The sequence below is a fragment of the Oncorhynchus gorbuscha genome, linkage group LG10 (assembly GCF_021184085.1).
Source record: "Oncorhynchus gorbuscha isolate QuinsamMale2020 ecotype Even-year linkage group LG10, OgorEven_v1.0, whole genome shotgun sequence".
Lineage (NCBI taxonomy): Eukaryota > Metazoa > Chordata > Actinopteri > Salmoniformes > Salmonidae > Oncorhynchus > Oncorhynchus gorbuscha.
In genome coordinates, this window is record NC_060182.1 from 62,716,336 (window position 1) to 62,860,514 (window position 144,179).

Sequence of the window (144,179 nt, forward strand, 5' to 3'; positions counted from 1 at the left end):
TGATCAGAGACACCAGTCACCCAAGTTATAGACTGTTTTCTCTGCTACCGCACGGCAAGCGGTCCCGGAGCGCCAAGTATAGGACCAAAAGGCTCCTCAATCGCTTCTACCCCCGAGCCATTAGACTGATGAACAATTCATAAAAACGGTCAATTCTCAATTATCATTCGAAACCACATTTGTTTAAGCAAGTCAGCCATATCAGCTACATTTTTTAAAGGCAGTAAATGAGGCAGAATGCATTGTTTTGCTGCCAGGCAAGGTTCCACTGCTAGCCAGGTGTAGCAGTGGTAAGGTGTTGGGACTACTGTTCGGACTCTGCTGTTGGGACAGCTTTATGTAGGCCCAGTTTTACATGCTTAACTCTCCACTGGTCATTATTAAATCAGGCAAAAAAAACATTATAGAGCTTAAAACACATACTTTAGGCACAATGTCAGTGTGTTGCTGTGCACGGAGACCGCTCAGAGCCAATGTCAGCTGTTTTCCCCTTATGTTTTCCTGTTCTCATTCAATCCAGCTTCTACAAGGACAGAGACGACATTGAAGAGAGTTTTAACTGATTAATGAGTGTTTAGGCCAATAACATGAAAGCCAGTGACATACAGTACCTGTCAAGCAAAAGGGAGAGGTCATTTGTTTCTCAAATGTGCAGAGAATAGGGGTGTGGATATTACCTTCTTAATAATTAACATCTCAATGAATTTTACATGATAGAATAACTAAACGATACACAGTAGGCATGTATTAGTCTGAATACAATCTGTGCCTTATCGTCTCCCAGTGTTCATTGTGTGTTTACTCATTAAACAGAGAGACAGCCGAAACTGAGATCAATCCTCCTAGAGACCACTTGTTGCTGGAGAGAGAGGGATGGGGGAGGGACAGCAGAGGAGAAAGGGAGAGAGAGAGAGAGAGATCAGAGAGTTTGAGAGAGAGATCGGAGGGGAGTATTCAAGGGGAACACCAGAACAATAGAGGCTTGTTATAGCTGAGCTGAAGTGGGCATTGACTAGAGTCAGCATACCTGAGCCACCTTGTTGATATATTGTACGTGGGACCATACAGTTGGCCTTCTCACAGTCCCTGGCCGAGAGAGAGGTATCTGGTTTCAAAGCTTGCTGAGAGCTCCTCATGGCAGCATCAGAGCAAAAGGAACAGGGACATTATTCAAGGAGTATCCAAAGGTGTACTTTGTATTTGTTTTAAGCAGGTGTGGAATCCACATCAGTGGTGAATCAGGAATAGGAGAGCTTGGGTGCAGTCAAGTGATTTAGGGTGTATGCATAGATGTGTGCTTTATGAATGCCATCTGTTGTTGTGTGTATACTTTTCCTTTTATGATAGTGATTAGCAAGTTTATGATGTCTCTACTTTCGTTGATCTACTGCTTTCAGAAATGAACATAAGTATGTTGGCATACAGTGCATTGAGTTTGAATAACACATTGACATAAGGTATTTTTATGGTTTTAAAATAGCATGTTTGCATGCATAGGTTATGTAATTATGGTGACATCTCTCCATGCATCACTGTGGAGAGATGATGCATGGAGAGATGTCAGCTGAGAACACATGATGTTTGTCGTGCATGACATAACAAAAGTGTCCCATGTGAGATTTCCTATTATTCCTCTTGAGTATGTTTCATATGATGTACTGTATGCAAAGTACTCGTTCTTAACCCAGTGGTGGTTCTGCACCACTTTCTATTTAACACTCAGGATCCAAAGCGCGCAAGTGGTCAAATCAAGTCTTCCACTTTTGATTGGGTTCCCTGCTGGTAATGACAGGGAAATCATCCAATCGTCTGTACCTGAGCCTGTTTGTCAACGGCAACCTTCTATGAGTCACCAAGGTGATCTAATAACGTCAGACATACCAGCCCTTTCTGCAATCCATCTATCTGACGCAGTGGGCCTACTGCATGTCACCCTGATACGGGAAGGCGATAGTCTCCAAATTACCAGACTGATTACCGCTGCGCTGTCATACGATATCCGTGCAGCGGACATTCATGTAAACTCACGAGATCAGGCGGCTTGCGAGGCTAGGAAGGAGATAGGAGAATGTTATTGGATAATGATATGGCCATGTTACGTGTAGAATGACTATCAGGCACAGGTAAAGTTGTGTGTGTTCCAAATTTGTCTTGAAAGAGGACAGCGCCTATAAACGAAGCTCCTCCCCACGTCGTGTGTACAATCTCAGACACAGGCAATCAGAAACCATCTCGAAATGGGAAACTAAACTACCTCTTACCATACCATAGCACAGCAGATACACTGCCTTCAGAAAGGATTCTGTTACGTTGTTTGTTGATCATTGCTAGAAAGCCATTTCCAAGTCTTGACATTAGATTTTCAAGTCGATTTAAGTCAAAACTGTAACTAAGGCCACTCATTCAATATTTAATGTAATGTTGGTGAGCAACTCCAGTGTAGATTTGGCCTTGTGTTTTTAGGTTATTGTCCTGCTGAAAGGTGAATTTGTCTCCCAGTGTCTGTTGGAAAGCAGACTGAGGCAGGTTTTTCTCTAGGATTTTTCCTGTGCTTAGCTCAAAAAAAAAAAAAAAAAAAAAAATCCCCAGTCCTTGCCGATGACTAGCATGACTAATGTACCCATCTACCAATAGGTGCCCTTTGCTAGGCATTGGAAAATCCCCCTGGTCTTTGTGCTTGAATCTGTGTTTGAAATTCACTGCTTGACTGAGGAACCTTACAGATAATTGTATGTGTGGGGTACAGAGATGAGTTAGTCATTCCAAAATCAAGTTAAACACTATTATTGCAGTTACTCCATGCAACATTTATATGACTTATTATGTGAAACATTTTTACTCCTGAAGATATTTAGGCTTGCCATAACAAATGGGTTGAATACTTATTGACACAAGACATTTCAGCTTTCATTTTTAATGAATGTGTAAAAAAACAAACATTTTAAATTCAGGCTGTAACACAACAAAATGTGGAAAAAGACAAGGCAGCGAATCCCTCAGGACAATGGAGAGATCAAATGTCTGTCCAGCTATTGGCCAATTGCTGTAAGATAACCCAGCCTGCGCCCTTGCCATTTCTTGGCAAGGCTGTGTTGCATCACCACCACTCTAATAACACACACTATGTTGGTGTGTGTGTCCGTGTTTGTTTGTATGTATAGTACCAGTCAATAGTTTGGACACACCTACTCATTCAAGGGTTTTTCTATATTTTTCCTATTTTCTACATTGTAAAATAATAGTGAAGACATCAAAACTATAAATGTGCTTTTACACCTGCATTGTTTGCTGTTTGGGGTTTTAGGCTGGGTTTCTGTACAGCACTTTGAGATATCAGCTGATGTACGAAGGGCTATATAAATAAATTTGATTTGATTTGATAAAATAACACATATGGAATCATGTAGTAACCAAAACAGTGTTAAACAAATCGAAATATATTTGATATTCTGCAAAGTAGCCAACCTATGCCTTGATGATAGCTTTGCACACTCTTGGCATTCTCTCAACCAGCTTAACCTGGAATGCTTTTCCAACAGTCTTGAAGGAGTTCCCACATGTTAGTGGGACCATTGTATGGTGACTGCGTCAGATATGCTCACGTATGCAACTCAAGTGTATGTTTGTATTAAGAGTAGGACAACCACATTCATTTATTGTGCAATGTTGAGCCAATGGTCACCCATTCTAATCTTTGGACAAGTGCAGAGTGGAGACTGCTCATTCGCAGCAGTTGTTGAAGAGGGCCCCTTGCTTGCTTGTCCCTCTCCCACCAGACCAGTAATGTCTGCCTTGCACAATTCCGCCTTATTGTATCAGCTTACTGTGAGTTAAGTCCATTCTTCTCTTTCCCACAAAATTGTGCCATTTCCTCTCACCTTTTGGAAATGACTTCAAGACTTGGTTTCATTGCAGGATATAAAGTGAAAGCTGTTTTCCATCTATTCAAGTACATTGTGTCATAAACTCAGCAGAATAAGGAAGGTCCTCTCCCTGTCAACTGCGTTTATTGTCAGCAAACTTAACATGTGTAAATATTTGTATGAATATAACAAGATTCAACAACTGAGACATAAACTGAACAAGTTCCATAGACATGTGACTAACATAAATGGAATAATGTGTCATTGAACAAAGGGGGAGTCTAAATCAAAAGTAACAGTCAGTATCTGGTGTGGCCACCAGCTGCATTAAGTACTGCAGTGCATCTCCTCCTCATGGACTGCACCAGATTTCCCAGTTCTTGCTGAGATGTTACCTCACTCTTCCACCAAGGCACCTGCAAGTTCCCGGACATTTCTGGGTGAATGGCCCTAGCCTTCACCTTCCGATCCAACAGGTCCCAGATGTGCTCAATGGGATTGAGATCCGGGCTCTTCGCTGGCCATGGCAGAACACTGGCATTCCTGTCTTGCAGGAAATCACGCAAAAGAATGAGCAGTATGGCTGGAGGCATTATCATGCTGGAGGGTCATGTCAGGATGAGCCTGCAGGAAGGGTACCACATGAGGGAGGAGGATGTCTTCCCTGTAACGCGCAGCGTTGAGATTGCTTGCAATGATGACAAGCTCAGTCCGATAATGCTGTCACACACCGCCCCAGACCATGATGGTCCCTGCTCCTCCAAATCGATCCCGTTCCAGAGTACAGGCCTCGGTGTAACACTCATTCCTTCAATGATAAACGGGAATCCCACCATCACCCCTGGTGAGACAAAACCGTGACTCGTCAGCGAAGAGCACTTTTTGCCAATCCTGTCTGGTCCAGCGACGGTGGGTTTGTGCCCATAAGCGACGTTGCTGCCAGTGATGTCTGGTGAGACCTGCCTTACAACAGGCCTACAAGCCCCTCAGTCCAGCCTCTCTCAGCCTATTGCAGACAGTCTGAACATTGATGGAATGATTGTGCGTTCCTGGTGTAACTCAGGCAGTTGTTGTTGCCATCCTGTACCTGTCTCACAGGTGTGATGTTCGGATGTACCGATCCTGTGCAGGTGTTGTTACACGTGGTCAGCCACTGCGAAGATGATCAGCTGTCCGTCCTGTCTCCCTGTAGCACTGTCTTAGACATCTCACAGTACGGATATTGCAATTTATTGCCCTGGCCACATCTGCAGTCCTCATGCCTCCTTGCAGCAGGGCTAAGGCACGTTCACGCAGATGAGCAGGGAGCCTGGGCATCTTTTTCTTGGTGTTTTTCAGAGTCAGTAGAAAGGCCTCTTTAGTGTCCTAAGTTTTCATAACTGTGACCTTACTTGCCTACAGTCTGTAAGCTGTTAGTGTCTTAACGACCGTTCCACAGGTGCATGTTCATTAATTGTTTATGGTTCATTGAACAAGCATGGGAAACAGTGTTTATACCCTTTACAATGAAGATCTGTGAAGTTATTTGGATTTTTACGAATTATCTTTAAAAGACAGGGTCCTGAAAAAGGGAGGGATGGGAGGGAGTTTATATTGTCTGTCATAGCATGCAAATCACATGGACAGGAGTGTTGGCAGGTCATTTGCACATGTAAAGTACATGATATTGAACAATCACTGTGGAAACAAACATTGTGTCTACTGTTATGGAATAAATTTACCAATACAAACAGAACTTGGATATAATTAAATTATATGTCTTTGGGTTGTCCTGGAGTACAAAGATCAGGGGATGTGATGGGGGAGTAGGTGTAGCCGTCATTGTAAATAAGAATGTGTTCTTAACTGACTTGCCTAGTTAAATAAAGGTTAAATAAAAAAATATAATAATAATTAAGTGGATGTATGTGTATTCATGTGTTTGTGCCTGTCCTGAGGTTTGGTGTGGGAGGGTTGTAGTGGTATTATTGTGTGTGTGTGTGTGTGTGTGTGTGTGTGTGTGTGTGTGTGTGTGTGTGTGTGTGTGTGTGTGTGTGTGTGTGTGTGTGTGTGTGTGTGTGTGTGTGTGTGTGTGTGTGTGTGTGTGTGTGTGTGTGTGTGTGTGTGTGTGTGTGTGTGTGTGTGTGTGTGTGAGAGAGAGAGAGATGGTATGTGCAGAAGAAGAGTCCTAGCTTTGTTGATATTTTGTCAGCCTGTCACTGCGGCAGAGTGCGAGTGACATTTGTGTAACGAGTAGTTATCCTCCCTAGTGGCACAGCGGTCTAAGGCAATGCATCTCATCTCTAGAGGCATCACTACAGACCCTGGTTCGATTCCAGGCTGTATCACAACCAGCCGTGATATGGAGTCCCGTAGTGCGGTGCACAATTGGCCCAGTGTCGTCAGGGTTAGGGTTTGGCCGGGGTAGGCCGTCATTGTAAATAAGAATTTGTTCTTAACTGACTTGTCTAGTTAAATAAAGGTTAAATAAGAATAATAAATCCTCTGTGTGTGTTATTATGTGGATGTCGATTATGGCAGCCCTCTGCACCTCTCTGATTCAGAGGGGTTGGGTTAAATGCTGAAGACACATTTCAGTTGAATGCATTCAGTTGTACAACTGACTAGGTATCCCCCTTTCCCTTTCCTTTATGTGTCAGTGTGTGTGTGGGTGTCCTTCAGTGCAAAAACATCTACACAGTGAAATGAGACTGCATTCATGTCACTAGTGATTTGACTCTACAGCTCTGTAACTTCGAAGAAATGGGGGGAAATTCCGACCTCAATTATGTAATTCCCTTTTCATGCACTTTTCTCTTCATGTGTATTCTGACCGGGAATTTGTGCATGAGAATAGCATGCTGTTCACCCGTTTTCTTTTGGTTTGAAGAAATAAGGTGTGTGGTGGAGGTGAACTTGACTTAATTCCCTCATAATTTCACAACCTTTACGAGCAATGAAACAATGAATAAGGTCGAGCAAGCTGTGGAACAATATCTACTTTATTTTTTCCAATATAAATAAATAACACCATTCCTTCATTTTTTTAAACCTCTTTTTCTCCCCAATTTTGTGGTATACAATTGGTAGTTAGTCTTGTCCCATCGCTGCAACTTCCGTACAGACTCGGGAGAAGCCACTGGCCTGCACAGAGTCCTGGCGTTAAACCCCGTCAAACACCTTTGGGATGAATTGGAATACCAAATGCGAGCCAGGCATAACCACCCTACATTAGTGCCCAACCTCACTAATGTTCTTGTGGCTGAATGGAAGCAAGTCCCTGCAGCAGTGTTTCAACATTTAGTGGACAGCATTCCCAGAATTGGGGAGGCTAATTTAGCAGCAAAGGGGGGTCCAACTCCATATTAATGCCCATGATTTTGGAATGAGATGTTCAACGAGTATACATACTTCGTCCACATACTTTTGATAATGTAGTGTATCACCTTTTCCACAGTGAAGTTTATTAAATGCAGGCCTTAGAATTTGGGATAAAATTTGGAGGCCCAAGCTACAGTATAGGCTTCTCTAGCCATACGCAAATGACAGTATTAGGATTTATATAATGTTTTAATCATTTCCCAGGACTTTTCCCAGTATTAAACTAAACTATTAAACTGTAAACTATTTGTATTGTGTTAAACATGGGCCACTATCGGTATCTAGGTCAGTTAAACCCACATACATTTAGAACTGCCACTGACTTCGTTTCCTTATATTTTGCATCATTCCGTTACGTCGCAAGTTTACCTTACCTCTGTCACGTTCGTGTGGTTGTTCCTGAGGATCGCTAGCAATGGTGGATCATATTATGCCAACGTATTACAAATTGTGCAATAATTTGGGACATGTAGCCGCATGGACCATTGTTGAGGAAAACTCAATCCAAGGATCAGGGAGAGCTCATTATCCAGTTAATAATAGTTTATTCAAGAATTCCAAGGAAGATTACATTCAAGATGAATCTGAGAGCAAACAAAACATTTCAGAGTCACACACAGTCATTACAAGGAGGCAATTTTACATGAGAGAGAAGGGGTATTTGGCTCCACTTCCTTAAAAAGCATTGTACACCAGTCCTCACAGCCCACATGTCTAAGAGAGGGGATTGGTGAGTTCTTGAAAGCCTATGCAGCTGCAAGAAGATTTCAACCTTGAGCTAGGCCTCTGGTGCCCAGAGTGACAAGGAGTCAGCAGCACATCACTCCTTTGTGCGCTATGAGAAGAGGTACACAAGACAGTAATGGACAATTACCGGTTTGATGGCACTGTACAACTAAAGCATATTCATAGCATTTTAGACTGTAACAAAACATTTTTTTGCACCCACACCATACATAGCAGTTTAAACCTGTAGCCTGGCAAAGGTTTCACAACGACTGGACTGTTGTCATCACAATTCCATGATTAGTGAGGATTATTAGGATAGATTTATAGGACTATTGTTCAACCTCTATTGTACACTTTTCTCACCTTCCAATATTTCATGGATTGAAGAATGGAATACGTCAACTTTCAGGATGACTAAAACCAACCACTGTATTTTTTATTCACCAATAGATTTTGTGCGTAAAGGCTCTCGAAACCTGTTTTTTAATTATTCATAAATCCTTTCCTAACCCTAAAATAATATACAGGATCAGAGTATTTCTAAATCTACCAATTGGTGCTGAAAGTGAGAGGGATATGCGTGTATTTAGACCTGCGTGGCTTTCTTTCGTTGAGCCCATATATTCAGAACTTCTCTCCCCATATATTCAGAACTGCTCTCTCCATATATTCAGAACTGCTCTCTCCATATATTCAGCACTTCTCTCCCCATATATTCAGGACTTCTCTCTCCATATATTCAGGACTTCTCTCCCCATATATTCAGAACTTCTCTCTCCATATATTCAGGACTTCTCTCCCCATACATTCAGAACTGCTCTCCCTATATATTCAGAACTACCCTCCCCATACATTCAGAACTGCTCTCCCCATATATTCAGAACTGCTCTCTCCATATATTCAGAACTGCTCTCTCCATATATTCAGCACTTCTCTCCCCATATATTCAGAACTTCTCTCTCCATATATTCAGGACTTCTCTCCCCATATATTCAGAACTTCTCTCTCCATATATTCAGGACTTCTCTCCCCATATATTCAGAACTTCTCTCTCCATATATTCAGGACTTCTCTCCCCATACATTCAGAACTGCTCTCCCCATACATTCAGAACTGCTCTCCCCATATATTCAGAACTGCTCTCCCCCATACATTCAGAACTGCTCTCCCCCATATATTCAGAACTGCTCTCCCCCATATATTCAGAACTGCTCTCCCCCATATATTCAGAACTGCTCTCCCCCATATATTCAGAACTGCCCTCCCCCATATATTCAGAACTGCTCTCCCCATACATTCAGAACTGCTCTCCCCCATATATTCAGAACTGCTCTCCCCCATATATTCAGAACTGCTCTCCCCATATATTCAGAACTGCTCTCCCCATATATTCAGAACTGCTCTCCCCATATATTCAGAACTGCTCTCTCCATATATTCAGAACTGCTCTCCCCATATATTCAGAACTGCTCTCTCCATATATTCAGAACTGCTCTCTCCATATATTCTAGTGAGTCTGTCCAGAGAAAACATATATTAAAGGGATGGCTTTCGAGAAATATTCTGAAAACGCTATTGAATGAAAACTCCAAGAAAAACTGTTGGCCAGCAAGTGGGAGGGTTTTCAGTCGTTGAAGTGCATGAATTCAGTGTGCAAGCAAGCCACGCCTGCAAAGCCCATTACACACCTGCATAAGGTAAGTCTAAATACCAACTACTGAGAAGTGCGTAGGAAGGGTGTGGGTAACAAAGGGTACATTTCTTAAGTCTGATAGAGGCCGATTCAGACTTCGGAAATCTATTTCATTTTTGCAGGTTTTGATTTAAGGACTTCTGAATAGTTGGTATTCAGATTTACAGTATGCAGGTCGTAACGGGATTTACAGGTGTGGCACGTTTACACACAACATATATAGGTGAATAAAAATCCATTGGTTCGAGTCATCCTGAAAGTTGTCATATTCAATTCTTCAATTTATGAAATATTGTAAAGTGAGAAAAGTGTACAATAGGGGTTGAATTATAGCCCTTCAAATCTACGCTAATCTTCACAAATTACAGAACCTTGATGACACTTGTCATGAACCATTCCCAGGCTCCAGGTGTAAACTGCTACTTATGGTCTGCTTTCCATAATGATTCAAATAGGCCACATGTTCGAAAATATTGCATAACTTGTAATACGTTAGCCTAATATGATCCACTATTGCTAGAGATCCTCAGGGTCAACCACACGGATGTGACAGAGGTAAGAAAGGTAAATCAAATCCAATTTTATTTGTCACATACACATGGTTAGCAGATGTTAATGCGAGTGTAGCGAAATGTTTGTGCTTCTAGTTCTGACAATGCAGTAATGACCAACGAGTAATCTAACCTAACCTAACAGTTCCACAACTACTACCTTATACACACAAGTGTAAAGGGATAAAGAATATGTACATAAAGATATATGAATGAGTGGCGGTACAGAACGGCATAGGCAAGATGCAGTAGATGGTATCGAGTACAGTATATACATATGAGATGAGTAATGTAGGGTATGTAAACATAAGTGGCATAGTTTAAAGTGGCTAGTGATACCACGTTCATCTGTTCAAACAATAGTACGCAAGTTTAAACACCATGGGACCACGCAGCCGTCATACCGCTCAGGAAGGAGACGCGTTCTGTCTCCTGGAGATGAAGTATTGGAGTGGCCATCACAAAGCCCTGACCTCAATCCTATAGAAAATGTGTGGGCAGAACTGAAAAAGTGTGTGCAAGCAAGGAGGCCTACAAACCCAACTTACACCAGCTCTGTCAGGAGGAATGGCCCAGAATTTCCCAACTTATTGTGAGAAGCTTGTGGAAGACTGCCCAAAACGTTGGACCCAAGTTAAACAATTTTACCAATTTTACCAAATTAGAGGTTGACCGACTATGATTGTTCAACGCCAATACCGATTATTGGAGACCAAAAAAAGTTGATACCGATTAATTGCCAATTTACATTTTTTATTTATTTTATTTTTAAATGTATTTATTTGTAATAATGAAAATTACAACAATACTGAAGAAACACTTATTTTAACTTAATATAATACACCAATCAAATCAATTTAGCCTCAAATAAATAATGAAACATGTTCAATTTGGTTTAAATAATGCTAAAACAAAGTGTTGAAGAAGAAAGTAAAAGTGCAATATGTGCCATGTAAAAAAGCTAACGTTTAAGTTCCTTGCTCAGAACATGAGAACATATGAAAGCTGGCTGTTCCTTTTAACATGAGTCTTCAATATTCCTAGGTAAGAAGTTTTAGGTTGAGGTTATTACAGGAATTATAGGACTATTTCTCTCTATACCATTTGTATTTCATATACCTTTGACTATTGGATGTTCTTATAGGCACGTTAGTATTGCCAGTGTAACAGTAGAGCTTCCGTTCCTCTCCTCGCCCCTACCTGGGCTCGAACAAGGTACACATCGACAACAGCCACCCTCGAAGCATCATTACCCATGCAGAGCAAGGGGAACAACTACTCCAAGTCTCAGAGCGAGTGACGTTTGAAACGCTATAAGCGCGCACCCGCTAACTAGCTAGTCATTTCACATCGGTTACACCAGCCTCATCTCAGGAGTTGATAGGCTTGAAGTCATAAACAGCTCAATGCCTGAAGCATTGCATAGAGCTGCTGGCAAACGCACTAAATTGCTGTTTGAATGAATGCTTACGAGCCTGCTGCTGCCTACCACCGCTCAGTCAGACTGCTCTATCAAATATCAAATCATAGATTAATTATAACATAACACACAGAAATATGAGCTTTAGGTCATTAATATGGTCAAATCCGGGAACTATCATTTCGAAAACGAAACGTTTATTCTTTCAGTGAAATACAGAACCGTTCCGTATTTTATCTAACGGGTGGCATCCCTAAGTCTAAATATTCCTGTTACATTGCACAACCTTCAATGTTATGTCATAATTATGTAAAATCCTGGCAAATTAGTTTGCAACGAGCCAGGCGGCCCAAACGGTTGCATATACCCTGACTCTGCCTGCAATTAACGCAAGAGAAGTGACAATTTCCCTAGTTTAATATTGCCTGCTAACATGAATTTATTTGAACTAGTATGCAGGTTTAAAAATATATACTTCTGTGTATTGATTTTAAGAAAGGCATTGATGTTTATGGTTAGGTACATTCTTGCAACGATTGATTTTTTTCGCAAATGCGCTTTTGTTAAATCATCCCTCGTTTGGCAAAGTTGGCTGTTAGGAAGAAATAGTCTTCACAGTTCGCAACGAGCCAGGCGGCTCAAACTGCTGCATATACACTGACTCTGTTGCACAGAACGCAAGAGAAGTGACAATTTCCCTAGTTAAAACAAATTCATGTTAGCAGGCAATTTTAACTAAATATGCAGGTTTAAAAATATATACTTGTGTGTTGATTTTAAGAAAGGCGTTGATGTTTATGGTTAGGTACACATTGGTGCAACGACAGTGCTTTTTTCGCGAACGCGCTTGTTAAATCACCCGTTTGGCGAAGTAGGCTATGATTCAATGATAAATTAACAGGCACCACATCGATTATATGCATCGCAGGACAAGCTAGATAAATTAGTAATATCATCAACCATGTGTAGTTTTAACTAGTGATTATGTTAAGATTGTTTTTATAAGATATGTTTAATGCTAGCTAGCACCTTACCGTGGTTCCTTGGTACGCTCGCATAACAGGTAGTCAGCCTGCCACGCAGTCTCCTCGTGGTCGGCCATGATCGGTGTCCAAAATGCTGATTGTTATGAAAACTTGAAATCGGCCCTAATTAATCGGCCATTCCGATTAATCGGTCGACCTCTATACCAAATACTAATTAAGTGTATGTAAACTTCTGATGCACTGGGAATGTGATGAAAGAAATAAAAGCTGAAATAAATAATTCTCTACTATTATTCTGACATTTCACATTCTTAAAATAAAGTGGTGACCCTAACTGACCTAAGACAGGGAATTTGTACTAGGTTTAAATTTCAGGAATTGTGAAAAACTGAGTTTAAATGTATTTGGCTAAGGTGCATGTAAACTTCCGACTTCAACTGTTCCTACTCATCAATTAGTTAATTACAGTGCATGGAGAATTGTGTTATTTAAATGTTTTTCCACTAGAACGTAAAGGTGGTGGAATTATGAGGGAATTAAGTCAAGTTCAGAATTCAGAGTATCTGTAGACACATCTTCAAACGCAAACCTTGCTGCCACTGGCTTTTCCCCAAGCGTACATTCAAGGCCAGATACACTTAAAGAAAAGTGCATAAAAAGGAACAGAGTTCAGGTCTGAATTCCCCCCTAAAGATCTAATAGGCAAAACCCATCCTATATCATCACTCCTACACTGAGACTTTGTGAATACGGGCCTAGATGATCCTACACCCAATCCTAAACATAACCTTTAGGGGATGAAATTAGCTATACCAGACTTTCTACTCCGTGTTTGTTGTGCCATGTGACTCACCGTGCCCCAGCGTATGGTAATCTAACCAAAGGCAAACTAGTCTCCTCACAACCCTCTCATGAGTGTTTCTTGGAACTGCACACATTAACAACCATTCTCAAAGTTATCAAAACATATTCTGATAAGGTAAACAGTATATAAGATTAAATTGCCTTGTAAAGTTTTACTATCTGCACTGTGTATGGAAAGTGGTTTGTGTTCTTTTGTTCCACGTACAAATATTGACAAAAGCCTGAAAACTCTGCAGACACACAGTAGTTGCTTTTAAGTACACATTTCACAAGATAAAGTCTCATTTATAATGGCCATTATGATCAGACAGACGTGTTAATATGCTCCTAATGAAACGTGTGAAAGGGTTCTCTGTACAAATCAAATACTACTGAAACAGTTTATCTTCAAACACAAGGGAGCAACATTTCAAGGTGTTCCTTTACCAAGATTACAAATTGAACTGTACTGTACGTGATGCAATGGATAGATTTTCCTTCAGGCTCGTAAGCGCTTTTGAAAAACTACTGGCTGAAATTATACAAAAGTTCTGGAGCATCACTTTAAGTGGGTTCATTCGGTGGTAGTACCCTGGAAAAGTAACCAGAAAAGGCCTTTTTCTGTGTATGTCCTTTCCTTGACCATCATACATCTGAGTAGCTCTGTATCATTAGTTTAGTGTCCATGTTTCTCCTCATACAACAGAGGTCTGCTCTCTCTCATGGACCTCCTCACCCTTCTCCCCCTCTCCGGCATCTCCATGGTAACGGATGGGGGGAAAGCCCACCTTCTGCTCTATCCACTGGGCTACCGTCAGCAGCTTCCTGTCCTGGAGGGCGGGGCCTATCAGCTGCAGGCCAATGGGAAGGCCTCTGTTTGATAATGCTGTTGGCACGGAAACAGCAGGGAGCCCTGGGGAAGAAATGGAGAGTTGAAGGGGTAAATGTGAAAAGGGAGAAAGGTTTGGAGGGTAAGGTTGTCTGACGATCAGTGGCTGCGGGTATAAAAGACGGGTGAAACTTTAACTGGAGCTAATCTGATATCTAAATCAATGGGTTGACCGATCTATGAATTCCAACCCAATTCCTTTGAAAAGGGAGAGTTAAAAGATTAACATTATTTCCCTTGAAGTGTCGGGGGAGTGTGTGTTTCCTCAGTACCTGCCATATTGACAGGCTGTGTAAAAATGTCCTCCTGGGCACTGCGTGTGCGGTTGTCTTCCTGCATGAAGTCCGTGTATCGCATGGCATCACTCAGTGTGGTGGGCGTGAGCAGCACATCAACACCAGAGCTGAACACTCGCTTGAAGTCCTCCGCTATTAGCCGCCGCACCTGCTGGGCCTTCACAAAGTAGTGCTCGTAGTTCCTGAGGGAGGCAACCTGTGAGAGATCTTGTCCAAAAACTCAAAATTTCTGCTTCCAGCCCCAACATGATCCCCGATCTTACAGTAGTAGAAATGTGAAGTATTTAAAAAAAAATAGCTATAAATAAGCTATTGAAATTAACATGTGTTTTTTTTGTTACTGAAAATGTGTGATGTATCTTACTGTCTGAGCAGGAAGTAGTTCCCGGAGAGGATTCTTCCTCGTACAACATCATTGAATCCCTCGTGGCGAGTGGTGCTATACATTGCCTCTGTTGAACTGTCGATCCCACTACGGTGGCCTGTGGAGAACAATTCACAAATAATATATCAATCTTGCTTTACAATGACAAATCCCTTGTAAATAAATATTATGTTGTTGTTTTTTGTATAGGTTTTATTGTCACATATGCCGGATAGGTACAATGAAATGTGTTGTTTTACAGGGTCAGCCATAGTGGTACGTCCTTTCTGTGCAAATTAGGGTCAAGTGCCTTGCTAAAGGGCACATCAACCGATGTTTCACCTTGTCATCTCAGGTATTCGATCAAGCAAGCTATTGGTTACTGCCCAAATGCTGTAACAGCTAGGCTACCTGCTTCCCTACACACACAGCAATAATGAAAATAAACCGAGGTGGCCATCATGGGCTTTGCTGGCTATAGGGCATTTACATTGGGGCAAAAAAGTATTTAGTCAGCCACCAATTGTGCAAGTTCTCCCACTTAAGAATATGAGAGAGGCCTGTAATTTTCATCATAGGTACACCTCAACTATGACAGACAAACTGAGAAACAAAATCCAGAAAATCACATTGTAGGATTTTTAATGAATTTATTTGCAAATGATGGTGGAAAATAAGTATTTGGTCAATAACAAAAGTTTATCTCAATACTTTGTTATATACCCTTTGTTGGCAATGACAGAGGTAAAACGTTTTCTGTAAGTCTTCACAAGGTTTTCACACACTGTTGCTGGTATTTTGGCCCATTCCTCCATCCAGATCTCCTCTAGAGCAGTGATGTTTTGGGGCTGTTGCTGGGAAACATGGACTTTCAACTCCCTCCAAAGATTTTCTATGGGGTTGAGATCTGGAGACTGGCTAGGCCACTCCAGGACCTTGAAATGCTTCTTACAAAGCCACTTCTTCGTTGCCTGGGCGGTGTGTTTGGGATCATTGTCATGCTGAAAGACCCAGCCACGTTTCATCTTCAATGCCCTTGCTGATGGAAGGAGGTTTTCACTCAAAATCTCACTATACATTGCCCCATTCATTCTTTCCTTTACATGGATCAGTCGTCCTGGTCCCTTTGCAGAAAAACATCCCCAAAGCATGATGTTTCCACATTTTTGCTCACCGTTCTTGTGATCATTTTAACACCCCCGGGGTGAAATCTTGCGTGGAGCCCCAGAACGAGGGATATTTACAGTGGTGTTGTATGTCTTCCATTTCCTAATAATTGCTCCCACAGTTGATTTCTTCAAACCAAGCTGCTTACCTATTGCAGATTCAGTCTTCCCAGCCTGGTGCAGGTCTACAATTTTGTTTCTGGTGTCCTTTGACAGCTCTTTGGTCTTGCCCATAGTGGAGTTTGGAGTGTGACTGTTTGAGGTTGTGGACAGGTGTCTTTTATACTGATAACAAGTTCAAACAGGTGCCATTAATACAGGTAACGAGTGGAGGACAGAGGAGCCTCTTAAAGAAGAAGTTACAGGTCTGTGAGAGCCAGAAATCTTGCATGTTTGTAGGTGACCAAATACTTATTTTCCACCATAATTTGCAAATAAATTCATTAAAAATCCTACAATGTGATTTTCTGGATTTATTTCCCTCATTTTGTCTGTCATAGTTGAAGTGTACCTATGATGAAAATTACAAGCCTCATCTTTTTAAGTGGGAGAACTTGCACAATTGGTGGCTGACTAAATACTTTTTTGCCCCACTGTACAATAAATGTAACGTTAAGGAAAACTTCACTTTGTTGGGCTTTCAAATTAAATTACCTTCGTCTTGCATTTACTGAGCTATACAAATTTACACCATAGATCATCAAACAATGGCATAGCCAGACAGACAAACAGGCAGATAGATCAAACCACTCAATTCAATACAACTTAATCCATAAGTGGCAATTAGAAAAACATTTTCAGCACAGGGCATTAAATATTGAAACCTGGTTTGTACCATATTCCAGGCCGTCAAAGCGTGCCATGTTGGATGCCACCTCTGTGTGACATAGGACATGGTAGCAGACGATGGAGTGCTGGGTGTGGGGGAGGGACACCTGCTCCACCCGTGCCCCCGCCCGCTCAAACATGTCCGCCACACGGTTCCACTGGGCCAGGGTTTCCTGGGACAGACCTGGGGCATGGTACTCCTGACGATGAGGGAAAGGACACACAACACAACCAGAACAACAATCTCCACGTTAAACCACTGGGATGAGCGGAGAAGTCTGATCCTACTGGGTGAATAAGGAAAGCTCACCTTGGGAATGCCAACACAGATGTTCCTGACATCAAAGTCATCAAATAGTTGTGTCAGTGTGGAGGGGTTATGGGTTATGGTAGTAGAGTCTTTGACATCATGTCCTTGAAGAATATCAAGGACTGTAGCTGCGTCATAGACACTCCTGGTTATGATGCCTGGGACGTCCATGGAGTTGACCAGGGGGATGAGGCCATGTCTGGACACTAGGCCGTAGGTGGGCTTCAGGGCCACAACACCACACAATGCCCCTGGGTTACGGGTGGAGCCACCTGTATCCGATCCTAAAGAGCTGCAAGTACCAGAACAAGGAAACAATAAATAATTTGTGTTTAAATTGTCATTTCAGATTGGAACAGTCCAAAGCTCTTGAACGCAGCCCTGGGTCTGCAGACTCACAGGAAGCTGGTGAGAGAGGCCACGGCTGCAGCACTTCCTCCAGAACTGCCTCCAGTGATGACCCAGTCAGAGTCCGGTTCAGCCCCAGTCTGCTCTCTGTAAGGGCCGGAGTAGCTCCAGGGGTTCCGGACAGGTCCAAAAGCACTGTCAGTACTGCCTGCACTGGAGAAGGATGGAGGGAGGGATGTAAATGAAGGCCAGAAGATGATAATACTCTAGTAATTCTGCAAATAAATATAGTTCTTAGTGTGTGTATAGTTCTTGAAATGTGTTTAAGAGGCTGACCCCATTGCAAACTCATCCAGGTTAGTTTTCCCCATGAGAACAGCACCCTGATCAAGGAGCTTCTGAACCACTGTAGCACTGTATGGAGGAATGTAGTCTACAAAACAGACAGCAGGGGATTAGGATTATCAATGCACCCAACTCAAATGAGGAGCAATGGATCCCTGTTTTAGATATTAGGGGACATACCTTTCAGCATTTTGGAGGCACAAGTGGTCTTGATGTTCTCTGTGCAGAAGTTGTCCTTCACAGCAAAAGGGATCCCATCCAGTGGACCTTTGGGTGCACCTGTAGGAAAGAAAGATAATAAGGCAAGACCTGATCATAATCTGCACTATACAAAACATGCATACAGCACACAGAAACAAACAGATACAGACAGAGAGACAGGAAACACACACCTTTGAGGAGCCTACTCTCAGCCTCCTGTGCCTGTTTCAATGCAAGCTCCTCTGTCACAGTGATGTAAGCATTGAGATAGTGAGTTTTCTTGATGCGGTCCAGGCATTTTCGACACAGTTCCGTGGGGGAGATCCTACCTTCCCGCAGAGCCAAGGACACCTGTCAAATAATGTGAAATGTGTATGATTCTATAATAATCACAATAATTTCCATTTTGTGAACATGGTTGCTGAATCAACATGACCAATTTCTACACTGCTGAAATGGTTGGAAATCTGTGCCATTCAACTTTAACCATGTCTCTGTGGGGATGTGGGCTAATACATTGATGTTTTAGATGTGATACTGTAGCTAGCCAACTAACTCCCAGAGTTTAAGGCTTTGCATCAGTTGATATGTGTAACTAGGTAGCTAACGTTAGCTAGCTACATTACATTGCAACTAGCAGACGAATCGTTATTGCCAATAAAGTACGCCAAATACAAACTAGCTCATGTTACTGGTAACGAGTTTATTACACGTACCTCTCTTATAGACAAGCTCAGCATACTTTCTATGTCATGAGACAAATCAACCTGGGAAATTTTCAGCAACCTTCAGCGCCTGGAGGCTGCCATGTTTGTTTCGCGTCTGGAATCCCAACATCGTGCTCTGTGATTGGGTGTGGGATGAGTAAGCCGCACTACCATTGGTTGAGTAGAAGCTGTCAGACGCTGCCAGCAGTAGACGAGGAAGCAGTATTAAGTGCAGAGCTAAGTGAACACTGTCTTTCCAGACTGTAAAAACTATAGTATCTGCAACTTTTCCCATTGTATTGTCTAATGAATGGAAAGATTAGATATCAGTCATTGAGCTAATTGTAGTCGCGTCCATGGCTTGATAAATAATGTGCAGAGTACACGATTGAAGAGCAAGTGTATTGACAATTGATATCTGGATATAATCATGCTTCCTTTAAGACAGTTTGCTTGCAGTTGGTGGTCGTGTCTCCTTAACAGTAGAGCACCATGTGTGAAAACATTGGTCCACGGAGATCAGAGGAGACTGTTCAACACCTCAAACAGCCGTATGACAATAATGCCTGCTTGGGTTATCGATAGATACGGCAGCAATGATGTCCTACGGTTCACTAAAAACGCCGGCTTCCCAATCATCAACTATCCGAATGAAGTCGTCGTTCAAGTCCATGCCGCAGGTCTAAACCCCATTGACGTCAGCATGAGAGGTTGGTGACTGATAAAGATGTGTGGTCTTCTAGCTCGTTTGGTTCCCGTGATAGGATACCTCTTCATTGTTCATGTCAGTGGTTTTCCTATAACCTTCAGTTCTCACAGAACATAGACTATCAGATATTTTACATATAGCCTGTGCTTGACTTGGGCAGGAGCTCACCGGAGCTGAGTACCGGCACCTCCCAATGTTCTACTGCTTGGGCTCCTGTTACTCTTATAGAATATCAGCTCAAACGTATTGTGGAGCTCCTGCACCTATATGAAGACAGATGCAAGACATTCTCACATTTGTGCACACACCACTAGTGAAAAGGAAATTCAACATCCCTCAGTCTAAACTGCTCTCATTCAGAGTTGACTGAGCATCTGTTTTTTTTGCCATTCAAATATGGCCTGTGTGAGAGAGAGAGCTGTGTGAGCATAATGGATCACACCAGGTAACGAGTAAAGCTCTTCTGACGCAAAGGGAAAGTAGACTGACGAAACGTGTGGTTTGGGTGTTGAATTGTGAATCACCAAACTCCTTACCCACTCCCACCTCTCAACGACTGGTAAACCACAGCTAGGCCTATATGTGCTCTTTGAGGAAGTAGGGTGCCTGGAGTTCTTCATGGTTACCTCTCGGCATATTCAGTGATGATCTTCCCAGTTAATCTGTGTTCTCATCGTTGTGGCCTCTGTTCGTACCTGAATCCACATGTCTCCACTTGGACTGTTTATGTGGTTATTTCTAACTTGGTTCGGCCTCATTTCTGTGTTGTTTCTGCCCTCTCAGGTGGGTATGGGGCTGCCACTATGGCCATGAAGAGAGACCCCCTGAACATCAAACAGTCGGGCAGTGAGTTCCCCCTCATTCTGGGCCGAGATATGTCCGGAGTCATCATGGAGTGTGGTCTGGATGTGGCACCAGCCTACTTTAAAGAGGGGGATGAGGTAACACAAACACAGGCCCCATGATGGAGTAGAATAGGGGGACACTTTCTCTCTGTGTGTGTGTGTGTGTGTGTGTGTGTGTGTGTGTGTGTGTGTGTGTGTGTGTGTGTGTGTGTGTGTGTGTGTGTGTGTGTGTGTGTGTGTGTGTGTGTGTGTGTGTGTGTGTGTGTGTGTGTGTGTGTATTTATACTATAAGCCTATGTGGCTCCACAGTGCTTCATGAAGTCATGTCATTGTGGCATGTTATTACAATGAGGGGCTGTCTGTTTTTTGGCTCTTCTGTTAGTGCTTTGTTTACTTAATCCAAGTGCAGTTGAGATGGGGAGTACCTCATTGTATAATGTTACATTTAATTGCACCACCTTGGGGCAGTAGTGTAGCCATTCATTGGTTGATGGGTGCGTCAAAAAATATACATTTAACTTCCTGCAATTCTACACATTTTTATATGAGGCTGAGAGAAAATGTTACTGTTTTAAAGCTAATTTCTTTCAATTCTACAGATTTTGCCTTGGGGCAGAGAGCAACATGTGCAGTTTCTTAGCTAATCTCATGCTATTCTACAAATTTTGGCTGAGTGAAAATGATGCGTTTTTAAAGCTAATTAAAGCTAAACTATAAGTGTGTTGACTGAGAAAAGCACTGGATTATGAGCTGTCTTGTTTGCTAAATTAATAAATGAAGTAGGCAGTGGCATGGTGCATATAGCCATAGAATCACAGTGACATACTGTATGCATCAATACAGTCATATTTGTGGTTTAATGGGGGTGTGGCTTACAGTTAGTTATTTTCGGCCACCCATCCCAAGAGAGTGAATGTTATTCCAGTGCACTGCACTGCTTGCTATGAATTCTATCTGATGGTGTTTGCATGTTTAGGTAAAAAGACAAATAATGTCCTGTTTGGAACACTGGGCGGATTCGATTATCCTGAGTATCGGTCTATGGCCCGTGACGTGAATGAGCAAAAGCCGTGACGGAAGAGCGCCCTTCTCAAATGGAACAGTAATCTGCACCGCTCGGTCATGTTGTCAACAAGGTAGCATGGTGTTTCGTTTCAAACTAGTTTTCATTGTTACGGCAGATAAAGCGTTTTTATCCAAAGCAATCACTTTTGCATGTGAAAACACAGAATGCTACTCATTACTCCTCGTGCTTAATGACGTCACTTTGGTTTTGAGCCAACTTCTCCGCGGGCAATCATCTGTCACCTGGTGCAAAACATACCTACGTGGGCACCCGGGCCAGATTAATAGAATCCCCTCACTGACAAGTAGAGCATAATTTTACAATAAAATAAAACAATCTGATTGGGTGGGCCTGGTTCCCCAGTAGGTGGGTCTGTGGCTTGCAGTGAAACACAATCCCATAAAATGGATGTAAACATAACATACACTACATGACCAAGAGTATGTGCACACCTGCTCGTTGAACATCTTATTCCAAAATCACAGGCATTGATATGGAGTTGGTCCTCCCTTTGCTGCTATAACATCCTCCACTCTTCTGGGAAGGCTGTCCAATAGATGTTGGCACATCGCTGCGGGGAGTTGCACTGATGTTGGGTGATTAGACCTGGCTCGCAGTCAGCTTTCCAATTAATCTCAAAGGTGTTCGATGGGGTTGAGGTCAGGGCTCTGTGCAGGTCAGTCAAGTTCTTCCACACCAATCTCAATAAACCATTTTTGTATGGACCTTGCTTTGTGCACGGGGGCATTGTCATGATGATACAGGAAAGGGCTTTCCCCAAACTGTTGCCACAAAGTTGGAAGCACAGAATCGTCAAGAATGTTATTGTATGTTGGAGCGTAAAGATTTCCCTTCACTGGAACTAATGGGCCTAGCCCAAACCATGAAAAACAGCCCCAGACCATTATTCCTCCTCCACCAAACTTTACAGTTGGCACTTTGCATTGGGGCAGGTAGCGTTCTCCTGGGCATCCGCCAAATCCGCCAAAACCAGTCCGTCGGACTGCCAGATGGTGAAGCGTGATTCAACACTCCAGAGAATGCTTTCCACTGCTTCAGAATCCAATGGTGGCGAGCATTACACCACTCCAGCCAAGGCTTGGCATTGCTTATGGTGATCTTAGGCTTGTGGGTGGCTGCTCAGCCATGGAAACCCATTTGATTAAGCTCCCGATGAACAGTTCTTGTGCTGACGTTGCTTCCAGAGGCAGTTTGGAAATCTGTAGTGTGTGTTGCAACCGAGGACAGATGATTTTTACGCACTAAGCACTTCAGCACTCGGTGGTCCCTTTCTGTGAACTTGTGTGGCCTACCACTTCGCGGCTGAGCAGTTATTGCTTCTAAATGTTTCCAATTCACAATAACAACACTTACAGTTGACCGGGGCAGCTCTCGCAGGGCAGAAATTTGACGAACTGACTTGTTAGAAAATTGGCATCCTATGATGGTGCCATGTTGAAAGTCACTGAGTTCTTAAGTAAGGCCATTCTACTGCCAATGTTTGTCTGGAGATTGTTTGGCTGTGTGCTCGATTTTAAACAACTGTCAGCAACGGGTGTGGCTGAAATAGGCGAAACCACTCATTTGAAGGGGTGTCCACATACGTTTGTGTATATAGTGTATATCCAAACAGAGAATAAAAAATGTCACAATGTTTGTATCTGTGCCACCCATGCAGGGTCATACTAGTGCATGGTTGGTTAAGCCATTGTTGTTGTTTTTATTCTCAGGTGTGGGCGGCCATTCCCCCATGGAAACAAGGCAGCCTGGCTGAGTTTGTGGTGTTGAGTGCAAATGAGGTACTGTTTTGTGTCTGACCCGTTTATGTTTTATGTTGTAGTTTTGTTTGTTTTCCAAAACCACTGTTTGCTTATTCCTACATTGTACATGCAAATATGTGCACGAGTAGTTAACATTTCAGTTGAACTACTATATGTATTTTAAAATCTCACTTTCTTTACCACTACTAGGGATACTCTGCTTTCTCTAGCATGTTCAAGAGACAATGCACAGTAGCGTTTGGATACCTTGGTATAGGCAATACTAGGTATCTCTTGTGAGCTAAATTATGTTGCGAGGCTGGATTGGATTTTTGGGATAGACTACAATTGGTCTCAGATTTGAGAAGAAAAGCTGCAGGCAGTTTGGCTCCATGCTGCTGCTCATTGAGGCATGGTCATTAATGGCTTCAGTGTTTACCCTTTGATTAGCGTGGGTGTGGCCAATGGAGTGGTTTTAGAGGCCCGCTTTACGTTTCAAAATGATAAAGCTAATTATCCTGCAATTCTAAACATTTTTCCATGGGGCAGTGACACCATTTCATAGTTTCAAAGATAGTTTCCTGAAATTATATGCATTTATTTATGTGGCTGAGAGAAAATGTGCAGTTTTAAAGCTAATTTCCTGCAGTTCAACACATTTTCCCATGGCTTATTCTGTGTTCTTATGCTATCTAAGTGGGTCAAACATGACATTTTATATTCCCCCTGACTGTCTAGTTTTTACTTAGGTGATTGCTAGTTCCCAACGATTCTCTTATTTAAAAAAAATAATGCTCCATTATCTTTTCTACATGCTTTGTATCTGGTTTTAGTAATTTAAGTTTACACTGAAAACGTTTTACCATCCCCAAAATGATATACAGTACCAGTCAAAAGTTTGGACACACCTATTCAGGGTTTTTCTTTATTTTTACTATTTTCTACATTGTAGAATAACAGTGAAGACGTCAAAACTATGGAGTCATGTAGTAACCAAAAGCGTGAAACAAATCAAAATATATTTAAGATTCTTCAAAGTAGCCACCCTTTGCCTTGACGACAGCTTTGCACACTTTTGAAATTCTCTCCACCAGCTTCATTAGGTAGTCACCTGGAATGCATTTCAATTAACAGGCGTACCTTGTTAATTTGTGTAATTTCTTTCCTTAATGTTTTTTGAGCCAATCAGTTGTGTTGTGACAAGGTAATGGTGGTATAGAGAATCAGAGGTCCATATTATGGCAAGAACAGCTCAAATAAGCAAAGAGAAATGACAGTCCATCATTACTTTAAGACATGAAGGTCAGTCAATACGGAACATTTCAATTACAAAAACCATCAAGCACTATGATGAAACTAGCCCTCATGAGGACGGCCACAAGAAAGGAAGACCCAGAGTTACCTCTACTGCAGAGGATAAGTTCATTATACTTTTGCAGCCCAAATAAATGCTTCACAGAGTTCAAGTAACAGACACATCTCAACATCAACTGTTCAGATGAGAATACATGAATTTGATTTTATTTGACCTTTGACATTTATTTAACTAGCCAGTTAAGAACAAATTCTTATTTTCAATGATGGCCTAGGAACAGTGGGTTAACTGCCTTGTTCAGGGGCAGAACGACCGATTTGTACCTTGTCAGTTCGGGGATTCAAACTTGCAACCTTTCGGTTACTAGCCCAACGCTCTAACCACTAGGTTACCCTGCTGCCCCATGGTCAAATTGCTGCAAAGCAACCACTACTAAAGGACACCAATAATAAGAAGAGACTTGCTTGGGCCAATAAACACAAGCAATGGACATTACAGGTGGAAATCTGTCCTTTGGTCTGATGAGCCCAAATGTGAGATAATAATAATAATAATAATATATGCCATTTAGCAGACGCTTTTATCCAAAGCGACTTACAGTCATTCTACGTATGGGTGATCCCGGAGATTTTTGGTTCCAAACGCTGTGTCTTTGTGAGACACAGAGTAGGTGAACGGATGATCTCCGCATGTGTGGTTCTCACCATGAAGCATGGAGCAGGAGGTGTGATGGTGTGGGGGTGCTTTTCTGGTGACACTGTCAGTGATTTATTTAGATTTCACGGCACACTTAACCAGCATGACTACAACAAGCTATTTGTTTTTCAACAATGACCCAACACACCTCCAGACTGTGTAAGGGCTATTTGACCAAGAAGGAGATTGATGGAGTGCTCCATCAGATGACCTGGCCTCCACAATCACCTGACCTCAACCCAATTTAATGAAAAGCAGCCAACTGCTCAGCATATGTGGGAACTCCTTCAAGACTGTTGGAAAAGCATTCCGGGTGAAGTTGGTTGAGAGAATGCCAAGTGTGTGTAAAGCGTTCATCAAGGCAAAGGGTGGTTGTTTGAAGAAACTCAAATATCAATATATTTTAATTTGTTTAACACTTTTTTGGTTACTACATGATTCCATATATTTTATTTCATAGTTTTGATATCTTCACTATTATTCTACAATGTAGAAAATAGTAAAAATAAAGAAAAACCTTTGAACGAGTTCTGTAGGTGTGTCCAAACCTTTGACTACTACTGTATGTATAAATAATGTGGCGGTCTGCCCCTGCTAAATGCATTTAGGGGAAACACTGACCTTTCTATGGGAACAGGGGGATAAATTAGGACTGCAAACTGATTAGTCAGCTCTTACGTGACATCATAAATGCATAACTTTTAATGGATGATTACTGATCCGTTTCAGATAGTGACAGGTTTGGTTTTGTCAGGCTCAAGGTGGAAGTTGATCTAGGATCAGATTCCTCTTTCCACTAATCCTTACCTCAACCGTTTGACATATGGACAGATATTTGTGACCTATTTCTGAGTGCGCCATTTTGTGTCCGAGCCAGGTGTCCAAAAAGCCCAAATGTCTGAGTCACATAGAGGCGGCGGCTGTTCCTTACGTGGCTGCCACCGCCTGGTCTGCCCTAGTCAACACAGGAGGCCTTAACAAGGACAACTGTGCCAAGAAACGGTAAGTACACACATGCACACACTCTCTCGCACACACTTTGAGTTCAAGTTGTCACTTTCCCCTTCTAACCTATGCTGTTGTCCATATTCATCTGAAATACTTCTTGTGTCTTTGCTCTAGTTGAGTATTCAACTTGGGTATTTCATAAAAATCCTGTCTCTGAGGCCTGTGGGTAATGAGCATGTGGAGGGAATTGTACTGTGGGCAAAGTTGGTTCTTTGGAAATGGGCTTCATCAGTGGCTGGCATGGCACTGGACTCTGAAGCACATGGTTCACATGCAACATATAGATCAATTGGACACATTTTTTTGGTGTATAACTTTGATAAACACTGAGTGTACAAAACATTAGGAACACCTGCTCTTTCCATGACAGACTGGTCAGGTGAATCCAGGGGAAAGCTATGATCCATTATTGATATCAGTTGTTAAATTGACTTTAATCAGTATAGATGAAGGGGAGGAGATAGGTTAGAGAATGGTTTCTAAGCCTTGAGACATGGATTGTGTATGTGTGCCATTCAGAGGGTGAATGGGCAAGACAAAATATTTAAATGCCTTTGAACAGGGTTTTGTAAGGGTGCCTAGGGCACTGGTTTGAGTGTGTCAAGAACTGCAACATTGCCATGTTTTTCACAGTCAACTTGACAAAACTGTGTGAAGCATGGGCCAGCATTCCTGTGGAACGCTTTCGACACCTTGTAGAGTCCATGCCTCAACGAATTGAAGCTCTTCTGAGGGCAAAAGGGGATCAACTCAATATTAGGAAGGGGCTCTTAATGTTTTGTACACTCAGTTAAGTGTGTGTGTTTTGTACACACGTTAAATGTACATCAAAGTCAAACACAAAAACCTGGTTTAGTGAAGGACATACTTAAGTATCCATTATGACTCTGTGTTTACTTCTCTGAGTTTTAATCCGGTGTTTTCCGTCCTCATACAGCATTCTGATCCTGGGAGGTTCAGGAGGAGTCGGAACATTTTCCATACAGGTGATCATGCTGCTGATGATAACCATGATGCCCTCATTCTGTAGATTCATGACTTAACCTTCAATGTGACTCTGTTTACTTTCAATCTTAGGTATTCAAACCATATCGCAGTGACAATAGCTGCACGGTCCTAATACAAAACACTGATGGAAAGGAAAGATCTTTAATCATAAACAAACAATTATACCATCTAAATCCTGTCCATTCTGTTCCATGGACAGCTGTTTATAATTATGTCAGTGATGTTATACACACGTCTTGGATTGGGTGTCCTAGTGTTCCACTTCAGCCTTTTGCTGTGACCTCAATCTGCACATGTAGCTTACATCAGGGATTCAGTGCTGGTTCATCTGATCTCTCCTGTTATAAGAGATGATATGTGTACCGGCTGCACCCTCGCTCACTTCTATTACACAAGTCTTACTGATTTTATCAACATCATTCCAGGTACCTGCAAAGAGTGTGTTGATGATGATGATGTAGATCCCGTGTTCTCGTCTCAGATGCTCAAGGCCTGGGGAGCCCATGTTACAGTAACCTGCTCCCAGAATGCAGAGCGGCTGGTGAGGGGTCTAGGGGTGGATCACGTGGTGGACTACACAGCTGGGCCTGTTGAGATGCCCCTGAGGGCACTGGAAAAGTGAGCTCGTCCACAAACACACACACCTTTTCCCTTGTCACACAGAAGCACATGCAGACAGACAGAAGCACATGCAGACACACAGAAGCACATGCAGACACTCTTTAAAACCTCCATGGTGGCATTTATCTGAATAGGATGAGGAGTGTTCCCCAGTGGTCAGTTTGCTGTAATCAACGCTTAGGCGCATCTCTCTCATAGTCACAGTCAACTCTCATTGGTGTGTGGGAGAATGACTCTCCATGTAACAAAATGAACTCTCTCTGTCTCTCTCCATCTCTCTCTACCTCTCCTCCCCCCGTCCTAGGTTTGATCTGGTTCTGGATAATGTGGGCGGGGACACAGAGAGCTGGGCTCTGGGCCTGCTGAAGCCATGGTGCGGCGCCAAGTACGTAACACTGGTAACGCCCTTCCTCCGTAACACTGACCGGCTGGGTATCGCTGATGGAATGCTCCAGACCGGGGTCACCGTGGCATCCAAGGCCCTCAAGGTAACTGTGGCAGCGTTTCTGTATTTACTTTTCTGTGTCCTTTATTTATACAGGTGATCACAGAACCATACAGTACCTGTCAAAAGTTTGGACACACCTACTCATTTAAGAGTTTTTCTTAATATATATTAGATTTATATTCATATTTTATACATTGTAGTATAATAGTGAATACATCAAATATGAAACAACACATATGGAATCATGTAGTAACCAAAAACGTCAAAAAAAATCAAAATATATTTTTGATTATAGATTCTTCAAAGTAGCCACCCTTTGCCCTGATGACAGCTGTGCACACTCTTGGCATTCTCTCAACCAGCTTCACCTGGAATGCTTTTCCAACAGTCTTGAAGGAGTTCCCACATATGCTGAGCACATGTTGGCTGCTTTTCCTTCACTCTGCGGTCCAACTCATCCCAAACCATCTCAATCGGGTTGAGGTCTGATTGTGGAGGCCAGGTCATCTGATGCAGCACTCCATCACTCTCCTTCTTGGACAAATAGTCCTTACACAGCTTGGAGGTGTGTTTTGGGTCATTGTCCTTTTGAAAAACAAATGATAGTCCCACTAAGCGCAAGCAGATGGGATGGCATATAGCTGCAGAATTCTGTGGTAGCAAGTGTGCCTTGTCTAATTGTTAAATCACTGACAGTGTCATCAGCAAAGCACCATCACACCTCCTCCATTCTTCACGGTGGGAACCACACATGTGGAGATCATCCATTCACATGGCGGTTGGAACCAAAAATCCCACATTTGGGCTCATCAGACAAAAGGACAGATTTCCACCGGTGTAATGTCCATTGCTCGTGTTTCTTGGCCCAAGCAAGTCTCTTCTTATTATTTGTGTCCTTTAGTAGTGGTTTCTTTGCAGAAATTTGACAATGAAGGCCTGATTCACGCAGTCTCCTCTGAACAGTTGATATTGAGATGTCTGTTACTTGAACACTGTGGAGCATTTATTTGGGCTGCAATTTCTGAGGCTGGAAATGAATGAACTTATCCTCATCATAGCGCTTGATGGTTTTTGCGACTGCACTTGAAGAAACTTTCAAAGTTCTTGAAATTTTTCGTATTGACTGACCTTCATGTCATAAAGTAATGATGGACTGTCGTTTGTCTTTGACTATTTGAGCTGTTCTTGCAATAATTTGGACTTGGTCTTTTACCAAATAGGGCTATTACATTTACATTTAAGTCATTTAGCAGACGCTCTTATCCAGAGCGACTTACAAATTGGTGCATTCACCTTATGACATCCAGTGGAACAGTCACTTTACAATAGTGCATCTAAATCTTAAAGGGGGGGGGGATACTTATCCTATCCTAGGTATTCCTTAAAGAGGTGGGGTTTCAGGTGTCTCCGGAAGGTGGTGATTGACTCCGCTGTCCTGGCGTCGTGAGGGAGTTTGTTCCACCATTGGGGGGCCAGAGCAGCGAACAGTTTTGACTGGGCTGAGCGGGAGCTGTACTTCCTCAGTGGTAGGGAGGCGAGCAGGCCAGAGGTGGATGAACGCAGTGCCCTTGTTTGGGTGTAGGGCCTGATCAGAGCCTGGAGGTACTGAGGTGCCGTTCCCCTCACAGCTCCGTAGGCAAGCACCGTGGTCTTGTAGCGGATGCGAGCTTCAACTGGAAGCCAGTGGAGAGAGCGGAGGAGCGGGGTGACGTGAGAGAACTTGGGAAGGTTGAACACCAGACGGGCTGCGGCGTTCTGGATGAGTTGAAGGGTTTAATGGCACAGGCAGGGAGCCCAGCCAACAACGAGTTGCAGTAATCCAGACGGGAGATGACAAGTGCCTGGATTAGGACCTGCGCCGCTTCCTGTGTGAGGCAGGGTCGAACTCTGCGGATGTTGTAGAGCATGAACCTGCAGGAACGGGCCACCGCCTTGATGTTGGTTGAGAACGACAGGGTGTTGTCCAGGATCACACCAAGGTTCTTAGCGCTCTGGGAGGAGGACACAATGGAGTTGTCAACCGTGATGGCGAGATCATGGAACGGGCAGTCCTTCCCCGGGAGGAAGAGCAGCTCCGTCTTGCCGAGGTTCAGCTTGAGGTGGTGATCCGTCATCCACACTGATATGTCTGCCAGACATGCAGAGATGCGATTCGCCACCTGGTCATCAGAAGGGGAAAGGAGAAGATTAGTTGTGTGTCGTCTGCATAGCAATGATAGGAGAGACCATGTGAGGTTATGACAGAGCCAAGTGACTTGGTGTATAGCGAGAATAGGAGAGGGCCTAGAACAGAGCCCTGGGGGACACCAGTGGTGAGCGCGCGTGGTGAGGAGACAGATTCTCGCCACGCCACCTGGTAGGAGCGACCTGTCAGGTAGGACGCAATCCAAGCGTGGGCCGCGCCAGAGATGCCCAACTCGGAGAGGGTGGAGAGGAGGATCTGATGGTTCACAGTATCGAAGGCAGCCGATAGATCTAGAAGGATGAGAGCAGAGGAGAGAGAGTTAGCTTTAGCAGTGCGGGGCGCCTCCGTGATACAGAGGAGAGCAGTCTCAGTTGAATGACTAGTCTTGAAACCTGACTGATTTGGATCAAGAAGGTCATTCAGAGAGAGATAGCGGGAGAGCTGGCCAAGGACGGCACGTTCAAGAGTTTTGGAGAGAAAAGAAAGAAGGGATACTGGTCTGTAATTGTTGACATCGGAGGGATCGAGTGTAGGTTTTTTCAGAAGGGGTGCAACTCTCGCTCTCTTGAAGACGGAAGGGACGTAGCCAGCGGTCAGTGATGAGTTGATGAGCGAGGTGAGGTAAGGGAGAAGGTCTCCGGAAATGGTCTGGAGAAGAGGGGAGGGGATAGGGTCAAGCGGGCAGGTTGTTGGGCGGCCGGCCGTCACAAGACGCGAGATTTCATCTGGAGAGAGAGGGAGAAAGAGGTCAGAGCACAGGGTAGGGCAGTGTGAGCAGAACCAGCGGTGTCGTTTGACTTAGCAAACGAGGATCGGATGTCGTCGACCTTCTTTTCAAAATGGTTGACGAAGTCGTCTGCAGAGAGGGAGGAGAGGGGGGGAGGGGGAGGAGGATTCAGGAGGGAGGAGAAGGTGGCAAAGAGCTTCCTAGGGTTAGAGGCAGATGCTTGGAATTTAGCGTGGTAGAAAGTGGCTTTAGCAGCAGAGACAGAGGAGGAAAATGTAGAGAGGAGGGAGTGAAAGGATGCCAGGTCCGCAGGGAGGCGAGTTTTCCTCCATTTCCGCTCGGCTGCCCGGAGCCCTGTTCTGTGAGCTCGCAATGAGTCATCGAGCCACGGAGCGGGAGGGGAGTACCGAGCCGGCCTGGAGGATAGGGGACATAGAGAGTCAAAGGATGCAGAGAGGGAGGAGAGGAGGATTGAGGAGGCAGAATCAGGAGATAGGTTGGAGAAGGTTTGAGCGGAGGGAAGAGATGATAGGATGGAAGAGGAGAGAGTAGCGGGGGAGAGAGAGCGAAGGTTGGGACGGCGCGATACCATCCGAGTAGGGGCAGTGTGGGAGGTGTTGGATGAGAGCGAGAGGGAAAAGGATACAAGGTAGTGGTCGGAGACTTGGAGGGGAGTTGCAATGAGGTTAGTGGAAGAACAGCATCTAGTAAAGATGAGGTCGAGCGTATTGCCTGCCTTGTGAGTAGGGGGAAGGTGAGAGGGTGAGGTCAAAAGAGGAGAGGAGTGGAAAGAAGGAGGCAGAGAGGAATGAGTCAAAGGTAGACGTGGGGAGGTTAAAGTCGCCCAGAACTGTGAGAGGTGAGCCGTCCTCAGGAAAGGAGCTTATCAAGGCATCAAGCTCATTGATGAACTCTCCGAGGGAACCTGGAGGGCGATAAATGATAAGGATGGTAAGCTTGAAAGGGCTGGTAACTGTGACAGCATGGAATTCAAAGGAGGCGATAGACAGATGGGTAAGGGGAGAAAGAGAGAATGACCACTTGGGAGAGATGAGGATCCCGGTGCCACCACCCCGCTGACCAGAAGCTCTCGGGGTGTGCGAGAGCACGTGGGCGGACGAAGAGAGAGCAGTAGGAGTAGCAGTGTTGTCTGTGGTGATCCATGTTTCCGTTAGTGCCAGGAAGTCGAGGGACTGGAGGGAGGCATAGGCTGAGATGAACTCTGCCTTGTTGACCGCAGATCGGCAATTCCAGAGGCTACCGGAGACCTGGAACTCCACGTGGTTCGTGCGCGCTGGGACCACCAGATTAGGGTGGCCGCGGCCACGCGGTGTGGAGCGTTTGTATGGTCTGTGCAGAGAGGAGAGAACAGGGATAAACAGACACATAGTTAACAGGCTACAGAAGAGGCTACGCTAATGCAAAGGAGATTGGAATGACAAGTGGACTACACGTCTCGAATGTTCAGAAAGTTAAGCTTACGTAGCAAGAATCTTATTGACTAAAATGATTAAAATGATACAGTACTGCTGAAGTACTGCTGAAGTAGGCTAGCTGGCAGTGGGTGCGTTGTTGACACTACACTAATCAAGTCGTTCCGTTGAGTGTAATAGTTTCTACAGTTCTGCTATTCGGGGGCTAGCTGGCTAGCTAGTAGTGTTGTTTACGTTACGTTGCGTTAAAAGAACGACAATAGCTGGCTAGCTAACCTAGAAAATCGCTCTAGACTACACAATTATCTTTGATACAAAGACGGCTATGTAGCTAGGTATGTAGCTAGCTACGATCAAACAAATCAAACCGTTGTACTGTAATGAAATGAAAATGTGATACTACCTGTGAATGCGACCGGGTTGTTGAGTTCTATTCAGAAGACGTTGGCTAGCGTTGGCTAGCTGTTGGCTAGCTAGCAGAGTCTCCTACGTTAAGGACGACAAATAGCTGGCTAGCTAACCTCGGTAAATTAAGATAATCACTCTAAGACTACACACTCTAAACCTAAACAACACAATTATCTTGGAACGAAGATACGAAGACAGCAAAGACAGCTATGTAGCTAGCTAACACTACACTGATCAAGTCGTTCAGTTGAGTGTAATCGTTTCTCCAGTGCAGCTAATCAGTGGACGTTAGCTAGCTGGCTAGTGAAGACTATGTTAGGAATGCGAAATACGATAATTACGCAATTATCTTTGATACAAAGACGGCTATGTAGCTAGCTGAGAAGAAATTGCTAAGATTAGACAAATCAAACCGTTGTGCTATAATGAAATATAATGAAATGTAAAAAGTTATACTACCTGCGGGAGCGAAGCGCCAATGCGACCACTCGCTCCAAACGTCCTGCTAGTGGCTATCTTTTCTATATCTATATATATCTTTTCTATACCACCATTACCTTGTCATAACACAACTGATTGGCTCAAAAACATTAAGAAGGAAAGAAATTCCACAAATGAACTTTTAACAAGGCACACCTGTTAATTGAAATGCATTCCAGGTGACTACCTCATGAAGCTGGTGGAGAGAATGCCAAGAGTGTACAAAGCTGTCATCAAGGCAAAGGGTGGCTACTTTGAAGAATCTCAAATATAAAATATATTTTGACTAATATTATCACTTTTTTGGTTACTACATGATTCCATATGTGTTATGTCATAGTTGTGATGTCTTCACTGTTATTCTACAATGTAGAAAATAGTACAAATAAAGAAAAACCCTTGAATGAGTGTATCGAATCTTTTGACTGGTACGGTATAAGACCTCTGCCTTGAACATGTGCAGTAAAGCACTTACAAGACATCTGCAGTGTCCCCTTATAAAGCAAAACCTCATCTCGCTCCCCTTGCTTGCCATCTCACCCCAACAGAGTGCCACTGGCATCCTGTTGGCATTTTGTGGTGTACAGACCGCAATATGTGCAGTGCATTTGAGGCTTTGTGCGTGCCAAGTTTCTTCTTCTTACTCCCACTCACCACAGCACCAAGAACTACAGATAACTGTATGTTTAAGTGAGTCTTATCAGGGAGAATCAGAACTGTGATGTGCGGATTGCATTCACTGAGTACAGCACTGCTGGAATACTGTAGAACTTCTAGGCTGAAGTAGGACTTGGAACACATTGTGTTTCCAGTGCCATAAGGTTCTCCCTTTATCAGTACTGCAATAGTATCTAGTAACAGAAATGGAAAAACATTGACTCTGGGAAATAGAAACTGAAGACAAGGTGGGTGAAGACATGGTTTGGGGGAACCCCATGGAAACATGCACAGTTATTCTCACCCACTATAGGTAGAGTGGAATGGTGGATTTGTATTATGGGGTTTGTCCCGGGACAGTGTTGACAGTAGAACGTGTCAGACCTAGGCTAGAATATAGAAGGTATGGGGGAAGTTAAATCAACACACCTTATCAACACCCCATACTGCCTATCACTTTTTGAACACCCGCTGGTCTCCCCCTCTTTCTCCCCTCTATCCCTTAATATCTCTCTCCTCTCTCTACAACATATGATCTCTCATTTCCAAGACATAGCCTACAAAGTGCTTAATGGAGCATATGGCCACTAATGTCTCGGGCCAACAATGGGAAAATATGGCCCCTAGGCTTTGGGGAAACAAAGCTGGATGTAATGATGTGGGAGTGTTGAGCTGATTTCGCGCCCAGCACAGCATTAGTGGGCTTTGGGTAGTTTGGGTAGAGAGAAGGCCTCTGTCCCCAAAGAGGGAGCATGTCATAACAGGGTACAATTTGCTCCTCAAACTACTGGCCTAGCGTCTCCATGGAAACAGCCCTCAGACAGGACTGAAAGAGGCATACTTAACAGATTTGGTTCATGTTTAAATGTTTACCTTTGGTTTGGTGGTTAGATACTTTGGAGGCATATTTTGTTTGACTATTACTAATACAGACAGTGTATGTTCACCTGGTTTGTTAGGTGTCAAAATGAGTTCCAAAGGAACCGAGGTGATCTTATTCACACACACACACACAGTGGCTCTCTCTTTCTCCATCCAACCATTGCAACTCTGTTAACTGTGTGTGTCACAGGTTTGTATGTGGCCATGGGGCAGAAGATTGGGCATCGGTAGAATAAAGCACCGAATGCAAAAACTCACAAGTGGAAAATAATTCATGACGGATGTAGTCTGTGGGTTAAGACAGGAAATAACCCAACCTCTCAGTTACAACCTTTCTTTCTCCGCAAACTCTTAGTGCTCATTGTGCACGCACAGTGTAATCAGAGGTAAAGTGCAGACAACTGGTTTGGTAGTCGAAGTTGTCATTTAAAAACCCTGGATGCTTTATGTTGAGCAACCTTCCCCTGGACCTTGCCACCCCTGAGACACCACCCACAAACCCTAGCACTCAGCCATCTCCTTTTTCCATTTGGAATGGGAGCCGGGAATCCCATCTCGATGCTGGGAAAAAACAATGGATAGGGAATGCCTTCCTGAAAGAGGGGCGCTCCACGCCCTGTTTGCCTGACTTACTTTGACAATTAGACAGTCCTCTTTGGGTTAAAATGTCACCTCATAAAAATAAAGTGCTTTGTGTGTATGGTGTCTGGGATAGAAGGCAGTTGACACAGCCAGTGTGGGTTGGTGTCTTGCCTTGTGTGTGCCAACACTGCCTCACAATGGTATAGTGAGTGATCGACGACAGAATAATAAAACCAATGTATTTGTAATGAAGAGCATTATAAACCACGGATATACCACATGCAAAGAAGGCAAATGTAACCAGAGATTCAGACAAAGGTGCTCATCTACATATGCATGTTTCTATTTTACAGGCCACTAGTTAGGAGTGATTTATAAACTGGTAATAATCTCAACCTAATTATGGACTGAATTTTGTATGTGAAGTTTGTAGTTTGTATAAGTTTATTTATTTATATATATATATATATATGCGTTTAAGTCTGTATATGGGTGGACAACACCACCAACAGTCTGTATATGGGTGGACAACACCACCAACAGTCTGTGTATGGGTGGACAACACCAACAGTCTGTGTATGGGTGGACAACACCACCAACAGTCTGTGTATGGGTGGACACCACCACCAACAGTCTGTGTATGGGTGGACACCACCAACATCAATGTCTTATTTCATTTGAGTGTACAAACCTTGTTCATCTCCCTTTTTCTCCTTTGTCGCTCCTAGCATTTATCCAAGGGAGTGCACTATCGCTGGGGAATGTTTGCACCCAACGGACTTGCCCTGGATGACATCAGCGAGATGGTGGATGCAGGAAAGGTACTGTTCAATCTTAGCGTTCACTTTCTCAGTTGAGCCACCAGCTGTTTTCGCTTATATAATAGTAATCATGCTGAATAACAGGTGCTGAAAGCATCCTGACTGAATGGTTATTGGTATAATAATAAATGATGCAACCGTCCAAGAAATGTTGAATACTTACAAAGACTAACAGAGAATGTGACGGTTCATGGTATTTGGATTTGATGAAAACCTCTGTTCTACTTGACTGGTAACCTGACTTTTGTAATCTGAATCAAACTAAGAGAAATTGAAATGTTGAAGGAATTAACAGACGTGAACCACGTTCTTTATATGCCAGTTTTGACCTTGGCAAAACACTTACTGCCAAATACGGTCTCTCACAACAACAAGGAAGTTGATTTTTAATAATACTAATGACTAAACACAATTTGAAGTCAAATGATCTAATTTTACTGTAGAATGTACATTATGTACATTATTTATTGTCCATGAAATCAAAGTCCAGTAGGCTGACTTGGCTGCCAGAAACATATAGTTTGATGACACCCTTCTGTGGCTGAAGCTTCAGTGTTTCCATGGAGTTGGGACCCAGGTAGTCCAAACTCGAGCTGGTCACAATCCAGGAAGTGGACACAGCCCCAGGAGCATAGGAATGCCAGGTTGGGGGTGATGGCAGGGCTGGGTAAAAGGTGGAGAAGGGGATGGAGGAAGTGTTGGAAGTTGAAGCTGCCAAAAAGGAGGGTTTCCTCTCTAGACCGGGAGTGACTGAGGGAGCGTAAGAGATCCAAGCTGGAGCTTTTGAGTTTCCCCTTTTCCCCCTGTGGATCCCCCTGTCCATTTGGTCTGGTCTGATCATGTGCCCTGCCCTCTACAGACATGCTCTGTGAAGGGCTGAGTTCTTTGCTGTATTTGACAACAGGTGTTCCAGGTAGTGTCATCACCAGAAACATGAGCAGCCTCTGCAATGCTTCACCACTGCCCACCATCAGACTCTGCAAAATTTCTCCCTGGAGTGTTTGCATGTGTCTCCATGGCAGGAAGTGATTTGTGTGTGGCTGCAGTGACCTCACATCTAAATCCACCAATGAGATGTTGGGAGCCCCTCGGGGCAGGTAGAGACTCCTGTCTTTCTCATCATCACTTTCCTGTCATCATCCTCTGAACTGAACTCCTAGACCACAACTCTCCAGAATCTGACCCCCCCTACCCCAAGGGACTTCAGGTAGGGCAAACTGATTGTTTTATTTAACCTTTATTTAGCTAGGCAAGTCAGTTAAGAACAAATTCTAATTTATAATGACGGCCTACCCCGGCCAAACCTGGAAGACGCTGGGCCAATTATGTGCCACCCGGATGGGGTGGATGTGATGCCACCTGGATTCGAACCAGGGACTGCAGTGATGCCTCTTGCACTGAAATGCAGTGCCTTAGACTGCTGCGCCACTCGGGAGCCCCCTGGTCTGGCGCTCTCTATGTCCATGAAGGAGGCTGGCTGCAGGGCGGAAGAACAGTGTCCTCTGTCACCAAAGTAGATGTGGCAGAACTGGCCGAGGGCTCCTATGATGACTATAATGGCGCTATAGTCTGGTTTGGGCTTCAGCATCAACAGTGGGTCTCAGAACCACCCAGACTGATTTAAGAGCCTGGGGCCTGCACTTGCCGCCATGCTGCTGTAACCGGGATCACTATTCCCATATGAAGGCATTCTGAATGACGGATAGGTGAAGGCTATTGACTTGGTGAGGAGTGCAGCTATGTGTAACTCCGAATGTAGCAGTTTTCTCTCAAAGACGGAAGGAAATTCATCTGTAAAACTTGCCCCGCTTCAGAACACTTATTTGTGTTATCGCACAGTGCCATATCATAGCCTGGCTCTATACTATTGTATTTAAAACGTTTTCTTTAAATTTAACCTTCATTTAACTAGGCAAGTCAGTTAAGAACAAATTCTTATTTACAATGACGGCCCACACCGGCCAAACCCAGATGAAGCTGGGCCAATTGTGCGCCTCCCTATGGGACTCCCAATCACGGTCAGTTGTGATACAACCCGGGATCATTCCAGGGATCGAGTCAGGGTTTGTAGTGACGACTCTAGCACTTAGATGCATTGACTTAAACTGCTGCGCTATTCGGGAGCCCTCGTAGCATCAGTTTTACTGCACTTTTAGGCTTTAACGTATATCAGCTATACAATGAAAGTGGGACCAGTTCTCCAGGTCAAGGCATAGCATCATATTGTAGGTCTATTTCATGTGCCGCAAGAAAGCATGTTTGAATACCTTTCAAATGTTGTTGTGCTATGGTGTTGTGTAATTGAAAATGGAACAAATAGTGTTTTCTCATTGCAATTTTATTCCGCAAAAGGGAAGTACAAATCATGACAAAAGGGTCAAACAGGAATAGTCAATTCAGTAGGAGTTGCCAGTTGGGCATTTGGCCAAGACACAGGGGTTAACACCTCCGCGTCCCTACTCTTGGTGAATGTTCCATGGGATCCTCAGTGGCCATTGTCAAGACTCTGGCCAGTATCATTTACAGCATCTGAAAGAGAAAGCATCCAATAGATTTGGTTTGGAAAAATACGCAACACCAACATTTATAGCTGTATATAAAACATTGAATAGTACCAACCTGGCCTCTGGAAATTCTAAATATTTGGTACTGTTCCCCTCTATTTAGTATGATACATTACTTTACGGCCAACTCAGTGGCCTTGAGTTTAGTGTCCGCCCTGAGATTGGAAGGTTGGGAGTTCAATGCCCGGCCGAGTCATACCAAAGACAGTAAAAATGTGAACCAATCCGTCTTTGCTTGGCATTCAGCGTTAAGGATATAGATTGGGGGAAAGGACCTATGATAGACTAGTGTCCTGTAGGGGCTGTACTTGTACTTCAAGCTACCTCACACTAAATAATTAAAAGATAGGCTTCTCCTACGTTGCTGCCAAATTTAATTTATTTTAATTTTATTTTACCTTTATTTAACCAGGCAAGTCTGTTAAGAACAAATTCTTATTTTCAATGACGGCCTAGGAACAGTGTGTTAACTGCCTGTACCTTGTCAGCTCGGGGGTTTGAACTTGCAACCTTTCGGTTACTAGTCCAACGCTCAAACCACTTATTGATTCGATTTATTACTACCACTATGCTGCTGTTCATTGATTATTGATTGCCATTAACATTAGTATCTATCGACACTGAACAAAAAGTATAAACGCAACATGTAAAGTGTTGGTCCCATGTTTCATGAGCTGAAATGAAAAATGCTTTCAAATTGCCTGCACAAATTTGTTTAAATCCCTGTTAGTGAGCATTTCTCCTTTGCCAAGATAATCCATCCACCTGACAGGTGTGGCATATCAAGAAGATAATTAAGCGCGTGATCATTACACAAGTGCAGCTTGTGCTGGGGACAATCATTTATATTTTTGTTCACTATATTTAGCCTGCTACTGGTCACTATTACTCCTGTTTATATTACTGTTTACTCCAGTTTGTGTGAACCCTTTGGAATTACCTGGATTTCTGCATAAATTGGTCATGAAATTTCATTTGATCTTCATCTAAGTCACAACAATAGACAAACAGAGTCTGCTTAAACTAACACTCAAACAATTATACGTTTTCATGTCTTTATTGAACACATAGTGTAAACATTAAAAGTGCAGGCTGTAGAAATTATGTGAACCCTTGGATATAATAACTGGTTGGACCTCCTTTGGCAGCAATAACCTCAACCAAATGTTTTCTGTAGTTGCGGATCAGAACTGCACAACGGTCAGGGGGAATTTTGGACTGTTCCGCTTTACAAATTTGTTTCAGCTCAGCAGTATTCTTGGGATGTCTGGTGTGAACCGCTCTCGAGGTCAATCCACAGCATCTCAATCGGGTTGAGGTCAGGACTCCAGAAGGCGTATTTTCTTCTGTTGAAGTCATTCTGTTGTTGATTTACTTCTATGTTTTGGGTTGTTGTCCTGTTGAGCTTCAACTGGTGGAAAGATAGGGAAGGGGGATACCTAGTCAGTTGTACAACTGAATGCATTCAACTGAAAGGTGTTTTCCGCATTTAACCCAACCTCTCTGAGTCAGAGAGGTGTGGAGGGCTGCCTTAATCGACATCCACGTCTTCGGCGCCCGGGGAACAGTGGGTTAAATGCCTTGATCAGGGGAAGAACGACTGATTTTTATTTTATTTACCTTGCCAGCTTGGGGATTCGATCCAGCAACCTTTCGGTTACTGGCCCAATGCGCCTACCTGCCGCCCCAGATAGCCTTACATTCTCCTGCAAAATGTTAAGTTTTCCGTCGAGGATAGCAAGCTGTCCAGCCCCAAACCATGATGCTCCCTTCACCATACTTTACAGTTGGGATGAGGTTTTGACGTTGGTGTGCTGTGCCTTTTTTCCCTCCACACATAGTGTTGGGTGTTCCTTCCAAACAACTCAAATTTAGTTTAATCTGTCCAAGTAATATTATGCCAGTAGCCCTGTGGAACATCCAGGTGCTCTTTTGTGAACTTCAAACGTGCAGCAATGTTTTTTTTTGGACAGCAGTGGCTTCTTCCGTGATGTCCTCCAATTTACACCATTCTTGTTTAGTGTTTACATATCGTAGACTCAACAGAGATGTTAGCATGTTCCAGAGATTTCTGTAAGTCTTTAGCTGACACTAGGATTCTTCTTAACCTCAATGAGCATTCTGCGTTGTGCTCTTGCAATCATCTTTGCAGGATGGCCACTCCTAGGGAGAGTAGCAACAGTGCTGAACTTTCTCCATTTATAGACAATTTCTTACCGTGGACTGATGAACATCAAGGCTTTTAGAGATACTTTTCTAACCCTTTCCAGCTTTATGCAAGTCAACAATTCTTAATATTAAGGTCTTCTGAGATCTCTTTTGTTCGAGGCATGGTTCACATCAGGCAATGCTTTTTATGAATAGCAAACTCACATTTTGTGAGTGTTTTGTATAGGGCTGGGCAGCTCTAACCAACATCTCCAGTCTCGTCTCATTGATTGGACTCCAGGTTAGCTTTTGCAGAAGTCATTAGCCCAGGGCTTCACCTACTTTTCCCAACCTACACTGTGAATGTTTAAATTATGTATTGAATACAGACAAGAAAAATACAATAATCTGTGTGTTATTAGTTTAAGTGTTTGTCTATTTTATGACCAATTTATGCAGAAATCCAGGTCATTCCAAATGGTTCACATACTGTTTATTGCCACTGTGTATATATTACCATTAGCATATTACCTTAAGTATTTATGTATTCCTGCTACTAGTCACTTTTCAACCAAGTTTACATGTAAATCCGCCTATCACGTCTACACTGACACTCTTGCACGATACACACACCCAGCACCTATGCTGCTGCCATACAGTTTACTCTTATTATTAGGATTTCTCCTGCTACCAGTTACTTTCTCCTACACTATATATCTACACTATATACATGTACATATACATATCTACACTATATACAAAAGTATATGGACACCCCTTCAAATGAGTGGATTTGGCTATTTCAGCCCCACCCGTTGCTGACAGGTGTATAAAATCGAGCACATAGTCATGCAAACGCCATAGACAAACATTGGCAGTAGAATGGCCTTACTGAAGAGCTCAGTGACTTTCAACGTGGCACCGTCATAGGATGCCACCTTTCCAACAAGTGAGTTTGTCAAATGTCTGCCCTGCTAGAGCTGTCCCGTTCAACTGTAAGTGCTGTTATTTTGAAGTGGAAATGTCTAGGAGCAACGACGGCTCTGCTGCGAATCGGTAGGCCACACAAGATCACAGAATGGCACCGCCGAGTGCTGAAGTGCGTATCATGTAAAAACTGTCCAAGCTGCCCCTGGAAGGACCTAGAACTGTTTGTTGGGAGCTTCATGAAATGGGTCTCCATGGCCGAGCAGCCGCACACAAGCCTAAGATCACCATGCTCAATGCCAAGTGTCGGCTGGAGTGGTGTAAAGCTCGCCGCCATTTGACTCTGGAGCAGTGGAAACGCATTCTCTGGAGTGATGAATCACGCTTCACCATCTGGCAGTCCGACGGACTAATCTAGGTTTGGCGGATGCTAGGAGAACACTACCAGCCCAAATGCATAGTGCCAACTGTAAAGTTTGGTGGAGGAGGAATAATGGTCTCGGGCTATTTTTCATGGTTCGGGCTAGGCCACTTAGTTCCAGTGAAGGGAAATCTTAACGCCACAACAATTACTTTACTTGTCTCATCGCGCTCTAGCGTCTCCTTGTGGCGGGCCTGGTGCCTGTAGGCTGACATTGGTCGTCAGGTGAGCGGTGTTTCCTTTGACCCATTGGTGCCGCTCGCTTCCGGGTTAAGCAGGCGACTGTTAAGAAGCACGGTTTGGCATGTCATGTTTTGGAGGACGCCTGACTCAACCTTTGCCTCCCGGGCCCGTTGGGGTTTGCAACGATGAGACAAGATCGAAAAGGGGGATAAAATACAACAAAAAATAAATGGTTTGTTGAGATCGGTGTGGAAGAACTTGACTGGCCTGAACAGATCCCTGACTTCAAATCCATCTGACACCATTGGAAAGAATTGGAATGCCGACTGCGAGGCAGGCCTAAAACTCAACATCAGTGACCGACCTCACCAATGTTCTTGTGGCTGAATGGAAGCAAGTCCCTGTTCCAACATCTAGTGGAAAGCCTTCCCAGAAGAGTAGAGGCTGTTATAGCAGCCAAGGGGGGGACAAACTCTATATTAATGCCATGATTTTGGAATGAGATGTTCAATGAGCAGGTGTCCACATACTTTTGGTCTTGTACTGTACCTCAAATACACCAATCCCTTTTTATTTAACCTTTATTTAACTGGTCAAGGCGGTTAAGAAGAAATTCTTATTTACAATGACGGCCTACTGGGGAACAGTGGGGTTAACTGACTTGTTCAGGGGTAGAACAACATTTTTACCTTGTTGCTGGATTGAATCCCCGAGCTGACCTTTCGGTAACTGGCCCAACGCTCTAACCACCTGCCGTGCCAAATTTACCCTGAGCTTCCTCTCTTATTTCTTGTGTATTTGTCAGTGGATGAAAAAGTACCCAATTGTCATACTTGAGTAAAGGTATAGATACTTTAATAGAAAATTACTCAAGTGAAAGTGAAAGTAACAGTCTAAAAGTATTTGGTTTTAAGTATACTTAAGTATCAAAAGTACAGGTATAAATCATTTAAAATTCCTTATATTAGCAGACAACACCATTTTCTTGTTTTTAGCCAGGGTCACTCTCACATTATTTACAAAATTTTAATTTGTGTTTAGTGAGTCTGCCAGGCCAGAGGCAATAGGCATGACCACGTGTTCTCTTGATAATTGCTTAAATTTGACAATTAACCATTCAAAATGTAAAAAATACTTTTGGTTGTCAGGGAAAATGTATGGAGTAAAAAATCTAGGAATGTACTAAAGTACAGATACCCCAAAAAAACTACATAAGTAGTACTTTAAAGTATGTTTTACTTAAGTACGTATCTTTTCCTCATTAATCATACTTTAAAAAATATTAAATACGGCACAGTTGGTTGCTTGCAAGTTAAGCATTTCACTGTACTTGAGCAGGTGACAAATAAAACGTGCCCCTGTGAGATGTTCCGGCTTGCACAAACCAAGGCTCGTGCAATGCTATTTACGTTATGTATGGAATAGTGGTCAATGCAATATACAATAGCATACGAATTGGATGGTGTATCTTATCATACTTCTTGGGAGGACCAATAGCAATATATCCGAGACCAAATTGCTGGTTGCGTCTAACAACGAATAATTACGGTGAGAATGTACGTAAAACGTTAGAACGAAAACGACAAAAGGTTAGAAGAATTTAATAAAAGGTGAATTGGGTCAAGGTTAGTGGAAGGGTTAGATAAAATGCTACACTTGTCCTGGACGCACATCGAACACGTTGCTACTCGGGCGCAGTATACGTCTCCCACCCCCACCAGTCATCCTACCCCACCCACCCACCAGTCATCCACCCCGACCAACCTCCACTAAGTAATCTTCTGTTTTTAGTTTTTAGTAACGATACAAAACGTTCCATATACTTATTTGAGGAGCAAGATGCACGTAAAATAGCAAACGTGAGTCCCGTCTGATATTACTGCTATGGATACAGTACTTGGAATGTATTTGAAATTCATAATGGGACGCTGCATTTCTGATTTATCAAGTCAGTTTGGGTCATTGATAAACTTACACTTTCGGCCATGTACATCCCATTTTTCCAATGTTAGTACCACCAGAAGCAAGGCACAAACGAAGGTTTCTGCAGCCGCCCCCACTAATGAAACATAAGTGTAGAGATGCAGATGATTCTTGTATTCCACCTGGAATTACCAGAAAAATGTAAATGTCATTATTTCCTACCATTATAGCACATTTTATCAATAAAAAATATATATTTTTTACAGTTTATAGTTTTTACATTTGACAAAAACAGCTAAATATTTTATTTTGCTGTTCAACTATAAAAGCGTAGCTGAGTTAGAAGAGCTGTTGCACATATACTGCCTTTTTAAGAATGAATTTGATTTGACTTACAAGCAATGACTAAAAGAGCCACTAGCATGAAGATCATCAGGCAGTTCATGGTCTTTGATCTGATGAATATGACCCTCCGTTTAGAAGAATGCAACGAAGCTGAATTGCAAATGCATTTTCCAATCTCTGTCCTTTCATGACCTAACTTTAGTGCCATCCCTATTTAGGGGTGGAGATGATTGTGGTCCAATTGAATGAAAGAGTCTTATCTGATCAGTCAATAAACAGTAGTTGTAATATTTAACATTTCTTTCATGTTAAATATTAGCCACTGTCAGTATCGACCGTCAGTAGGCCTAATAACCACATATTCAACTCTCAATTTACTTTAATTTGCTGCCTCTGTTAACACGTCACTGCTGTGTGGTTGTAGCTGAGGAGCATTATATAAAAAAAAAAAAATGCATGTAGGCTAATTTCGATCTTAATGGAGCGGAGCCCAGACCAAGTCATAACAGTTTGAACCCCATGGTTAGTGCAGGCAATAGACAAAGTTATTCTACACTATTCTGCCTATTATAAATTCTATGCTCACTAACCTTCCAACATTACCACGGGTTGAAGAACTGAATGTGGACATTGTCAGGGTGACAAATATGCATATTTAGATGGCTTTGTTTTATTCCCTAATATTCTGAACCATACATGTAGCGGCGGGAAGTAGGGGTGCCCTAAAATAATTATTTACCAGAGGGGAATGTCTATTAAAATACTTACACCTCATGGAAGACTATTAAAGGCCTAGTGCATTATTTTTTTCTCTCCAAAAAATATATTTATTTATATATATATATATATACTGCTCAAAAAAATAAAGGGAACACTTAAATAACACAATGTAACTCCAAGTCAATCACACTTCTGTGAAATCAAACTGTCCACTTAGGAAGCAACACTGATTGACAATAAATTTCACATGCTGTTGTGCAAATGGAATAGACAATAGGTGGAAATTATAGGCAATTACCAAGACACCCCCAATAAAGGACTGGTTCAGTTAGGGGGTGACCGCAGACCACCTCTCAGTTCCTATGCGTTCTGGCTGATGTTTTGGTCACTTATGAATGCTGGCGGTGCTTTCACTCTAGTGGTAGCATGAGTGGCTCAGGTAGTGCAGCTCATCCAGGATGGCACATCAATGCGAGCTGTGGCAAGAAGGTTTGCTGTGTCTGTCAGCGTAGTGTCCAGAGCATGGTGGCGCCACCCGGAGACAGGCCAGTACATCAGGAGACGTGGAGGAGGCCGTAGGAGGGCAACAACCCAGCAGCAGGACCGCTACCTCCGCCTTTGTGCAAGGAGGAGCAGGAGGAGCACTGCCAGAGCCCTGCAAAATGACTTCCAGCAGGCCACAAATGTGCATGTGCCTGCTCAAACGGTCAGAAACAGACTCCATGAGGGTGGTATGAGGGCCCGACGTCCACAGGTGGGGGTTGTGCTTACAGCCCAACCGTGCAGGACGTTTGGTATTTGCCAGAGAACACCACGATTGGCAAATTCGCCACTGGCACCCTGTGCTCTTCACAGATTAAAGCAGGTTCACACTGAGCACATGTGACAGATGTGACAGAGTCTGGAGCCGCTGTGGAGAACGTTCTGCTGCCTGCAACATCCTCCAGTATGACCGGTTTGGCGGTGGGTCAGTCATGGTGTGGGGTGGCATTTCTTTGGGGGGCCGCACAGCCCTCCATGTGCTCGCCAGAGGTAGCCTGACTGCCATTAGGTACCGAGATGAGATCCTCAGACCCCTTGTGAGACCATATGTTGGTGCGGTTGGCCCTAGGTTCCTCCTAATGCAAGACAATGCTAGACCTCATGTGGCTGGAGTGTGTCAGTAGTTCCTGCAAGAGGAAGGCAGTGATGCTATGGACTGGCCCGTCCGTTCCCCAGACCTGAATCCAATTGAGCACATCTGGGACATCATGTCTCTCTCCATCCACCAATGCCACGTTGCACCACAGACTGTCCAGGAGTTGGCGGATGCTTTAGTCCAGGTCTGGGAGGAGATCCCTCAGGAGACCATCCGCCACCTCATCAGGAGCATGCCCAGGCGTTGTAGGGAAGTCATATAGGCACGTGGGGGCCACACACACTACTGAGCCTCTTTTTGACTTGTTTTAAGGACATTACATCAAAGTTGGATCAGCCTGTTGGATCAGTGTGGTTTTCCACTTTAATTTTGAGTGTGACTCCAAATTCAGACCTCCATGGGTTGATACATTTGATTTCCATTGATAGTTTTTCTGTGATTTTGTTGTCAGCACATTCAACTATGTAAAGAAAAAAGTAATAAGAATATTTCATTTATTCAGATCTAGGATGTGTTGAGCAGTGTGTGTATATATATATATATATATATATATATATATATATATATATATATATATATATATATATATATATATATATATATATATAAAATAAATAATTTTTATGTTATATATATATATATATATATAAAATAAATAATTTTTATGTTATATATATATATATATATATATATATATATATATATATATATATATATATATATATAAAATAAATAATTTTTATGTTATTTTTTGGAGAGAAATTAATTCTCACAAAAGTAGTGCACTAGGCCTTAATAGTCTTCCACGAGGGGTAAGTGTTTTAATAGACATTCCCCTCATGGGTTTCTGATTGTGCCATTTAAAATAGTATAGTAACAGAAGGGAATAGTTAACAACATGCCATAATAGTGAGAGACTCAATTAATAATATTGCGTAAATTCGTGAGTCTGACATTACTTTAGGTTTATATGGCTTTTGTCTAAGTGTACTTTTTAAAATTATTTTTTTAAACACAGGCTGCCTTAGAAACCTCACCCTATTACTCTTGTAACCACAGAGAATTAGACACAGGTGCACGCTCGCTCACTCACTCTCTCAGAGACCGGCAGTAGGTAACTAAGCCATAGTCTTATCTAGCACCTATAGTGGAGCAGATGGTTGTGACTTGATCATCTCTGCCTGTGTTGACATAAAAGGGTGAGTGAGATGTACAAAAGACCTGGATGGGTCTTTGCACAAAGGAGGGAGGTGACACACTTCACTGTGAGTGTATGTGTGTCTCCCATGCCAGCGGGTCAGTGGGCACCCACTTCATTACTCTATAGAGTTTTTGTAAAGCTGAAGACAGCCATGCAATTATTTCTAGCATGCTAGCAGATACCCATAGACTTTGTCATTGCGCTAATGCTAGTTAGCGTTGGCTCACGAAATACCTCTGCCTTCCTTAATACTTTACACAGAGACATGAAAATGGTTTCCACGATTTCATCTGACTCTGGGGAAGTATATAATATTGAAATATCTCTTTGATATGGTTAGCAAATATCATATTGCCCTTATTGATTCAAGGGTGATGTATTATATTATATTGGTCAATAGTGGCACCATTACATCTGAGTGCCACATTATATTGGTCAATAGTGGGGTTTTTATGACCCCCTTGGCCAAGTGGAGGAACTAATCGGTACGCTTCATCCATCAATTGGCTGAAGCCACACTACACACACCTCCCCTTCTCTTTTGTCAGACAGACAGTGAGGCAGGCTGGGTTTGGTATAGTCAGACCAGATAATCACCTGCTATGTCGGGGCTGTCCTGACCGGTCAAGATGGAATGCCAGTGTAATCTTGGTGCTAGGCCCTTAATCCGGGCCCTTTGTTAGCCCACGGGCCCACTCCCTAGCCTGGAAGCGGAACAGATTCCTGTCTCTTCATGGCCTGCCTGGGTATTATGGAAGCGATCCACCATGACATCACGGTTCCATTCTGTTCTGATGAAACGGCTACGGCTCGTTTCAGCTTGGCCTGGTCACCAGATCCTCTACGGTTGGTTGTCCTACAACGCTGTTGGTATGTTTGTCATGACAACAAACACAACAAGATGCAAAGGTGTGTGTTGACTCATTACAATGTTAGGTTAGCAACAGAATATGCGGTATACTGTGTCAATTATGTAATTGTTTCATTTTTTTAATACTCATTTTCAAATATACAATACACCTACATGATGAGAGCATCTTCGGCTGAACAGGATGCTGTTGTGTACAGTGTTGGTGTACGTTGTAGATTTGTGAAAGATGTCAGTACATCCTCACCACTTCAATTATAGGTTATCTTCAATCCACACAGAGGTAAGGATCAGGTCACTCTGTGTAGAAGAGGCTCTCTCCATTTTTCAATGTAGGCTACTGTGCCGACAGGTGCACCATATGACTCAACTTTCTGTTATTCATTTTCTTTTTTGGAAGATCAATTTGGCCAGGATTCATTCAAAGGCCCGTTGCAAAACTGTGCACTACACAACCAACAATGCACCTTTCAAAGGCAATTTCTCAAGATGTTTGTGGAGATCAATTCATGCTAAGTTCTGCAGAGATTTTGGCTCAAGTATACATTTTATTTTGAAGGTAAGTGCAATGCACTTGTCGATAACAAGCCTTTGAGTGAATCCCGACCTTTGCCCCTTCACACATGTCTAAAGTCAGGTTTGTTTTTGATTTATTTTTTTTACTTCGTGTGACCACACTTCCTGTTCCTGTAGATCCGTGCGGTGGTGGAGGAGGAGTTTACCTTCTCTCAGGTGCCCCAGGCCATGCTGAAGGTAGAGAAAGGACACGCTCGGGGGAAGACTGTGGTCAAGATCAGCAGCGGAGAGGACTCATCCGAGTAACCAGCGAAATGATCCTTTATGATCGTCTGTGCTAAGTCTGAGAAGAGGCTGTCTGTTGTAGCTATGTGATAAGTAAAACGTATTCAAGTCCTTGACCTTGTGATCTTCATTGAAAGGGTTATTGAGATTCTTCGCCATAGTAACACCAATCAAGGAAACAATTTTTTGTTGTAGATGTAACAGCATTTTGTTGACATATTTACAAGTAAGACCGTGGTTAGTATGAAATTGTAGCACAGTGTTGAAGTTGATATTTAGTCATTCAACAAAATCTATACACCTGCAGAAGCTAATGTACTGTGCAGTGATGTCTGTAGAAAAATATTAATATTAAGCATGGTACAGACTTCAAAAGTCTTGAAAAAACATTTACACAAAACATTATTTGGAGAATTTAAGAGTGTTCATCTATGACATTAAGAATATGTGACCATAGAATAATAAGTGTGCTAAAAAAGACATACATTTACAACATTGTTGTAAGAAAACAGATCTCAGTAATTGACTGGTAAAGTACAATAGAAAAGAGATTTGTGGATAAAATCAGCATTAACACAGGGCTTAAGTCATTGTAAATTATATGAATACAGGAGAGACACATTCCCATACAGTTATTCTTTGGTTTGCTCAATGAAAGGTAAGTGAACAAATGAATTGTGGTATTTGTACAGCATCAGTCAAGTCCTCAAAGTAAAATTCTGTGCTCCTTGCTCGATAGATAGTTCTATAGCCATGTGTAGTTTTGTCTTCAGAGTGTAGATCACTGGTTTACGGTTGTATTTCACAAAGACAGTTTGGAATTTCTGCTCTCAAGCTCAACAAATGTTGCAGAATGTTTGGAGGCCCACTGCAGACCAGCATCACAGAGCACTAAGGCCCATGGAGAAACTTCATCAAGAAGCAAGAGTATGGGCCCCACGGTGGAGCTGCATCACAGAGCTGAGCTGCTGTGGAAGGGCAAGGGCCAGATTGACATTCCATTACAGGATCTCCAAAGACCATCTTTGGGTGTGTTTTCTCTCATCAAATGTATTGAGAATCACTTGAGTTTTGTCATAACTTTGTCCACCTGTGAAAAGAATACAATACAGTTAAAGGTGTACTCCAGGATCTTAAGCACAACAAATTTGTAACATATTATATGAATTGCAAACAAAATTGGTCAGGACGTAAAATATCATATGAAATGGATGACGTCGTACACAAAACGGGAACCACTTTTGTCTCGTGAGCACCACTTTCAAAACTACTGGCTAAAATTATATACAAGTTTGAGAGTGTATCTAGGTTTGGTGGCGGCTACCTATTCAATAGCTTGAGGACGTGGCAACATATGGATAATACAAACCACTTCCTAAACCTACCACCAGATGGAGCCAGACTATAACTATGGGGACTGAGCTGAATGTCAGAGCTCCTATCTTTGTAGCTCTTAGTGATAGTAAGGCTAGCTGAGAGAGAGAGCAGAAGAACTGATCTGACCTTTAATCTCCAGCACCAGGTCAGGTTTGAGGTGGCATCGGACCAGGCCGTCTGGGGTAATGCTCCACAGCTGGTTGTCTATCCCTGGCTCCGGAGGGGAGACACTCAGCCTGCTGCCTGCCATGATAATGCTCCCTGATGTCTGCAGGCAACAGTCCTCCACCAGCTATAGAGACAGAGAATATGGGTTCAGATGTGGGTGGATTCTGTGTGAATACAAACTGACAAGCATGGTACAGATAAAGTTTCATTTGATTTTATATTAGAGATAATTGACAATTGTACTGGGATATGCTCAACACGTGACATGAAACTATGTTGAAAGAACGAGGAAGCCAGTTCTGCAACACTTGAAGTTGGTGGCGATGGAATGAGTAGAAATGATGATTCAGTGCAAAAGCTTGAGCCCATGAGGTACCTTGCAGCGTAGAACTCCGTCATGGTAGATCCAGGTCTGGTCCACTCCCCCCGACTCCTCCAGGGCCTGGACCCGCAAAAGCTTGACTTCATCCAGAGGCCCTGACAGGGACATCACATCGCCCGTTTCTCTGCTCCGCAAACGGAAGTACACCTGCTTCTGTAGAGGTCAATAGGCAAACAACACACTTAACATTAGCTTGACTAGGCGAGATAAGAGTTCTTCTCACCCGACAGTGGTCATTATCCAAATCGTAACTTGAGGTGGCTGCATATTATTTGCATTATGGGGTAATTCATGCAGTGATGACAAAATGAGATTAGTCCAAAAGTTGAGTTGTGTACACAGATCTCATGTTAGGATACAGTCCTAAATGCTAAATGGCATATATATTATTTATATATTATTATTATATTATTATTATTATTATATTATTATTATTATATTAGTCCATTGACTGTTGTTTAGTTATAGGGAAAACTGTATTGGATAGACAGCAATATGTGAATCTAAAATGGAACCATTCCCCGCTTCCATACCTGCAATAGTGGTCGCAGGGATCCGATTCGCGGCCAGTTGCTGAACTTACACCAATCATTCAGCTCGCTTGGCGGTAGCAGGATCTGACGGCCCCGGTGGTTACTATCCTCATACAACACCCAACTGTAGGGCAGGAGAAATCAATCCAACACAGTCAGCTGGTCTTATACAACATCTCTGACACACCTCAAATGTAAACAATCAACCTTCCTACACCGTTTCAGTTTACAATAGCCCAGCAAAACTATGGGCTCTACTCAATCCGTATCGCGGAAGTTCAGCTATACAGCGCGATTGAAATTTAAAGGCAATATTCCCGCGTCAGCGGAGACTGCGTTCCGGAAATTACCATAACATTTATATTGCGCAATCTGCATCCCTTCAGGGATACAGATTAAATAGAGGCCTGGTTGATGGTTTATTAGTTGCTTAGACAGTGCTTCAACCAACCAAGATGAATTGTAAATGAAACTCTCTCTTTAAAATGTCAACGTTTGTTTTTAATCGCCTAATAAAAACGGTCAAATCCTATCCAGGTGTGACTTACATTCCTCCGTGGATCACCAGGGAGCGTATGCGTCTGTCAACCCCAGCCAGCTGCAGGTTCACCGTCTCTCCCGTCAGCACCACCCTACGGCCTCTACAGCCAACCTTACTGAACAGCGTTATGGACGGGAGGGAGAACTCCTGGAGAGACAAGGGGGAAGGGGAGGGTGGGGAAAAACGTGAGATTATACATTATGGTATTGTAGGTACAGGACATCTCTAAGATATGCAGTCACTTTACACAGACATGACTTAGGTTCACAAATACTGTACGCGTGCATCCCATGCCAACACACATAATCCACTCTACTCACATGGCTGATGGTCTGTATGGAGCGGATGGTAGAGTCAGGACCCAGACAGCCCATTGACTCAGTGTTGGGGTAATCTCCCTCCTCCAGGACAAACATGTGCTCTGTGAACTGGGATCCCTCATATGCCACCCAGCTGGAACATAACATAGAGGCACACAGTCAACATAGCGTTCTCCAGTACTAAGTTCCCTTTGAGTGTTCAGAGGGCTCTTGGACAACAGAAAAGGAAAGCCTACACTTTCAGTATTTTTTTTCCTATCAAAAGGCACAGTGTTGATGTTTACATGCTGCATTTAAAGCAGATTTATTTGCTCACCTCCCAGCCAGTACTCTACAGGAGCGAGGGGAGAAGTTTTCCTCCAGGGATACCACACTGTCCTCCAGTACCACCACTCTGCCCTGGAACCTAGGCTCTGAGAACAGCTGGACCTACAGTACATACACCGGAGACTGACATGAGACAGGGCCGCCATAATGTACAGTGGATTACAGGTAGATAGTGGTGGCTCTAACTCTAGTGGTGGCTCTAACTCTAATTTTGCCCAACATTTCCTCGGCAGCCCAACCGGCTAAGCAAAGGTGTCCTGTGTGAAGAATTCTATGAGAAACAGTGACATACAGTCTGAATGACCTAAAATGATAAATCCATATTGGTCTTTCACAGCTCAACCCAAGCTGTACTGTGCAGTAGTCTAATAGTAGGCCTACTATTTAAACAGATAAATGATGCTGTCAACTAAGTCTGAAATTCACAGGTTTAATACTAAAACTACAAAATTGGATGTTCTAAGACCACAACAATGCTTAAACCACATAAGCACCCCACCTTTGAGGTCTGAGAAAAATAGAATACATTTTTTTTGTGTGTGTAGTTATTACCCTTTAATTCAAGTGCTTGGGCACCTAGCACTGTTGTTTGGTTAGTAGTGGTTTTTTGTAGCTCATGAGATGGAGTTTGCGAAACAAATTTCCACAGGATTGACGCAAATAATATCATTCTGCCAGGTAGGCATAGGCTACTTTGTAGCTAGTTAACATTTAATTGAGAAGATTTTTGGGGAAAGACTTTCCCATCTACCACAGGGGTGTCAAACTCATTCCATGGATGGCCGAGTGTCTGTGGGTTTGTTTGCTTTTTCTTTCAATTAAGACCTAGACAACCAGATTAGGGAAGTTTCTTACGAATTAGTGACCTTAAATCATCAATCAAGTACAAGGTCGGAACAAAAACCTGCAGACACTCGGCCCCTGTGGAATGAGTTTGACACCTGATCTACCAGAAGACGGTTAGGCCTATCATTAGCATTGCTATATTTTTTCCATGTTCCTTCATTTTTTTTAAACCTGGACGTTTTACTTCATATTATGAGGCATGCTTCAAAGTAGCCTCTAGCTAAAATCCCACCATAGAAACTTGGAGGCAATTATTTTATTAAGACTTCCTCATATGCTTTCTCATGTTCTATTGGTTTTCTTTGAACTTTCTTTGATTGTTTAGCAGCTAAAGGCATTATCCTAGTCATTTTAGTAACCCATGGTAGTTGTTGCATCTTTAGATCTCCCCTCTCTACGTTTCTAACAGATATTTCCAACTCTGTCCATGAAACCGCTCACAAATGTGGTATGGATTTTAGAACAGTGTTTTCCCTCAAATTGCATTCTGTTCTAGGTCTACAGCCGTGTGCACATTGCTGTGCTGAAAATGTGAAGAAAGACATTTTAAGCTAAACATTCTGATCTAGTCCACCAGCCGGGGTATATCTCCACTCCACTACTTTCATACGCATCATGGGAATTTAGAAGTGAGTATACGCAATGCCCACTGAAAAAGAAGTGGGTATATGGCGTAAACCTGCTTATACCCTCAACTACACGTAGGCTACTCTTCATGCAAACTGATGGTATAATCACTCCCATACCCTAATGACTATGTTAAGATAGTTAATACTATTTGTTTATCACTATCTGACTTTACCTTGAACTTTCTTGATCCACCCAGGTTATCCTGAAAGGTATAAAGAAGGAAATGATGGATTACATTCTTTATCGTCACTGGATAAACAATTTCAAAGTATCCTCACCAACCTCACAACTTATCACTGTCATGCAAGTAAAAACTTGGTATGATACTATAAATGTGATACTACTGTGAGTATTATTTTACAACGGTTTACCTGGAAAACGGGCTGCAGCGAGGAGATCTTGAGGTTCTGTCCTCCCCAGTCCTCTGGGCTTCCGTAGAGGCCTTTCTCTAGAACGTAGAGCTCTCCGGAGAACATTGGGTTCTCAAAGGCAACCCACCTGTTTAGAGCACACAACAGGTTGGAACTGGCAAATGAACACTTACAGTAGGACACCCCATAAAACGGTACAATTTTACAATATAACATGTTGTAAATAGCATCCCGTGTTACATAAACTTTAAACAGGTGGTCTGAATATGATCATTATAGGCCTTATCATTTGACTGTAGTCTCTAGTCCTCTAACTTCACTGACGTTTTCAACCTCTCCCTGACCGAGTCTGTAATACCTACATGTTTCAAGCAGACCACCATAGTCCCTGTACCCAAGGAAGCAAAGGTAACCTAAATGATTACCGCCCTGTAGTTGATCGTGGACTACAGGAAAGGGCGGGCCGAACAGGCCCCCAATAACATTGACGGGGCTGTAGTGAAGCGGGTCGGGAGATTCAAATTCGTTGGTGTCCACAACGAACTATCATGGTCTAAACACACCAAGACGGTCATGAAGAGGGCACGACAAAACCTTTTCCCCCCCAGGAGACTGAAAAGATTTGGAATGGGTCCACAGATCCTAAAAAAGTTCTACAGCTGCATCATCAAAAGCATCCTGACCGGCTGCATTACCGCCTGGTATTGCAACTGCTCGGGATATGACCATAAGGCGCTACAGAGGGTAGTGTGTACGGCCCAGTGCATCACTGGGGCCAAGCTTCCTGCCATCCAGGACCTATATAATAGGCGGTGTCAGAAGAAAGCCCATAAAATTGTCAGAGACTCCAGTCACGGCAAGCGGTACCGGAGCGCCAAGTCTAGGAACAAAAGGCTCCTTAACAGCTTCTACCCCCAAGCCATTAAACTGCTGAACAATTAATAAAATGGTCACCGGACTATTTACATTGACGCCCCCTCCATTTGTTTTGTACACTGCTGCTACTCTCTGTTTATTATCTATACATAGTCACTTCACCCCTACCTACATGTACAAATTATCTCGACTAACCTGTACCGCCACACACTGACATGGTACTGGTACCCCCTGTATATAGCGTCATTATTGTTATTTTATCGTGTTACTTTTTCTTTTCTTTTAGTTTATTTGGCAAATATTTTCTTAACTCTTCTTGAACTGCACTGTTGGTTAAGGGCTTGTAAGTAAGCATTTCACGGTAAGGTGTATTCGGCGCATGTGACAAGTAAAGTTCGATTTTATTTTATTTAGAACTTAAATCACTAGCTGTAACTCCATTATATTACTACCAAACCAACATCCCTGGCATTAGATGTTTATAACTTAAATCACTAGCTGTAGCTCCATTATATTACCACCAAACCAACATCCCTGGCATTAGATGTTTATAACTTAAATCACTAGCTGTAGCTCCATTATATTACCACCAAACCAACAGCCCTGGCATTAGATGTTTATAACTTAAATCACTAGCTGTAGCTCCATTATATTACCACCAAACCAACAGCCCTGGCATTAGATGTTTATAACTTAAATCACTAGCTGTAGCTCCATTATATTACTACCAAACCAACAGCCCTGGCATTAATGTTTATAACTTAAATCACTATCTGTAGCTCCATTATATTACTACCAAACCAACAGCCCTGGCATTAGATGTTTATAACTTAAATCACTAGCTGTAGCTCCATTATATTACCACCAAACCAACAGCCCTGGCATTAGATGTTTATAACTTAAATCACTAGCTGTAGCACCATACTAGCCAAACACACCGCCCTGGCATTTTGAAAGGTTATAAAACAATTAGTGAGTAAACAGTAGAAGCGTATAAATAGATTATGTAAGGGTTATCCCCATTCAGTTGTTCAGTCTGAACTACATAAGATTTGGGATTATGCTCCACGAGGCCGATTCCGATGAAAGAATGTACACCATTCCTACGCACTCCTCAGCAATTTGGTATTCAGACTAAACTTATTCAGTCGGGTAATGCGCTCTGCAGGTGTGGCTACCTTGCACACTCTGAATACATTTAATTCAACGAATTAAAACCCTCCCACTTGCCAACAGTTTTTCTCTGGGAGTTTTTATTCAATAGGGTTTTCAGTACATGCATCTTAAGCCATCCCTTTAAATATGGTGTACCGTATAGTAGTAATTTTGGTGACAGACTCGAGAGAACAGGTTCAGAATAGTAGGATCAATTAAAGAAAGACATTTAAATATACGCATACTCGCCTCCGTTTCAGCACCAATTGGTAGATTTAGAAATACTCTGATCTTATAGATTATTTAGGTTTAGGAAAGTATTTATGAATCATAGAAACTGGTTTGGGGAGCCTTTATACACAAAATAAAGAAAACTGTGGTTTGATTCATTCTGAAAGTTGCCACATCCAGTTCTTCAACCTATAGTAATGTTGGAATGTTAGTGAACATACAATTATAATAGAGAGAATAGTGTACAATATACACGTATGTTTTGCCTGCACTAACCATGGAACAGTGTGATGACACGTATTGTGCCATGTGTCGGATTCAAATGGCTACGGCTTGGTCTGCTCAACAACGTTTTAATGAACCTACATGTCTGTTTTTTAATCATCAACTGTTACTAACGATCCTCAGCAGCAACCACACATCCGTAACGGCGTTTACAGAGGAAGCTAACTTAGGTAAACAAAACAATGGAATGATAACATACCAACTGAAGGGAACTAACAGTAAATTGGCAGTTAAATGTGTGTGGTTATTATTCCTTCTGACGGTTGATAATGAAAGTGGCTATTATTTAACATGATAGAAATAGGAGACAGAGAAAGTCGAGGTAACCTATAATTAAGACATTCGAGAGATGCCCATCCCTGCATGTTACAGTGCATGGAGAATGGTGGTGTAAATGTGGTAGAATTATTAGAGAATTAAGTCAAGTTCAGAATACACCGCTGCCACACCTTGATTTCTTAGATCTAACTATGTGAGAATAGCATGCTATTCTCATGCTTAAGTTCAAGGTCAGAGTACGCATAGAAAGAAAAGTGCATAAAAAGGGAATTTTGTTCCATTTAGATGCACTTAACTCTGGCCCTACATAACTAAATAGTTTGGAAAGATGTATTAAAACGGAAGTGAAAGTTCTAATTTCATTCTAACATAGAGACATTTGTGATAGCTTATGAACCACTGCGACAACTGAATATACCATATACAAAAAAGCACCGTCATCCCATCCTGCTAATAGCCAATGAAGCTGAAGGTGATTCAATTCATGTCTGGAACATGGCCACTCCCTTTTCGAAAAACATAATAATGATATTGACTCCAGCACTGTGCCTTTACACCCTAATCTCATCTTTTAGAATATGTAACCCTAGAGAGCGCTCTCATTCCTCCACCCATTGTCTAACGTTCAGTATTACTTTACTAAGCGTGACAGTCACACACCTCTTTCATGTTTGTGCCCTCCGGTGCTGTGTGTGTGAGTGTGTGTTCATTAAAAGCTTGCAATAAGAGGAAAGAGGATAGGAGTGACCCACCTATGTATCTCTAGCACAGCAAGCCCAAGCCTTGGTGCAGTTGTGACACACCGCGTTTCATTGGATGCAAGGCCTGCTACATAGGACTGTCAGAGAATTTGACTTACACTCCACCCTGGACATTGATGGACTGCGTTTTGGGGCCGCAGCAGGTGTCCTCCGTGTTAGTGACAGGCCCCAGCAGGTCCATGTGGACCCCTCTCTCCCCAAAGTCCCTCTCACTGAACAGCTTCACATGGGGAGACAGGAAGTTCTACAACACAGGGAATGTACACACAAACACCATTCAAATGGCCCCTCTGGATTAACAAGATCAAAGTAGACCCATCTTTTCAACTACCTGACCATTCATACTTTGTATCATCAAAACCCATCAAAGACAGGTCGGAAATAGATGAAACAGATTTAAACCATGGTCATGTTCACATAGCTCTGAATAGAGTTGCAATACTTACAGAGCATACAGGGCGCAGTGACAGGAGCTGGTCTCCGTAACCTCCCCACTCCCTCCAGTCAGGGTACTCCCCCTCCTCCAGGAGATACTGGTGACCCTCAAAGTCTGGCTCATCATAGCCCACCCAGCTACAGGGACAATCAGGAGGGTGATGTTCAAGTACATACAAGCCAATACAGTACAGAATTAATAGACCATTAATCTGTGTTATGATAGGTTAATATGGGCAGAAGGGGGTCATTACATAGTTAGATAAGATACACAATTCTACAATACTATCCCTTACTGTACAGTATGTCAGCTGAGATCAACCACAAGTACGTACAGTCCTCTAAGGATCTTGAGGGATCCCACAGAACACAATGTCTTCCTTCTGACTGGATTCGCTTCTTCCTCCTCCTCCTCCTCCCCATCTTCCTCATCTCCTCCCTCTCTGAAGTCGTACACAACATCGTCAATCTCCACACACTTGCCCTCAAAGCACGGCCTCTCGTACACCAGAGCCTGAGGGGGAGAGAAGGGGTTCAAGTTTAGGCTGATGTGCTGAGGTGGGCAGTGTTCTCCATGCCATCCCCATCCCCATGCCAGGGCTGCATGCTCCTCATACCACAGATTCCAGCTCCCTAGGCCCTGTGCCACCTGGCCAAAACATACTGTATTTCACCACTGCCTGTCTGTCAGTGTAATTTAAGCCCAGAAGGCTACATGGTACTTTTTCCTAACCTGTAAATCAATCATATGCTTGAATGGATACACAAATGTTCAGCACATACTGGGCCAGACAACTACATTATCAGCCCCTTGAAAACGCATAAACTGCGCTTGCATATTTCTACATTTTAGATTGACTACCGAAATTGACCTAAACAAACAGCTCTACTGGTAACCACAGGCCTGTCTTTTGGGTTAGACAGCGAGAGTGAGAGCATGCAGAGACAGCACACTGGTGCCATGTGTCCATAGAGCTGCCAGTGCACACACAGTTCTCTCACAAGTCACTGGCCAATTCACCTGCAACAACAGGCCTGTCTGTCTGATTCACAACGGGCAGATTTGATAAGGCAGAGGATTTAGGATGGCAGCGGAGCTATAATAACATGCCATGTCATCACATCACAGCTTGTCTTCAGCCATGTCACAAGAATAACATTTTACAAGCCTTTGGTTATTATGAGTTTTGTGATAAGAGGCTCTTTGCAGTTGTTGAAGCTTCCCGCTGTCATTCCCTGACTGTATGTTTATTTTTTTTCATCCTTAAACATTGATGTAAATATGAATGGCCATGGAAATAGAGGGGAAACGTACCTTTACGTCATTAGAATGCTCCACCTTTATCCCACCCTGTAAGACACGGAGAACAGTAGGCTTTTAACATCATAAAGATAAAACAGTGGAAGCTATATGGGGAAAGGGTTTTTCAGAAAATAAGTACGAATGCCATAATGATACCATTTTGAGGGGTTTCAGAGATCCGATGAACGGCTGAGGGAATCCCCAGGCCTCTGGACAGGGATACTCTCCCACCTCCAACACCGCTAGCAGACCCCCAAACCCTGGGTCACTATACACCAGCCAGCTACAGGACGGGGAAAAGGCCCACACACACACAGCATACAAAGATTAGACACTAAGTGATGTACATCACACCTTTGTTTTTCAGCTCCCATGTAAATATTAATAATAAAGAAAATGCCAATACAAGCTCAGGGTGTTAGCCCCGTGATTCTCCTTCACACCTGAGAAGACAGACATGAGTAGATATCCTAAACTATATCTAAAATGACGACATTTGTGACTCGTTTCAGGAAACTAGACGTATGTTACACGTCAGTACTTCACAGGAGAGCCATTTGAACGTGTATATATATACAGTGGGGCAAAAAAGTATTTAGTCAGCCACCAATTGTGCGAGTTCTCCCACTTAAAAAGATGAGAGAGGCCTGCAATTTTCATCATAGGTACACTTCAACCATGACAGACAAAATGACAAAAAAATCTGGAAAATCACATTGTAGGATTTTTAATGAATTTATTTGCAAATTGTGGTGCAAAATAAGTATTTGGTCATTAACAAAAGTTTATCTCAATACTTTGTTCTATATCCTTTGTTGGCAATGACAGAGGTCAAACGTTTTCTGTAATTCTTCACAAGGTTTTCACACACTGTTGCTGGTATTTTGGCCCATTCCTCCATGCAGATCTCCTCTAGAGCAGTGATGTTTTGGGGCTGTTGCTGGGCAACACGGACTTTCAACTGCCTCCAAAGATTTTCTATGGGGTTGAGATCTGGAGACTGACTAGGCCACTCCAGGACCTTGAAATGCTTCTTACGAAGCCACTCCTTCATTGCCCGGGCGGTGTGTTTGGGATCATTGTCATGCTGAAAGACCCAGCCACGTTTCATCTTCAATGCCCTTGCTGATGGAAGGAGGTTTTCACTCAAAATCTCACGATACATGGCCCCATTCATTCTTTCCTTTACACGGATCAGTCGTCCTGGTCCCTTTGCAGAAAAACAGCCCCAAAGCATGATGTTTCCACCCCCATGCTTCACAGTAGGTATGGTGTTCTTTGGATGCAACTCAGCATTCTTTGTCCTCCAAACACTACGAGTTGAGTTTTTACCAAAAAGTTATATTTTGGTTTCATCTAACATATGACATTCTCCCAATCCTCTTCCGGATCATCTAAATGCTCTCTAGCAAACTTCAGACGGGCCTGGACATGTACTGGCTTAAGCAGGGGGACACGTCTGGCACTGCAGGATTTGAGTCCCTGGCGGCATAGTGTGTTACTGATGGAAGGCTTTGTTACTTTGGTCCCAGCTCTCTGCAGGTCATTCACTAGGTCCCCCCGTGTGGTTCTGGGATTTTTGCTCACCGTTCTTGTGATCATTTTGACCCCACGGGGTGAGATCTTGCGTGGAGACCCAGATCGAGGGAGATTATCAGTGCTCTTGTATGTCTTTCATTTCCTAATAATTGCTCCCACAGTTGATTTCTTCAAACCAAGCTGCTTACCTATTGCAGATTCAGTCTTCCCAGCCTGGTGCAGGTGTACAATTTTGTTTCTGGTGTCCTTTCACAGCTCTTTGTTCTTGGCAATAGTGGAGTTTGGAGTGTGACTGTTTGAGGTTGTGGACAGGTGTCTTTTATACTGATAACAAGTTCAAACAGGTGCCATTAATACAGGTAACGAGTGGAGAACAGAGGAGCCTCTTAAAGAAGAAGTTACAGGTCTGTGAGAGACAGAAATCTTGTTTGTTTGTAGGTGACCAAATACTTATTTTCCACCATAATTTGCAAATAAATTCATTAAAAATCCTACAATGTGATTTTCTGGATTTTTTCTCTCTAATTTTGTCTGTCATAGTTGAAGTGAACCTATGATGAAAATTACTCTCATCCTTTTAAGTGGGAGAACTTGCACAATTGGTGACCGACTAAATACTTTTTTGCGCCACTGTATATTCTTATATGTCTTGTCTTAATAACAAACATGTATGTCACCTGTAAATACGAGCCTAGTTGGTTTAACAACAGAAAAAGAAAGCAATGATTTACTGAGATAATGAGTGGGCTGGACATGCCAAGAGATGAATTCGGATTGGTCTGCCATGTAGCACACTCCTGTCTATTTGAGCTGGTCAGCAACATTATGTGTAGGTTATTCTGTCTAATAAAAAAAAAATATATATATATATATTGCATAGTAGAAATGCATAAGTGTTGCTCTCCACTTTCTGGAGGACTGAGTTTTGAAATCAATGGAATTCGAGTATGATAGCTAAGGAGATGGAGAAAACACCTGTCTCCGGATTACATCTTCAAACTAAGGGCAACCATGGCATCTGTGAGAGAGGGAGAAGCGTCCATCCATACGGGTAAGATAGTCTAGCTAGCTCCATTTTCAAATATTACACATTTCAAATTTTTGTCAGAAAGTTGTTTTCATTTCAAGTTAGTGTACTGTTAGCTAGCTAGCTAACGGTAGCTGACTGGCTCGCTAGCTGACGTTACGTGTATGATCTGATCTGTCTAATATTATTCGTATCTCAGAGCCATTTGTTTTGCTAGTTATAGCCTAATGTTAGCACGCTAACATTGAACCTGGTTGGTTAGTTTCCAGCAGAATCATGCAGGGTAGTAACGTTCATGAGTTGGGATTATGGTTCATTGTTCAGTTAGTTAGCTACATGTCTTAACAAAAGACTCCACTATGCAAGTATCCATTTCAAGTAAAATGGTCAGAGTGAGCCTTTCTCTCATTTGTGCCTGGAAGTAGCTAGCAAGCTAGCCAACGTTAGACAGTTACTTTGGGTGCCTGATTGCTGTTGTTAGGTTAGCTAACGTTACATGTATGATCTGTGTAGGAATATTATTTGTTTCTCAGAGCCATTTGCTTTGCTCGTTATAGCCTAATGCTAGCTAACATTGAACCTGATTGGTTAGCTACCTGCAGATTCATACAGGTTAGTAACGTAATAAATTGGGATTATGGTTCATTGTTTAGCTAGCTAGCCACATTTCTTAACAAAAGACTCCACTATGCAAGTAACAATTTCAATAGAATGGTAATGATGTCATTACAACAACTGTTGATAGATGTAGCTGGTAAATTCGCTCTGGCTATCTACTCCGATTTCAGAGCACTCTCATCTGAGTGTGCCAGAGCGCAGAATAACTGACAAATTTACAAACGCTCAACACTATGCTCTGGATAACATAAAAACAGCCTAACAAGCTCTGCTAGGGTGAGTAAAATGTCAGAGTAAGCTGTTCTCACATTTGTGTCTGGTAGTAGCTAGCAAGCTAACCAACGTTAGCCTGTTAGCTCGGGGGGCTTGACTGCTGATGTTAAGACAGAACGCTTGGATCAAACCTTAAAGAGATGGGTTGGGATAAAGCTTAAGAGGGTGTGAATGATGCTGAATGGGTGTAGACAAAGAGGTCTCCAGGTGGTGTACCAAAATATTCAAAGGCCATTTTCTCAAAAGTGAGGTTACAAGTTAATCAACTTTCAAAGCAGAATTACTTTCCCATTGTTCCTCAACTGTAGTGTATGAAATACCATTTTCTAGCTCGGAGTCTCTACTTTTAATGTAAAAAGCACCATTTCAAATTTTGCTACATAAGACCGAATCGAGCCGGTCGGTCACATCTATAAAATCACCAAGGTAACTGTATATAACTGTATATAGAAAACAACAACAGTTTGTGTGACTGAGTGAAAACATCTAACGGCAGGTTTAAGTCACTCCAACAAACAAACAGGCCAGCCTGCATTCCACTGAGGAAAGAGAAGATGCCAGACCAATACACTCTCAGGTCTTATTCTGTATTTCATATGACACGGTATATCTAAAGTGAAGTAAGCTCTGTCTATGAGAAGAATTGGCAACAATAATGCATACACAAAATCATGAATGAACATGCAAAATGATAGTTTGCAAACTATTTCATCCATTTCAACACACTTTTGAGCAATAGCAAGCCTGCTGGGGCGATGTAGTCCAGTATACTGGATTCAATTGAATATTATAGCAATATATGGACTATGATTTGGACCTTCAACCGTGTTGGTATGAGGGTAGAACTTACACTCCAGAGTGGACCTTGATGGAGCCGGTGTTCTGTATGTTCCCATAGGAACAGATCTCAATGGAGTCGTCACAGAATGATGACATCCTCCCCAGACCATTCACCTCAGTGTACAGGTCAATCTGAGGTAAACTGTAGTCCCTCACTGCCAGGCGGATGGATCCGATGATCATGGGTGAAGTTGGGACAGGCTGATCCATCTGGTCCAGTGCCCCTGATGTCACCTCCTCTGCCCACACGTTGACCAGCTCCATGGGGCCCTCCTCCAAGGCGATGGTCCGCCCCAGGAACCCTGGCTTCTCATATAGCAGCCAGCTACACAGACAGGAAGTGATGACACACAGAGACATGTTCATAACAGTGACAATATGTTTAGAGTTGCTGTCATGCTTCGTTAATATGAGACATTCATCAATTCATAAAGGATTGTGTCAAGTTAATAAGATTTTTACGTGTGTGAGATTTGTATGAATCTAAGCATTTATTGATGGAATAAAGAGTAAGGGAACGAGGGAAGAATATTGTCCCCAACAAACGGTCTTACCATCCCCTGATGACCCTGACTGAGATGACAGGAGACAGCTTCATCATGGAGGCATCCTCCACGTCACCAAACACCTCATAGGCCTCTCCTTCAAACTGAGCCTGCTCATGGAGCACTATCTACAACAGGAAGTAGAGATAGAAAGGAAGTATATCTCATGGTCATTACATGTGACACTTGGTGGTTGTATCATGGCCACTTGTAACTTCTTAAACACACTTAGAAAAAAGGGTTCCTCAAGGGTTCTTTGGGAAGGGTGATTGTTCTATGTGGAACCATAATAACTCAAAGAACCCTTTGAGCCCTTCAATGTTTTTTTGCAGTTCTGAAAAAGTTTATTTCCTGTTTAAGTGATAATTAAAGTGTAGGGGCGGTGGCTCATTAGAATATTTTGGGGTGTGTTTTGCACCCATATCTTTTCGTGCAACCGTGAGTGAGTGTCATTCCAGTTGATCTAATCTGTTACATATTAAATATGACTATGGCCAGTGTTGGTGCCTTGTGAAAAACCCACGTATGGCCTTGAGTCTATTGAGAACTGTTGTCTAAATTAGTGGTTCTGAATTCTCTCCTCAGGGACACCCAGCCATTCCAGAGCTAGCACCTGATTCATCTTGTCATTAACACAATAACCTATGGTTTTTTTACAATATAATATGGCTAACCAGAATTTTAAAATCCTGATGGTTCTTCAAAAGGTTTTGTAGATTGGTTTTATAAAGAAACTTTCTCAATCTCCATAAAGGTTCTGTAATGAACCATTCATAACAACTCTATATAGCACCAATTTTTTTTTTAATTTTACCTTTATTTAACCAGGAAAGTCAGTTAAGAACATATTCTTATTTTCAATGACAGCCTGGGAACAGTGGGTTAACTGCCTGTTCAGGGGCAGAACGACAGATTTGTACCTTGTCAGCTCAGGGGTTTGAACTCACAACCTTCCGGTTATTTGTCCAACGCTCTAACCACTAGGCTACGCTGCCACCCCAAATATAATGATAGCGGAACCCTTTTTGGTGCTATATAGAACCTTTATTTATTGGTTCTTTATAGAACCTTAGGAAATGGTTCTTCAAATCACCATAAAGGTTCCATTTAGAACATTATGAGCATGGTTCCTTATGTAACACCAAAATAGGATCCACTATCGTTACGAGCCAAATAGCCGTTATTTGGCACTATATAGAAACATTTATTTTTAGTGTGTAACATATAATTGAATACTGCAGATGTTGTTTTATTAAATATCTATCAGGATTATCACCATGAAATGTGAATAATTATATGAGAGTAAATCATTTAGAACTCTCCAAAACACCACGAGGTGTATACCTTGCATCATATTATAATATCGGTGTGTTACTGTAAAACACTGGATATTGGATAGTTAGTTTAATATAAAGTCAACTGTACCTTCCCAGGCCGTTTATGAAACCCTCTCGCTTCTGGAATCTGCAAAGGAAAAGAGAGCATGCTGTCTTTCATTTTCTTCTGAGGGACTGGGGGGTGGAAAAGCAGAAGTATCCTGTGTATTTCCTGTACTCCCGACAAAACTATGGACCGCCTCCAGATAAAAATAACTCAAAAGACTAGCAGTTAAAAATTTGCCAGCTTAAGAACATCAATAGTTAGTCATCTACACGGTATTTGGTGTGTAAGAAAAAAACATTGTTGGTCTACACCCACTGCTTGCTGGGAAGGAAGTAAGATGGCAATCGTGGCATCTGGCTCATATAAACAGAACAGCACGAGAGAAGTCGGGCTATTCGCATGTTGATAAAAACTGGTGCACAAAATGAGGTCGTTCTGGACGTATATGAAACATTTATTGTGAAGAATGCCTTTTCTTCTCGTCTTTCCTTGTAAACAATGTATGGCTTGTTTCTAAGAGACATAACTTGTAAAGATCTACAACTTGTGAATGGATTTCAACATTCCAAAAGAAAAAGATGGACCTGAGGTGATTTAGTGATGTGTTGCCCTGGGGATAGATAATACTGTCACTGCCAGGACTTTGTTCAAGGTGAACCGTTTCTGAAGGACCTGCCCAGTCCATAAAATAATGCCTTGCAGGTCAAAACTCATTCAGTTGTTAAAGTGATTTATCAGTTTGAAGCAGTAAAGCAGTGATGGTACTGAGCGAATATAATAGAAGCAGGTGGAGACAACCATAGCTATACTAAACGTTCAAAAGTTTTAGAACATCTACTCATTTTTCTTTTTTTTTCTACATTGTAGAATAATGGTGAAGACATCAAAACTATGAAAGAACACATATGGAATCATGTAGTAACCAAAATATATTTCATATTTGAGATTCTTCAAATAGCCACCCCTTGCCTTGATGACAGCTTTGCACACGCTTGGCATTCTCTCAACAAGCTTTACGAGGTAGTCACCTGGAACGCATTTAAATTAACAGGTGTGCATTGTTAAAAGTTAATTTTGTGGAAATTCTTCCCTTCTTAATCATTTGAGACAATCAGTTGTGCTGTGACAAGGTAGGGGTGGTATACAGAAGATAGCCCTATAGCCCTAAGTCCATATCATGGTAAGAACAGCTCAAATAAGCAAAGAGAAAGACGGTCAGTCGTTTCGGAACATTTCAAGAACTTTGAAAGTTTCTTCAAGTGCAGTCGCAAAAACCATTAAGCGCTATGATGAAAATGGCTCTCATGAGGACCGCCACAGGAATGGAAGACCCACAGCTACCTCTGCTGCAGAGGACAAGTTCATTAGATTTACCAGCCTTTTTTGGTTCCAACCACCATGTCTTTGTGAGATGCGGTGTGGGTGAACGGATGATCTCCGCATGTGTATTTCCCACCGTAAAGCATGAAGAAGGAAGTGTTATGGTGTGGGGGTGCTTTGCTAGTGACACAGTCAGTGATTTATTTAGAATTCAAGGCATACTTAACCAGCATGGCTACTACAGCATTCTGCAGCGATACGCCATTCCATCTGGTTTGGGCTTAGTGGGACTATCATTTGCTTTTCAATAGGACAATGACTCAACACACCTCCAGGCTGTGTAAGGGCTACTTTACCAAGAAGGAGAGTGATGGAGTGCTGCATCAGATGACCTGGCTTCCACAGTGCCCTGACCTCAACCCAATTGAGATGGTTCGGGATGAGTCAGACCGCAGAGTGAAGGAAAAGCAGCCAACAAGTGCTCAGCATATGTGGGAACTCCTTCAAGACTGTTGGAAAGGCATTCCAGGTGAAGCTGGTTGAGAGAATGCCAAGAGTGTTGAAAGCTTGCATCAAGGCAAAGGGTGGCTATTTGAAGAAACTCAAATATACATATATTTTGATTTGTTTAACACTTTTTTGGTTACTACATGATTCCATATGTGCTACTTCATAGTTTTGATGTCTTCACTATTATTCTACAATGTAGAAAATAGTAAAAAAATAAAGAAAAACCCTTGAATGAGTAGGTGTTCTAAAACTTTTGACCGGTAGTGTGTCTTAATCATACACTTCTGTATTGTCTCTATGTAAAATAACTTCTAAATCTAGTCAAAGTAGTGTAGACCGGGGTTGGTGTCGCACTTTTTAGTCTTGTGCGTATTTCTCAACACCAGTATATCAAACAATACTATTTTCAATATTAGGAGAAAGACCAAGGACTTGGGTTAAAATGGGATCCCTTTTTATCCTAATATCTTACCCCAACATAAGTCATCAAATACTCTGACAACCAGACCCATCATGGGGTTGGATGTCACACAGTATGCTGGTGGTTGTCACAATGTTTGCTAGTAGCTTCTTCCTTTTGTAACAGCAAATTAAGCAATATAGCATAAATAGTCTTAGAAATAGCCGAGCCTTTCTTTGATTGAACAATATTCCTAACAAAATTCTGCATTTTATGCCGTGAGAATACCATTTTGAGTACATTTGCGTGTGTATGCGCCCAACCACCCGCTAATTAAGATGGCCCAACCACCCGCTAATTAATATGGCCCAACCTCCCGCTAAATAAGATGGCCCAACCACCCGCTAAATAAGATGGCCCAACCACCCGCTAAATAAGATGGCCCAACCACCTGCTAAATAAGATGGCCCAACCACCCGCTAAATAAGATGGCCCAACCACCTGCTAAATAAGATGGCCCAACCACCCGCTAAATAAGATGGCCTGACCACCCGCTAAATAAGATGGCCCGACCACCCGCTAAATAAGATGGCCCAACCACCCGCTAAATAAGATGGCCCAACCACCCGCTAATTAAGATGGCCCAACCACCCGCTAAATAAGATGGCCCAACCACCCGCTAATTAAGATGCTAGTTACCACATGGCTTGACCTAGGAACTCCAAAATAAGAACTTTTCAACAAACATAACTGTTGGATACGTGGATCTTTTTTAAATATTTCTTTTTACCTATGAAGAAGAACACAAATTCCCGTCACTTCAATGTTTTGTCATCCTGATATAAATTGACCAACCTGTGAGACAACCAACCCCGGTCTGCCCTACCTGGCTAAAGAGATTTTAGACACATAAATAAAATAAGGTAGACACAGCAACAATGCAAAACCCCAAACTGTCAGTTGGTTTCATGCAGTCATCTGAGACTCTTACCTTTGTGTTGGCTTTAAGAAGACCATTCAGAGGGGCCTGTGGGAGATGGTTATTGGTTGAAAGATGTCCTAACGTAAGTCCCTTTACGCCCATATTTAGAGGAGGAAGTCCAGCACCCTGACCTAGGTCCATTACAGTACTAACCAAAGCACTCTGTGTAACATTACTCTGTGAAGCTCCTTTGTCTTCCCTGAGATATTTCTCCAGGTGATCTGGTAGCTTTAGCTCAGTGAATGAGGGCAAAGAAGGAGGTGAAGAGGGACTGATTATTGACTCACAAGCTGCACCCACAAGCAGGCCTGGATCCATACCGCTCCCGCCCGCCCTTCCTGGCACTGTGCCCTGGGTTGTAAGAGAAGGAGGAGCACCAATAGACACTGAGGAGGAAGGATCCCCGTTGCCCTTTCCGGAAGTCTTGGGGGAACTCAACAATTTGGACAGTATGGACATCCTTCCAAGCCGCGACGAGAGCTGCCCGGTTTCTTCTCCTTTCCCTTGCTCCTCTTCCTTATCTACCTCCCTCTTCACTTCTACCTTCACTTCCACCTCTCCATCTTTCCTGTCTGTTTGATACCCTGGTTTTCTCAGGGCTCTAGATGGAGACTGGAGAGCTTTGTAGAGAAGGCTACCCTCTGCTCTATTCTGTCTTGTCCGTGTCTTGTCCTCCCTGTGAGGCTGTTTCTTTATCAACATGGCCGGGGTTACTTTATCCTTCGTCCTCTTCTTCAGGCCAAACTGAAAGCCCTCAGCATCAAAGGGGTTCTCGAAGCGGTCCTCCTTGATGGCAGGCAGAGCAAAGGGGGGTGAGGGGGTCTTGGGATGACTGTGGTGCCTCTTGGAGGGCAGGGAAAAGGGGGTGCCCAGTTCCTTTATGTTCCTGATGAAGTCCTCCACATCGTCAGACTCAGCCAGACTCTCATCCTCGCTGGCTGAACAGTCCAGCCTCCTCTTGGTCTCCTTCTTCTGCTCCCGCTTGGATCTGTGCTCCACATCTAACCAGCTGGAGGGAGAGGCCTGTTTCAAAGGGAGAGGTTTAAGGGGAGAGGGGTGCTTCGGAGAAGTTGGCGGCTGAAGAGGCAGTTCAGTATTGGGGGTTGCTTTTTGAGTTTTAGGTGCTTCTTTGAGGACCAATACCTTCTCATCCTGAGATTTTGTGCTTATGGTTTTTGATTCCTGTTTTGTGTCTAATATCTTAAAGGCTGTGTTTTTAGTCACTCCTTCACTTGGTCTATCTTCTTGTTTTGTCACCTTCTTCTTTTCCTTAGCCTTTGTGGTTATGGACTTTGATTCCTGTTTTGCATCCATCTTAGTTACGGTACTCTTATTGGCTGCCTCATGGGATTTGTCCTCTTGTTTCTTTCCTTTGTGTGGCTGCCTATGTGCATTTGCCAAATTATGTGTCAGTGAAGGAACCTCTTTGTTCAGTTGGACCTCTCCATTTTCAACTGTTTTCTGAACAATCCCACCCTTTGTTAGAATGTCTGAGACCTTCACTGGCTCTCCCTCCTTCTGTATTTCACTCTCTTTCCTAAAAACTATGGATATATCAGAATCTATGGCATTACCAATAGGTACTATATCTGGGGTTTGAACATTAGCTAGTGCCTGTGATTTTTCCTCCAAGCCAATCAGATTTGTCTGTGTTGCCATATTGAGACTATCTCCACTTTCAACCACAGTGGAGGCATTTTTGGGTGAGCTTTCCTTAGCTTCATCCAGGCCATTTTCCACAGGCTGATTTGTACTACCTATTTCCTCTCCAGCACCAGATATGAGCTTCTCTGATGCTGCAGAGGTATTGTCATTGCTCTCATTACTCTTCTGATTGGTTCGGGTGTCAGTGACAGCATGAATGCGGTCAGTCAATGCAGGCTTGGTAGATGCATATATTACTTCCTCATGGGTAGGTGTGCCTGAGGCAGACACAATGGGGCTTGGTTCAGATGGGCGTTTCTCCACAACGACACCTGGCTCTACATTACCTGTCAGCAACTGTGGTGTATCTGTTAAGGCTTCCACATAGTCGCGGTCAATCTCTGATGAGAGATCTGGGGGTGGTTTGGTTTGATGTTTCTGTGTAACAGAGGTAGTTCTGACTGACAGGGATTTTTCTTGTGCAATTTCTGATTTTGCAACCAGTTTTGTTACAGGTGTACTACTACTGCTGTCCTTCAGTGATTCCTTCATTCCAGTGATTGCTGGTTTATCTGTTTGATAATTTACAAGCTCAGTGCTACAGTCTGCTACTAGTGAGGAGCCTGTTGCTGGTTTGGTTTGTTGATCTTCTATCTGAGAGTTATCTGTGATCAGCGACACATGATCTTGTACTGGTGTAGATTGTGTTTCAGATAGTGTTTCAGAGTTCACAGTTTGCTCAAATTTCTTAAGGGGTTTGCTGCGTTTTCCTTTAGGGGGGGTTTTCTGACGGAACATCGGAAGCTTGCTAGCCACAGTTACAGAATCACTTGGATCTTTCACTGGACTTTTCAAACTCCCAGCATCCTCAGCAGTCTTGTTCATGATGGGAGATGTGATGTTACTCTGCTTCTTCAGTTTAAGGAAGGCAGGTTTCTCTGACTTGGTTGGTACCAGTGCGGGAGAGGTTGGTGTGTCACCATCGTCATGTGGAGTGCTCTTATTGGAGAGCTGTTGGGGCAAGTTTGTTGGCAAAGGGCAAGGCAGCTTGCTTCCTGTTGGTGATACATTAGTTAGTCAGACAATTCGTATAACGGTGTGTTGGTTCGTTTTTAATCATACAATGCAAAATGAGAGCTATCCCTCTATAAAATATGTGAAATCTAAAATACCTCAAGTCCATCAAAGCAATTAAACAATTCTGAAACATTACCACTACTAAACACACAGCTAATGTGTGTTAGCTAGACAGATGCCATAAGCAAGCAGAGAATCTTATTAATACTGCATGTTTAATATGCACGACACATTTGTCTTACCCTTCTCAGGTTCAGGGATCAGGGTCTCATCTGTGGGCCTTTCCTCTGGGCTGGGAAGCTCCTGCTGCTTTGGACTGGTTGGTGTGGAAGGCCAACTATTGACACCTGATGCTCTCTCAGTGGTTTTGGTCTTTTTACTGCCTGTGTCGATGGTTTGGGGTTTACCATTTTTTGCCTTTCTGACCGAAGAATTGTCAGGGGCTTTGGGTAACCGACTCTTTGGTATCATGCTGCTGTTGTTGCTGTCTGGGTGTGTGGGAGTCTGTTTTTTCACATCTTTGGGTTCACTTGTTTTGGCAGTGGTAGTGTTGTCCTCTGGGTCTTTCTCCAGTCCATTGACCAGGTTAACCTTATCTGAAGTATCTTTGCTCTTATCTTTGCTGAACTTCACAGGTGACATGAGTGGTACTTTAGTAGGTGAGACCTCTTCTGACTTAACAGGCCCAGAAGTTTGTTTTTCTCCTGAACCCACTCCCTTCACCTCTTCAACAATAGGCTTTGTGCCTGTTTTCATCATTAAATGTTTAGGTTCAGGAGTTTTCTGTTGTTTGGAACCAGCCACAGGCACAACCTCTGAAACATCAACCACTGAGGTTGAGTCTGGTGATACTGGGGGTTTCAATGCAGATTCTGATAGTGACTTTTTGGGGATTCTCGACTTGGGGCTGTCGGTGACCTCTGTTTTTTCTGCAGTGAGTTGACCCTTTGATGTAGACGGCATAACCTCTGTTTTCTCCCCGCCATCTTTAGTTGTCCTTTGCGATGGAGCCCCACTAGAAACCCCCGACTTTCCACCATCTGTGAGACCCTTTCCCTTAGCCATGCCCAGGCCAGCTTTGGACTTGGGTCCAACAGAAGGAGATGGGCTCTTTAACCGACTGGCTACATATCCTACTTTATCCCCTGGTTTAGACGGGGTGACCTGGGGCATCCCCTGACCTCTAACCCCTGAACCCCCAGTGTTAGGTTGTGTTTTGCGTCCTGGCATGGTTGTGGTTGGAGAGGCCTCATCCAGATCTGGGGTTGGGGAACTGTCTACAGCCTTGGGCTCATGGTGGCTTAGGTCAAAGTCTGTACCCTCAGTTATCTCTCCCACAGAGATGATACAGTCATTGTTTGGTTCCTTGAGATTTACATTCACTTTTTTGGGGCTTGGCAGCCTGGAGAGAAAAGATGGAAAAATAGTGAGTAGCCCTTTCCTGCAGACAGTGACCAGAAGCTCCCTCTTTCGCCTCATGGGTAGAATGTTATTTATATTTTTCTTTAATTAATAAAGATTATAAAAATGTATAAAACATTTCTATGTCAAACAGTTTGGATATATTTTAGTCTTCTGTGATGTATATAAAGTGTAATATTGGGATGCAAACTCAAAATGGAACACATTTCACCTCTATATCTGACATGGTACAAGTGTCTTCTATTTCTAAGCCCATAACCATGTGTGTGAGGTGTACACTTTTGTTTTCAAGTAGATTTGTTTAAGACTACCAATAATCACTCTGCGTGATCCTGATTTAGCCCACTGCAGTAAAAGGTTCACTTTGAGGGGAGGAGGGGAAAACAATTCAGTGTGCAGAATAAACACAAACTGGTGTGCTTGTTAAACTCAGGTAACATGACATTGATGCTACCTGATTTATACATTCAACTTTAAAATATATAAACACATTCTTCAGATGAAGAAAAACAGCCTTTAGCAATACCCATAAGTGCAAAGTGAAACTGAAATAAATCTTTCTGCTCTGTGTAACTTGACAAAACAGATTTTTCTAAACTGCTCTTAATTAAAACTTTCAGTAATGTAGAACATCCCCTCGGGTATCAGTATAATAGTAGAAATGTGATTCCATTGAGGTACAGTATAACAATAGTTTTAATCTAAAAACAGGCTATTCCACCTGAATATGATACCACTATACATATTCCTTGTGACATTAGTACATCTGATAGATGGATATCAGAATGGCATGCCTTACTTTTTATCAGCATTGTATTGTTTCTATTCAGCAAACCTTTTAGTCAAACAAAGTGAGTGACTTGTGGTCACTTTCAGAGTAACTTTGGTCATGAGTCACCATTCAGGATGGAAATAACGCCTGAAGTAAACACAGCCCAGTGGTCCCAGATGTGTTTTCCACATTGGTTTAAACTCATTTCACTGAAATGACGTGGAAACAATGTTGAATGAACCAATGAGTGCCCAGTTTGAGATGCCCTCCATTTTGATTGAAATATAACAACAGCTCATTTGAACAAACAATTTTTCTTTCTTTCAGTGATTATAATTAGCAGGTTATATCTCATGCAATATATATGATATTTTCCACGTCCTATCTTTATCTACTATGAATGTTCTGTTTACAAACTTCAAACTGCTTACTCCAGTAAAGTGGCCTCCAAAATAACTAGTGTGAAATGTTACAGTAAATTGGAAAAACAGTTGTTTTAAAGACAATCTTGGTTGGGCTGAACATCTATGATATTTTCTCTTCAGAATCCCGTGCCAGAGGACACAGTTAACAGACTTAACCATATTGTTAAGATAATAAGCATTGCATCAGTGGTACAGATGTAGGATCTTAACCTGATCACTCTTTTGTTGCTGAGAATGTTCCTGCACGGCAGGAAATGCAAACCTGTAGTGTATTTTAAGTATAAAAATACTTCTAAAGTTTGGAATTTCCACTTTAAAATGTCAGACTTGATTTGCCCTACCAAAAATGTAAATTCATTATAACCCACGTAATAATTAATATTTCCTGTTGCTGCAGGATTATTTTCCTGCTGCAGCAAACTGGCTCAAATAAAGATCCTACATCGGAAGCTCTCATGGTCGCTGCTAGCATAATTTAACACAATTCTTATTAACTTGGTAAAAGGAACAGTTGCTCATGAGTTTACTTGTTGCATTATTCAAATAACTGCTGCATCATGATAAATTTGCCACTGAATTACAGTATACTACAATATTGAAATGGTTCCCCTGTATTTTTGTTTCTTGCTCAACAGCAGACTTGTAACAATTTAGGGTAGCCTATCGGTTGTAAAGACTGACTGACTGTGCACAGTATTTTGTGACGAATACATAACAAGATATGGTTGTACTGTATAGTCAATGGCCTTCCGTACATGCAGTAGTCTTGTCAGTATCATTCAGTCAAAGTAAAGTATTAGTACTGTAGGTGAACATTTGAATGACGCAGGAGTTTTTCAGCTATGTAACGAACTGTTCTTATTGTTCTCCTTTGGCACAAATAGACATGGAAATACACAGGTTAGGTTGCACACCTCTCTCTCTCTCTCTCTCTCTCTCTCTCTCTCTCTCTCTCTCTCTCTCTCTCTCTCTCTCTCTCTCTCTCTCTCTCTCTCTCTCTCTCTCTCTCTCTCTCTCTCTCTCTCTCTCTCTCTCTCTCGCTATCCCTCTCAAGGATCAAAGTGCTCATTAAAAAGACTTCCAAAAAAAGTGAAATAAAGACACTTACAGTTTCACCTCAGACTTCTGAGGAGTCTTTGAAGCCAAGTCTACGATGTCATTATTTTCCAGCTCTCTCTCTGTCTGCTCATCCCCATCAAAACTGGGCTCAGGGCTCACATACACCTTCTTAGTGAAAAGCTTCTCACTGTGGGACAGTTTCACACTCCTGCGCTTTTCCTCTTTGCTCAGGGCCGTCTGATCCTCTAGAGGGGGGCTGCACTCGGAGTCTGTGGCTGGACTGGTCGCCTCTGGCCGGGCTTTGTTTGTTTCGGAGTCCTTGGAGACTGGTGCTGTGGATACAGCCAGCTCTGGCTCTCTGCCACCGGATACCGCTGAAAGGGTTACAGTGGCCAGGACACCGGCAGTATCAGTGTACACCACAGGGGCCACAGACACAGGTATGGGCTCTTCTCCCAGGTGTGTTTCCACCCACACAGGTTTGTGTAGCTTCGCAGGTGAGTCCCGCCTCGTCCCCTCTCCCCCAGGTAACGTCATCTGGCTGGGGGGAGCAGTTTCAGCCGAGCTGACACTGGTGGGTTTCAGAGCCCTTCTCCTGTTCTTCTTCCCCATGACTGGGCTGTTCTCTCCCTCCTCACCCTCTGGCTGTGGGTCTGAGGAGGATGGGGTGTGAGACTGAGAGGCTAGAGTCACTCCCAGCAGGTAACTCCCCTTCCCTCCAACAGATGTTTTCAGAGAGGTCTTTTTAGACTCGATGCCGAGAGAGGTGACATCAGTCTTTAGGTGAGATTGAGAGAGCTCAAACGACCTGAGGGTGGTTTGGACCACTGGGCTGCCCCACTCCGACTCCTCTCCGTCTTTCACAGTGGTTTGTTCCTTCAGATATACCTGCAGCCTCCTGTTCACCTCCTCCACCACGTCCTTAGTGAGGCCGAGCTCTGGGGCTTGCTCCGCTCTGGAGGGGAACACGTTCGTGGGAGTCAGATTCCCAGAATTCCTGTCTGCCTCTCCGTCTGACTCTGCTTCCGCCCGGCTGACCCTGCACACCTGCACCTCCCTCACGCTGCCCCGGCCGCTGCTGTCACTGTCTGCAAATGGCAGGTCCCCTGTGTCCGCCACCAACAGAGAGGCTAGCCTGGATGTACTAGGGCTGGTGCTGCTACTGAACACCGACCCCTTCGCTTGGAGCTCCGACAGACTCTCCAGCACTGGCCCAGCTCCCGCTTCCACTACCTCCCCCTCTTTCTGGGTAGTTGTGGTCCTCAGCCCGTCCTTCTGGTGGGGGGAGAGAGGAGAACCAGGGGACGGGGGAGAGATGGGAGATCCAGGACCCAGCCAGGATCCATCCTCTGAGCCTACTGAGAGTGAACCACTCCGGCTCTTCTTCTTCTTGGTGGAAAATAAACTGCTGATGCGGTTAAGCATTCCGTCCGAGCTCTGGGAGGAGACAGAGAGACAAAAAAAAGAAAAAGAAAAATAAATACCCAAATGGAGAACAGACACACCTGTTGTTTTTGGCACAGCTATACAGAGAGCCAGAGGTTGGGTCTCATCTCACTTCTTTCAGTCCTTGATATAATTTAGTACATTTCCTTAATATCCTTAACTATAACCTCCGAAGATTAGGTACAGATTCTTGTCAAAATCAAACACCAGCCAAGCTGAATAGTGAAGGTGTCTTTCTACTAACAGCCAGGTTGAACATGATCAGGCTGCTACAGCAGCTGGGTAATGACAACATTGGACAGATAGAACATTACAGGAACATTTCTGTGATGCCCACAAGTCAGTAACCACAAGTATTCAAACCCACTGCGGGAGAGGTGGAATGAGAACCAACGAGGCAAACTAGGAATGGGAGGGTCATCAAATAAGACTAGTTTGTAATACGATCTATGCAGTATCATTGGAGTAAATATCATATCTGAAGCAAATACAATATATTTCTGTCTCATTCAACCTATACTTAGCCAGGTAAGTCAATAACGACATGGTCTGCTTGTTTCCTTTAGCCAGGATAGTATATTCAGTAACACTTGCCACTGTTTTCCAGGGAGACCTGGGTTCCATCAAATCAATAAAACATACACATCACATAAAGGTTGACTGGATAAAAACACAGTAGACACAGTAGCATATATACAAAATCACAGGGCACTCCGTCTGTTTCCTAGTACAGGCTGGAACAGGATACAAATCATAACCAAAGATAATACACACTAACACAAGAGAAATGAGCCCGCTGCATACCATTTTCGTGACACTTCCTGGAATTTAACCGGTAGATTTCCTTTCTTTAGAATCCCAACATACTGACCATATACTGCACCACTCCAGCCCAGTTGACCACTCGCATATCAGCTGCAAAAAGTTAATGTTGATCAGCTTTTTACTTCCTGCTAAGCTGGGATAAGAGTCATAACGGCGCCAAATACAACAATGTGGGGGAAAAAACGACTTTCACAGAGAGACAGACAGTCTGTGTGTGATGTATGTGTGTATCTGTATATGTCTAGCCTTGAGTAGACTATCAAACAAACTGCAGTACATCGCTTCGGGGCATAAATCTATTTGTACTGCCAAGTACAGTGCGGCATATAGGCTATTGTGAAAGAGCTTTGACATAGCAAACAACTCACAGGAATGAATGATCCTATGAGAATATATGGACACGGATATCTGCCTAACAACCCCACCCTTCCTTCCTCAATCAAACTGGAGCAAGTAAGTAGTCTGAAAACCTCTTTATCAATATAATAATACCATGGGCAGGAGAGCGACTTTCAGTTGGACTGAGACAAGGAAAGAACACATCTCTTGTGGTTGTACGTAACACAGTATGGACATTTGCATACTTGCAAATCGCAGCATGTTTCGGTTGTGTACAGCATAAATGTTTTGACCAACTCTAACACATGCAAGGGCACACATTTGGTCCCTTTCCCTTTAAATTGACACAAGTTGAATGATTTGCTGCTATTGTTTCATATGGACCTGTGCACATCCTTCATTCAGAAGTAGAAATGGTTTTAACAGAGAAGAGTCTGGATCTCAACAGGACTTTTAGCTAATACAAAATCCTGTTGAAACAGAGCTCATTGTTCCTTTGTTTCCAAATGGCCTCAGACAGGTCAGGAAACACATGAAAGGAGAAACCACAGACGTTGTGCTTGCAGTACTGTCTTCCAGGTTATGTTCCAAATTGTGAGCCTAGCATAGAAATAAAAGTCTACCCCAGTAACCAGGTTTTTTCTTCTTGAATGGCTGAATGTGCTCAATTCTGCACTTGTGAAAGTTGGATGAATATTAATAGAACACAGAGTGAATCCTACCCCATTAATTACTCCAGGATGGAGAACAGGTTGGACAAGTCTGTGTCAATGGAGAATAACACAGTAAGAAATTAAATTCTAAAGAATCATTTCTAGCATGCCATTTCACCGAGGATATCTGTGGCATCTTGTAATTTGACCCTTCGCCCTTAATGATTTCAATACAATTTGACAGGATGCTGATAGAGAACTTACAGTCTTACATTGATCTTAAAACCTCTAAGCATGGAATATATTCTCATATCGATTGTTACTCCAAACCCAAATATTGCATAATGCAAAGCTTTAGTATAAACGGAGTCATAAACTGTTATTGAGGGATCTGTCTGAAGAATTTCAGTTGCCGCATAAAATGTTTATGGGCAGTTAGAATCAATAACACCACAGGTGGGTTCCAGATACACACATTCCGCACCGGCCTGTGCAAATGACACAATCAAAATGGATTTCCATGGGCATTTTAAAGATATTTTGCGGAGGATTTGTGTATCTCGAAGGTATCCTATAACCACACTACCTCTCCTGCAGCTGATACCCTGCAAAATGAGTCAATACTGCCCTCCTATGCACCCTTTTTACATGACTTATCAGCCAGGCTCAGTGCAAGCAGTAACAATCAGTTGTACGGGGTAAATGTCTCTAAGCTAAGAGACAGATTCTGTCACTCTCAAATGATTTGAAAAAAGTTTCACTTTAAAACATTTTTTTAAATTTTTTATCAAGTGTTATCAAGTGTGTTGGATATTAATCTAACCACTCTGAAAGTCCTCTATTTTTGACTTATACTTTGGACAATTGTAGAACTATGGTAAACATGTACGGCACAGTATGATTAGCCACTATGTATACTATAGTCACACTTCATCATTCATCTCAACATCATTCTAAGATGAGTCTGTCCTAAGGCTAGCTGGCGCCATTGGCTAAAGGGGATCCTAATAAATGAAATCAAACAATCCTAAAGGAGACCAGATTGTCCTCACAGAAGGTAAAGAGGGGGTGGTTTGAAAGTACAGCAATTCAGATATAGTAAATAATGGATATTTCCTGATTAGTTCTCCACAACACAAAAGTGGACTCCTATTGTACACTACTATATTGTGACGTACCTTATTTCTGGACTTGGTGGAGCTGAGGCTGTTGAAGGCTGACATGTCGAAGCTGAACATGGAGGTAGCATCCCTGTCTCTCTCCGTCCTGGTGCTGTTGACGCTGTACTCTGTCGACACACTCAGCTGATCAAAACTCCTGTCACAGAGAGAGAAAGATAGGTACTGTTAGACTTAGAGCAGGCAGATCTTCTCACCCATTACCACTGATAGACATGTAACTATGTTTCTATCCCGCGCCTACTCGCTCAGCCTCTCTTTTTCTTTCACATCCTTAGCCTTTGACCCACATTCTGTCACACACATTCACAGACCCATGGCATGACTGATAGTCCCACCCACATGTTGTTGTTATCCCATTAATGGTATATGACCTTGTCAAAATGAAAGGTACAAAAGTCCAGTCACCTCCCTTGACTGCTTGACGCTCTGAAAATAACATCACCTGTAAAACAGAAAAGTATAGTTTTCTTAAACGTCAACTTATCCAAGAACGAAACGACAACCCTTGTGTTTCCTGTTTCAACTATGGCATCTGTTGTTCTCTTCACACACTGTGTACATACATGTACTGCAGTACAGGAACAAACAAAACCAAAAACATTTCCTCCCTCCAAATGGGGTGAGTTCATTAGAGCATTCATTGTAAGTGTTGACACCTTGATCATGCTCGGCAGACGACAAAAAATTATAGCAGAGACAAATGGGACACTGGTCAGACGACATTCACTCCACACGGCTTAGTCACACCAATGTGTGTGTGCAGCAGTTAAGACTACACCGCGTGGATTCTGGGACATGTGTGTGAAGAGACACTGGTCTGTTTTCAGGAGGTTTTGGCTGTCATCACTATACCCAAAGGCTTTTAAGTAGAATCTGTGTTGTCAACAGAAGCAGTTAGGCTAGCTCACCCACTGTGGCATCCCATTATAGTGAGCTACGGTCATCACTCCCCCAAATGCAGAATGGTCAACAGCATTCCATTGTAGATACGTGTGCAACATCCAGGGTGTTTAAAGAGGAGTGAAATGTTCAGAAATAATTCAGCAATGTTGAAGATTAATCCAGTACCTAGAGACACTTTTCACATCAATCAATACGATAATCGTCTACACTATTCACTTACATTTGTATCTTCTACGTTCGGGAAGTTTCAACCACCTAAACCCCTGCCAAGTGAAAATGGCTGGTCATGTGAATTTATCACCACAAGAGGGCGCTATGTTTGTTCCAAGATAGCTGGAAATCACTGACCAGCATCTTCTAGCTTTATTATACCATCTCTGCCCACAAGAGGGTGTATCAGATGACATTTTCCTGACTGATGTTGACTGATGAATCATACAGAATAATAAAACATACTGCCATTCTACAGAATCTATTGTTTCCCCGTGGCATATGTTTAGTTACCCTGGTCATGCCAACTTTGCAAGTCTCTTTAGTTCATGATTTACTGGTACAGTGCCATTGGGTAAACTGTGCAGAAAGGTGTGCTACAACATTCAGTCTATGAGCCATGAATTGGGAAGGAACCGGGGATGTTTTTAATTCATGGGACATCATGCATGAATGGTGTTGATTTATGAATTTGTTTTCTGCAAAACGATGCTCAGTTTGCATGACTTCCACAGAGGAAGCATCCAGCGCAGATGCATTCTCTTCGTGAAGACGTCTGGCAGAACATGACATCTCACACACCACGGCTTGATATGAAAAGATCTGAAAGGATGACAATGCATATGAATGCTAATTGCTTCCATTAGTTAAATAATGGATATTCACTATTACACATGCCTATCCAATGCAACAATGCAACAACTATGCACTATAAGTTCATTTAAAGACCACAGAAACCATTAACAATTTTGCAGTTTGCAGACTCTTGACACAAAGCCAAGGCCCAAACCAACATTTACATTATATTTTACATTTAAGTCATTTAGCAGACGCTCTTATCCAGAGCGACTTACAAATTGGTGCATTCACCTTATGACATCCAGTGGAACAGCCACTTTACAATAGTGCATCTAAATATTTTAAGGGGGGAGGGGGTGAGAAGGATTACTTTATCCTATCCTAAGTATTCCTTAAAGAGGTGGGGTTTCAGGTGTCTCCGGAAGGTGGTGATTGACTCCGCTGTCCTGGCGTCGTGAGGGAGTTTGTTCCACCATTGGGGAGCCAGAGCAGCGAACAGTTTTGACTGGGCTGAGCGGGAACTGTACTTCCTCAGTGGTAGGGAGACGAGCAGGCCAGAGGTGGATGAACGCAGTGGAGAGAGCGGAGGAGCGGGGTGACGTGAGAGAACTTGGGAAGGTTGAACACTAGACGGGCTGCGGCGTTCTGGATGAGTTGTAGGGGTTTAATGGCACAGGCAGGGAGCCCAGCCAACAGCGAGTTGCAGTAATCCAGACGGGAGATGACAAGTGCCTGGATTAGGACCTGCGCCGCTTCCTGTGTGAGGCAGGGTCGTAATCTGCAGATGTTGTAGAGCATGAACCTACAGGAACGGGCCACCACCTTGATGTTAGTTGAGAACGACAGGGTGTTGTCCAGGATCACGCCAAGGTTCTTAGCGCTCTGGGAGGAGGACACAATGGAGTTGTCAACCGTGATGGCGAGATCATGGAACGGGCAGTCCTTCCCCGGGAGGAAGAGCAGCTCCGTCTTGCCAAAATTCAGCTTGAGGTGGTGATCCGTCATCCACACTGATATGTCTGCCAGACATGCAGAGATGCGATTCGCCACCTGGTCATCAGAAGGGGGAAAGGAGAAGATTAATTGTGTGTCGTCTGCATAGCAATGATAGGAGAGACCATGTGAGGTTATGACAGAGCCAAGTGACTTGGTGTATAGCGAGAATAGGAGAGGGCCTAGAACAGAGCCCTGGGGGACACCAGTGGTGAGAGCGCGTGGTGAGGAGACAGATTCTCGCCATGCCACCTGGTAGGAGCGACCTGTCAGGTAGGACGCAATCCAAGCGTGGGTCGCGCCAGAGATGCCCAACTCGGAGAGGGTGGAGAGGAGGATCTGATGGTTCACAGTATCGAAGGCAGCCGATAGGTCTAGAAGGATGAGCGCAGAGGAGAGAGAGTTAGCTTTAGTGGTGCGGAGCGCCTCCGTGATACAGAGAAGAGCAGTCTCAGTTGAATGACTAGTCTTGAAACCTGACTGATTTGGATCAAGAAGGTCATTCTGAGAGAGATAGCGGGAGAGCTGACCAAGGACGGCACGTTCAAGAGTTTTGGAGAGAAAAGAAAGAAGGGATACTGGTCTGTAGTTGTTAACATCGGAGGGATCGAGTGTAGGTTTTTTCAGAAGGGGTGCAACTCTCGCTCTCTTGAAGACGGAAGGGACGTAGCCAGCGGTCCAACCAGTTCCAACCTGCCTGGAGTCTTTCTCTGTTACATTTACAGTTGAGTAATTTAGCAGATGCTCTTATCCAGAGTGACTTACAGTTAGTGCATTCATCTCAAGATAGCTAGGTAGGACAACCACATATCGCAGGCATAGAAAGTACATTTCGCAGAATCGGAGCTAAGAGGGGGGGGGGGGGCAGGGGGGTCAAGTGCAAGTGCTGGTTAAGTGTTCCTTTTTTTTCTTTAAAAAAATTGGGGGGGAGTTAAGGCAAGGAAGATGATTATTTAAGATACTGCTTGAGGAGGTAGTTTTTCAGATGTTGTCGGACTCTGCTGTCCTAGCTTCAGGGGGAAGCTGAATCCACCATTGGGGTGCCAAGACAGAGAAGGGCTGAGCGGCAGCTGTCCTCCCATAGGGGTGGGAGGGCCAAGAGACCTGAGGTGGCAGAACGGAGTGCTCGGTTTGGAATGTTGGGTTTGAGCATAGCCTGAAGGTAGGGAGGGGCAGTTCCTCTTGCTATGCCATGCCAACTGATGTCACCCACACAGTACATGGCTGTGGAGATAGCACGTCTTCAGATCAGGCACAACTTTGCATAACAAGAGGAACCGGGTAGACTCTTAGATAAAAAGGTGCTTTCTAAAACCGGCTGTCCCACAAACGAACCCTTTGAAAAACCCTTGTTGATTCCACAGAGGGTTCTACATGGAACCCAAAATTGTTCTACCTGGAACCAAAAAAGGGTTATCCTATGGGGACAGCAGAAGAAGCTGTTTGGAACATTGTTTTCTAAGAGTGTAACATTAACAGTTTCAATAAGCTTTCCTGTAACACCAGCATTAATGTAACTGTTGTACAGTGTTTTAGACATATATGAAGTTCAATGAACTTCAGGTTTATTGAATACCTATGGTCACTCCCACTAGTTTCCTGGGCATGTTCACACGATACACTTACAATGGCAACACAGCACAGCTGTTTTGTCAAAAAGGCAGTGTATCATGCATGCACACACACACACACACACACACACAGTGGACAGCTTGGCACAGCTCGCAGCTTGGCACAGTGCGATGCCACGACAATGCCAACTTGCCTAGGTTTTTCAAAACAGTCACATGAATCGCATCACTCGTCACACAGAAACAAACACACAAACATGTTTTAATAAACATATGCATGGAGAAAACATGTGGACCCTGTGGGACTTCATAAAGTCAAACAAGGGATGGAGGGAAGTCAAGGCCTGACTCAAACCCTATTCTACAAGTTATGAGTGGGGCTGGTTGGGTGACTCACCAGTGGCTGTTGATGAAAGACATGTTTGTTTTTGCCAGGCCCAATCTAATGCAAACTCTAAAACACACTTAAACGGCTCTGGTTTGGACAGCAGCTTACAATGGTAGCTGAATGATGCATGTGCTTAAGTTTAATAGACAGAGAATATGAACATTAAACATTATATATCACTCTGTGCACATACTGTACATTACGCAACTATGCATAGTTTAGCAGAAAGCTGAAAGACAGAGCTTTTGTCCAGAATAGCAATGTACTATATCAGTTTCAGGGCTCCAGACTAGCATTTTCAGTTGGTTGCAAAAGCCCATGATTTGGTGACACCCATAATTGTTTTGCTATGCTTAATTAAGAGGTTTAATAGACTTCTGAAGTGGCATTCAATGTCATGATTCAATATATTTTTAGGTGCAACCTAAAATCCAGGGAATTTTCCTGGGAGGTTTTAATAACGTTCTGACAATGGAAATTGCAGGTTATTTGAAGTTAATTAAATAATGTTCTGAGAACATGTTTCAATAAAACTTTTAACAACACTGCTAGCTTAGTTTGAGTTAACTGTTTTGAACTCAAAGCACAGATAGGACACGTAGAAATGTATTTGCTTGGGCATTAATCATGCAAAAACATTTATTTTTTAATTGTGGCATGTGAGATTCAAACCTATGATCGTCTTCTGTTCTCTATCCATGGAATAAGTCCACTACACCACCAGGATGGGGCTACCATGCCATGTTTTTATAACTCATACAAAGCTGTTTATTTTAGTCTATTCAAACAGACCCTATTTCAAAGGAAACAAGCGATCATTAAGACCAGGTGTGGCCAATGTGTGGGCGCGCAAACACAGCTGAACACACTTAACAACATTGAGAATAGAGAGAGTTTTGTTGATGCTGAGAACAGTGAACAGTATATGTTTTTAAATGTAAAAAAATTAGAACTCTGAACATTACGGAAGTTTTCTTGTTTTTTTTATGGAAAGTTTTCTTAAGAAGCTAAAACAAGAAGCTCCCGCGCTCAGGTCTATTCAACACTGGTCCGACCAATCTCATTCCACGCTCCAAGACTGCTTCCATCACGTGGACTGGGATATGTTCCGCACTGCATCCAACAACAACATTGACGAATATGCTGATTCGGCGAGCGAGTTCATTAGAAAGTGCATTGAAAATGTCGTTCCCATAGCAACGATTAAAACATTGGATTGATGGCAGCATTCGCATGAAACTGAAAGCGCGAACCACTGCTTTTAACCAGGGCAAGGTGACCGGAAATATGACCGAATACAAACAGTGTAGCTATTCCCTCCGCAAGGCAATCAAACAAGCTAAGTGTCAGAAAAGAGACAAAGTAGAGTCGCAATTCAACGGCTCAGACACAAGAGGTATGTGGCAGGGTCTACAGTCAATCACGGATTACAAAAAGAAAACTAGCCACGTCACGGACCAGGATGTCTTGCTCCCAGGCAGACTAAATAACTTTTTTTGCCCGCTTTGAGGACAATACAGTGCCACTGACACGGCCCGCAACCAAAACATGCGGACTCTCCTTCACTGCAGCCGATGTGAGTAAAACATTTAAACGTGTTAAACCTCGCAAGGCTGCAGGCCCAGACGGCATCCCCAGCCGCGTCCTCAGAGCATGCGCAGACCAGCTGGCTGGTGTGTTTATGGACATATTCAATCTATCCTTATCCCAGTCGGCTGTTCCCACATGCTTCAAGAGGGCCACCATTGTCCTTGTTCCCAAGAAAGCTAAGGTAACTGAGCTAAACGACTACTGCCCCATAGCACTCACTTCCGTCATCATGAAGTGCTTTGAGAGACTAGTCAAGGACCATATCACCTCCACCCTACCTGACACCCTAGACCCACTCCAATTTGCTTACCGCCCAAATAGGTCCACAGATGATGCAATCTCAACCACACTGCACACTGCCCTAACCCATCTGGACAAGAGGAATACCTATGTGAGAATGCTGTTCATCAACTACAGCTCAGCATTTAACACATTTACATTTACATTTAAGTCATTTAGCAGACGCTCTTATCCAGAGCGACTTAGAAATTGGTGCATTCACCTTATGACATCCAGTGGAACAACCACTTTACAATAGTGCATCTAAATATTTTAAGGGGGAGGGGGTGAGAAGGATTACTTTATCCTATCCTAGGTATTCCTTAAAGAGGTGGGGTTTCAGGTGTCTCCGGAAGGTGGTGATTGACTCCGCTGTCCTGGCGTCGTGAGGGAGTTTGTTCCACCATTGGGGAGCCAGAGCAGCGAACAGTTTTGACTGAGCTGAGCGGGAACTGTACTTCCTCAGTGGTAGGGAGGCGAGCAGGCCAGAGGTGGATGAACGCAGTGCCCTTATTTGGGTGTAGGGCCTGATCAGAGCCTGGAGGTACTGAGGTGCCGTTCCCCTCACAGCTCCGTAGGCAAGCACCATGGTCTTGTAGCGGATGCGAGCTTCAACTGGAAGCCAGTGGAGAGAGCGGAGGAGCGGGGTGACGTGAGAGAACTTGGGAAGGTTGAACACTAGACGGGCTGCGGCGTTCTGGATGAGTTGTAGGGGTTTAATGGCACAGGCAGGGAGCCCAGCCAACAGCGAGTTGCAGTAATCCAGACGGGAGATGACAAGTGCCTGGATTAGGACCTGCGCCGCTTCCTGTGTGAGGCAGGGTCGTACTCTGCGGATGTTGTAGAGCATGAACCTACAGGAACGGGCCACCGCCTTGATGTTAGTTGAGAACGACAGTTTGTTGTCCAGGATCACGCCAAGGTTCTTAGCGCTCTGGGAGGAGGACACAATGGAGTTGTCAACCGTGATGGCGAGATCATGGAACGGGCAGTCCTTCCCCGGGAGGAAGAGCAGCTCCGTCTTGCCGAAGTTCAGCTTGAGGTGGTGATCCGTCATCCACACTGATATGTCTGCCAGACATGCAGAGATGCGATTCGCCACCTGGTCATCAGAAGGGGGAAAGGAGAAGATTAATTGTGTGTCGTCTGCATAGCAATGATAGGAGAGACCATGTGAGGTTATGACAGAGCCAAGTGACTTGGTGTATAGCGAGAATAGGAGAGGGCCTAGAACAGAGCCCTGGGGGACACCAGTGGTGAGAGCGCGTGGTGAGGAGACAGATTCTCGCCACGCCACCTGGTAGGAGCGACCTGTCAGGTAGGACGCAATCCAAGTACACTCCAAGCTTGTCATCATGCTCGAGACCCTGGTTCTCGACCCCGCCCTGTGCAAATGGGTAGTGGACTTCCTGACGGGCCGCCCCCAGGTGGTGAGGGTAGGTAACAACATCTCCACCTCACTGATCCTCAAAACTGGGGCCCCACAAGGGTGCGTTCTGAGCCCTCACCTGTACTCCCTGTTCACCCACGACTGTGTGGCCATGCACGCCTCCAACTCAATCATCAAATTTGCGGACGACACTACAGTGGTAGGCTCGATTACCAAAAACGACGAGACGGCCTACAGGGAGAAGGTGAGGGCCCTCGGAGTGTGGTGTCAGGAAAATAAGGTTATAACCTCAGGAGGCTGAAGAAATTTGGCTTGTCACCAAAAGCACTTACAAACTTCTACAGATGCACAATCGAGAGCATCCTGTCGGGCTGTATCACCGCCTGGTACGGCAACTGCTTCTCCCACAGCCGTAAGGCTCTCCAGAGGGTAGTGAGGTCTGCACAACACATCACCGGGGGCAAACTACCTGCCCTCCAGGACACCTACACCACTCGATGTCACAGGAAGGCCATAAAGATCATCAAGGACAGCAACCACCCGAGCCACTGCCTGTTCACCCCGCTATCATCCAGAAGGCGAGGTCAGTACAGGTGCATCAAAGCAGGGACCGAGAGACTGAAAAACAGCTTCTATTTCAAGGCCATCAGACTGTTAAACAGCCACCAATAACATTGAGTGGCTGCTGCCAACACACTGACTCAACTCCAGCCACTTTAATAATGGGAATTGATGGAAATTGATGTAAAATATATCACTAGCCACTTTAAACAATGCTACTTAATATAATGTTTACATACCCTACATTACTTATCTCATATGTATATACTGTACTCGATACCATCTACTGCATCTTGCCTATGCCGTTCTGTACCATCACTCATTCATATATCTTTATGTACATATTCTTTATCCCTTTACATATATATTACATATTTACGTATAAGGTAGTAGTTTTGGAATTGTTAGGTTAGATTACTCGTTGGTTATTACTGCATTGTCGGAACTAGGAGCACAAGCATTTCGCTGCACTCACATTAACATCTGCTAACCATGTGTATGTGACAAATACATTTGATTTGATTTTGATTTAATGTTCTCAGAACAATTTGAGAACATGACTTTAGATAGAACTAAGAGGAAACATGTAGGAAACGTTATGCTGAAATATTGAAATTCTCATAAAGAACATTGTTTCTTTACGTTCTCTGAAATATTTGAGAACATTCCCACTGTCAAAGAAGTTGGAGAACGTTCTTAGAACATTACCAACATTTTATCAAATGTAACCATGTTTGAACGTTTAGGAAACGTTCTGTTAAAGTAATGAAATAACAAGAAAATGACATTATTTTCTCAAGTTCCTTCAATGTGCTGAGAATGTTCCAAAGCCAAGCAACTATCCTGCAAAATAACCATAGGATAACCACACTCTCACCAAGCTATAAGAAACATATGGTTCTCAGAACATTGTGTGCTAGCTGTGTAGCTAGATAATTAACTCTAAACATAATACCCACTGCTGGTAGCCATGCAACAATCTAACAGTAAATGTAATGTCTTAAAAATACTTCTCAAAGCCATATCAAATATCTTAGTTGTAAAATAATTGCTATAGAGCTCAATATTAAATTATACCTACAGAAAGATGAGAATATTCTCTCTTTATTAGTGACAACATCAGTTGCCTCCAAAGCTGTTTTACCCGCAGTTGGATTTTGAAACGTTATAGCCTACAATCAGAACCATTTTTGATCATCACAGAAGTAAGCTCCAGTGAAACTGATACAGGGGCAGCGGTGCGATTTTCATTACAGTAAAGAATGAGGATAATGCACATTACTGTTTGACCAAATCATAGCCAAATCGTAGCCTAGTCCGATACGACTAATAAAAAATTCAACTGTCACGGCTCTCGTCGTAATGAGGATCGGACAAAAGCGCAGTGTGGTAAGTGTTCATGATTTTATTTGATCACAAAATAAACAAGAGGGAAAACCGAAACAGTTCTGTAAGGTGCAAAAACAAAACAGAAAACAACTACCCACAAAACACAGATGGGAAAAAAGGCTGCCTAAGTATGATTCCCAATCAGAGACAACGATAGACTGATTGATAGTCCCTGATTGAGAACCATACCCAGCCAAAACATAGAAATAAAGAAACTAGAATGCCCACCCTAGTCACACCCTGGCCTAACCAAAATAGAAAATAAAAGCCTCTCTATGGCCAGGGAGTGACAGTAACTGGCACAGTTAGGACTTAATTGTCACAGTCGAGTGATTTCTGACTAAATTGAAGCAATACAACAGTTCTTGGGATAACTGTTGGCAGCAGAGAAATTAGACTGGTTGTTAGTAAAAACAAGGGGGAAGGGCTAGGAAAAACATCTCGTTCAAACAGGCAGGTCTGTATGTTGCAATAAGTCCTGTATTCACTGCAGGACAACAAAGAGAGCTTTATTTCCCCAGAAGATGACTGGTGTCAGCGTGATCCCTAGGTCTTTATTGAATACCACTCTGTGGGTCTGTGTGTATACAGTACGTACGGTATGTGATTTTGTCTTTGTATATACAGTGTTCAGGGGGATGAGGTTCAAAGCAGGGTTATGTTTGCATTATAGTCCTCTAGAAAGACTGTGTTTGCCCAAAAGAAGCTAGAATACTTATTGACTTCTAACCAGCCCCCCCTCAACAGAAACACTCCCTCCCTCCACACACGCCATCACACATTACATGAATATCCTGCTACTGTGCATGGTGTGCAGAATGATAGGAACTGTATTGACAGGGTCAACAGTCTTTCGAAGGTCACACGCGCACGCGCACACACACACACACACACACACACACACACACACACACACACACACACACACACACACACACACACACACACACACACACACACACACACACACACACACACACACACACACACACACACACACACACACACACACACACAAATAACAGGATGTGCAGCACACACCTATAATACGCTGGCCCAGATCACCTGAGTCACAGAAAAGATGGATACTTTCCATGTTGTACAATCCCTTATCTAGGCATCAGGAGCAGCAACATTTTTGAGGGCTGGGCTGGGGAAAGGTAACCACTCTGAATGAAGACACACACACACACACACACACACACACACACACACACACACACACACACACACACACACACACACACACACACACACACACACACACACACACACACACACACACACACACACACACACACACACACACACACACACACACACACACATTTGTTTTACTATCTATGTGAGGACCAAATAATTGATGAAAATCCTATTTTCCCTAACCCCTAACCCCTAAACCTTAACCCTAACCAGAACCTTAACTCCTTACCCTAAACCTAACCCTAATTGTAAACCTAAACATAAAAATAGCATTTTGCGAAATGTCCCCACTTCTCAGACTTGTCCATGTTATACTATCCTTGTAAAGGACGTCTGGTCACCACAAGGATAATAAAACCAAAATCACACACACAATTTGCCACGATGTTCCCAATCCCCTGCGTATGCCAACACCTTGCATAGTATTTTAGAGTGACAGCTAGGTCCAGCTGCCATTGTGTCAAAACGAAAGTTTAACTTACAAATGTGTGTTTAATGGCATGGTGATGTACACTTCCAATGAAGTAGTCTCATAGGCCTATGCTTATTATCTTGTGAATATAAGTCATGGATTGCACGCAGAAGGATTGCGCGTCCCTGTCTTGCTCAAGGGCTGCCCCCAAACCCCTGTCATGGAACTTGCATAGCCACGGGGCAGGGAGGCAGTTTAAATCCCCATCTAAGAAAGCAATTTTATGGACCATAATTATAACCTAACAGGTCTAGCCACTAGTTTGTATGAGGTGAACAAGTGGTAGCCTAAGTTAGTGGTATAGCTGAGCCTAATGCATAGCCTACAGCATAACGGACACTATGCCCCTGTTTTGGGATAACATCCTTGAACATCCTTGAAAACATCCTTGAAAACATCACTGATAGATGGATACGTGTAAGGAGATTTTACGCTAGGCTACCAACCAAGTCATTTCAGATAAGTGAATATTTCTTATAGATCAATATTTAGATCAATGATTATTTCAAGAAAGGGAGAATCCATCCAGCCTGAAGTTGCCAGGGGAAACTTGGTGTGTGTGTGTGTGTGTGTGTGCATGAGTGCGTGTGCAGCAACGCCTGTTTAAACAAGTGTGTTAGATCATTAGATTGATGACCATTTGTTTGTTTTGCCTCTACGTTTTACCCCCCCCATACACACACAGCTGCATACACACACAACCCATCTCTACCTATGTAACTACACATACTCAAAATACCTCATCCAAGTCCGTGTGGTTCCTCCTTCTGAAAAGACCAGGGTTGGGGAGTAATGGATTACAAACGGTAACTGTAATCCGTTATGTTACCAGCAGAAATATGGTCATCAGATTACAGATACTTTTGAAAAACTAGATGATTACTTTGAGGATTACTTTAAAATTCAGAAAGGATGCTTCTGAATTTTTGACACTTAAGTTTGTGACACCTGAGCGAGTCTGACCACAAGTCAGAGACCACTATGACGACACACCAAATGTGTTTGATGGGTCGCGGGAAAAGAGCAGGAATAGGCTTTTGTAGGCTACAGTCCAAGCTATTGTCATGTTTTGTCTTATATTGTCTTGTCATTTTGCTTTTCCCTCTGTTCGTTTTCCCCCTGCTGGTCTTTTTAGGTTCGTTCCCCTTTTTCTCTCTCCCTTCCTCTCTCTCTTCTCTCTATCGTTCCGTTCCTGCTCCCAGCTGTTCCTATTCCCCTAATCAATCATTTAGTCTTCCCACACCTGTTCCCTATCTTTTTCCCTGATTAGAGTCCCTATTTCTCCCCTTGTTTTCCGTTTCTGCCCTGTCGGATCCTTGTCTATTGTTCACCGTGCTGTGTCTGTGTATCGCCCTGTCGTGTCGTGTTTCCCTCAGATGCTGCGTGGTGAGCAGGTGTCTGAGTCTGCTACGTTCAAGTGCCTTCCCGAGGCAACCTGCAGTTCATGATCGAGTCTCCAGTCTGTTCTCGTCATTACGAGTGGAATTGTGCTTTATGATTGTAGATTTACTTTACTGGATTAAAGACTCTGTTTTCGCCAAGTCGCTTTTGGGTCCTCATTCACCTGCATAACAGAAGGATCCGACCAAAGAATGGACCCAGCGACTACAGACGCTCGTAACACTGCCGTCGAGATCCAAGGAGCCATGCTCGGCAGACACGAGCAGGAATTGTCTGCTGCTCGCCATGCCGTGGAGAACCTGGCCGCTCAGGTTTCCGACCTCTCTGGACAGTTCCAGAGTCTTCGTCTCGTGCCACCTGTTACTTCCTGGCCTGCCGAGCCTCCGGAACCTAGGGTTAATAACCCACCTTGCTACTCCGGGCAGCCCACGGAGTGCCGCTCCTTTCTCACCCAGTGTGATATTGTGTTCTCTCTCCAACCCAACACATACTCTAGAGAGAGAGCTCGGGTTGCTTACGTCATTTCACTCCTTACTGGCCGGGCTCGAGAGTGGGGCACAGCTATCTGGGAGGCAAGGGCTGATTGCTCTAACAATTACCAGAACTTTAAAGAGGAGATGATTCGGGTTTTTGACCGTTCAGTTTTTGGTAGGGAGGCTTCTAGGGCCCTGGCTTCCCTATGCCAAGGTGATCGATCCATAACGGATTACTCTATTGAGTTTCGCACTCTTGCTGCCTCTAGTGAGTGGAACGAGCCGGCGCTGCTCGCTCGTTTTCTGGAGGGACTCCACGCAGTGGTTAAAGATGAGATTCTCTCCCGGGAGGTTCCTTCAAGTGTGGACTCTTTGATTGCTCTCGCCATCCGCATAGAACGACGGGTAGATCTTCGTCACCAGGCTCGTGGAAGAGAGCTCGCGTCAACGGTGTTTCCCTGCTCCGCATCGCAACCATCTCCCACCTCTGGCTCAGAGACTGAGCCCATGCAGCTGGGAGGTATTCGCATCTCGACTAAGGAGAGGGAACGGAGGATCACCAACCGCCTGTGCCTCTATTGCGGATTTGATGGACATTTTGTCAATTCATGTCCAGTAAAAGCCAGAGCTCATCAGTAAGCGGAGGGCTACTGGTGAGCGCTACTACTCAGGTCTCTCCATCTAGATCCTGTACTACTATGTCGGTCCATCTACGCTGGACCGGTTCGGGTGCTACATGCAGTGCCTTGATAGACTCTGGGGCTGAGGGTTGTTTCATGGACGAAGCATGGGCTCGGAAACATGACATTCCTTTCAGACAGTTAGACAAACCTACGCCCATGTTCGCCTTAGATGGTAGTCATCTTCCCAGTATCAGATTTGAGACACTACCTTTAACCCTCACAGTATCTGGTAACCACAGTGAGACTATTTCTTTTTTGATTTTTCGTTCACCTTTTACACCTGTTGTTTTGGGTCATCCCTGGCTAGTATGTCATAATCCTTCTATTAATTGGTCTAGTAATTCTATCCTATCCTGGAACGTTTCTTGTCATGTGAAGTGTTTAATGTCTGCCATCCCTCCCATTTCTTCTGTCCCCACTTCTCAGGAGGAACCTGGCGATTTGACAGGAGTGCCGGAGGAATATCATGATCTGCGCACGGTCTTCAGTCGGTCCCGAGCCAACTCCCTTCCTCCTCACCGGTCGTATGATTGTAGTATTGATCTCCTTCCGGGGACCACTCCTCCTCGGGGTAGACTATACTCTCTGTCGGCTCCCGAACGTAAGGCTCTCGAGGATTATTTGTCTGTGTCTCTTGACGCCGGTACCATAGTGCCTTCTTCCTCTCCGGCCGGGGCGGGGTTTTTTTTTGTTAAGAAAAAGGACGGTACTCTGCGCCCCTGCGTGGATTATCGAGGGCTGAATGACATAACGGTTAAGAATCGTTATCCGCTTCCCCTTATGTCATCAGCCTTCGAGATTCTGCAGGGAGCCAGGTGCTTTACTAAGTTGGACCTTCGTAACGCTTACCATCTCGTGCGCATCAGAGAGGGGGACGAGTGGAAAACGGCGTTTAACACTCCGTTAGGGCATTTTGAGTACCGGGTTCTGCCGTTTGGTCTCGCCAATGCGCCAGCTGTTTTTCAGGCATTAGTTAATGATGTTCTGAGAGACATGCTGAACATCTTTGTTTTTGTCTATCTTGACGATATCCTGATTTTTTCACCGTCACTCGAGATTCATGTTCAGCACGTTCGACGTGTTCTACAGCGCCTTTTAGAGAATTGTCTCTACGTGAAGGCTGAGAAGTGCTCTTTTCATGTCTCCTCCGTTACTTTTCTCGGTTCCGTTATTTCCGCTGAAGGCATTCAGATGGATTCCGCTAAGGTCCAAGCTGTCAGTGATTGGCCCGTTCCAAGGTCACGTGTCGAGTTGCAGCGCTTTCTAGGTTTCGCTAATTTCTATCGGCGTTTCATTCGTAATTTCGGTCAAGTTGCTGCCCCTCTCACAGCTCTTATTTCTGTCAAGACGTGTTTTAAGTGGTCCGGTTCCGCCCAGGGAGCTTTTGATCTTCTAAAAGAACGTTTTACGTCCGCTCCTATCCTCGTTACTCCTGACGTCACTAGACAATTCATTGTCGAGGTTGACGCTTCAGAGGTAGGCGTGGGAGCCATTCTATCCCAGCGCTTCCAGTCTGACGATAAGGTTCATCCTTGCGCTTATTTTTTCTCATCGCCTGTCGCCATCTGAACGCAACTATGATGTGGGTAACCGCGAACTGCTCGCCATCCGCTTAGCCCTAGGCGAATGGCGACAGTGGTTGGAGGGGGCGACCGTTCCTTTTGTCGTTTGGACAGACCATAAGAACCTTGAGTACATCCGTTCTGCCAAACGACTTAATGCTCGTCAAGCTCGTTGGGCGTTGTTTTTCGCTCGTTTCGAGTTTGTGATTTCTTACCGTCCGGGTAGCAAGAACACCAAGCCTGATGCCTTATCCCGTCTTTTTAGTTCTTCTGTGGCTTCGACTGATCCCGAGGGGATTCTTCCTTATGGGCGTGTTGTCGGGTTGACAGTCTGGGGAATTGAAAGACAGGTTAAGCAAGCACTCACGCACACTGCGTCGCCGCACGCTTGTCCTAGTAACCTTCTTTTCGTTCCTGTTTCCACTCGTCTGGCTGTTCTTCAGTGGGCTCACTCTGCCAAGTTAGCTGGTCATCCCGGTGTTCGAGGCACTCTTGCATCTATTCGCCAGCGCTTTTGGTGGCCAACTCAGGAGCGTGACACGCGCCGTTTCGTGGCTGCTTGTTCGGACTGCGCGCAGACTAAGTCAGGTAACTCTCCTCCTGCCGGTCGTCTCAGACCGCTCCCCATTCCTTCTCGACCATGGTCTCACATCGCCCTAGACTTCATTACCGGTCTGCCTTTGTCTGCGGGGAAGACTGTGATTCTTACGGTTGTCGATAGGTTCTCTAAGGCGGCACATTTCATTCCCCTCGCTAAACTTCCTTCCGCTAAGGAGACGGCACAAATCATCATCGAGAATGTGTTCAGAATTCATGGTCTCCCGTTAGACGCCGTTTCAGACAGAGGCCCGCAATTCACGTCACAGTTTTGGAGGGAGTTCTGTCGTTTGATTGGTGCGTCCGTCAGTCTCTCTTCCGGGTTTCATCCCCAGTCTAACGGTCAAGCAGAGAGGGCCAATCAGACGATTGGTCGCATACTACGCAGCCTTTCTTTCAGAAACCCTGCGTCTTGGGCAGAACAGCTCCCCTGGGCAGAATACGCTCACAACTCGCTTCCTTCGTCTGCTACCGGGTTATCTCCGTTTCAGAGTAGTCTGGGTTACCAGCCTCCTCTGTTCTCATCCCAGCTTGCCGAGTCCAGCGTTCCCTCCGCTCAAGCGTTTGTCCAACGTTGTGAGCGCACCTGGAGGAGGGTGAGGTCTGCACTTTGCCGTTACAGGGCACAGACTGTGAGAGCCGCCAATAAACGTAGGATTAAGAGTCCAAGGTATTGTTGCGGCCAGAGAGTGTGGCTTTCCACTCGCAACCTTCCTCTTACGACAGCTTCTCGTAAGTTGACTCCGCGGTTCATTGGTCCGTTCCGTGTCTCCCAGGTCGTCAATCCTGTCGCTGTGCGACTGCTTCTTCCGCGACATCTTCGTCGCGTCCATCCTGTCTTCCATGTCTCCTGTGTCAAGCCCTTTCTTCGCACCCCGTTCGTCTTCCCTCCCCCCTCCCGTCCTTGTCGAGAGCGCACCTATTTACAAGGTACGTAGGATCATGGACATGCGTTCTCGGGGACGGGGTCACCAATACTTAGTGGATTGGGAGGGTTACGGTCCTGAGGAGAGGAGTTGGGTTCCGTCTCGGGACGTGCTGGACCGTTCACTTATTGATGATTTCCTCCGTTGCCGCCAGGATTCCTCCTCGAGTGCGCCAGGAGGCGCTCGGTGAGTGGGGGGTACTGTCATGTTTTGTCTTATATTGTCTTGTCATTTTGCTTTTCCCTCTGTTCGTTTTCCCCCTGCTGGTCTTTTTAGGTTCGTTCCCCTTTTTCTCTCTCCCTTCCTCTCTCTCTTCTCTCTATCGTTCCGTTCCTGCTCCCAGCTGTTCCTATTCCCCTAATCAATCATTTAGTCTTCCCATACCTGTTCCCTATCTTTTTCCCTGATTAGAGTCCCTATTTCTCCCCTTGTTTTCCGTTTCTGCCCTGTCGGATCCTTGTCTATTGTTCACCGTGCTGTGTCTGTGTATCGCCCTGTCGTGTCGTGTTTCCCTCAGATGCTGCGTGGTGAGCAGGTGTCTGAGTCTGCTACGTTCAAGTGCCTTCCCGAGGCAACCTGCAGTTCATGATCGAGTCTCCAGTCTGTTCTCGTCATTACGAGTGGAATTGTGCTTTATGATTGTAGATTTACTTTACTGGATTAAAGACTCTGTTTTCGCCAAGTCGCTTTTGGGTCCTCATTCACCTGCATAACAGCTATGTCTTCCAATGGTGCGACTGCAGTCAGCATCCAAAGATTGTCCAACTTGAGCAAACGCTTGGAGGTAAGGATGACAGCGGTGTAGTCTACGGCGATACGGATATCACTTATTATTTATATCATAGCGCATTGATGTGAATCCCACTGCTGATCTCTCATTTAGCTATTTGAGCTTTACAGATTGTGGTTGTTGTGGATGGCTGTTCACAAATCTGAATGTGTATTTGAACCCAATAATGGTTGAATTCAAGAAGTTTAAGATGCCCATCAATCACTGCTTTTGAAGCAAGTAGACAGCCAGTGGGTGAAAAATGTGCTTGTGCAACAGCTGCATGGTGCGGATACAAGCCTATGGAATAAAAGTTGGGGCTTTAATTGCTCAATCTAATTCATGCTGATACAAGAAAAAAATCCATAGGCGTAATGGGCACATGCTCAAACTTGCACACTTTGACAGACTGAAAGGGGCAATCAGTAGCTGCTACACCCATTTTTGGATTTATAAATGATATAATGTATATGCATTGATTCTTGAAGAATAAAACGTATAAATGCCTCATGAGTTTAGCTCAACTGTCGCACTTCATGAGAACCTAAAATATAGGCTTATTTTAATCCAATGTTTGCAAACATTGTAAACGTAACAAACACGGTATCGCCTCATAACATGGTTAAAGCAATCATTGTTATATCATGGATGGTCAGTCCTTGCATCCATAGCTCTGTCTATTAATCGGAGAATGGTTATATTTTTACAGGCCCATTCCTCAGCTTTTTTCCAAAACAGAGGCGGGGCGACCATTTTTAAAATGGTTTTATCTGTGGATTTGCCCTATAAAACAGCTGTATATTATCAAGATATCAAAGTGTCACCGACGAAAAAGTAAACAACAGGCCTACAGCAAATGCAGCATATGGCATTCATTTTGTAAATAGCACTTTTCAGTAGTTCTCAAAGCATGCCATTCCATGAGCGCAGCATTTATTTTTCAACTCGAATCAGTCCTCCATGACAACAAAATCAGAAACAACAGAGTAGGTTTGGCTAATAAGGCCTTAGTTTTGGGGTCATGCTCAGGTAAAACAATTTGGCTAATCTATACTTCCATATTTCCAAGCCCTAGTCTTGAAGATCAAGGGGTATAACATTTATTGGAATGACTGGAATTCCGATAGACTTTGGTTTTTAATGTAAAGATATAATAATATGATTATATGTAGTAGAAAGCGATGTGTTAGAAGAAGCCTACATAACCAACCCATAAAGTAAAATGTAACATCCATATGACCAGCTAAGTAAAATATAACATTGATTTATCCTACAATAGATGTCATTCAATTGGTAACATACATTTTTGTCTTCTTCTCATGCCACTTAAGGGGAAAGTAATCTAAAAGTAACAGAATGTAATCAGATTACATTACTGAGTTCTGGTAATCCAAAATTACGCTACTGATTACATCAATCAAATGTCTCTTCACTTGGCCCTAATACGCTTCCGTACATGAAAAATATAAAGTAATACAACCTTTTACTTTGGATGACGATTGATAGGGTAAAACAGGTGTACTAAGATGAATTTAATTGACCATTGAAAAGCAAAGCCTTGATTCATTGTCTCAAAATCAAGAGTTGGCCTTGATGAGATACAACAACACAACCTACAAAACACCCATCAGTGTCAGTAAAGAACTGTAGGCTTCGTCCGGCCTTGTCGGCACTGTGATTGTGTCAGTGATTATGTGTTGGGGATGGAGTAATGCCTAAAAGCATCCCTTTTACCTGGAGGGGTAGAGAGACATCTGTCAACATAGAGAAGTGTAGGGAGGGACCAACATACTGTCACTCAGAGGGATAGTTGTGATATGGTGACTGTGACCTTGCCATGACGACTCAGTCATTGGGTTTAAATGGCTGTTAACCTTTTAGTTTCTGTATGTATTTTTAAGTAAAGCATAAAGGAACTAGGCAAACAACACATTTAATTCAGGTGAGCAAATTCGATAGGATCTCGCAACCTTGGTTCCGGTTCATGCCATGCACATTCTATTTCATTGCAGACACGTTTTTAAGGTTTCTAGTTCTCTAGAATCCAGAACCAGTCAGCCATGACAGTTCAATTCCAAACACATCTCCCAACCCTTTGGAAAGCTTTGGGCGATATGCTTTACACATCTTGAGCTCATGGAGACTGTCCCACTGTCCACTGTCCCACTCCTCGTAACTCCTCCCTCTCACTCACTCACTCCCCCCACCCATCCCTCACTCCAACCTCACCCCATCTCCTTCCTCATTCCATCCCTCTTTTTGCTCCCTCTCTCCGACCTCACCCTCTACTCTGTCTCTACCTGCAGGGCCCTGTCTGATACTCTCTCTTAATCCACTCAAACTCACACAAGCGCTCAATATGAGAATGGTCAATACCTAGGATAGCACAGATAAGACTCCCCTCAACCTTTGCCATGACCGATCAGAGTTTATAATTGTACTGTTTATGCTTTTGACAACAGTCCTTCGTGCTCTCCACTGACAGGCCTTGTGCCATATGTAAGAGTTTTACAGAACCTCCCCCATGGGAGTGAAGCAGGGCCAACACCGGTTTAGGAATCCAGACAGCAATACTGTCTGTCAGTAGGGGATGATGTCAAAAGGGCTGATATGGACAGAATGGTGAATCAATGTCTTATCTAATGGTCCTAAAGTAGGGAACTATTTGTAAATGCTTTGCTTGCTAAGTGCATTCCACTGGAGTGACTCTGATGATCTAGGGAACACGGAACAGGTAGTGAAATCAATTATGTCACATCGGGGAAGATTTATGCAGATTTATCTGGTAAAGAACAGTAATATGAATCATCGAGCAAGGAATGTTTAAATAAGAGAAAAATGGATTGGACCTAGAGCAATCGAGTATGTCTATACAGAGAGGATGATAAGGCATTTCGCTACACTACAAGCATTTCGCTACACTCGCATTAACATCTGCTAACCATGTGTATGTGACAAATACATTTGAAAAGTGATTTGATTTGGTTCATCTACATATTCTGTTCTATGATTGAAACGTGTCAGCTGATGAGCTTCGTGACTGTGTCTGCGTGGTGCGTCTCGCCACAATATTACCAGTCAATCATTATGGCATCTTTCCTTTCGCTTTACAAGAAGTTTCATACAAACACTCTCCCCGGGCGAGCTGGGATCAAAGGGAAAGCAGGGAGCCGGTTACAGACCACGAATAGACTGTCTCTGCAGCATTTGGCAGTAAGGCTACATCTGTTTATTGTTCTGAGTTCCCATGGCAAACTCCATCAACAGAAATGCAAATAACCCTTTACTACAGATACTGTATGTGTCCGCTTCTACAGGAGACAACTGATTTCATACACTCTGCACCTGAAACTGCCACATTCCCACAAAACCAATAACCAATAACATCAAAACATCCAAACTCATAATGAATTAATATATGAATCATATTATCACAGTCTTAACAATGGAAATCTCCTACGGGTAGAATAACACATAACATTAACTTCAGGGAACTAAACTGGAATGTATCTCCTAGGAAATCTCCAGCAAATACGCAAAACAAAGGTAGTTGAAACCTTGGCAAACATAAACCGGTAGGTCAATTGTACTATGGCCAATGGCCATGTATAGCTAGTTGTCCAGGGGCACAGCCTACTCTTTGCTTAAAACAACTACCCTTTCAGTAGTAGATAATGAAGACACCAGACAAAGACGACCGGTATACACACTCCCATAGAAGATCATTTGGGGATTTGAGAGCAGACTACTTTAACCATCCGTAGGAAACAACGATATTAGTGTCACAAAGAGGACCATCCTTCCCGTTGTTACAGTACAAACCCATTGTAAATTAGTCATAACCCATACCATAACCGTACGTGTGTTAATCAGGAGCACAGGTAGGCCTATAAGCTACAAGCGTAGGAGTGTAGGAGCAATCCTACAGTGTGAAGGGAAAACCACAGGTGTTGTGTTAGAATCCACTTCTCATTTATCATACAACCTGCTTGGCCCTGACTACACCCTCCCCCAGGCACTCACCACAACCTGGCTGTTACGCATCATACTGGAGATCCTGTCAGTACAGAGCCTAGTAAGACTATAGAGCAGTAGTACGCTCTGTGAGGCTCACAGTAAATGTTCCCTCGAAGTTGAGCAGATGCGTGGGAGCACAGCTCCCCAGGGACTGCTGTGCAGAAGAAAGATCAACCCCGGCAGATAAGCACCAGATTGAACTTTCTAGAGTTTTCCCCCTTAGCTAACACCATTAAGGTTTTCTCTTTACTGTGGGAATTGTGATCAAATCGACGCAATATTAGCCACTTTCAACGCAACATCCCGCTGTGAGAGATGTGGTTGCAGGCAGAAAACATCGGAGTAGGATTATATTGCATTCACAGGCAGGACTCAGACCTGTTCTCTACACAGACCGTTGCGCCATAACAGCAGTTGGCCTATGCAAATAGACCATTGCCATAATGCATCTGTGCCATTCACTTTGAAATGGGCTGTGTTTACAGCATGAGCGGTCGTGAGTAAATGCGCTTGTTTTGAGACCAAAGCGAGAGCTGCATGTAGCCACGTGTGCACATTTGCTCATATCCTTTGCTAGTTAAGAGAGTTTATAGCCCAGTTATAGATCATTTGTAGTCAGCAATGGTGGAGGGAATGCTTCCTACAGGAGCACAAAACATGTGCATTTCTAGCCATTTTTGAAAAACAAGTCAGGTAAAGAGCTTTAGGCTTGAATAAACTAAATAGCCAACAGCCAGAGGGCAGCATAATTGGTCTGATTCTCTGTTATAATGGTATGGGAATAATAATGCATTTTATTTTGTAAAGTGGTTTCTTGCATCAAACACAACAAAATTTCTAGTCACCTCCTTGTCTGAAGGACAAGTGGATAAACAGGTTCATGTCAAGCCCTGCATGTTTTTTTTTTCTTCAAAAGTCTCATGGAATGTAGGCCTACATTTAACACCACACATTGGCTGCTATTGTAGGCTGAATGATAGAACGGCTATTTCCATGTTATGGGATGCATTTTCTCCATTGTTTTTGTTGGTACTTTAGGCCACTCTGGTAGACCTACATTATAAATCATCCACAGTAGCCTACTTGACCACTGTCTGAAACTGTAACTTAAAGTGGGTACAGCATCAGTGTTCACACTAAACGTACGCTGGAAGTTGCATAGAATATTCACAACGTTCGAGTTTGCGCTCAGAAGACCTGAAATTTGCTCAGTGCCAAAACAACTTGAGGGAACATCGCTCATAACCAGAAGCTTTGATATAATGCCATTGTGTCAGTGAAGCAGGCATGCTGGGGGAGCATGTCTGTCCAAAACTTCAACTGGGATACACAGTGCAGTACTGGTTCAATTCCAATTAGCCGCAGGCTTGGAAATATAAAAGACAGGGACATAAACAAGATGCCGTAACTCAAAACTCACAAAGCACAGAAAGAAAGCAACTGCACCACAATCAGAGTGTCCCCTTTCTGTCACAAGGCACCATTTACAGTACATTACTGAAAGCAATCCATCAGTTCTATAGTATGATAAGCAGATCACTTATCTAAGCTGTAAGGCCGTGAATGTTTGGTCAAACGGACTATATGGGTCACATCTAAAACAGATACATCCCTTCCCACTATTCAACATTATGAGTGTGTGGCACTCTGTTTTGGATTGGTGTTCGGTCGTATAATTCCAGTATGGGTGGGCAGAAAAATGAAAGGGTGCTTGTTTTGTTGAAGAAATGATAGTGGGAACCACTGAAGGGCATGGATGATTAAGTTAATGTCGCTAACATTTGGGTGGATGCATGAGGGCCTGTGGCACAGTGCACTGGTATAGTATGTGACATGTCTTTGGTAATCCAAAACCATACATTCAAGCATGCTGGAGCCACGAGCTATACCTTTCTGGCTTTCGGTCTGGCAACTGTGCTACAATCCAAAATCATTACATATCCCCGTTCCTATAACTGCCTTGTATAGAATTTCAGCTGAGGACCATTTGAAACCTTGCATTGACAACTGTTTTGAGCCCAAGTGCCATTCAAAGTGGAGAAAAAATTATTGTGACACCTATACCTGATGATTGAGAATAGAGAACAGTACTAGGGTGCTATAAATAGGTTTGTTTGTATAGGGGTGTTGTTGACAGAGTACGGTAGAAGGTTTAGGATTTTTAAAGCATATCTCTGAAAACATATCTGAACAAAGCTATGTTACTGTACGTAAACTGAATGGTCTGTGTTTCTTTGACCTACGATGAACAAACAAACACAGGACAGAACGTAAGTCCACCTGACAGTCTGTGATGACAGTCACAAACTGGTGATGTCACTGCGGCATTGCGATGAAAAGTTACAGCAGCTCTCCTCTAACCTCAAGAACAGATAGGATCTGTTAGTGTACATTTACAGGGACTCTGAAAACGTCTTCTGTCTCAAATGTAATTTGCTGAACGAGTGCGTGCGTGCCTGCGTTTGTGCGCGTGAGTCTTATTCCTCCCTGGCTGGCCTGCAGGGATCACTGAGCTCAAGTTGATAGGATTGCACTGCATGGTCCTACGGGTGAAACAGGTTTCTGATCCACTATTCAAATATGATGTAAGGCTGGCCAGGCCACCTCCTCAGCCTAATACATGATCCACACTACATCATCATCATCACACCAGATTAGTCACTAGTCAAAGTTCAATGCTAAAACATCAAACGTGTATAAGGAAACTACACTTTCTCTGAATTAACGCATGCACACTTGCCAGGCCAGTTACACTGGAAAGCACCACGTTCGTGAGAGTCCCACCATAAGGGTTTCTAATGTATCTGTCTGACAGTGGAACCCAGTTAGGTTATGGTTGACTGTCATCATCTAGTAGGGAGAGTTGTTGGGGTGTGCTATGGAGTTTGGTTTATAATGGAAAACATGTGCAGTACACTTGCATAGCCATGAGGAGAGTCTATAGCTTTCTGAAAGTAATAGTATTTACACCACATAGCAACACAGACATCCAGGTTGCATAGATGCAAGTGTGACAGTGACTCTCTGCTGTTCGTGTTCAATGGTTCCTGCCCTGAATGCTGATTCCATGAAAGCTGTGGTATATCAGACCGTATACCACGGGTATTTGTACTGCTCTAATTACGTTTGTAACAAGTTAATAATAGCAATAAGGCTCCTCTGGGTTTGTGATATATGGCCGATATACCATGGATAAAGGTGTGGCACTCCACGTTGTGTCGGTCACACTTTACCCGAAAACATTACCGCCGCCTTAAGGATGGCATAATCATGAAATAACTGCCATGAACAATTAGCAGATGTCATAGCTGTTTATGTCACGTGATAAACCATGTATGGCTTCAAAACACATTGAGACACATTTCCTCAACCCCATCCAGACTGTTAAAAATGACAGACTGGACACTTAAATCCATCCAAACCATTTAAGAGCAAACAAACAATAAAACACAGTTTAACACAGGGCTATCCAACCCTGTTCCTTGAGAGATACTGTCTTCTAGGTTTTTCACTCCAACCCTAATCTAGCAGGATGGAGTGAATCTAACTGATTCTCATTAGCTGGAGGATAAACTGAATCAGGATATCTTACAACCAGGGTTGGAGTAAAAACCTACAGGAGGATGGCTCTCCAGGAAGATGGTTGGATAACCCTGGAGTAACATAAGCTTCCCATTTAAATGTTCACCTAATTTACCCCGTTACCCTTCTCACACCTTGTTATTGCCTTTCCCATTGTTATACTGCTGCTTGCTGGTAAATTCCCCATTACGTTGCACAGATGGAAGGATGTCGATCACGACCCAAACTTCAGATCAAACTTGTCTCCCTTCGAACAGTGACCAAAACCTGAGCAAGACCAGACTAGGTGAGCAGGAACTCGACACCTCACTAGTTTACCTATGCAAACTGCCACAAGAGAAAAGATACACTGCTTTGCGTTTAGAACGACATGAATACATCAAAAACGCATTCAGTCGACAAACACCTCAAGTGCAGTAATACACGTGAGACCATAATTGGAGGAATGAGTTTAACTTGAGAAACATATGTCTGGTCTAGTGGTGGTTTGTCACAGTATTAGCTATAGTGTTACCTGGAATACCATAGAGTTGTTATGTATTGTAGGCCTGACTGAAATACAGGATTAATTGGGACTGTAATCTATTATACTATAATATGCACATACAGTAAGTATTTGAGGAGCTCACTTTATCTTTATGAGAGTACAAATGGGAGAGTGCAGGTGGAGAATTAAACCCTAACTGCAGATTACCTGGCCTGATCCCAGATATGCTTGTGCTATCTTGCCAACTCCTCATGACTCATTGTTTTGCGTGAAAATTAAGCAGTTGGCAAGAATTCATGCTTTATCCAGCTCATCATATCAGATAGGCCCATTTCTGTTGAAATCCAGTAGCCAATCCCAACAACATTGCTAACCAACACACACACACACACACACACACACACACACACACACACACACACACACACACACACACACACACACACACACACACACACACACACACACACACACACACACACACACACACACACACACAATAGCTGTTGTAACACTGCAGATTATGATACATTAAAGTAGCCAGTTCTTATAATAACTGCACCCCATACAAGACAGTCAATCCCTATACAGGGATTTAAAACATGTTCTAAACTGGGTGGTTTGAGCCCTGAATGCTGATTGACTGACAGCTGTGGTATATCAGACCGTATACCAAAGGTATGACAAAACATTTATTTTTAATTAAGTTGTTAACCAGTTTATAATAGCAATACGGCACCTCAGGGGTTTGTGGAATATGGCCATTATACCACGGCTAGGGGCTGTATCCAGGCACTCTACGTTGCGTTGTGCTTAAGAACAGCCCTTAGCCTTGGTATATTGGCCATATACTACACCATCTCAGGCCTTATTGATTAAATATATTCTTAATCACATCTCTTATTGCAAATAGCCTGTTTTTCAATAAAATCCCCTATTATTGAATATGGAGATGAGCTTTAAGGCAAATAATCATACTGTTAAAATCAGTCAATTTGATTTGTTGTCAGAAGTATTACTCTGCCTGAGGTAGGCCTACCTGTATCATAGCCTAAATTGTGGCCTACATTTGAGCACCAAGCTGGCACTGACAGGTATCAATACAGGTAGCACTGCAGGGTAAGATATGTCATCCATTCTGTCATAATGGCATGACTCATTGGGGTAAATAAGGATAGGTTTGCCTATCTATTTTATGTCTTACCTTTAAGTGCGAGAGCTAGGCTACCTACATAAACAGTGTAGCCTGTTCAACAAATCAATGTGATAATAGGCCTACCCCAGTCCCCACACATTTTCATAAAGATTATAATTTACATGTTACTGCTGAAGCTGTCGAGCTCGTCGGCACCGGTACAGAACAATGGGTCGTCGATGCTCCCTGAGTCCTTGGAGCGTTTCTTCTTGAGTTTAAAGGACAGGAACCGTTTCTTCTTCTTTTTCTCCTCGCTCGGCGGGCTTGTAGGTAGAATATCACCGGGAAACGTCCCATCTTTGGGGCTGACAAGTCCGCGACTCGACCGTAATGGGCTTGAAGGCTCTCCATCTACATATGAAGTTGCATCTATAAATGTATTCTTTCCTCCGTCCTTGTTTACTTTATCCAGTGACTTTGTTTTATGAAACAAATTATTTATTTTAAATGTTCCAGATTTACTCATGGTTGCCCGAAATTATGCTTTTCAATTAAATCGATAATACATTGAATTGAAAATATTATACAGAAATCGAAATAAGAAACACAAAAAGTTGATGGAACCGATCCACGCAGACTATTTGCAAGCTATAGCAAGATTTTTTTTTAAACGCATGCCAAGTGGCCAAGAACGCATTTGCAAATGCGCAGGGAGCGCAGGTGATTAAAGTCTGTCTCAGTGGAACTCCTAAATCTCTTAACTCCTAAACTGCGGAGTGTCGTCTTCCGGTTTCGAAAAGGGTTCCAGCACACAGGTAGCCTTTCTTTTGTTCACTTTCAGAGCCACCCGCAGCTACAGTTAAAGGGTGCTCATATTTGAAAAAAAAAAAAAATAATTATGATGATTCATTTTCGTACATGAATCATACATTGCTCAAGCAGAACTGTATCCACATATCTGACAATATTGCAAATAGTAGGCAAAACTTTTTTTGTCCAAAGCCTTTTGTCCTTTACGTGTAGGCCTATGCCAATACGATACCAAAATATTTCAGTTATAAAGGGTGTTTGATTTGGACAAGAAAAAAATGGTATACTTTGTGTCTCACATAAAAATGTAGGCTATGCTATATACATCCAAACTGTGTCAAGTGGGCATTTTGTGGCATAATAGCCAAATGACTGGGCAAAACCTTTCTCAATAGTTGCATTTTATGCATGTTGGCCCTCCCTGCTGGCCATATTTGGAATGTTCAAGATCAAATTGATATATTTATTCACATGGCAGAATACAATTGAGATCTGGAAGAACCAGAGGACCAGTTTCCACACGAACTACAATGGCATGAAACAATCCAAATCGACCTCTATCCCCAACCATATTCACTTTAGGGGAGGATTTAAAATGCCATCTCCCTGCCTCGGCTCTGTCGCTCAGAGGCGGAGGAAGTCAATTATTTATCTGGATAGGCCAGAAAATGTGACACATCCAGTGGCGATTTTAGCATGTAAATCTTGGTGGGGCAAAGTTCCCATATTTGTTTTAGATGCATGCCAGCAAAGACACTACACAACACTAAACAATACATTAATTGCACTATACTGTAACGGCGACAAGCAGTGCCCACAAGCTGTTAGGGCCTACATAAAACTGTCCCCAACAGCAGAGCTTTCCTTCCAGCACAATGGCGTGAATCCTTACCACTGCTACACCTGGCTATCAGCGGAACCTTGTCTGGCAGCGAAACAATTAATTCAGCCTTGTTTATTACCTTTTTTTTAAAACAAAGCTGACATGTCTGACTTGCATAAACAAATGTGGTTTCTACTGACAATTGAGATGTACAAACTATGGCATAAGGGAACGATGAGCAGATAAGAGGCATTCCGTAATTTAGATTAAGACATTAATGAGCGATCTACAGCACTTTTGAAATGTACAGCGACCGAATGCAGAACATGGGCTGCTCTTACAGTTTTTTCCCTGTACACCAAGTCAGATCCGTAGGATAAATAAAGGGGGCATATAAGCAGACAGCTTTGTGGGTTGGCGCGCCCCCTTGGGTTGTGCCGTGGCGGAGAACTTTGTGGGCTATATTCGGCCATGTCTCCGGATGGTAAATTGGTGGTTGAAGATATCCCTCTAGTGGTGTGGGGGCTGTGCTTTGGCAAAGTGGGTGGGTTTATATCCTTCCTGTTTGGCCCTGTCCGGGGGAGTACTCGGATGGAGCCACAGTGTCTCCTGACCCCTCCTGTCTCAGCCTCCAGTATTTATGCTGCAGTAGTTTATGTGTCGGGGGGCTAGGGTCAGTTTGTTATATCTGGAGTACTTCTCATGTCCTATACAGTGTCCTGTGTGAATTTAAGTATGCTCTCTAATTCTCTCTTTCTCTCTTTCTTTCTCTCTCTCTCTCGGAGGACCTGAGCCCTAGGACCATGCCTCAGGACTACCTGACATGATGACTCCTTGCTGTCCCCAGTCCACCTGGCAGGGCTGCTGCTCCAATTTCAACTGTTCTGCCTTTGATTATTATTATTTGACCATGATGGTCATTTATGAACATTTGAACATCTTGGCTATGTTCTGTTACAATCTCCACCCGGCACAGCCAGAAGAGGACTGGCCACCTGGTTCCTGGTAGCCTGGTTCCTCTCTAGGTTTCTTCCTAGGTTTTGGCCTTTCTAGGGAGTTTTTCCTAGCCACCGTGCTTCTACACCTGCAATGCTTGCTGTTTGGGTTTTTAGGCTGGGTTTCTGTACAGCACTTTGAGATATCAGCTGATGTACGAAGGGCTATATAAATACATTTGATTTGATTTGATTTGAATAAAACCTCTTACAATATTAGACGATGACATTTCTCAAAAACAGGTTATAGACTACAGTACATGTGCAGCACCACAGTGTCAGAACAGTAACGTTAAGTGAAATTAGGAGGTGAAAATAGACCAAATTATTAGGGTGAGGCACATGTGCTACAAACAGCTTACTACACAACATACACTTAGTATTACTTTCTTAGCTACAGTATACATATCACCCTTGCATATTTTATGCAGCAGCATACAATACATTTTTGGACTCACCTTGGCTTGTGATATGCTCACTTAAACATGAGGGTGGTCCTAATTTATAGTGAATGCTATCTGGCTAAGGGATACTCCTTTCTCAAGTAAACGACCCTTTGTGAAGAGTTCCTAAGATCTGTGGTTCGTCATATAAGTTGAGAGGGGTGTATCTTGGCTATAAAATATATTTGATATTTTTCTGTAGTCACGTTTCAATGGTTCATTAGAGATAGCGCATCATTGAAAGTAAAAAAAGGCTATTGCAAAACTCTTATTATTATTAAAGATGTAGTTTAAGTATAACTCTGACTGGTGTGTAGTTTGTAACACTCCTCATTTGGTAAAGCAGAAAAATGCCACCACACATTCCCTGGATTTATGTTGGGAACTCCGAAGAGAAAAAAAACAGCCACTCCATTGAATAGCATGCTACTGGTTGCTTTGCAATGCTTGCAGTTAGTCACTGACTCCTTCCAAACGACTCATTGTTGAATTTGCGATTTACATTTACATTTACATTTACATTTAAGTCATTTAGCAGACGCTCTTATCCAGAGCGACTTACAAATTGGTGCATTCACCTTATGACATCCAGTGGAACAGCCACTTTACAATAGTGCATCTACATATTTTAAGGGGGGTGAGAAGGATTACTTTATCCTATCCTAGGTATTCCTTAAAGAGGTGGGGTTTCAGGTGTCTCCGGAAGGTGGTGATTGATTCCGCTGTCCTGGCGTCGTGAGGGAGTTTGTTCCACCATTGGGGAGCCAGAGCAGCGAACAGTTTTGACTGGGCTGAGCGGGAACTGTACTTCCTCAGTGGTAGGGAGGCGAGCAGGCCAGAGGTGGATGAACGCAGTGCCCTTATTTGGGTGTAGGGCCTGATCAGAGCCTGGAGGTACTGAGGTGCCGTTCCCCTCACAGCTCCGTAGGCAAGCACCATGGTCTTGTAGCGGATGCGAGCTTCAACTGGAAGCCAGTGGAGAGAGTGGAGGAGCGGGGTGACGTGAGAGAACTTGGGAAGGTTGAACACCAGACGGGCTGCGGCGTTCTGGATGAGTTGTAGGGGTTTAATGGCACAGGCAGGGAGCCCAGCCAACAGCGAGTTGCAGTAATCCAGACGGGAGATGACAAGTGCCTGGATTAGGACCTGTGCCGCTTCCTGTGTGAGGCAGGGTCGTACTCTGCGGATGTTGTAGAGCATGAACCTACAGGAACGGGCCACCGCCTTGATGTTAGTTGAGAACGACAGGGTGTTGTCCAGGATCACGCCAAGGTTCTTAGCGCTCTGGGAGGAGGACACAATGGAGTTGTCAACCGTGATGGCGAGATCATGGAACGGGCAGTCCTTCCCCGGGAGGAAGAGCAGCTCCGTCTTGCCGAAGTTCAGCTTGAGGTGGTGATCCGTCATCCACACTGATATGTCTGCCAGACATGCAGAGATGCGATTCGCCACCTGGTCATCAGAAGGGGGAAAGGAGAAGATTAATTGTGTGTCGTCTGCATAGCAATGATAGGAGAGACCATGTGAGGTTATGACAGAGCCAAGTGACTTGGTGTATAGCGAGAATAGGAGAGGGCCTAGAACAGAGCCCTGGGGGACACCAGTGGTGAGAGCGCATGGTGAGGAGACAGATTCTCGCCACGCCACCTGGTAGGAGCGACCTGTCAGGTAGGACGCAATCCAAGCGTGGGCCACGCCGGAGATGCCCAACTCGGAGAGGGTGGAGAGGAGGATCTGATGGTTCACAGTATCGAAGGCAGCCGATAGGTCTAGAAGGATGAGAGCAGAGGAGAGAGAGTTAGCTTTAGCGGTGCGGAGCGCCTCCGTGATACAGAGAAGAGCAGTCTCAGTTGAATGACTAGTCTTGAAACCTGACTGATTTGGATCAAGAAGGTCATTCTGAGAGAGATAGCGGGAGAGCTGACCAAGGACGGCACGTTCAAGAGTTTTGGAGAGAAAAGAAAGAAGGGATACTGGTCTGTAGTTGTTGACATCGGAGGGATCGAGTGTAGGTTTTTTCAGAAGGGGTGCAACTCTCGCTCTCTTGAAGACGGAAGGGACGTAGCCAGCGGTCAGGGATAAGTTGATGAGCGAGGTGAGGTAAGGGAGAAGGTCTCCGGAAATGGTCTGGAGAAGAGAGGAGGGGATAGGGTCAAGCGGGCAGGTTGTTGGGCGGCCGGCCGTCACAAGACGCGAGATTTCATCTGGAGAATTTCCAACTTGTTGTGTAATCTTTATGTCCAATGGCCGATGAGCACCGATACGTTTTATCTATAATTCCTCTTTATTATTTCTCTTCACATGACAAGGATTAAAAATGATATCCCAGGAGATGTTGATTCATGATGATGACTGCAAGCGAAGACTTTGAAAGTAAGATGTTGACATGATCAGTCCAATCAAAGCTACTGTACGTATAACTTGCTTTTACGTCATGTTATCTGTGGTCAATGACCTTGAACCTTCTTGGAAGGGCACTTGTAATATTACTCTATGGCAGGATCCAAAGGGTGGAAATTTTGGATGCCTATCTTTACTAAGGATGTAAACTTGGTGGCAACTTAGTGTTCCCATGAGTGACAGAACATTGAGCCAATCACGGCGCAATGCTCCTATTTTTTGCTGGCTCGTCCCACCAACATAGAAAGCACTGAGTTGGGCTGAAACACTTGCATTTTGGAGCTGCCTTACTCAATGAAACAAAAAAGAGACCATGTTTGTATGCGGCTTTATTAACTCAATTATATATATATATTTTCTTTACATTGTCTGCAAACTGATATGTGACACGTAATAATGCCAAAATAACATGTAAAATAGGGAAGCCCCAAAAAATAAATATATGTATATTTATATATATATATTTATTTATTGCTAAAAATGTGGGGCTCAAGACAAGTGGGGCTCTGCCCCACCTGCCTTGAATTACGGGTCGCCACTGGACACATCGCTCCCTATGGCTGTGAAACCTGACACTTCAAGTCTGCTCTGCAGACAGAGTGGTAGCGGAGTGCAGACAGATGAGTTCTTCTGGCACTATTAGGCGGTGGTTCTCAAACCTTTACTCAACGATCCCCAGATATTTCATGTATTTGATTTATTCCACAGATAGCACATAATTCAATTTGTCAAGCCCTTGACTATGTGAATCAGTTGAGCTACTTCAGGGCTACTACAACAACATTGTGAAACATCTGGGGTTCCCTGAGAAGAGGTTTGAGAACCACTGCTGTAAGCCACTGGACCCTATGAAGTTCACAGAGTGCATTGCACACCGAAATATCAGTCAGAACCGGTCCAGAACCACTCAAAATCTCCCAAATAGACGACTGAATATCTAAGAGGTTAGTACTATTAGTACAAGCAAGATGGTAAAAACTCTATTGAGCCTGTCAGAGGGCAAGATGGAGCTATTGTCGCAGTGCCTATTCCCATCATATCCTTTCAGACCTTATGCCTAGAATGTTGGGCCTAAGGGTTAATGTATGTCAATTCAAATGTCAATTCATGTTCATGTGCAACTGAAAATGCTCAAACTACCAATTGAGAGTTTGATTTGAATATGAAGATGTCAGTGGGTGTGTGTAGGCATGTGTCTTTGAACACAGGCGAGATGTAGATATGCAGGCATGAGATCAAAAAAGAGAGAACAGATAAGCAGAGATAAGATCATCTGTGCAGAAGCTAGTAGCTGTGACACCGTGAGGTTTCCACCTCCCAGGAGAGACACAGCCAACCACACTGAACCTCTCGATCCTGACCCCCACACACAGTGACTTCTGTCTGCAGAGATCATAAGGTAGCCAAACTAGTCTCTGTACACAGACCGTTGCATCAGGTAATATACCAACGCTAGCATACATTGCTCCAATGTCTGGGATATCCGAGACAATAGCCTAACAGGAGTACTCTCAAATCAAGTTAATATATCTGGGCATCCTAGCTTACAAGATTGACCAGGCTTTGCCTGATTTGATTTAGAAGGCTATATTTTGGGCTTAACCTGACCAGAACATTTTTCATCAACTGTTTTGTATCCCAGCAACCTGTCCTCTCAAGGGCTTGTCTACAGGTATGTACTGATAACTTATGAAGAGTATTTGAAATAAACTGGTTCTTAGTTACATCGGAAATAATGTCTAGTAATGAATGGGGCTTGTAAAACGTTTGACGAACCAAAATAGTGTTATTTCTCACACACACATGCACAACCCCTGTTCGCTGACTCATACACTGACACACTACAGACATTCCCTTCCTTGAGCCTGCAACCTGGTCTCAGAGCATTTCATATTATTCTGTACGTAAATCCGGGACACCCCATTGAGCATTATATGTTGCGTTTTGTATGGTATATATTCATTTGTGGACTTACATTACCCATTTTGTATGATATGTTACAAATAACAATTCGTATTACATGTTCGCAAAATTTGCTAAACATGCAATATGTTACAAATTTGCAAAATGTATGACATGTCATGAATTCTAGCTTGGTGGCTAACGTTAGCTGACTTTCCATTACATAGACTGTCCAGGGGAATCCAGGTGAAAGCTACTGTATAATCCACTTCAGTCTGTGTAGATGAAGGGGAGGAGACAGGTTAAAGAAGGATTTTTAAGCTTTGAGGCAGACAATTGGGACATGGATTGTGTATGTGTGCCAGAGGGTGGTGAACCATCAAGACAAACTATTTACATACATATCCCAGAAGAAAGAAATGATCTCACTCCAATACATTTTAATAGAAAGTTAGAAAAAATATATAAGATCTTGCTACCATGGAAAGGAAAATACCTGTCTGTGGAAAAATCACCCTGATTAACTTTTTAGTCGTTTCACAGTTAACCTAGTTGATTAAGGTTTTGCCTACACCTAGTGACCTGCTTTTTAAATTATATGAACAAAAAATATTCCATTTGATTTGAAATGGCAAGCCAGACAAAATTAAAATGGCCTATTTATATAACAAACATGAATTCAGATAGCAGAAAATATTACATATTAAAGCATTCGACCTCTTGGTAAAGGCATCAGTCATACAAAAGTTAGACTTGTATCCAAAATGGTTCCCTAGTAAATTAGTAAGAATATATCACCCCATGTTCAAGAATGGCCTTTTTCCCTTTATTCAGATGACAACTGCTCACTTTCCATTATTTATTTATTTTTTAAACAAGCCTTAGAAAGTTGGTTGCAATTTCAGTTTAATACACCTGAAAAGACATAACAAATAAAACAACAAATATACTTATTCATAAAACATTTTTTTTTATAATTTCTGTAAATGATATCATAAATAGGACTGGTGGAGTTATGTCAGCTAACACAGACATATCGAAATGTTTGCTCTACCCAAAATTGCAACCGACTAATTGCAGCATTACCAAGTGGAAGGGGAAAAATAAAGGAACTTGTCTGTCGGCCCTGCATTAAAGACCAAAAATGGCTAAAGAAAATTGTGATAAATAAAAATATATACCAATTTAATTTAAGGACCAAATAATTGACAGCTGTGCCATATAAATGGCTAAATAGTTGGGAAGAGATTTTCGACGTACTGATTCCATGGCACATGGTTTATGAATTGACACGCAAAACAACGCTGATTCAAAATGTTTTTATCAAAATTATTATACAAAATTCTTGCAACCAATAGAATGTTATATATATGGGGGATACAATCTTCCCAGCTCTGCAGATTTTGCTGCGAGGAGGTACAGTCATTAGATCATTTATTTTGGTATTGTCCATACGTAGCTCGTTTTTTGGTCACAGCTCCAGGAATGACTGAAGAATTGCAACATTTACCTAGAACTAACGCTGCAGATAGCATTACTGGGTGATTTGAAAAGTCATAGTCAATCGATCAATAATATAATAATTACTTTAGCAAAAAAATGTATCTTTAATTTACAATCTGTAGAAGCTATGAGAATAGAAAGGTTCAGTACTTTTCTGAAGCACAGTCTAAAAATATATTGAAAATAGAAATCCAAAATGGATGGTGTTGAGAGATAGATGGGAGGGGTTGAATTGAGCTGAAGGGTGGGACTAATAATAACAAGGTAACCAATGTAAAACATACGGGGTCTGTAAAATGTATATAGGTTCAGAAATGTTGTGAAATAGCACAGTTACAAATAGAAATCAAACTGGATGGACATCAGAAATAGAGGACGGACTAAAAACAAACAAAATATATACATTGTAAAAAGATTGTGTCTGTAAAATGTGTATAGTATGTATAAACTGAAGGTAGAAGCCTAAGTGTTATTGTTTACTAGTTTACACCAATTGGGGGAGGGGTGGTAGGCTTTGCTAGGAATAATAAAGGTGGATTCTTAAAAAAGTGTGTATGTGTATGTATGTATATATATGTGTATGAATGGTGTTCGTAATGTTTTGAACACTCAGTGTGTGTAGGCTCCCTGTTTGAGCTTCGGTTAGACAGAGGCTGTGCGGACTCAAGGGGAGGCTGTGCGGTCTTGCCCTCTACCTGTGTCTGTTCAGATAGGACAGGTTAAGTTGACACAGAGGTTATTTATTTTGGGATATTGCCTGTGTATATCCATGAATATTTGCTCAATCTACTTGTATATTTGGTATAATATGACACTTTCCCCATTTAATCACTGCCACGCCCTGACCTTAGTTCCTTTTTATGTCTCTATTTTGGTTTGGTCCGGGCGTGAGTGGGGGTGGGCATTCTATGTTGTTTTTCTATATTTTCTATATGTTTGGCCTGGTATGGTTCCCAATCAGAGGCAGCTGTCCTTCGTTGTCTCTGATTGAGAACCATACTTAGGTAGCCTGTTCCCCCCTGGTGTTTGTGGGTAGTTGTTTTCTGTTTTGTGTCTGCATCAGACACAACTGTTTCAGTTTAGTTCGTTCTCTTTGTTGTTTTGTTAATCAGTGTTCAGTTCCATTAATAAGAGTATGAACACGTACCACGCTGCACTTTGGTCCTCTCCAACAGCCGTGACAATCACCAAGACCTGGAAATAAATCTACACTCTGAGCACTTCAACCTGCCATGCCTTCTGCTGATTACAGGCCCTTACCACTGCTACAAGGTCTATATTTTACAATTACATAATCCAAAGGTGTTGTAGACAAAATAATGAAAAGGGCTGTCTGGTACCCTCAATAAATAGACAAAGATTTGTAGTTGAACAAATAATTGCACAAATATGTATTTAAAAAAAAATGAGACTGGACTTGAAAAAAATTGCACGACCTGTTCTACTTTGGACCTGACTTGAGAGGATCCGCAATGAATCACATCACATTCCAAGGCACGTGCAAATCCTCGAGCACTACGAGCACATTCATTCGTAACCGTTCTTAGATGATTGAGAGATTAATGTCTTCACACTGTGGATCAGCACTATTGTGACACTGAGCACAGAGAATCTTGCAATTAATTGCGTTTAAATGGCTGTCGGTGAGATACAGAGTGTGGTTGGGAAGCTAAATAGGAACAGGAACAGGAACATGTATTGTGAAAGACGGAAGTGTCTTTTAACATAGCACGTGTGTAACATGTGAGTGGTAGCATGACAATATCTCACCGTAGTCAGATTGTTCCTCATACAGTATGTCACTGTACATCTCTACAGCTATTATCCATTATAAATAGCTACAGTACTTGGGTAATATAGTGTAGTTACCAAATGCTTTTCACAATTTGTCTTTTCGGTGTTTATCATTCTTATCAAACAGAAGTCATGAGAGTCATGATAATACCGTGTGGAGAGCTGATTCTCGATGTGCTTGCAAGCAGGCTTCACTGGCATCATGTTGACCTGTTTTAGGCACATCAGTGTTGATGTGGGAACAGATGTGAGATGCTGTGTACAATGTGTCTTAGTATCTCTAGCCTTGGGTCTGATAAGGATTTGATCAGTGCTTTAGATCAGACAAATGCAGTTGTTAAACACCTACACGTGCCTTGATGTACTCTCGGTCACAACAGAAAATGGGGTCATTCACAACCAACGGATGTTCTCAAGCTCTCAGACATGTTGGTTTTTCAGTAAATAGGGTTTGCACTCCGCACTTTCACTGCTGTATGTGTAAAATAGGACATGTCACATTGAAGCTACAGACAATAGTTCACAGTTACTGTGATGTTTATATCTTTTCTTTTTGTCATGGACTTGATTGTACATCATGACATTCAATAACTAAATCATGATAGAAGGCCTACTATTTTCTGCAGAAATATATTTTTTCTCCACAGGTGATAAACATGGAGGTGCATAATGCGCCGCAAACAGATGAGTATGATTATTATGACCCAAAAGACTACACTGAAGGTTATCCTGATGAAAGTGGAACAGAATATATCTGTAACCTGAATCTCAACCGTGATATGGAGATAGTCATACAGACCTACGTTCATTCCTTCATCTGTGCATTCGGTCTCTGTGGCAATGCGTTGGTGATTGTCACATATGCCTTCTACAAGAAAGCCAAGACCATGACGGACGTGTACCTTCTGAACGTGGCTGTGGCAGATCTGCTGTTCATCGTGACCCTGCCACTCATCATCTACAATGAGCAGCATGACTGGAGCATGGGCTCAGTGGTCTGCAAGGTACGGGCTTGATGCAGTTCCTAATAAAGCTCCTGATGTTTCAATGTCGTTCATGTTACAGTGAAGTCAGAGGCAGATGTCAACATTGCATGGAATTATAAGAATATGTTGTTCATTCTCTAAGGCCCTACGAGGAGCCTACAGCATCAACCTGTACAGTGGCATGCTCCTGCTGGCCTGCATCAGTGGAGACCGCTACATCTCCATCGTCCAGGCCAGGCGCTCCTTCGGCCTCCGCTCCCGGACCCTGATCTACAGCCGCCTCATCTGCACAGCCATCTGGGCTCTGGCCATAGCCCTGTCTATCCCCACAGTCATCTACAACGAGCGGGTTGAGGAGACCAACCGGTTGGGAGAGACTATTGCTGTGTGCCAGGCTCAGTTTGAAAGTAACAAGACCGCCCGGCTGATAAAGGTGCTGGTACCCAGTCTGCAGATGACCATGGGGTTCTTCCTGCCCATCCTGGTCATGGTCCTCTGTTATGCCAGCATCATCTGGTCCCTCCAGAGGGCCCACAGCACCCAGAGGCACAAGGTTCCAGTATCCACCAAAGTTCCAGTCATAGAATTAGAATGTTTCATTGTATGAATACAGTCAATGTTTCTTATAGGGTCAATTAAGTTTCTTGTTGTTTCGTCTCTTACTTAAGGCAGTGCGTGTGGTCCTAGCTGTGGTTGTGGTCTTCATCGTGTGCCACTTGCCCTACAACATGGCCCTGCTCTACCACACAGTGGCTCTGTTCCAGCAGAGGGAGTGTGAGGAGGAGAAGGTCATCCTCACTACCCTCACCACCACCAGGAGCGTGGCCTACCTCCACTGCTGCCTCAACCCCATCCTGTACGCCTTCGTCGGGGTCAAGTTCAGGAACCACTTCAAGAAGATCCTGGTGGATCTGTGGTGCCTGGGCAGGAAGTACATCTACCCCTCGGGTCGCTCCTCACGCATGACCTCTGACCTCTATATCCCAGCTCGCAAGTCCACTGACGGATCCAACAATGAGAATGGCTCCTCATTCACCATGTGAAGATGGGAGTAGGTTGAGATTGCCTCCAACTACAGGAAGTCCAGTAGTGACTGTTATTATGAGCATTTGATTGATGCTGTAGCTACAGTACATAGTATTTGTAACATGGATGCGGATAATTACGTATTGAAATTGCTCTAATGACCAATATTCCTCTTTGCTTATCAATGCCAATTTGTTTCACAGCATGATTTTTGTCAAAATATAGCCAAGAATGACTAAAACATAAAAACAATAGAATAAAAATGTACTGGATGCAATCTAATAGAATACAATGACACTATGTGTCTTTAAAGTAAATGTATTTGTCTAGAAAATATATCATCTCTCTTAAAAATAACTCTAAAATACAAATAAGCATTCACTAGTTCCATGGGATGTTTTGCATAAACCAGTCTTTCAGTAAAAGTAATTTGGTGCCAAAGGGGAGCTTTCCAAATGAAAGTGTGTTTGGGCTACGGAGAGATACAAAATGGTGCAGTTTGAGGCAATATGGTGGAGAGTGATGCTGGAGATGGCGGTGTGAGCAGGTGTGATGTTGCCATTTGTATGTGTAAGTTTTGTTTTGTATTGTTATTTAAAAAAAATATGTATACAGTACCAGTCAAAGGTTTGGACACAGCTACCCATTCAATGGTTTTTCTTTATTTGTACTATTTCTACATTGTATAATAAAAGTGAAGACATCCCAATTATGAAATAGCACATATGGAATCATGTAGTAACCAAAAAAGTGTTAAACTAACATATATTTTATATTTGAGATTTTTCAAAGTAGCCACCCTTTGCCTTGATGAAAGCTTTGCACAAATCTTTAACTGTACTGGTTACATGAATTCAGGTTATTTCCAGGGATACACAACATCCTGAAATATATGTAGATATCTTTGTTAGAAATAATACTATATTTCCCTTGACGGAGTGTTGCTGAATTTAATAAATGCTTCAACTTACCTCACTCTCCCCTGAACCTTGGAATACAGTATACTGTATTTACAAATGCAAGCATAGTACTGTTATGCTGGTGAATGAGGACCCAAAAGCGACTTAACAGAAACAGAGTCTTTATTCCAGTCTTAAACAAAAGCGATAATCCTGGAAATCTCTCAGGTAAAGTCAAAACAGGAAAACTGAAATCCTCTAGTCAGTAGAGGGGAACTACTGGAGACGCGACCACAGACTGCAGGTCGCTTCGGGAAGTCCCAGGCCGTAGCTGATCTAGACACCTGCTCAAACGCAGCATCTGAAGAAGGCAAAAACACGACAGGGCGGAACAAGGACACAGAACAGCAAACATCAAACAAGGATCCGACAAGGACAGACGCAGAAACAGAGAGAGAAATAGGGACTCTAATCAGAGGGCAAAATAGGGAACAGGTGTGAAAGAGTAAATGAGGTAGTTAGGAGAATGAGGAACAGCTGGGAGCAGGAAAGGAACGATAGAGAGAGAGAGAGAGAGAGAGAGGGAGAGAGGGAGGGGGAGAGAGAGGGATAGAAAGAGGGAAAGAACCTAATAAGACCAGCAGGGGGAAACGAATAGAAGAGGAAGCACAAGGACAAGACATGACAATATATGACAAAACATGACAAGTACTCTCCCTTCTCTGTGCCCATAATCCCTACAAGACACATTAAGACCTTCCACTTTATTTTGTTAACATCCTGTTTTCTGTTATCTTTATAAGCTTTTCAGGTAAGACACTTTTCAACAACAAAGAGAGTTTTGGTTTGAACAAAATTAGAGGGTAAGAGAAAATAAAACAACTTCAGACTAAGTTTCCACATGAAAGCGTTCGAGGATGAGCAGAGTCAATAGGCATAGATAGAGTGGAGGAAGGGAAGCTAAAAGTGGAGACGACAACGCAGCTGTACAACTGTGGTATAATTGGAATGAATTCATAATAGGAGAAGGTCTACAGTATTTGTGTCACAGACGCCTCCTGTAATGCTCTTAAACATCTAATAAACTCTAATGATGACACACTTCAACAAAATCTAATCATATAGACAGTCACAGCATCCTTAGGCTGCTTCAGATACATACTCATTGTGAATAGGGTATTTTTGGCTGATTTCAGGTTTTCATGACAATCGGTGTATTATATGAGGTATAGATTCTATCACAGTGTATTATATATATATATATTATATATGGAAGCTAGCCAGAAGCTAGCCAGAAGCTAGCCACTGGCTAACGTTAGTATTCAGCTAACCATGGTTGGTGGTCATCAACTATCATTTAGCTCGAAAATCTATCGGCAGTTTTGTACAACACGACTCAGACCAGAGCATACCTATTTGCTCTCCATATCCCCGGATTTCTACTGCAAGCTCTGGACATTTATACCTGGATCTCACAGCTACTCTCTCTGCAAACCAGAATTTGTAAGGTACTGGTTGAATGAAACAGACAGAGGCCCAGCTAAAATAGTCAAAATGTTTATTCACGAGAGGGCTGGTTCGTTGTACAAAGCCATTCATTTTATACTAGCTCCTTACGCACATACTTTCGCACACAAACAGACTCCTTATGCACATACTTTCACACACAAACAGAAGGTATCCTACGCACATACTGTCCCACTACCCAGCCGACAAAGATTAGGGGAGGCCGTGAGAATCACTCCCCGTCCTCCATCAAGATAGGGAGACCGTGGGAAGTACTTCCCGTCCTTTCCCCAATCTCTCAGAGGCCCCTAGCCAGGTCGGCACCAAATTCTGTTAAGACAGCCTGTGTTTAAGATACTATAAAGATATATTGTACAGATCTATTGCTTTACCCTAATTCTGACTAAAACTACACATTTATTATAATTTCACTGACCAACATTTATTATAATTTCACTGACTAAAACTACACACATCATTAATAATAATTTTATGATTCTAATCAATTTCATACAAATAAATGATTTCAGGGTGGAATATTCTAATCATTCATTTAAACATTTAAATTGCATCAACAATATCTCTCTCATCATCACTCAATGCCTAGGTTTACCTCCTCTGTATTCACATCTTACCATACCTTTGTCTGTACATTATACCTTGAAGCTATTTTATTCTTTTACTCTCTGTTCTGGACGTCCAAGACGACCAATTCTCATAGCTTTTAGCCATACCCTTATCCTACTCCTCCTCTGCTCCTCTGGTGATGTAGAGGTGAATCCAGGCCTTGCAGTGCCTAGCTCCATTCCTATTTCCTAGGCGCTCTCTTTTGATGACTTCTGTAACCGTAATAGCCTTGGTTGCATGCATGTTAACATTAGAAGCCTCCACCCTAAGTGTGTTTTATTCATTGCTTTAGCACACTCTGCCAACCCGGATGTTCTAGCTGTGTCTGAATCCTGGCTTAGGAAGACCACCAAAAACTCTGAAATCTCCATCCCTAACTACAACATTTTCAGACAAGATAGAACGGCCAAAGGGGGCGTTGTTGCAATCTACTGCAGAGATAGCCTGCAGAGTTCTGTCCTACTATCCAAGTCTGTACCCAAACAATTTGAACTTCTACTTTTAAAAATCAACCTCTCTAAAAACAAGTCTCTCACCGTTGCCGCCTGCTATAGACCACCCTCTGCCCCCAGCTGTGCTCTGGACACCATATGTGAACTGATTGCCCCCCATCCAACTTCACAGCTCGTGCTGCTAGGTGACCTAAACTGGAACATGCTTAACTTCCTCGAGGTAGGGGGCGGTCTTTTAATTTTTGGATAAAAAAACGTACCCGTTTTATACAAGATATTTTGTCATGAAAAGTTGCTCGACTATGCATGTAATTGACAGCTTTGGAAAGAAAAACTCTGACGTTTCCGAAACTGCAAAGATATTATCTGTGAGTGGCCCAGAATTAATGCTACAGGTGAAACCAAGATGAAGTTTCATACAGGAAATGCCCCAGATTCTGAAGGCGCTGTGTTCCAATGTCTCCTTATATGGCTGTGAATGCGCCAGGAATGAGCCTGCCCTTTATGTGGTTTCTCCAAGGTGTCTGCAGCATTGTGACGTATTTGTAGGCATATCATTGGAAGATTGACCATAAGAGACTACATTTACCAGGTGTCCGCCCGGTGTCCTGTGTCAAAATTATTGCGTAATCTTTAGGTACATGCGCCGTTCCATTTCTTCAGAAGAAAAAGTCAACTGCCACGATGGATTTAGATAGATATGTGAAAAACACATTGAGGATTGATTCTAAACATCGGTTTGCCATGTTTCTGTCGATATTATGGAGTTAATTTGGAAAAAGTTCGCGTTTTAATGACTTAATTTTCGTTTTTTTCTTACCCAAACGTGATGAAGAAAACGGAGCGATTTGTCAACACAAATAATCTTTTTGTAAAAACTGAACATTTGCTATCTAACTGAGAGTCTCCTCATTGAAAACATCTGAAGTTCTTCAAAGGTAAATGATTTTATTTGAATGTTTTTCTGTTTTTTGTGAAAATGTTGCATGCTGAATGTCAGGTATAATCCTATGCTAGGCTATCAATACTGTTACACAAATGCTTGTTTTGTTATGGTTGAGAAGCATATTTTTGAAACTCTGAGATGACAGTGTTGTTAACAGAAGGCTAAGCTTGAGAGCAAATAGATTTTTTTCATTTCATTTGCGATTTTCATGAATAGTTAACGTTGCGTTATGCTAATGAGCTTGCAGATAGATTTACACAATCCCGGATACAGGTTTTTTCGTAGCTAAACGTGACGCAAAAACGGAGCGATTTGTCCTAAACAAATAATATTTTTGTAAAAACTGAACATTTGCTATCTAACTGAGAGTCTCCTCATTGAAAACATCTGAAGTTCTTCAAAGGTAAATGATTTTATTTGAATGCTTTTCTGTTTTTTTTTAAATTGTTGCATGCTGAATGTCAGTCATAATCCTATGCTAGGCTATCAATACTGTTACACAAATGCTTGTTTTGCTATGGTTGAGAAGCATATTTTTGAAAATCTGAGATGACAGTGTTGTTAACAAAAGGCTAAGCTTGAGAGCAAATAGATGTATTTCATTTCATTTGCAATTTTCATTAATAGTTAACGTTGCGTTATGCTAATGAGCTTGAGGATAGATTTACACAATCCTGGATACAGGTTTCTTTCATAGCTAAACGTGACACAGAAAACGGAGCAATTTGTCCTAAACAAATAATCTTTCAGGAAAAACTGAACATTTGCTATCTAACTGAGAGTCTCATCATTGAAAACATCTGAAGTTCTTCAAAGGTAAATTATTTTATTTGAATGCTTTTCTGGTTTTTGTGAAAATGTTGCCTGCTGAATGCTAACGCTAAATGCTACGCTAGCTATCAATACTGTTACACAAATGCTTGTTTTGCTATGGTTGAGAAGCATATTTTGAAAATCTGAGATGACAGTGTTGTCAACAAAAATCTAAACTTGAAAGCTAGCATATTGATTTCATTTCATTTGCGATTTTCATGAATAGTTAACGTTGCGTTATGGTAATGAGCTTGAGGCTGTATTCACGATCCTGGATCCGGGATGGCTCGTCGCAACAGGTTAACACCCCAGCCATCCTACAATCTAAGCTTGATCCCCTCAATCTCACACAAATTATCAATGAACCTACCAGGTACCACCACAAAGCCGTAAACACGGGCACCCTCATAGATATCATCCTAACCAACTTGCCCTCTAAATACACTCACTGCCTCATTGCCTGCATCCGTAATGGGTCAGCAGTCAAGCAACCTCCACTCATCACTGTCAAACGCTCCCTGAAACACTTCAGCGAGCAGGCCTTTCTAATCAACCTGGCCCGGGTATCCTGGAAGATTATTGACCACATCCCGTCAGTAGAGGATGACTGTTTTTTTTAAATGCCATCTTAAATAAGCATGCCCCATTCAAGAAATGTAGAACCAGGAACAGATTTAGCCCTTGGTTCTCTCCAGACCTGACTGCCCTTAACCAACACAAAAACATCCTATCCTATCCTGCATTAGCATCGAACAGCCCCCGTGATATGCAACTTTTCAGGGAAATTAGAAACCAATATACACAGGCAGTTAGAAAAGCCAAGGCTAGCTTTTTCAAGTAGAAATTTGCTTCCTGCAACACAAACTCAAAAAAGTTCTGGGACACCGTAAAGTCCATGGAGAATAAGAACACCTCCTCCCAGCTGCCCACTGCACTGAGGATAGGAAACTCTGTCACCACCGATAAATCAACAATAATTGTGAATTTCAACAAGCATTTTTCTACGGCTGGCCATGCTTTCCACCTGGCTACCCCTACCCCGGTCAACAGCACTGTACCCCCCACAGCAACTCGCCCAAGCCTTCCCCATTTCTCCTTCTCCCAAATCCAGTCAGCTGATGTTCTAAAAGAGCTGAAAAATCTGGACCCCTTCAAATCGGCTGAGCTAGACAATCTGGACCCATTCTTTCTAAAATGATCTGCCGATATTGTTGCAACCCCTATTACTAGCCTGTTCAACCTCTCTTTCGTGTCGTCTGAGATTCCAAAAGATTGGAAAGCAGCTGCGGTCATCCCCTCTTCAAAGATGGTTTCAGAGCAGGTCATGGGTGCACCTCAGCCACACTCAAGGTCCTAAACGATATCTTAACCGCCATCGTTAAGAAACAATACTGTGTAGCCATATTCATTGACCTGGCCAAGGCTTTCGACTCTGTCAATCACCTCATCCTCATAGGCAGACTCGATAGCCTTAGTTTCTCAAATGATTGCCTCGCCTGGTTCACCAACTACTTCTCTGATAGAGTTCAGTGTGTCAAATCGGAGGGCCTGTTTTTGAGCCTCTGGCAGTCTATGAGGGTGCCACAGGGTTCAATTCTTGGGCCGAGTCTCTTCTTTGTATACATCGATGATGCCGCTCTTGCTGCTAGTGAGTCTCTGATCCACCTCTATGCAGACGACACCATTCTGTATACTTCTGGCCCTTCTTTGGACACTGTGTTAACAAACCTCCAGATGAGCTTCAATGCCATAAAACTCTCCTTCCGTGGCCTCCAACTGCTCTTAAATACAAGTAAAACCAAATGTATGCTCTTCAACCGATCGCTGTCTGCACCTGCCCACCCGTCCAGCATCACTACTCTGGACGGTTCTGACTTAGAATATGTGGACAACTACAAATACCTAGGTGTCTGGTTAGACTGTAAACTCCCCTTCAGGACTCACATCAAACATCTCTAATCCATAGTTAAATCTAGAATTGACATCCTATTTCGCAACAAAGCATCCTTCACTCATGCTGCCAAACATACCCTCGTAAAACTGCCGATCCTACCGATCCTCGACTTTGGCGATGTCATTTACAAAATACCCAACTCAATCAGTTGGATGCAGTCTATCACAGTGCCATCAGTTTTGTCACCAAATCCCCATATACTACCCACCACTGCGACCTGTACGCTCTCATTGGCTGGCCCTCACTTCATACTCGTCGCCAAATCCACTGGCTCCAGGTCATCTACAAGACCCTGCTAAGTAAAGTCCACCCTTATCTCAGGTCGCTGGTCACCATAGCATCACCCACCTGTAGCCCGCGCTCCAGCAGGTATATCTCTCTGTTCACCCCCAAAACCAATTCTACCTTTGGCCGCCTCTCCATCCAGTTCTCTGCTGCCAATGACTGGAACAAACTACAAAAATCTCTGAAACTGCAAACACTTATCTCCCTCACTAGCTTTAAGCACTAGCTGTCAGAACAGCTCACAGATTACTACACCTGTACATAGCCCATCTATAATTTAGCCCAAACAACTACCTCTTCCCCTACTGTATTTATTTATTTATTTTGCTCCTTTGCACCCCATTATTTCTACTTCGCACAGTCTTCCACTGCAAATCTACCATTCCAGTGTTTTACTTGCTATATTGTATTTACTTCGCCACCATGGCCTTTTTTTACCTCCCTTATCTCACCTCACTTGTTCACATCGTATATCGACTTATATTTCTACTGTATTATTAACTGTATGATTGTTTTAGTCCATGTGTATTTCTGTGTTGTTGTATGTGTCGAACTGCTTTGCTTTATCTTGGCCAGGTCGCAATTGTGAATGAGAACTTGTTCTCAACTTGCCTACCTGGTTAAATAAAGGTTAAATAAAAAATGCTATGCACTATAAACTATAGCTATAAATATGGCAGAAGAATCGAAAATGTGCTATATAGCACTACAACAGACTTCTAGAGTATAGAAAAACCTTTGAGCTTTTCAGTCACACAGTTCACCTCTTATCTTCCTAAGAGAACAATATCTGTAGACCTGAAACTGTCTTCGAGCTGAGCTGTGACCAGCATTGTTTAGGTGGCTATGTAGCTGTTGGATAATTACTGCAGTAGGCGAAATCAGGGTCACACAGAGTGATTTTTGGTAGTCTTAAACAAATCTACTTTGAAACAAACTTATACATCTCACACACATGGTTATGGGCTTAAAAAAAGAAGACACCTGTACCATGTCAGAAATTGTCACGGATCCCTCCGGGAACTTTCATTACGCACACCTGTCCCCTATTCCCACTGATTAGTACTTGTATAAGTGTGCCCTTTGGTTCCATTGGGCTGTAGATTATTGTTACAATGTGCTTCGGTGTGTGAGTACCTGTGCAGTGTTGTTTTGGATTTTGTGCCACTTGTATTGTGCAGATGATTACGGTTTTCGTCCCCTGTGATAATCATTGAGCGATTGTGAATTTATTTGAGGTATTCCTTGCTCTTTTGTTTGGGTTTCAACCCTGTGTTTTGTATAGTGTTTGTTTGGTCTTCGTCCCTGTGCCTTTACACAGCACACCGTAATTTGGGTGAAATAAAAAATCCTATTACGCATTCCTGTGCCCTGTCTCCCAAATCATTCATACGGACGTGACAGAATAATCGACCAATAAGGGCGACAACGGGAATGGCCCGTCCGACGATGCTGAGACTGGTCTGTCCGGCTCCGCCACAACTTCAGCAGCAACAACTGGTCCGTCCGACGCCACTGCAACTGGCCCGTCCAATGACGATGCAACTTCGGCAGCTATATCGGGTCCTGTTCAACCCGCACTGCGTTCCTGTGATCATACTCGAGGCCGGTGTCGTTGCGCTGCACAGGCGGGGGTACTGTCACGGATCTCTGGTCTTCATCCCCGTGCCTTTACATGGCACGCTGTAATTTGGGGTAATAAAAATCCCTATTATGCATTTCTGCACCTGTCCCTCGACTTTTCATACCAATGTGACAGATATAGAGTTGAAATGTATTCAATTTTGAGTTTTCATCCCAATATTACATGTTATATACAGTACATCACAGAAGACTGAAACACAAGATTTCCGTGAGTTATTATTTTATTTTATTAATTATGAAAATGATTAATAATCCCCCTTTGGGGCCAAAAAGGGTGCTTTTGGTCAGTGACTGCAGGAAAGAGACACTGTTACAGTTGCCCCCCTTTTCTGACCTACCTACAAGGCTGGATTTGAGTTCACGAAGATCAAAATCACAACACCACATGCAAGAATATTGATCGAGTGTAAAAAACACTGCTGAAACCATTGTATGCAACATGTGTTGTTAGGGCCCCCTTGAACACAAAGGTACAATTTTCACATAACTCCCTATGATAATTTACAAGAATTAGAGGGTCTTCACACTAACTAGACTTTTCGCAAAAAATAAACTTGACAACACATTTTACTGCAATGTAAACTTGCAAACTAGTCACAACTCAAACGCTACATCCAGAGGAAGCACAGGACAAAACCTGACAGTTGCCCCCCTCTAAGCAGGGCAGTGAAAACAGTTTGCTCATTGAGCCATGTCGTGGAATATTCAGAATCTGTTGGTAACATATGTAAGATGTTTTATATTCATCAAATGTGTGTAAGTTACTTCTCATCAGAATGGTATTTTTGTATAATACTGTGGCGAGGTTGCAGTTACCTGTTCTATGTCAAGACTTGCATGGGCCGCGGAGAGGGGAGAGGTCAAAGTGTCATCATGTGTAAACATATCTTTTACTCCCTACCATTTTCTAGTGTGGAAAGGAGGGTGGTAGTGTCTGGAATCATTCTCATGCTCCCTTTTATCTTAACCTATAGCCTCACTCTCCTCTCCGTGAGCTTGTTTAGAATTGGTTGTATCTAAATGACAATTTGATATATGCCTGTTGATAGGGAGGATTGGTTTATGGTTCTGGGGTTTGAGTAAGGAGACAAAGCTGAACGATTTATTATGTCTATGCTGTCTGACTATGTGTGTTCTTTGCTATTAAAGGATCTCAGTTGCATTGTAAGGGGGCTCTCAGAGAATTCACTGAGAGACACTGAATTACCTGAGAGTCACGGGATTGTGATAGAGCTCATATAATTAAAGATGGACTTTGATAACTAACTCTGACTTGTGTGTGTGGTTTGCTCCCATGATTTGGTAAATAGAGGAAATTTCCACGACAGCCAGCAGTCTTACATGTAAACATGTAATAACTGAGCCATGTTTTTGAAACACCTGAAATGTACAGACATTTTCCTTCTTTTTGAGACTTGCTTTATTGAGTTTTAACCTGATGAAACTGAAGTAAAAGCCTGTTACATTCTGAAAGTGTCACCATATCTTTAAATCTCAATGGTGTAGTTTCTGCTTGACTGCACTGAGTCACCGATGTCCAAGAAAGACGCAACTCACATGCTTCGTAAAGAACAGGTGTAGACTAACAGTGAAATGATTACTTATGCAGAGAGACATTTTTTAAATAATAGAAAAACAATAGCACAAGGAATAAATACACAATGAGTAACGATAGCCTGACTATATACACGAGGTACTAGTGCCAATTCTATGTGCATGGGTACAATGTAATTGAGGTATGTACAGTTGAAGTCGGAAGTTTACATACACTTAGTCATTAAAACTTGTTTTTCAACCACTCCACAAATTTCTTGTTAACAAACTATAGTTTTGGCAAGTTGGTTAGGACATCAACTTTGTGCATGACACAAGTAATTTTTCCAACAATTGTTTACAGACAGATTATTTAACTTATAATTCACTGTATCACAGTTCCAGTGGGTCAGAAGTTTACAAAGACTAAGTTGACTGTGCCTTTAAACAGCTTGGAAAATTCCAGACAATTATGTCATGGATGTAGAAGTTTCTGATAGGCTAATTAACATCATTTGAGTCAATTGGAGGTGTACCTGTGGATGTATTTCAAGGCCTACATTCAAACTCAGTGCCTTAATGCTTGACATCATGGGAAAATTGAACGAAATCAGCCAAAAAATTGTAGACCTCCACAAATCTGGTTCATCCTTGGGAGCAATTTCCAAACACCTGAAGGTACCACGTTCATCTGTACAAACAATAGTATGCACATATAAACACCATGGGACCACGCAGCCGTCATACCAAATCAAATCAAATCAGATCAAATTTTATTTGACACATGCAGATGTTAGTGCGAGTGTAGCGAAATGCTTGTGCTTCTAGTTCCGACAATGCAGTAATAACCAATAAGTAACCAGCTAACAATTCCAAAACTACTACCTTATAGACACAAGTGTAAGGGGATAAAGAATATGTACATAAAGATATATGAATGAGTGATGGTACAGAGCCGCATAGGCAAGATACAGTAGATGGTATTGAGTGCAGTATATACATATGAGATGAGTATGTAAACAAAGTGGCATAGTTAAAGTGGCTAGTGATACATGTATTACATAAGGATGCAGTAGATGATATAGAGTACAGTATATACGTATACATATGAGATGAATAATGTAGGGTATGTAAACATTATATTAGTTAGCATTGTTTAAAGTGGCTATTGATATATTTTACATAATTTCCCATCAATTCCCATTATTAAAGTGGCTGGAGTTGAGTCAATGTGTTGGCAGCAGCCACTCAATGTTAGTGGTGGCTGTTTAACCGTCTGATGGCCTTGAGATAGAAGCTGTTTTTCAGTCTCTCGGTCCCAGCTTTGATGCACCTGTACTGACCTCGCCTTCTGGATGATAGCGGGGTGAACAGGCAGTGGCTCGGGTGGTTGCTGTCCTTGATGATCTTTATGGCCTTACTGTGACATCGGGTGGTGTAGGTGTCCTGGAGGGCAGGTAGTTTGCCCCCGGTGATGCGTTGTGCAGACCTCACTACCCTCTGGAGAGCCTTACGGTTGTGGGCGGAGCAGTTGCCGTACCAAGCGGTGATACAGCCCGACAGGATGCTCTCGATTGTGCATCTGTAGAAGTTTTTGAGTGCTTTTGGTGACAAGCCGAATTTCTTCAGCCTCCTGAGGTTGAAGAGGCGCTGCTGCGCCTTCTTCACGATGCTGTCTGTGTGGGTGGACCAATTCAGTTTGTCTGTGATGTGTACGCCGAGGAACTTAAAACTTACTACCCTCTCCACTACTGTTCCATCGATGTGGATAGGGGGGTGTTCCCTCTGCTGTTTCCTGAAGTCCACAATCATCTCCTTAGTTTTGTTGACGTTGAGTGTGAGGTTATTTTCCTGACACCACACTCCGAGGGCCCTCACCTCCTCCCTGTAGGCCGTCTCGTCGTTGTTGGTAATCAAGCCTACCACTGTTGTGTCGTCCGCAAACTTGATGATTGAGTTGGAGGCGTGCGTGGCCACGTAGTCGTGGGTGAACAGGGAGTACAGGAGAGGGCTCAGAACGCACCCTTGTGGGGCCCCAGTGTTGAGGATCAGCGGGGTGGAGATGTTGTTGCCTACCCTCACCACCTGGGGGCGGCCCGTCAGGAAGTCCAGTACCCAGTTGCACAGGGCGGGGTCCAGACCCAGGGTCTCGAGCTTGATGACGAGCTTGGAGGGTACTATGGTGTTGAATGCCGAGCTGTAGTCGATGAACAGCATTCTCACATAGGTATTCCTCTTGTCCAGATGGGTTAGGGCAGTGTGCAGTGTGGTTGAGATTGCACTCAGGAAGGAGACGCGTTCTGTCTGTGCAAATCATTCCCAGAGCAACAGCAAATGACCTTGTGAAGATGCTGGAGGAAACAGGTACACAAGTATCTATATCCACAGTAAAACGAGTCCTATATCAACATAAAATGAAAGATCGCTTAGCTAAAAGGGTCAAGATCACTCCTCAGACTCTCCTTTATCTATCGTAGGGGGAATAGGGCCTTAGTATATTGAGACAAAGTGATACTGTAGAGACTTGAGGGTCTTCCCCCAGACTGAAGTTTCCTGCACCATGAGGAAGGTACACATCCACCAATAGTGGGGGAACTGTTACTATGCATATAGATAGTATAGCCTATGGATTCAGTACTGATAATGTACTCAGAATTGAGGTTGTATTCTTGACAAGTTCATTGCATAAAGCACTGTGTAGTGTTCAAAGTATTATAGCAATAAAAATGTTGAGAAAAACACTAAATAATGTTTAAAGTGTAAAGCATAATACATAAAGCTGTTATATACAACATTGTGTAACGGATGTGAAACGGCTAGCTTAGTTAGCGGTGCGCGCTAAATAGCGTTTCAATCGGTTACGTCACTTGCTCTGAGACCTTGAAGTAGTAGTTCCCCTTGCTCTGCAAGGGCCGCGGCTTTTGTGGAGCGATGGGTAACGATGCTTCGTGGGTGACTGTTGTCGATGTGTGCAGAAGGTCCCTGGTTCGCGCCCGGGTATGGGCGAGGGGACGGTTTAAAATGATACTGTTACAATTGCATACAGCTTCTTGCTGGTGGGGAGGTGGGGAGGATACCTCCCAAACCTCTACTATTAATGGTGGGGAGGATATCTCCCAAACCTCTACTATTGCTGGTGGGGAGGATACCTCCCAAACCTTTACTATTGCTGGTGGGGAGGATACCTCCCAAACCTCTACTATTAATGGTGGGGAGGAGTGCATCTACACTTTTTCACCAAAATGTTGCACATTATACAAAGCCATGGGATGATTTGCATAAACCACTCTTTTCAGTAAAAGTTATATTTTGACATTTCCATTTTAGTCCTTTAGCAGACGCTCTTATCCCAAGCGACTTACATTACATTACATTTAAGTCATTTAGCAGACGCTTAATTCATCTTAAGATAGCAAGGTGAGACAACCACATATCACAGCAGTAAGTACAAGTTTCCTCAATAAAGAAGTTATCAGAAAGGTCAGTACTAGTAGGAAAAGTCAAGTGCAAGGTTGTTTGTGTCGGGGGGAATAAGACTGGGATGTATTATTTAAGATACTCTTTGAAGACGTAGGGTTTCAGACGTTAGAAATGTTATGATGCCAAAGCTTTCGAACAGAAAGGCCTGACAGGTGCTTACTATGAAGCATGGTCAAATCAAATCAAACTTTGTCACGTGCGCCAAATACAACAAGTGTAGACCGTGAAATGCTTACTTACAAGCCCTTAACCAACAGTGCAGTTCAAGAAGAGTTAAGAAAATATTAACTTAAATAAACTAAAGTAAAGAATAAAAAAATGTTACACAATAAAATAACAATAACATGGTGATAGGAGGGAATATTACTGAATCCCCTGAGCTACAAATCAGTACAGCCGTGGCTAACAGTACACTATATTTACTAAAGCAAACATAGTACTCCATTCACTACCATTACTACCATTATCATCACCACAAGACACATTAAGACCTTCCTCTGTATTATCAGTGTTGATGTGGGAACAGATGTGAGATGCTGTGTACAATGTGTCTTAGTATCTCTAGCCTTGGGTCTGATAAGGATTTGATCAGTGCTTTAGATCAGACAAATGCAGCTGTTAAACACCTACACGTGCCTTGATGTACTCTCGGTCACAACAGAAAATGGGGTCATTCACAACCAACGGATGTTCTCAAGCTCTCAGACATGTTGGTTTCTCAGTAAATAGGGTTTGCACTCTGCACTTTCACTGCTGTATGTGTAAAATAGGACATGTCACATTGAAGCTACAGACAATAGTTTACAGTTACGGTGATGTTCATATCTTCTCTTTTTGTCATGGACTTGATTGTACATCATGACATTCAATAACTAAATCATGATAGAAGGCCTACTATTTTCTGCAGAAATATATTTTTTCTCCACAGGTGATAAACATGGAGGTGCATAATGCGACGCAAACAGATGAGTATGATTATTATGACCCAAAAGACTACACTGAAGGTTATCCTGATGAAAGTGGAACAGAATATATCTGTAACCTGAATCTCAACCGTGATATGGAGATAGTCATACAGACCTACGTTCATTCCTTCATCTGTGCATTCGGTCTCTGTGGCAATGCGTTGGTGATTGTCACATATGCCTTCTACAAGAAAGCCAAGACCATGACGGACGTGTACCTTATGAACGTGGCTGTGGCAGATCTGCTGTTCACCGTGACCCTGCCACTCATCATCTACAATGAGCAGCATGACTGGAGCATGGGCTCAGTGGTCTGCAAGGTACGGGTTTGGTGCAGTTCCTAATAAAGCTCCTGATGTTTCAATGTCGTTCATGTTACAGTGAAGTCAGAGGCAGATTTGTCGATACGTGACTATCATTAATGTGGTCACGATTATTTGATCAAATCAGTTAAATATGTTTAATTATTTCATGATTAAATTAATCATGTACCTGTAACGGCGTTCGTCTGTTGAAAGAGGAGCGGAACAAAAGGCAGCGTGGTGGTTACTCATGTTCTTTAATGAAAATTTGAACGATACATGAAATAACTAAATATACAAAAACAACAAACGGAACGTGAAAACCTATACATCCTATCCTGTGACAACAAACACAGAGACAGGAACAATCACCCACAAACACACAGTGAAACCCAGGCTACCTAAATATGGTTCCCGATCAGAGACAACGAGAATCACCTGACTCTGATTGAGAACAGCCTCAGGCAGCTATAGACTATGCTAGACAACCCTACTCAACCACAATCCCAATACCTACTAAACCCAATACAAAAACACACCACAAAATAAACCCATGTCACACCCTGGCCTGACCAAATAAATAACGAAAACACAAAATACTAAGGCGTGACAGTAACAATTAACTCATTAGCAATCTTGGGGCACCACGGAAAAAGTTGGTTTAACTTCTTGCGTCGAGCCAACCCGGATCCGGGATCATGACTACAGCCTCAAGCCCATTACCATAACGCAACGTTAACTATTTATGAAAATCGCAAATGAAATCAATATGCTAGCTCTCAAGCTTAGCCTTTTGTTAACAACACTGTCATCTCAGATTTTCAAAAATATGCTTCTCAACCATAGCAAACTAGCATTTAGCATTTAGTGTTAGCATTTAGAGTTAGCATTAGCAGGCAACATTTTCACAAAAACCAGCAAAAACATTCAATAAAGTATTTACCTTTGAAGAACTTCGGATGTTTTCAATGAGGAGACTCAGTTAGATAGCAAATGTTCAGTTTTCCTGAAAGATTAGTTGTGCAGGAGAAATCGGTCCGTTTTCTGCGTCATGTTTGGCTACCAAAAAAAAACGAAAATTCATTAATCCAAATGCCAAACTTTCTTCCACATTAATTCCATAATATCGACTGAAACATGGTAAACGTTGTTTAGAATTAATCCTCAATGTGTTTTTCACATATCTCTTCATGATATATCATTCCTGGAAGTCTCCTCTCTGTCTCAATCACATGGATGAATGCGAGCAGCTTGGAGATTACGCAACAATTTCAACAAAGGACACCGGGCGGACCCCTGGTAAATGTGGTCTCTTATGGCCAATCTTCCAATGATATGCCTACAAATACGTCTGCAGACAACTTGGAGAAACGATAGAAAAGGCAGGCTAATTCGTGGCGCTTTCACAGCCATATAAGGAGACAATGAAAAACAGAGCCTCAAAAATCCTGCTCATTTCCTGTTTGAAGTTTCATCTTGGTTTCGCCTGTTGCATCAGTTCTGGGGCACTCACAGATAATATCTTTGCAGTTTTGGAAACATCAGAGTGTTTTCTTTCCAAAGCTGCCAATTATATGCATAGTCGAGCATCTTTTCGTGACAAAATATTGCGCTTAAAACGGGCACGTTTTTAAAATCCAATAATGACATAGCGCCCCCATAGGTTGAAGAGGTTAATGAGTTACCGTTTCCCGAATTAACTCAAGAATATATCAGAATATATCGTTATCATATTAGTCATCCATTAATTATTATTACCTCATATCAGTCTCATTCTGAACGTAATTGACTTCAAATCTGCATGAACTGTAGTCTATTTGATGATTCAGCGATACACAATTTGGCTTAATCATTTATTTACTGATGAACTAAATAATCACACAGAATTTCAGAAACACACACACACAGGATAGATTATACGTTGATTACTAACATAATATAATGAAAAGTCCCTAGTGGACTAACCCGATATGACGGCTTGTTACACAATGAAAGGGGTGGGGAAATAAAGAGTGGGTGAATATTTCTGAATCTCAAATTAACCCCTGACCCACAAGTCAGTACAGCCTTGGAATACAGTGCACTGTACCCACTGGGCACACCAGGTAATTTCCAAGTGGAAATTTGGATAATATTTGGTTGAGACATTGATTAATGAGATTTCAAACTTTATTCACCCGCTTAAAAAGACAGCCAGATGTTTGTTGAATTCCCAATGTGTTATCACTATGCTTTCAACCATCTATACTGAGCAAAAATATAAACAACATGTGAAGTATTGGTCCCATGTTTCATGAGCTGAAATTAAAGATCCCATAAATTTTCCATAGGCACAAAAAGCTTATTTCTAACAAATGTTGTGCACAAATTTGTTTACAACCCTGTTAGTGAACATTTCTCCTTTGCCAAGATAATATATCCACCTGACAGGTGTGGCATATCAAGAAGCTGATTAAACAGCATGATCATTACACAGGTGCACCTTGTATTTTTGTCAGTATATTTTTGGTCAGTGTTACAGCACAACCAAATTCCAATGGAAAAACAATGTCCGATTTCTGGTTGTTATCATCTAAATCAAATGTATATATAAAGCCCTTATTACATCAGCTGCAATCTCAAAGTGCTGTACAGAAACCCAGCCTAAAACCCCAAATCAAATCAAATCAAATTGATTTATATAGCCCTTCGTACATCAGCTGATATCTCAAAGTGCTGTACAGAAACCCAGCCTAAAACCACAAACAGCAAGCAATGCAGGTGTAGAAGCACGGTGGCTAGGAAAAACTCCCTAGAAAGGCCAGAACCTAGGAAGAAACCTAGAGAGGAACAAGGCTCTGAGGGGTGGCCAGTCCTCTTCTGGCTGTGTCGGGTTGAGATTATAACAGAACATGGCCAAGATGTTCAAATGTTCATAGATGACCACTCGGGTCAGATAATAATAATCACAGTGGTTGTCGAGGGTGCAACAGGTCAGCACCTCAGGAGTAAATGTCAGTTGACTTTTCATAGCCCATCATCCAGAGTATCTCTACCGCTCCTGCTGTCTCTAGAGAGTTGAAAACAGCAGGTCTGAGACAGGTAGCATGTCCGGTGAACAGGTCAGGGTTCCATAGCCGCAGGCAGAACAGTTGAAACTGGAGCAGCAGCACAGGCCAGGTGGACTGGGGACAGCAAGGAGTCATCAGGCCAGGTAATCCTGAGGCATGGTCCTAGGGCTCAGATCCTCCGAGAGAAAGAAAGAATGAAAGAAAGAGAACGAGAGAAAGAAAGAGAGAGAAAGAATTAGAGAGAGCATACTTAAATTCACACAGGGCACCAGATAAGACAGGAGAAATACTCCAGATATAACAGACTGACCCTAGCCCCCCGACACATAAACTACTGCAGCATAAATACTGGAGGCTGAGACAGGAGGGGTTGGGAGACACTGTGGCCCTGTCCGACAATACACCCGGATAGGGCCAAACAGACAGGATATAACCCCACCCACTCCGCAAAAGCCCAGCCCCCACACCACTAGCAATAAAGACTTAAAGTTTGAGACCGAGTCTACGTCTCTCACATGGGTAGGCAGACCATTCCATAAAAATGGAGCTCTATAGGAGAAAGCCCTGCCTCCAGCTGTTTGCTCAGAAACTCTAGGGACAGTTAGGAGGCCTGCGTCTTGTGACCGTAGCGTACGTGTAGGTATGTACGACAGGACCATGTGTTATCACCGTGTTATCACTGTGCTTTTAACCATTTAAAAACACAACACAGTTCAAATGGGAGTTTACTGTATTGCAAAAGTGATATTTGTAGTTTGTCTACAAATGAATGTATAGTTTTTATATAGTTGTCTAATTTTGGTGGGGCATATTAATCTGTGTTAATGATACTCCTGAATCCCTATGATCAATAAAAAGGTTTTACTTCCACTTGCTTTCACACTATTGCTTACACCTATCAAAGTTGTTTCAAATCTACACAAGTGCGTAGGGAGGAGGGGTTAGGGTTTCTTCTGGACGGGGCCTAACTACACAATGTTGGTTTCATCCCTGGCCCAATAAGCACATCCCTTAGAAATAGACCTCATTGGGACATTGATGCTGGTGGCCTGTGTTCAAAACCTGCAAGGAGAGTCTCCCTACTCCCTCACATTCTTGCCATTTTGAATTGCATTTATCAGAAATGTTGATTGTCTGAATGTACATTTTGTTAGAACACTGTAAATATTATCTTTGCGTCTTTGTAAATTTCCATAATGTGTATAGATTTCTCTTTCACGCATTTCTGGATCTTTTCGCTGTCAGCGACGACCACCAGATGCTTTTTCAGGTTGGATGTGGTGTTTCTGGATGAAGAGATCAATGCTGCCTTTGCAGAGATTACATTTGACTAAAATGTTTTTCTCTTCTTCTCGATTAACAAAAAATAATGGGAGCATTTCCACTAGGAAAGGGTTAAGCAGGGTAAGAACACAGTTGCCATCTTTTTTAGATTTTCAGCTTTAAGTTAGCCTACAGCATGAATAAAACTAGCATGAGACAAGGCTTTAAAAAATATATATAACAAGTCGGTAGAGATGTGCGCCTTAAAGTAATATATTGGTTACTTGAAAAAGTAACTGTAATAATATTACAACATTTGAGACAGTAATTCATTCATTATTCCACTAATACTCATAAGGTAATATATACATACAGTCAGTGGTGTAAAGTACCTGTTAAACTCTGAGTGGTTGTTTTGGGCCCAGTACAGGGCCTGAGTTTGGGGGGTTGAAAATCCGTTCAGCCATTGTGGCATGGTGACTCACTACCCAAACCAGATGCATCTGATTTCAAGTGGCCAAGAGAAGTCATGTGATCTCCATCTAGTGGACGAACTGGGAATCAGACAGACGATAGGTAGAGACTTCAGCTTTCTCCTCATGTGTATATAATTCCTGTAAGACAAAACACAAAACACAGTGTTGGTTGCATCCCTGAGGAACCCCACATCCTCGATGGGCACCACTTCCAAAAGGAGGTTGTTCTTACAGCAAGAGGCCAGGTATCACTCTGTCACCCCACTGCACAAGATGCAGCCATTAGACCCTACCGTCTCCAAGGGTCTGAAGGCCTTTTCCAACAGGGGAGCAGATCAGTGGATGACGACCCATCCTGGGAAATAGATAGGTATATACCAAATGGTTGGCCTCTTCGCAAAGGCCTTTAACAAGGTGGCCAGTGTGAAGAGAGGAGTGGAGGCCTTCCGGGCCAGTGGGCGGACTTCGTGGCCGTTATAGGGGTGCCTGAGCTCATAAGAAAAAGTCATTTCAATTAACGAAAAGTAGCAGAAGCAGCATGTACTTGGTAGAAAGTGTTTATTGTACTAACACCAATGTATTGTTTTTGTTGTTTATTTTCAGTGCAAAGAATCCATTCAACCACAGTGCTCTACCGCCGTCCCTGCCAACTCTGCCGATACCGCCACCAGCTCTACCGCCGCCATCACTAGCTCTACCTTCACCACATCTACCTCCGCCACAACCTCCACCCTGCAGCCTACACTTGCTCCAAATGTTGGTACGATTTGTATTTATTTGTTTAAAAAATTGTGGGGGGGGTATATATTTGCATATAGTGATTAGAAGTGTCTATTGTACCAATACACATGTTCATGTTGTTTGTTTGTTTTTGCTTAAACCAACAACAACCACCAGCTGCAGCAGTTCTATTGGAGTTGTCCCCGAGGCCGAGGAAGAGGAAGGCAGAGTCTGCGGCGGTACTGACTTAAACAAGAAGTAGAACATCAACATCAGTAGAACAAGCCACATCAGCCACTAACGAAGGGGATGCGGAGTGTCTTCTCTGTGAGGAGTTGCTTTCAGTCACAGGTGGGGACTGGATTTGGTGGACTCATGAGTTGTGCTCCAATTTTACTGGGGATAGCTTGATTTGTAACCTATGTACAAATTAGATTTGCGCAAAAGTAGAGCATAATAGTTGCAACATCAATGTTACACTGAATTAGTTTATTTATTGTTATTAAATGTTATATTCCATTGTTATGAGCGTAAAGGCGGCAAGCGGTTTGGTTAGCGAGTAAGTGTGTAACCTGCCAGACCCAGTAAGTCTCATTTACGTATTTGTGATTATTTGTGACAAATATGTAATTAGTTTTTATCTTGTTATGTCTGTCACTGATAGTCACTCAATTAGCCATGTCAGCTAACAACTGTTAGATTTGTAGTTAGTCTATCCAGCTATCTAAACTTGTCGTAATCATGACTGAATACCAACCGGGCACACAAAACATTGATTTTGTTGGTCATTCTCACTCAGATCATATCAACATGGCATAAATCAGTGGAATTGCAGGAAATTAGCAATACAACTGCAAAAGGTTTCTCCACTGTCAAGAGGGAGACCACTAAAATGTTTTGCCAGGAGGTGGTAAAAACTTTTAAGTGCACTACCTTTGACCAGAGCCCTATAGGCGGCAGGTAGCCTAGTGGTTAAGAGCACTAGGTGAATAATCTGTTGATGTGCCCTTGATCAAGGCACTTCACTTTAAAAGCTCCCAAAAGCATTGTGAATATCTGACTAATTCCTCGGGGTACTGATTTACCTCAAGAATGGGAAAAAGGAAGGATGCACTTTTAAAGAATTCAAACATTGCCCTCGGCTGGAGTTGTGTCTGGAAGGGGCCAGTGTAATGGCACTGAAGAGCAGTTCCTAAACCCGCCACCGGTAGTCACCAGACATCAAAATACAACAGCGTATTTATTTACCCAGCAATGGAAATAGATATTTGTACATACTACCGGTGAGACTGACCCTTTGTCGGCTGAGAGAGGGAGAGACCACCACTCAATATGCACAGTAACAATTAGCCCCAACCAAAGAAGCGGTTCAACGCTTCAACTTGCTTAAACTACATTCTTCCGTCTGCATGTCTGATGTCAGGATATGCCATCCATTCACTGATACCTCAGAATGCTATCTGGAAAAGGAGACCCTGCTCTTTCTCTTTCTCTTTCGCGGTACCCCTTGACACGGCTAGGTCAAATCCACACAAATCCACACCCCCTTATCAGCTGTGGTATTCCATGATCCTAATAGCCCCTAACCAGTCAACGGGCTGTAACTCAGTCATCTGTCATACTGATTTGAACCTTTGTGCAAAGAACAGCATATACTGTGTGTGTGTGTGTGTGTGTGTGTGTGTGTGTGTGTGTGTGTGTGTGTGTGTGTGTGTGTGTGTGTGTGTGTGTGTGTGTGTGTGTGTGTGTGTGTGTGTGTGTGTGTGTGTGCGCGTGTGTGTGTGTGTGTGTGTGTGTGTGTGTGTGTGTGTGTGTGTGTGTGTGTGTGTGTGTGTGTGTGTGTGTGTGTGTGTGTGTGTGTGTGTGTGTGTGTGTGTGTGTGTGTGTGTGTCCTGCTGTCACTTTCCACCTGGCTTCATGGCTTTAGGTCTGAAGTGTGATATATGACCCGCCACTTATATTCACCTAAATGACACACTGTAAGAGGCTATTCTCCTGGATGATTCAGGGACCCTCTCCCCTCCTGCTAGATTCTTCATAGCACTCTCACTCTTATGGTATGGGCTGGCTAAAATTGGGTAGTATTAGGTGCCACTGTGGCTACAGCCTCTTCTGTAGCAAAGTACTCAACACTGATCCTGTAACAAGAACAGGCTTGTTTTATAAAACTGTCAAGCCAATAGCTGTTCAAAGGATGACCGAAGGTGACCAGCGATCTAGATAAACAGAATAGCAGACATATGACTTTCCTCACATTTCTAGGACGTGCCATAACAGCACGTGGGCTGGAAAGTGGAGAAAACAGACATGTTTGGGGATGTTTACTAACAGTAGAACACAGTATACAGTTCGTCACTGCCTTATCAGGGGACTACTCCTCTCTTTACCACTCTCTACTTTAAGACACACATCTGGCATTTCATGACATAATCATTCCTCTGACTCCACAACTCCGGCGCCCCAGATTCAGGCCTGTACAGTCACTCATCTATATTCCCCAGGATGCCTCAGTGACAGACTGCACTGGTGGGCC

The 144,179-nt window shown here is 43.0% G+C and overlaps 4 protein-coding genes across 6 annotated transcripts; 2 read left to right on the forward strand and 2 right to left on the reverse strand.

Annotated features, from left to right (window-relative positions):
• Nucleotides 1–13,692: 13,692 nt before the first annotated feature.
• qrsl1 (glutaminyl-tRNA amidotransferase subunit QRSL1) lies at nucleotides 13,693–19,056 on the reverse strand. Its single transcript, XM_046366598.1, has 10 exons — nucleotides 18,909–19,056; nucleotides 18,384–18,543; nucleotides 18,172–18,270; nucleotides 17,983–18,079; nucleotides 17,698–17,859; nucleotides 17,299–17,590; nucleotides 16,996–17,188; nucleotides 14,995–15,112; nucleotides 14,607–14,812; nucleotides 13,693–14,358 (listed from the first exon to the last, which is right to left on the reverse strand). Exons 1-10 carry the CDS (start codon nucleotides 18,930–18,932, stop codon nucleotides 14,141–14,143), a joined length of 1,569 nt encoding a protein of 522 aa, XP_046222554.1. The 5' UTR covers nucleotides 18,933–19,056; the 3' UTR covers nucleotides 13,693–14,140.
• A 23-nt stretch (nucleotides 19,057–19,079) lies between these two features.
• On the forward strand, nucleotides 19,080–49,900 carry rtn4ip1 (reticulon 4 interacting protein 1). The gene is made up of 9 exons (XM_046366599.1): nucleotides 19,080–19,609; nucleotides 20,392–20,549; nucleotides 23,250–23,318; nucleotides 26,168–26,292; nucleotides 27,236–27,284; nucleotides 27,788–27,924; nucleotides 28,232–28,415; nucleotides 36,458–36,550; nucleotides 49,682–49,900. The coding sequence occupies exons 1-9, from the start codon at nucleotides 19,330–19,332 to the stop codon at nucleotides 49,808–49,810; spliced, it is 1,224 nt and encodes a 407-aa protein (XP_046222555.1). The 5' UTR covers nucleotides 19,080–19,329; the 3' UTR covers nucleotides 49,811–49,900.
• LOC124046330 lies at nucleotides 49,095–108,751 on the reverse strand. Of its 3 annotated transcripts, none has more exons than XM_046366595.1 (22): nucleotides 108,232–108,751; nucleotides 80,887–81,025; nucleotides 76,495–77,882; nucleotides 73,010–74,169; nucleotides 70,056–72,745; nucleotides 66,877–66,915; nucleotides 65,461–65,579; nucleotides 64,917–65,231; nucleotides 60,766–60,892; nucleotides 60,622–60,657; nucleotides 59,642–59,820; nucleotides 59,318–59,444; nucleotides 58,970–59,115; nucleotides 55,285–55,411; nucleotides 55,086–55,115; nucleotides 53,427–53,539; nucleotides 53,111–53,243; nucleotides 52,798–52,937; nucleotides 52,250–52,373; nucleotides 51,711–51,869; nucleotides 51,293–51,458; nucleotides 49,095–50,879 (listed from the first exon to the last, which is right to left on the reverse strand). In XM_046366595.1, the coding sequence occupies exons 1-22, from the start codon at nucleotides 108,573–108,575 to the stop codon at nucleotides 50,791–50,793; spliced, it is 7,890 nt and encodes a 2,629-aa protein (XP_046222551.1). In that variant the 5' UTR covers nucleotides 108,576–108,751; the 3' UTR covers nucleotides 49,095–50,790. The 3 variants fall into 3 exon arrangements, with proteins under 3 accessions (XP_046222551.1, XP_046222552.1, XP_046222553.1); XM_046366596.1 differs by lacking the exon at nucleotides 108,232–108,751 and adding an exon at nucleotides 82,013–82,048; XM_046366597.1 differs by lacking the exons at nucleotides 80,887–81,025; nucleotides 108,232–108,751 and adding an exon at nucleotides 78,696–78,839.
• Nucleotides 108,752–114,930: 6,179 nt separating this feature from the next.
• On the forward strand, nucleotides 114,931–121,381 carry LOC124045224 (C-C chemokine receptor type 6-like). Its single transcript, XM_046364497.1, has 4 exons — nucleotides 114,931–115,192; nucleotides 119,367–119,723; nucleotides 119,848–120,258; nucleotides 120,374–121,381. The coding sequence occupies exons 2-4, from the start codon at nucleotides 119,376–119,378 to the stop codon at nucleotides 120,746–120,748; spliced, it is 1,134 nt and encodes a 377-aa protein (XP_046220453.1). The 5' UTR covers nucleotides 114,931–115,192; nucleotides 119,367–119,375; the 3' UTR covers nucleotides 120,749–121,381.
• Nucleotides 121,382–144,179: the final 22,798 nt, after the last annotated feature.

Excerpts from the sequence above, each read along its gene's own strand:
- rtn4ip1 (XM_046366599.1), top strand. The coding sequence starts at position 19,330 with ATGCTTCCTTTAAGACAGTTTGCTTGCAGTTGGTGGTCGTGTCTCCTT. Across the intron at positions 19,610-20,391 it reads CATTGACGTCAGCATGAGAG|GTGGGTATGGGGCTGCCACT; the intron begins GTTGGTGACTGA and ends CTGCCCTCTCAG. Across the intron at positions 27,285-27,787 it reads TCGGAACATTTTCCATACAG|ATGCTCAAGGCCTGGGGAGC; the intron begins GTGATCATGCTG and ends TTCTCGTCTCAG.
- qrsl1 (XM_046366598.1), bottom strand. The coding sequence starts at position 18,932 with ATGCTGAGCTTGTCTATAAGAGAG. Across the intron at positions 18,080-18,171 it reads TGCCTCCAAAATGCTGAAAG|ACTACATTCCTCCATACAGT; the intron begins GTATGTCCCCTA and ends TCTGTTTTGTAG. Across the intron at positions 17,860-17,982 it reads CTGGATGAGTTTGCAATGGG|TGCAGGCAGTACTGACAGTG; the intron begins GTCAGCCTCTTA and ends ATCCTTCTCCAG.
- LOC124046330 (XM_046366595.1), bottom strand. The coding sequence starts at position 108,575 with ATGAGTAAATCTGGAACATTTAAAATAAATAATTTGTTTCATAAAACA. Across the intron at positions 55,412-58,969 it reads ATCAATGTCCAGGGTGGAGT|GTGGGTTGCCTTTGAGAACC; the intron begins GTAAGTCAAATT and ends TGCTCTAAACAG. Across the intron at positions 53,244-53,426 it reads TGTAGAGTACTGGCTGGGAG|CTGGGTGGCATATGAGGGAT; the intron begins GTGAGCAAATAA and ends GTTATGTTCCAG.
- LOC124045224 (XM_046364497.1), top strand. The coding sequence starts at position 119,376 with ATGGAGGTGCATAATGCGCCGCAAACAGATGAGTATGATTATTATGAC. Across the intron at positions 119,724-119,847 it reads TGGGCTCAGTGGTCTGCAAG|GCCCTACGAGGAGCCTACAG; the intron begins GTACGGGCTTGA and ends TCATTCTCTAAG. Across the intron at positions 120,259-120,373 it reads ACAGCACCCAGAGGCACAAG|GCAGTGCGTGTGGTCCTAGC; the intron begins GTTCCAGTATCC and ends CTCTTACTTAAG.